At 60.2% G+C, this 107,694-nt stretch overlaps 24 protein-coding genes across 24 annotated transcripts; all 24 read left to right on the forward strand.

The window, feature by feature from the left end:
• Nucleotides 1-4,840: 4,840 nt before the first annotated feature.
• LMXM_32_2180 (conserved hypothetical protein) lies at nucleotides 4,841-9,094 on the forward strand (the record flags this gene model as incomplete). Its single annotated transcript, XM_003878424.1, has 1 exon — nucleotides 4,841-9,094. One exon carries the CDS (start codon nucleotides 4,841-4,843, stop codon nucleotides 9,092-9,094), a length of 4,254 nt encoding a protein of 1,417 aa, XP_003878473.1.
• Nucleotides 9,095-14,898: 5,804 nt separating this feature from the next.
• Nucleotides 14,899-18,270, forward strand: LMXM_32_2190 (hypothetical protein, unknown function; the record flags this gene model as incomplete). Its single annotated transcript, XM_003878425.1, has 1 exon — nucleotides 14,899-18,270. One exon carries the CDS (start codon nucleotides 14,899-14,901, stop codon nucleotides 18,268-18,270), a length of 3,372 nt encoding a protein of 1,123 aa, XP_003878474.1.
• A 1,709-nt stretch (nucleotides 18,271-19,979) lies between these two features.
• LMXM_32_2200 (hypothetical protein, unknown function) lies at nucleotides 19,980-21,146 on the forward strand (the record flags this gene model as incomplete). Its single annotated transcript, XM_003878426.1, has 1 exon — nucleotides 19,980-21,146. The coding sequence occupies one exon, from the start codon at nucleotides 19,980-19,982 to the stop codon at nucleotides 21,144-21,146; it is 1,167 nt and encodes a 388-aa protein (XP_003878475.1).
• Nucleotides 21,147-24,259: 3,113 nt separating this feature from the next.
• LMXM_32_2205 (hypothetical protein) lies at nucleotides 24,260-24,940 on the forward strand (the record flags this gene model as incomplete). The annotated part of the gene is made up of 1 exon (XM_003878427.1): nucleotides 24,260-24,940. The coding sequence occupies one exon, from the start codon at nucleotides 24,260-24,262 to the stop codon at nucleotides 24,938-24,940; it is 681 nt and encodes a 226-aa protein (XP_003878476.1).
• A 1,006-nt stretch (nucleotides 24,941-25,946) lies between these two features.
• Nucleotides 25,947-26,528, forward strand: LMXM_32_2210 (conserved hypothetical protein; the record flags this gene model as incomplete). Its single annotated transcript, XM_003878428.1, has 1 exon — nucleotides 25,947-26,528. One exon carries the CDS (start codon nucleotides 25,947-25,949, stop codon nucleotides 26,526-26,528), a length of 582 nt encoding a protein of 193 aa, XP_003878477.1.
• Nucleotides 26,529-28,108: 1,580 nt separating this feature from the next.
• On the forward strand, nucleotides 28,109-30,376 carry LMXM_32_2220 (conserved hypothetical protein; the record flags this gene model as incomplete). Its single annotated transcript, XM_003878429.1, has 1 exon — nucleotides 28,109-30,376. The coding sequence occupies one exon, from the start codon at nucleotides 28,109-28,111 to the stop codon at nucleotides 30,374-30,376; it is 2,268 nt and encodes a 755-aa protein (XP_003878478.1).
• A 2,173-nt stretch (nucleotides 30,377-32,549) lies between these two features.
• On the forward strand, nucleotides 32,550-33,557 carry LMXM_32_2230 (conserved hypothetical protein; the record flags this gene model as incomplete). Its single annotated transcript, XM_003878430.1, has 1 exon — nucleotides 32,550-33,557. One exon carries the CDS (start codon nucleotides 32,550-32,552, stop codon nucleotides 33,555-33,557), a length of 1,008 nt encoding a protein of 335 aa, XP_003878479.1.
• A 670-nt stretch (nucleotides 33,558-34,227) lies between these two features.
• On the forward strand, nucleotides 34,228-35,163 carry LMXM_32_2240 (conserved hypothetical protein; the record flags this gene model as incomplete). The annotated part of the gene is made up of 1 exon (XM_003878431.1): nucleotides 34,228-35,163. One exon carries the CDS (start codon nucleotides 34,228-34,230, stop codon nucleotides 35,161-35,163), a length of 936 nt encoding a protein of 311 aa, XP_003878480.1.
• A 916-nt stretch (nucleotides 35,164-36,079) lies between these two features.
• Nucleotides 36,080-37,438, forward strand: LMXM_32_2250 (conserved hypothetical protein; the record flags this gene model as incomplete). Its single annotated transcript, XM_003878432.1, has 1 exon — nucleotides 36,080-37,438. One exon carries the CDS (start codon nucleotides 36,080-36,082, stop codon nucleotides 37,436-37,438), a length of 1,359 nt encoding a protein of 452 aa, XP_003878481.1.
• Nucleotides 37,439-38,507: 1,069 nt separating this feature from the next.
• On the forward strand, nucleotides 38,508-42,809 carry LMXM_32_2260 (glycosyl hydrolase-like protein; the record flags this gene model as incomplete). The annotated part of the gene is made up of 1 exon (XM_003878433.1): nucleotides 38,508-42,809. One exon carries the CDS (start codon nucleotides 38,508-38,510, stop codon nucleotides 42,807-42,809), a length of 4,302 nt encoding a protein of 1,433 aa, XP_003878482.1.
• Nucleotides 42,810-44,647: 1,838 nt separating this feature from the next.
• On the forward strand, nucleotides 44,648-47,083 carry LMXM_32_2270 (conserved hypothetical protein; the record flags this gene model as incomplete). Its single annotated transcript, XM_003878434.1, has 1 exon — nucleotides 44,648-47,083. One exon carries the CDS (start codon nucleotides 44,648-44,650, stop codon nucleotides 47,081-47,083), a length of 2,436 nt encoding a protein of 811 aa, XP_003878483.1.
• A 1,503-nt stretch (nucleotides 47,084-48,586) lies between these two features.
• Nucleotides 48,587-51,664, forward strand: LMXM_32_2280 (conserved hypothetical protein; the record flags this gene model as incomplete). Its single annotated transcript, XM_003878435.1, has 1 exon — nucleotides 48,587-51,664. One exon carries the CDS (start codon nucleotides 48,587-48,589, stop codon nucleotides 51,662-51,664), a length of 3,078 nt encoding a protein of 1,025 aa, XP_003878484.1.
• A 2,366-nt stretch (nucleotides 51,665-54,030) lies between these two features.
• Nucleotides 54,031-59,973, forward strand: LMXM_32_2290 (putative protein kinase; the record flags this gene model as incomplete). The annotated part of the gene is made up of 1 exon (XM_003878436.1): nucleotides 54,031-59,973. The coding sequence occupies one exon, from the start codon at nucleotides 54,031-54,033 to the stop codon at nucleotides 59,971-59,973; it is 5,943 nt and encodes a 1,980-aa protein (XP_003878485.1).
• Nucleotides 59,974-63,259: 3,286 nt separating this feature from the next.
• Nucleotides 63,260-64,435, forward strand: LMXM_32_2300 (putative udp-glc 4'-epimerase; the record flags this gene model as incomplete). The annotated part of the gene is made up of 1 exon (XM_003878437.1): nucleotides 63,260-64,435. One exon carries the CDS (start codon nucleotides 63,260-63,262, stop codon nucleotides 64,433-64,435), a length of 1,176 nt encoding a protein of 391 aa, XP_003878486.1.
• A 2,584-nt stretch (nucleotides 64,436-67,019) lies between these two features.
• Nucleotides 67,020-68,597, forward strand: LMXM_32_2310 (conserved hypothetical protein; the record flags this gene model as incomplete). Its single annotated transcript, XM_003878438.1, has 1 exon — nucleotides 67,020-68,597. The coding sequence occupies one exon, from the start codon at nucleotides 67,020-67,022 to the stop codon at nucleotides 68,595-68,597; it is 1,578 nt and encodes a 525-aa protein (XP_003878487.1).
• Nucleotides 68,598-69,845: 1,248 nt separating this feature from the next.
• LMXM_32_2320 (putative cell division cycle 45 (CDC45)) lies at nucleotides 69,846-72,200 on the forward strand (the record flags this gene model as incomplete). The annotated part of the gene is made up of 1 exon (XM_003878439.1): nucleotides 69,846-72,200. One exon carries the CDS (start codon nucleotides 69,846-69,848, stop codon nucleotides 72,198-72,200), a length of 2,355 nt encoding a protein of 784 aa, XP_003878488.1.
• A 2,461-nt stretch (nucleotides 72,201-74,661) lies between these two features.
• LMXM_32_2330 (hypothetical protein, unknown function) lies at nucleotides 74,662-77,844 on the forward strand (the record flags this gene model as incomplete). The annotated part of the gene is made up of 1 exon (XM_003878440.1): nucleotides 74,662-77,844. The coding sequence occupies one exon, from the start codon at nucleotides 74,662-74,664 to the stop codon at nucleotides 77,842-77,844; it is 3,183 nt and encodes a 1,060-aa protein (XP_003878489.1).
• A 1,256-nt stretch (nucleotides 77,845-79,100) lies between these two features.
• LMXM_32_2340 (putative succinyl-coA:3-ketoacid-coenzyme A transferase,mitochondrial precursor) lies at nucleotides 79,101-80,570 on the forward strand (the record flags this gene model as incomplete). The annotated part of the gene is made up of 1 exon (XM_003878441.1): nucleotides 79,101-80,570. One exon carries the CDS (start codon nucleotides 79,101-79,103, stop codon nucleotides 80,568-80,570), a length of 1,470 nt encoding a protein of 489 aa, XP_003878490.1.
• A 1,741-nt stretch (nucleotides 80,571-82,311) lies between these two features.
• Nucleotides 82,312-84,894, forward strand: LMXM_32_2350 (conserved hypothetical protein; the record flags this gene model as incomplete). Its single annotated transcript, XM_003878442.1, has 1 exon — nucleotides 82,312-84,894. The coding sequence occupies one exon, from the start codon at nucleotides 82,312-82,314 to the stop codon at nucleotides 84,892-84,894; it is 2,583 nt and encodes an 860-aa protein (XP_003878491.1).
• Nucleotides 84,895-88,254: 3,360 nt separating this feature from the next.
• On the forward strand, nucleotides 88,255-91,053 carry LMXM_32_2360 (conserved hypothetical protein; the record flags this gene model as incomplete). Its single annotated transcript, XM_003878443.1, has 1 exon — nucleotides 88,255-91,053. One exon carries the CDS (start codon nucleotides 88,255-88,257, stop codon nucleotides 91,051-91,053), a length of 2,799 nt encoding a protein of 932 aa, XP_003878492.1.
• A 949-nt stretch (nucleotides 91,054-92,002) lies between these two features.
• On the forward strand, nucleotides 92,003-93,694 carry LMXM_32_2370 (conserved hypothetical protein; the record flags this gene model as incomplete). Its single annotated transcript, XM_003878444.1, has 1 exon — nucleotides 92,003-93,694. One exon carries the CDS (start codon nucleotides 92,003-92,005, stop codon nucleotides 93,692-93,694), a length of 1,692 nt encoding a protein of 563 aa, XP_003878493.1.
• A 4,718-nt stretch (nucleotides 93,695-98,412) lies between these two features.
• Nucleotides 98,413-100,047, forward strand: LMXM_32_2380 (putative Golgi reassembly stacking protein (GRASP homologue); the record flags this gene model as incomplete). Its single annotated transcript, XM_003878445.1, has 1 exon — nucleotides 98,413-100,047. The coding sequence occupies one exon, from the start codon at nucleotides 98,413-98,415 to the stop codon at nucleotides 100,045-100,047; it is 1,635 nt and encodes a 544-aa protein (XP_003878494.1).
• Nucleotides 100,048-102,565: 2,518 nt separating this feature from the next.
• LMXM_32_2390 (putative heat shock protein) lies at nucleotides 102,566-104,470 on the forward strand (the record flags this gene model as incomplete). Its single annotated transcript, XM_003878446.1, has 1 exon — nucleotides 102,566-104,470. One exon carries the CDS (start codon nucleotides 102,566-102,568, stop codon nucleotides 104,468-104,470), a length of 1,905 nt encoding a protein of 634 aa, XP_003878495.1.
• Nucleotides 104,471-105,921: 1,451 nt separating this feature from the next.
• Nucleotides 105,922-107,622, forward strand: LMXM_32_2400 (putative GTPase protein; the record flags this gene model as incomplete). The annotated part of the gene is made up of 1 exon (XM_003878447.1): nucleotides 105,922-107,622. The coding sequence occupies one exon, from the start codon at nucleotides 105,922-105,924 to the stop codon at nucleotides 107,620-107,622; it is 1,701 nt and encodes a 566-aa protein (XP_003878496.1).
• Between the last annotated feature and the right edge of the window lie 72 nt (nucleotides 107,623-107,694).

Consider the following 107,694-nt stretch of genomic DNA (forward strand, 5'->3'; position numbering starts at 1 on the left):
CGGGGACGATGAGCCCGGAAAGAACGGAGGAGGCCAACCCAGCGGAGGGATGGACCGCGTCGCGCACGTGTGGAGGGCATCGACGACGGAAAACAAGAAAAAAAGAAAACGGATGGGAAAGAAAAATGCGCGCCATCGCCAAACGGAACGGCAGGGGTAAGAGGACAGCACCCGCGCTTTGTCGCCAAGGTATTATGAAGGTGTGCCTCCCTGACGCACGTTTCTGTGTCTCTGCTCGTGCGAACGGCCTTGCTCTCGCTCTCGCACTCTCTCCCTCATCGAGCGCGACTCATGTACTTGCTTCGCGCGTACTTTTCAGTCGGACACACGCCGGTGCGGGAGAGAGCGAGCCGAGCGAGCGCATCTCTGCCTGGCACAGGAGTAAATCGCTTCAGGAAAACGGGAGGACCGATTCGGTTAGGCTTGAGCTCAGTTCCTGCGGCACTGACAGGGCAAGGCGCGCCTCTTCGCTCTTGCGCACTTTCTAACGTTTCCACCTTGCTCTGCCCGTCCGCACATCTCTTGCGCCAAAGACACGCACACACGCCCACTGAAAGGTCGTACAACGTGGAGTGGTCAACTCACACCGCTGATGTGCACGATGCTGGACACAGTCTGCTCCAACGGGCCCATTCAAGACTGGTTGCGCGAATCCGCAAAGAGAAGGAAGCCGGCGGTTACCGCTTTCGTTTCCGTGGCGAAGGCTGCACCCACACTTGCCCGCAGCCCTGTACCAGGGTCTCTCCGCCAAACGGTCATGGAAGGCAGCATCAATCTCCACAGGAACGAGTGTTCCTCTTTGCCAAAGTCCACAACAGCCCCGTCGATCCAGAGCCCACAGCAAAATTTGTGACGAATCTCCATGCAGGCCCTATCTGCCACACACACACACACACATGCGTAAACACATCTTATCCGCGTCTTCTGCAAGCTTGGCCAGCCGCTCTGCTACCTCGAATTACTGAATATGGTGATCAAAAGGCAGGTGGGTGGGGAGGTGTCATCGGACCACGCGGAAGGCGCCACCCCATCCCTTGCGAGGCTCTGAACGACACCATTGCAGGGCTCACGTCTTCGCTTCTCCGCGAAAGTGTACCGAATCATGTGGAAGACAGCGTCTAGGTGGGGCGATGCCACCAGCACGACGATGGCAGAGTCGTTTTTCTTTGTCGTGCCCGACGAGACAGTGATTGGCTTTGGCGAGCCAAGACGAGCCGCGGTGCACCGTACCCTACGGAGTTGTGGGTGGTGGTGGTGGGCCAGCGCATATGACAGATCCCCAGTGGACCTGTGACGGGAGCGGAGGGCCGTTCGTACCCGACCGACGCCGCTCTTGCTCCTCACAGCACAGGGAGGGCCCACCTTGCGTTGAAGGCTCGCGGCTTTTGCTTGCGCGGCATCAATGGTGGAGTGGTGGGCACACGATGTTGGCCGGTATATCAGATAATGAGATTTACAAGCTCAACGCTGTCACGCGACACCCCCCCTCTACACTCTCTCTGCGCTGCAGGTGATTCAGGGCACAGGCGTGCGATATGCTCGCCATAAGGTGCTGCTGTCGAGGAGACTCACGCCTTATTCGTGCACAGCGCTTCTTCAGTGGACGGCTCGTGGCCGGGTAACCACTGGCTCGACGAAAGAGTAGGGGGTTCTCTCCTCTCCAAAGGGCGGGCGGGATGGGGGAGGGGAGCATCCGCACTGCCGCTTAGCGCTTGTGCACGCGTGCGGGTGAATGCCCAGCTTCTCTGCGCTTCTGTAGGGTGCCCACGCTCCGTTGAGGTGCGATGCGACACTGCATGCGAGCGGAGGTGTAGCAAGGTATGAATCGCCTGTGGACTCTGTTGGCTGAGGTTAGGGCGACACCCAGCCCCTGACCCACGCCTCTTGCGCAGCGGTGGGCAGCACAGTCGGCAGCCGTGGGAGTGGCGGCCAAGATTGAGGCTACAGAAATGGCGGAACCATTGCGCTCGGCTTTCAGAGTGCTGAGGCAGAAGCCTGTTGGCGGGGCGACTGCGGCTTCTCCTGTGGCCCCGCAGCCTCGACACTGCGCTGCAGAACGCAGGATAGTTGCCCCGCATGTGGCCCCCAGCGACTCCATGGCAGAGCGTGCCGACGGATTTTCGGGAGAGAGGGAGACGCGTAGTTCGACATGCTTGCTCTTCCAGGTACAACCGCCGCGCAACACCTCCACGCTCGATTTCGATTCCGGGACGAGACCAGCTCGTGCTACGAGATGCGGGTGCTACGAATGGGGCTGCGCGTCAACCCCGAGATCATGCAGACACACGTACACACACTCGTGGTCACCCTTGGAGGCGGTCCCCGCCTACGCGTGGGTGTAGAGGCGGCCTCTTCACAGACAACCGTAGTCGCACAACTCGGCAACCTGCACATCGCGGGGAGGGGGAGAGACAGCGGTGCGACTGTCGGCCACGCTGACGACAGAGGAGACGGGTGTGCTGGCAAGCGTACTTCTTTGTGGGCATGCACTCTGGCCGCCGCACATGTCCTGTGACTTCGAGTCCAAAAGGCCCTCAGGGGGCACCCTCGAGCGACGAATTCGACGAGGCCCCACCGAGTCTCTGGGGCCCAGCAAGAGGCGTTCTTCGGGAAAGCTGTGGCTCGCTGCGCACGCTCTGGCGATTCCAGCTGATCGGGTGTCGGTGGCTTTTGAGAGCGGTCCGGGGGAGGCCGGGGGGTCACGGCAACGCTTGAACCGAGGTCCCATCACACTCGAGCATAACGTACAGCTGCAGTCCATCGGGGCTGCACCAACTGGAGAAAGAAAGTCGTTTTTTGTTTTCTGTGCGCGATCGCCAGCTGCCCACGCCCGGTTGCGGTTACGCAGCCGACGAGGCAGACGTTGAACGCTCACACCGATTCGTCCTCCGCTGGATGGATTAATCACCCCATCCAGCGGGGTAGAAGCTGGACAGCAGTGGTTGGTGGTGGATGGCAGACGGGACTGGAGCGCGTGCAGCTACCCAAGCGTTTGGTTCTATGTGAGTCGCCGTCCCTCTCGGATCCTGCGGACACCCTTTCCTGGGCAACACATCCGCGCTTCCCGGGTCGTGTAAGGGATACGAACGTAACTTCGCCATGAACCATGAGCGGCACCATCGCTCTGAAGGCGATAGCCTCATTCAGAGTGTGAGCTACCGACACGCCCCCCTCCCCCCTCGCAATGCAGCCTAGCAGATGCCCCGACTCGGACGTTGTGGCAGACGTACGAGTTGTTTGTTGAACCCATCGTTGCCCATCTTTTTCTTCGCCGGTACGCCACGTGTGATACGGAAGAACAGAACTCTCTCTCCCACACACACGCACGCACGCGCACGAAAAGGGCGCTGATATTCTCTATTCCCTGCCACCAGATGTTTCATCGATGCAGACATAAACATGTCCATGCGTGCATGTAGATGGGTACGGTATCCAAAACTCCCAGTAAACGTGGGCACAATCCTTTTCCCTTTTTCCTTATTTACGTCCCGTTTGTCGATTCTTTTCCTGGCCGAGGTGAACTCTTCTCCGCCTCACCCCGGGTGTGAACCTCCTCTAATGGCCTGAAACTGGCGACACGGCTTGTTGTTTGGCCAATAGTCTACTAGCGACGCGAGGGGGCTGGAGGGAAAAAGGGTCGGACCAGGCAAAACCAAGCAAGCTGAAGGAGGAGTGAGGGATAACTTCACACATATATATCATGCGTGAATGTGCCGCTTCTTATCTGTGGACAGAAATGGAATTTGTCATGCGCGTGACGCTTCCGGTCTCGCATTCGCCCGCGTCGATTCCTGTTTCTCGGGACAGAGGTGGCACTTTTCCAGCTTGGCTTCCACGCATGCCATCGCATCGTGCGCTTGTTGCACGCGGTGTAGAAAGTCAATATCATCTCTTATGCTCCACTCTCCTTCAACACCTCCTCCCCCCTTGGACGCTTTGGCACTTGGCTTCGTGTAGTGGGTGACTTATACAACCCAACGCTACTCCTTCTATCACGCATCGGAGAAGCTACGCTGGCGTTCCTGCACATACCTTCCCACCTCTTTCACTTCACGACACCACTGTTGTTTGTGTGCTCACAGTGCGCATTTGGCTGCTCGATTTGCATGCTGCTCGATAGGGGCAACGCAGCAGGCAGCGGCGTAGAGGGATAGCATGGACACGGCGCAGCTTTCTCTTCTCCTTTTCTCCACCAACCCACTCACACAATCACACGCATCCGGGCCAGGGCTTGACAGACACCTTCTATCCCTTCTCTTCCCTTCCAGCAACACTAAACTGTTTGCTTTTCCATACCGCATTGTGCCCCCCTCCTCCTTTTTTTTCGCCCACATCGTGTTGCTTCTCTCTCTGTACACACACACACACACACACACACATCGCCACACGGGCAAACAGCGTCACTGTTACCGCGCGCTCTGCTGTTCATATCTCTCTCTCTATATATCAGGGGAATACTTACAGCAAAGCAGGCGCTAAGGGTACCAAACGGCACCGAGCTCTCATTCTTTCTCATAGAACGTTTCGTTGTCGTTACTGGTGTTTCTCTTGCCTTGTGGTGAAATCGGTCGGCTGCTCAAGTTCTCAGCGCGGGACTCGCCTTTCTGTTGTTCTCTCTCTCTGTCTGTGCGCCCTTGCTTGCGTGCCTCGTATTCCTTCCTCCATCTGCGAGCGTGTGGGTGTCGTGTCCTGCTGAGGTTCTCCCCCTGAACGCGCAACTGTCGCTTCCTCCACCACCCCCTTTTCCTTTCTCTTTCTATGCCTTTGTGCTGAGCCAACTTGGCGTGCTCCTCCTCTCTGCCGCTTGCAAAATACAGCAAACCTAAAAAAAGGCTCACGGATGTTTCGGGTCACCAACGTTGCCGAGGATCGGGTCTTGACGCCGTGCAGCGCTGCAGCCCCCGTGGTCGACGAGGACGAAGAGCGTGGAGGAGCCTTTATCAGCATCGAGGACATTTTTGAGTCGCACGATGGCGCCGACACGCGCTACGTTGGAGTAGCCAACAAGCGGGCTTTCTCGGCACTCCACGTCGCTTTCCCCGTCACGCACTCACCCTCTTCACACGTTGGCCAGATGCTTTCGCCATCCTTGTGCCCGCGCGACACGCTGGCCACACCCGCCTCGCGGTCGATTGCCGCGGCGTCCTCGACAACGACAACGACGACCCTCTCGCAGCAGCTCACGCCGGTTCACCGCCCGTCTCTCGGTCGATCGCCCCAGCAGCACACGCCACACCATCACAGTACTTCCTACGACCACGACCGCTACCAGCGCTTTCTCACAAATGCGCTGCTGAGCGAATCAGAGGCGGGACGTCCGTCGAGCGTACTGTCGTTTCCTATGCGCACGCCAACACGGGTGAATCGGGCAAGTCGGCGAGAAACGCCGGATGCATGCGTTATGGCGGCAGCAACGCAGCGCTGCACTGGCGTCTCGGACCACGCCGCTGTGCCGCACAATACTGCCCATGAAGGACCACCATCGACGGCTTCCGTTTTGCACAACTCCGCAGTGTCCGAAGGATGGGCTACCGAGCCGATGAGTGAGGAGGCGCGATCTGCAGTCGCGCAGTCTGAGAAGAAGGGCCACCGGAGGGATGGCACCGCAGTCGATGGGTATCTCTGGCAGCCAGCGAAGAAGGAACCACGAAATGTGTCACGCGTGGACGATGCCGCGGGGCCCGAGAGCACAGTGTATAGTGAGGCACCACTCCCAAGCGCCGGGGCGCCATTTGCGTACTTTCAGCGGGCACCCCCGGTGTGGTCGCGGTCAGCACAGACGTCACTGCACCTTCCGTCGAGGCGCGACGAGGACAACTCGACGCGCGAGGCCGACGAGGGTTGTGGCACCGTCATTCTTGGCTTCGCGGCCGCCGAAGAAGGCGACGAGTTGGGCTCTCTGCGCGCAGTGCAGCGAACACAGCGCACGGGCGCCGACATCGATGTCGCGGCAGCCTCGGCTCGTCCGAACACGCCGTGGTCGACACACGGTGACCCTGCTGTGACCATGGGTGCTGCCGATGCATCATTCTTTACCCCGCGCCACTCCCCAGGCGCATTATCGGCAGCAGGGGACCTGGGCCGCCTTGACAGCGTCACCACGCCGCTGCAGCTGCCCAGCAGCACCGCGCAGCACGTGAGCTCTCACACGCCTCTGCCACTAGTGCCAGCGCGTCGCTCGCTGACGCTCCCCATCCTTCGCTACATCAGCGAGGACGACACCGACGACGAGGTGGGGGAAAAGGCCCCCGCACCGTTTCTCAGCACACCTGGCAGCCGCGTCATTGAGACTAGTTGCGCCACCCCGGTGACGTCGTCCGCAGCCGGCTATCCGACTCCAGCATGGTCGTCGTCGTCGGGGCTCGGGCGGACGCGAGCGACTAACGGTGCCGCCTCCGTGCGGTCTCACGTCGTCCACCGCCGCAGCCCCGCTCGCTCGGTTCTTTCCTCGGCCACGTCGCGTCAGTTCACGACGCCGCAGTGTCTGTTCACACCCGTGCGCTACACGGATAACTCGATCCGCGGCGCGTCCGCCACCGGCCCGTCTGCCGCTGCATCGAGTGATGTCCTCATGACCTCCTCGTCTATCCGTGGACGCGCCGTCTCGCCCGCGGAGACGATGCTGTCCACGACAATTTCGACAGCGCATCATCGCGGTGGGAGTCGTCGTCATCACGACAGCACAGGCGTTCACAACTCACGCACGCACAGTCAGCCGCAGCAGCCTCGGCGCCACAGTCGCAACGCGTTCCACTTCATTCGCGCGCTAACCGCCGGAGAGGTATCGACGGATACGCGACACCGTCCGCTATACTGGGGTTGCTTCGGCATACTGGTGGCGCAGCCGACGGAGGTGTGGTGCGTAGGCAAGACGCACCCGTTCCGACTGTTTCCGCCTGAGCGCTCGCCGCCTGCGTGGATGCCGCGCAACGGAGAGCTGGAGGTGACGACGGTGGCCACGACGGAGCGGCTGTCGCTCGCGCAGTGGGAGGCGGCCTCGATCGCAGCCGGCACCCCCGAGGCTTCCCCGCCTGTCGTCGTCTACGCTGCCATCGGCACGAGGGCAGGTGATGTTTTCGTGTACGGCTACAGCAAGTGCCCGTCGACAGCCCCTGATGCCACGCCGGTGACTCTTGACACAGCGCAAGCGCATGCGCACAGCACTCATACAGTACGACTAACGCAGCAAGGTATCCTGCGACGTGCGGATCGCGTCGGCGGCAGCGATGGGGTGTCAGAGGCAAAGACACGTGCTGCCACGGCGCACGGATTGCCTACTATGCAAGACAGCACAGTCTCGGTCGTCCGTGTGATGGATCACTGGTTGTACATTGGAGATCAGTCTGGCCACGTGTCTCGCTACGACCTGCGCCATACAAACTTTCTATGTGCCGTCTCCACCGACACCGCGTCGTCCTCGGCACCTAAGGCCGCCGCGGGGGAGCCACAGGACATCATCAGGGAGTCAAGGCCCCGTCGTGAGCCAAGCGCACGCCCAGATCCTGCCATGGCACCTCTTCCAGCCAGACTGAACCCTTGCATGCCTGTGCATCACTTTGGGCGACCTTTTCTACTCGCCGGCGCTTCCCCCACAACGAGGTCGTCGACGCCGTCTCAGTCGGCCGCTGCGGTTTCGACCCCGGCGCCGAAGTTCCACTACGCGGTGAGCGTTTGGGAGCCTGTGTATCATCTCGACGTGACGAGCAGCCAAAGCTACCTAGCTGTGGGGACGCAGACGCGACTGCTGGTCTACCGCACCGCACAACTACCTCGCATATCGGACACGTCGTCCTCGTCATCGCCGTCGCCGCCGCTGCCGTTCCACGCTCCCTTCATCGTCACATCGGCAGCCACCCCGTCTCGCGAGGGCAGCAGTGGTAACGTCAACGTCGTGCACGAACACGGCGACGGTGCTACCCCTCTGGTTGTCGTGAGTGACGCAGCACAGCCCATACGCTGCTTTTCGTGGATGTTCTGTGACTACGAATCCCTGATGCATTCACTTCATGCTCGGTCGCCGGTAGAGAAGCAAGTCGTCTTCTCGGACACCGAAGACGACGACTCGGAGGCTTTTTCTCGTGTTCCTCTCACCAGCGATGACGAGATCGGCATTGGCAACGCCTCATCGAAGCTCGTGGCCCTGGGCAGCGCCTGCCGCCGCCACACGCCAACACCAAGTCTCGTGTTTGCCACGGCGTGGCAGGAGCCGACGGAGGTGGCCGAGGGTCAGAGCCCACAATCACCGGTGCCACGGATCAAGACGGATATTCGCGTGTTCCGTGTCGTGACGCAGACGACCGTGACCTCCTGCATCCTCGGTTACCCTGTACACATGTTGGCAGTGCTCCCTGGCACCACGCAGATCATTGTCGGCACCGGGGGTGCTGCAGAGCTAGCATGTCCGGCCTCGCCCGGTGCATCTTCGCCCGCTGGCCATCCTCGCCCGGCTTCGCCGCAAGTTCCAGTGGATATCTTCACAGGGCTGCAGTTGAGCAGCCCCTTTACATCCCCAGTGCTGCGCTCCACTTCTGCGACGACGGCGACCACCACATCTGTTTCCCCAGTCGGCGGGTTTCGCTCCCCGGCCATCGCGGGGCGTCGCCCTTCGCTGGCAGTCGCAGCGGCGGAGGCTCTCTGGAACCGTCCGTATACCGTTCGCCATACTGCCCGCAGCGTCCCCCCGACCGACGCAGGCGCTGTGCATCAGCAGCCGCAACATCGTGCACTCACGAGCGAGGAGAAGAACGGCTATTTGTTCCTTCTCGAGGTGTGCCCTGCCGACAGCCTTGCAGTAGGGAGCGGAACAGGCGACGACTGCCGTGTGTGCCTGCGTGTGCGAGGCGAGGTTGGCGTCGGCGAAGGCGAGAGCGCTGTTTGCGGGGCCATGAACCCGCACCAGGATTACGTTTCTGTCCTCATACGCCCTACAGAGAGTGACCCGCGCATTGCCGCGTCGCCGCCGCGCGACGGATCACGGGCGAAGGTGAAGGTGTGGAGGATATCCACAGATGTGCAGTCGGCTTGCATCATATCGCCCCCAGGTGGACTGCTGTTTCCGTCCGAGTCGCAGCAGCAGATGGAGTGTCTGCGTTGAAAGGTGAACATGCACCCAAGATTCCACCAAATGTTTTGATCTCCCTCTTTCGGTGCCTTCTTGGCGTCGATGTCGACGCGCTGTCACTGGGGAGGCAGGAGGGAGGGCGGGGCAGGGATTGTGATGACTCTCTCTGTCTCCTGTACCTCCATTGCCATAGAAGTGCTCTGCAATATTTCGGTTTTCTCTCTCTCGAGATGTTTCGAGCTCCATAGAATATAGGTGACGGTGACGGTGGCGTGTCTGTCTGTGCGTGTGTCTACCTGCTCTTTGTCCGTTTTTATTTTTATTTTCATTTTGTTTCTTTGCTCCCCTGCTTCAACTCATTTCCATGACATGTACAGAATATATCTATATCTATCTATATCTATCTATATCTATCTATATCTATATATATATGTGTGTGTGTGCGCGTCCTTTCATGGAGAGATCAATGTTTTCCTTTGCGTCTGTGTTGTTCTTTATTCCACACACACACACACACACACACACACACACACACACACAAGAAGAATGGTAGAAGCGTAGGGGGGAAAACAAAACAAAGGGGATCTGGAAGATGGCATGCCGCCAGGGCTGCTGTCCACTCTTTCTCCGCCCTCCGCCCCCTTCATGTCTGCGCTCGTTTCGTTACACTGCCCCCCCTTCCCTCCCCCTCTCTCTGTCTCTCTCGCCGTTTCTTGCCCGCTTCATTTTTATGTTTATTATTTTCTTTTCTTCCTCTCTGCTTGCTGGTTGGACTTCGTCTCCCCTCCGCCGCCGCACGTATTTTGTTGTCTGGGCCGAATGCCCCCCTCCCCCTCCCCTTTTTCTGTTGTCTTGGGCCAGCATCATTCTCGCACACGGATCCAAGCATATCCCACTTTGGCTTGTTTTCATGTAGATAAGTGTGCCTGCCCGCTCCCTTGGCGACACCATCGTGTACTCCGCCCGCCCTCCCCTCCCCTTGCTTTTGTTTGGTTATTCTCTCCTCTCCTCTTGCTGATTGCTGTTGTTCATTGTCGGAGCGCAAACCGCGTGTACACCACCGCCGTCATCGTCGTCAACTCTCTCTCTCTCGGGCGCGCGCGCGTAGCGTACGCTGGAGTCGAAAAACAACAACAGAACCAAAGGAGGAGCGAAAGAAAGACGTGTGTATGCGTGCCCATACAACTCAGCACTCGCTCTGTGGCTCTGCTTCCTTTTCGCCTGCGCTGTGGTGTGGGTATCACGCTGCCGCTTGTTTTTTTTTTGTAGTCTGTGCGCTCATCGAGTTGAGGCCGGGCTCGGACGTGCATCCCGTCAGTGCTGTGTGTGATCATCATAGAAACTGGTCTCTGCGCGTCTCCCTCTTGTGTTTCGTATCGAACTTCTTCTTTTTTCCTCTGGTCTGGACCTGATCGCGTGCTTACGTGCGCGGGCGTATTTTGTTTGTGTCGCTCTTCTTTTCTGTAGAGGTCATCGGGTGGCCGAGGAGCGTTGGCGGTGGTGTCTTGACTTTCATTACGATACTGGCGTGCTTTGCTTTCATCGATATATATATATATATCCGCCTCAACGCTTTACTCTGCACTGTAATCCTGTCTGCGTGCATGGACTTGGCACCGCTGGTGCCTCTGCGCATCTCACCGTCTCTCTGCGCTGACGTCCACAGCTCTTCCTGTCTTCCACAGAGTTGCAGACGACTCGCTCGCTTTCCTTTCGTCTTGCTCCGGGGATAAGAAGTTAAACACGCTCTGGCCAGCTCGATCAAATCTCCTTTGTAGCCGTGCCACCGCGAAGGATCGCCGCCGTTTTGCGTGCGCCTGCACCTCGATTGCCTAGCGACAGTGCCCGTTGTCTGTCTTCTGTTTGTCGGTTGTTTTTGATTTTCCAGTGTGGCACTTACGCTCAGCATGGCCTTCGGCGAAGTGGATAAGCATATCTGTCTGTGCTTGCGGTCGCATCAACTTTACTTCTCCTGGCACCGCCCTCATCTTCCCATCATTGCTGAAGCAGGGGGTGGGGTCGCAGGCAGTGCACGCCGGAGCGGAAGAACGAAAAAGATGAGGAGAGAACCAGACATGCTTCCTACAATGCCTCGCCAGCGGAGGCACCGCCGCACTAAAGTGTCACGGCTCCTTGATGTCGGTTGTCCATTCCGATCTCTCTCTCTCCCCCCTCGCCCCCGAATCCTTTTTTTTCATTGGTTGATGTGCCATCTGCCTTTTCTTTTTCTTGCGTGTTGCGTGCAAACAAATGAAAACGGAACGAGAAAAACGAAACGATGGCGAAGCGAAACATCTGTCCACGTCGATCTTGCCTCGTGTTCTCTGTCTCCATGTGCTTGCTCTTGCCACACGGCCCCTTCTCCCTCTTCCGTGCACCCCACGTTTTCCCGCATTCGCGTTCAGTGGCGCGTGCGCTGCAAAAATGGATCAACGGTGTCAAGCGCCATTCATATCGATGCATGCAAAGCCAGCAATGGCGAAACAACAACACCGCGATCAGAGAAGCGAGAAGGGGCGCTGGCACAAGCACGCTGACGTGATTGTTTTTTCTTTGTTTTTCCTCTCTTCTCCTCCTCCTCCCCCCTTTCTGTGTGTGTGTGTGTGTCGCCTTCCTCCGTCTTCACGCGAATTTACGCCACCGATTATTCGTTGTTACACCTTTGTGCTTGGCTCTTGCGGAGTGGCTAGCGGCAGCACAACAGCAAGAAAAACACCAACAACAGCAGCAAAGGTCTTTTTTGTTTATATAGTCTTGTGCGCGTCACGCCTCCCCCTCCCCTCTCCCTCTTCCCGTGTGTTACCCTCATATCCGCAGGAAAAAAAGAACATGTGAGCGAAACAGGCGGGTATGTGTGCGTGCGCAGGTGTGTGCGCTGCGGATGGTGGCGACACTTCTATGGAAAGGGGGGAGGGGAGACGGTCGGTGCGCTCATGCTCTCCATCACGATCCCCCCTCTGCTTTCGATTTCCCGCTCAAAAGATGAGGAAAGAACACACGCCAACTGTAGTGAGATGGGGTAGAGGCGCAGTTGTGTGTTTCCCTTTTCGATGGCGAGGTCTCTGTGGTACAGGCGCACGCATGCGCCTGGGCGTGTGTGGAGGCACGAACGTGTCCGATGCACGAGGTGGTGGATGATGCCAGCAGAACTCAAGGAAAAGTGCAGCACGCCGGGTGCAGCACCGAAGCCTGGGGATGCTCTTCTTTTTCAGTCTCTCGCCGTCGCCGATTGTATATACACATATATATATATGTGTGTGTGTGTGCATCCGCCATACAAACCCCGACATGGATGGACACGTCTTACTTGCGTTCTTTCTTTTTTCTTTCTTCTCCGTCCCCTTTTCCGTTTCTTTGTACGCTTTTTCATCTGCGTCGCTGACTGCTTCCGTTTTTTTTGTTGTTGTTCCAGTTTCCATGTTCACCGTTTCGTGATTCGGCGTCTGCTCGCCCACGCTTTTACGAGCCGCACATGCGGCATATACATTTCTCCATTTTACTGCGTTGTTTTATTGAGGTTGTTGTGCTTTGCCTTTCATCCCCCTCCCTCTCCCCCACCACACACACACACACACACACACACACACACGGCCTGTTTTTCTGATTCCTTCTGCCGCCCCCATTTGTTCTGTCCTTGCGACAGCTCTACGGTGATTCTCTCCCTCCTCTCCTCTCGTGAGCACCGATGCCTCTCTCTTTTCTTTCGTTCGTTTGGGTATATTTATTGTCTCCACTGTACCATTGATCCTAATGGTGCCGGCCACCTCACCGGGGTATCCGGGTCTCGTACCCCACTCTTGGTGTCGGAGGACAGGTTTGGGCTGGGATTGTGCGGAATGCAGCGTTGCACGACGATACGAAAAAAAATCTATCCATGTTTTGTGCGCACACTTATACACTCGTATACACTCAAACATGTTTGTACTTGTACTTCTACAGCCCCTGACGATGCATGCACCTCTTATCTCTCCTCCCCCTGCTCCGTCTGCGTCCATGAGCATCCATCTTTCTCTCTCTGTTTAGATGTGTGAAGGCGTCTCTCGTCTATCGTATTTCCAGTGGCGTGTCGCCACGGCCTCTGCCTCTCGTAGAAGCATCCGCCAAACATCGAAAACGAAGGGCAGGGCAAAAGAACAACAACAACCGGTCTTCCTCTCCCTCTTTTTCTTGTTTGTGTGTGTGCGTGTCTTGCATCCACTTCTGGCTGTCCTGCCATCCGTTGTCGTGATGATCACTCACTCGCTCTCTCTGTGTTCGACGCTGACTCTCTGTTTTTTTTTTGTCGTCCTATCCGCCTTTGAGGGCCATCAACGCAGCGCGAACCACCGCGATGGTGCAGTGCGTCACTTGTGCAGCGCAAGGAGGAGGCAACAAACAGGAGCGTGGCACACACACACACACACGTACACGCAGAGAGAGGAACTCGAGAGCATTGCCCCGTTCCTCTTGCCTCTCTGTCTCTGATGCTGTTCACATGACGAGTGCTCTCGGCTTCCCGCTTCCCGTCGTTATGCTCGTACGTGCATCTCTCACTGTGTGCTCTTGTCAGACGTCGCTTTTATGCTGACGAGGAGGAGGATGATGATCATCATCATCTTTGGAGGCGTTGTTTTCTTCGGCAACGCTATTTTTCTCTGGTTGTTTTCTGTGCGGCGCGCGCTTGCTTTTTTTTTTGCTTTCCGTTGCTTCACCTTCGCTTTGCTGTCTTCCTTTCATTGCCTTCACGTACGGCTGGTTCTCTTGGCGTGCAGACCTCAGAGAGTGAAGGAGGAGGGGGCGTGAGAGGCAACGACCACCTACACACGCATCTACAGCGGGCTCTCTTTTTTTCCTCCGTCCGCGTTTTCGCCCATCGACGTGCATTTTGTGTCTCTCTGCTTACGGGCACGTGATGGACGCCAGGAGGCCTCTGCTGCCTCACGAGTTCCCCTCTCCCCGCCCCTCCTCCTCTCTCTCCATCCTTCTCTAACGACATCTGTGCTCACTGTCTTTCATCGTGCTATGGCCGCCGTTTTTTTCTGAATATCTCTCTCTTCCTCTCTGCCGCATCCAAGAAGAAGCAGGACAAGTGCATCGACAACACAATGCCCAGCTGGATGGAAAGCAAAAGGAAGGGCGCCATGTCCCCCCCCGATCAAGGCCCCAAGCGGGCGGGGGCGTACCGTTCCTGCCTCTCAAGAGCCTTCGCAAGAAGAGCAAGGCCCAGATGAAGACAGGTGGGTGGTGGGTGGAGCTGTGCCGAGGTGGTGAGGGATGCTTGTCGTCAAGCACGCACACGTGGAGAGGGGGAATGACGGACTAGGCACGCTTGTTTATCTCCGCCTGTGGCTGCCGGCTCTTCGCAACATTGTTGTCAGTCATCTCGAAGAAAACGGCGACAGCGGTGGACGGGCAGGCGTCTGCAACCTGCGCTTGCCCTTCCAACCTTTATACTTCGGAAGCGTGGCATTAATCGAGGATTGCCTAGGTGGTAACCATTACCTACCCTCCCACACCTGCGTTGCCTCTCTCTTATGCTTCATACGCACTCCCCCCACAGCCTCCCTTGTCTACGTTCATGCTCCCGCCTCGTGAATAACTCTTCTCTCTCTTGCCGACTTTTTATCCGCGGGCGATATCCCTCTCCCCTCACACCCGCGCACCGACCTCATTGTGCACGCCCTCTGCGCATTTTGCGTTTTTGAATCACTGTAGGACCAAGGTGCTGCCCCGCTACCCTTTTCATCATCGATCGCCACACGTAGACCCTCACAAGCTCGCTAACATCACTCAACACGGCCTCGTAACGGAGAAAGAATGCGAATACTCACGGCTTGATACCTCCTCAGCGGGTAATCATGGCCACTCCATTCACTGTCGCCATCGCTGGTGGTGGTGCCGCTCCTTCAAGGTATCACAGCCGCCTTGATGGCGACCAGAGCGGCTGCGGCAGAGGTTTTCCACGTGTGGTGGCATACACCCGCACCACCGCGTTTCTTTTCGCACCGACAGCAGCGACTTCGCCGTCTTCGCTGTTGCCGCCGCGGCGACCTGTGTTGGCTGACCAGCGCTTATCTCGTCAGACCATGTCATCTGACTATTTTGTGAACCGTGCTGCTGCAGCTCTTTCGCCATCGACGCCGCCGCCATTGTCATCTCGGGCCGCTCCATCAGCACGCCATCCCTCCTCGCACCTGGCTGAGCCTTGTTTCATTCGGACATCAACAAGGACTGGGTACGATTTAGAAGCTACCACAGCGGCATGGCAGCCACCACACCCCGGCGGCCGGCCGTGCGAGGGTGCTCGCCACGATAACACGCGGCCGCACACTCGCGACGGAGCACATAGTCATCGTCCTCGTGTTCACGACGGGCGACCAGCAGAGACATCCTTCTCCCGCCCAAGCGGCTCAATCCGGGCTGAGGCGTACAGGCAGGCGCCAGTACCGCACACGGGCGCTCGTGGCACTTGCGTGGAAAACGTGCCGTTGTCTCCGTCGCCATGCCGCTCAGTCGCTGGTGCGCCTTGTGAGGCGCATCAGCACAGTGGCGTCTCTGACGTCGTGGCAACGGCAAGGATGCGGACATGGCCCATTAACCTCATGGGCAGAGACGGTCTGGTGGTATCGGGCTCTTCTCGCACGAGAGGCGGTGATGCACATGATCGGGTGCGTGATACCCGACCAGACTGTACCTCTGCTGCAGCGTCTTCTGCGCCGTCCTCCTGTGCCGCTTCACGCAAAGTGCAGCCCTGGAGCTGTCAAAGAGCTGGTTGCCCCTCAACGACTGCACGCGAGCACCCGCAGCCGCAGCAGGTAACGCCATCAGGGCAGCGAGGGCGACTGTCTGTGCTCCTTAGTACAGCTGAAAGTGAGACAATCGCTGCGCACACCCGCCGCTGTTCACGGCTGCGGAGCTCGCAGCACGTGGACAGCGAGAACACCTTTCAAGCTGCCACAAGGGAAGATGGAGCACCCGCCACGACCGCCTTCACGAGGAGAGATCCGGGATTCGCAGTGCCGTCAATCAAGGCGCACGTCGACGCTGCACTTTTCGTCGAGCCTTTTCATCGTCTCTCCGCCGCAGCACGACAGGGGACCTCGCCGCTCAGACACGCATCGGTGACATCGTCGCAACCCCGGCAGCGGACGTCGCCGTGTGACGTGCCGTCTTCCACGAGAAATACAACCGTAATAACTCCTGTGTCGCCACGCAGCGGCTTGCCGAAAGAAGAGTCGGTGCACCGCCCCCTCGAGGCGCTGACGCTGACCCCCAATGACGTCCTCGGCTGCGTTGCTACGGGCTCTTCTCCAGACGCTGTCCATACATCTGTCCACTGTGGCGTAGCTGGGACTGTGGCGGAACATGTCCACGGTGCTGAAATCGCCCATGGTGAGGGCCAGCCGACCGCCTCGGTTGTATCATCTCCATCGCATCACCTTTCGCGGACGAGTTCGCTGGCCCTCGCTGGTGCTGTGCTATCGCCGTCATCGCGTCAGGCATCCCTGTCGGCGGTGCGTGCGCGGCTGACGTACAGTAGCGCGGAGGATGGCGGGTGGTTGGATCGCTTCTCGTCTTGCTTCTGCGCCGAGGCAGCGCAGCAGCAGTTGTTTCTCATCGCGCAGCGCTGCCACCTCATTCAGCAGGAGGAGGCTGCTGCTCGCGAGTGGCTCGTGCTAGATGCGAGTATGCAGTGGCATCACATTGTGGGCGAGGAGCGCGCTGGCTATAGGCTGGCCAAATCGCAGCAGGACCATCGCCGCCTCCCAGACACCTCCGCGTGCCGCGTTGTCTGTGTGGACGCGTTTGGCAGCGATCTCGCGCGTGCGCGCTCAGCGGAGCTTTCTCCCTCTCCATTGCCCGAAGAGACGCTCCGCCTCGTTGCTACGCCACCATCCAGGCAGCGGCTGCGGCGAAGGCCCTCCGCGAGCTCGCGTTCCCTGTTATGTCCGCGCACATCTGTGCCAGTGAGCGCTCCTGATGAGGACGACGGGGAGAGCCGGATGAGGAGCTTTTCAATGTCCACCTCGCTGCCTCGCCATGCTGACCACCGCAATGGGGACAGGGTGCCTCACGACCAAGACGCACCCGCCGGTTTCGAGGAAGTGCACCGGTACACCGCGGAGAAGAAGCCTAACTCTGGGGCGAAGGATGAGGCATTCGGCGACGCGACGGAGGAAGCGCAAGAGCGGAAGGACTTCATGGACGACCGCGGTCACGAGGCGGCGTCAGAGGAACCTAGATCGTCTGTGCGGTCCTCAGAGGTAAATCAGCGGACCACCTCGCCTCGACGGGCTCTGCCGCCTTCGCCATCCAGCGAAGGACCCGAAGGCGAGCTGCTTGCCCGTATACGCGACCTCCACTACGAGGAAGAGGATCAGCGCTTCCTGCTCACAGGTGACTGCCCTCCGCCGGACGTGTTCCAACGCTGGGCGGACCGCTACTTTGAAGACAAGCGAGTATATTTCTCTTCCGCGGCGTCAGGTGCTGGGCAGTCTTCGGCGCTGAGGGCCGCACTCAGCCCAGAGGCGGCCGAGCGGTGTTGCTCGCGGTCCGACTCGCCCCCGATTGTGCCACCTACCCACGATGTCGCTGCATTCGTTGCGCTTGCACCCAGCGACAGCGCGCTCGCCCGCATGCCCGCTGCAGCTTTACATGATCCATCAAGAAGCCCGCTCCTTTCGACGACAGCCGAGGGGGAGGCCAAGCAGGCGGACGAGGAATTCCTCAGGCGTGAGGGCGCTTCAGCCTCGTGGCATCGTTTGTGCAGTGAGCACCGTCGTGCGTGGGCGATGGAGAACTTCCTCGGCACCGATGATGCCTACGCGAACTATCACGATGAGTGGAGCGCAGGGCCGACACGATCACCGCTTTCGTCTTCACGCGGGCAAAGCGGGCTCAATGCTAGTGGCCGGTGCGCCCCCGATCCGCGAATCTTCAGTGCGGGACCAAGTGCAGGTCCTCAAAATGCCTTTTTACCGCTGGCGGACGCCGCGCCATCCTCCTCGGTGCCGCGGACGACTCCCATCGAGGGCGCCGCGACGCGTGCAAAGCGTGACTTCTTGCAGCAGCCCCCAAAGCCGCTGACGGCTAAATCTTTATTGTTCCACCAGATGGCGTGCCCGACGGAGAAGACGTATTTGGCACCGCTGGGGAGCGAGAGGGAAGCGTGGCAGGCGCTGATAGACGCGTTCATCGACGGCCTCCTGCAGATCATGGCGCGTGAGTAGCCGTTTCTCCTCCCTTTCTCAGTGTCTCTGTTGCTGTCAGGCTCATGGCTCTTGTGGCTGCGGCCGTGAAGGAGCGCGCAAAGCGGGCAGCTGTCGTCTTCAGCGCTCTGGTTGCCCATTACGTGGCACACACGCCCATCTTAGACGCACACACTGCTCATCCTCCTCTCATGCTCTTTTTTTTATTTGCCCCGCTTGCACGGTTTCTAGATCTCCCCACTCCTGTCCTCTCACTGCTGCCGTCTCACATCCGTGCGTGACGTGCGGCTGCACCGGAGCACGTGTACGCGCTTCTCTCTGCCTTGTTTGTTTTGCACCTCTGTCTTTATCGCAGCACCACTTCTGAGGTCGACACGAGGTTGGCCCATCGATTGGACCGAAGCACCGAAAAGGCACGTTGACGCACAGGCACACGCCAAGCTCATAATCCAGCGCACCTTCTGCGGTTTTGGTGCCCCTCCTTCCCCGCGCCGTTGCTCCCTCATCGGGAAATCACGGCAGCTGAGGTTGACACTGTGAATGGGTAAGAGCTGTGCAACAGCAGCACCTGCTGTTCTCAATCCCCGTCTCGAGCGGACTGTGCATGATTTTTTTTTTTTGCCACGTTGTCTAGCGGATACGTGAGCGAGGGAGTATGCACGCGCTTTGCAGGCCTGATGGACCTGGGCTGCCGCACCCGCTGTTTACTTCGCGCTAACCCGTTCACGTCGAGTTGGCGCCATTGCATTCCGCCAGAGCTCAAGCTCACTTGCTTCTCTATCGCTGACGTGGCACTATACGCCCGCCACACCTCCTCACACCCTTCTCTCGTCGTTCTCTTTACCTCCACTGTCACGATCCATTGCAAGTGTCAGATCTTGCGCGGCGGCGAGGCCAAACATCGGTAACAGCGGCCTTCTCCTCGGCCACATACATGAGTATACATGCACAGGTACCTTCTCACCTATAGCACACGACAGTACGCCGCTGCTTGCCTTCTTCCCTTCTCTTCCATTCTCACGGGACGTGCACCCACCACGCGCGGTCCCAGTGGCCATCACCCGCACGACCATCACTGATTCACAGATACGCCAGAACACACTGTGACCCTCGCGAATCGCGAGCACGTTCGGAGTGAGAGCTCTTCTGTGCGCCGCCTCCCTCGCACGTGCCGCGTAGAAACAGCAGGCGTGCTCAGGCCGGCACAGGTATACACAGCCACAGACGTACTCCCCGACTGCCTTTTATTCGCCCCATCCCCTCCCCTCACTCTCAGAGCACTACCTTGGCTCACAGTTGCTTTTCTTCACAGACACGGCTACCTTTGTAGGCATCACGGTTCCACTTTTCTCCATCTCTTATTTTTTTCTATTTCGTTTACTTTCTTGCAGAGGGTTTGTTCTGCCTGCCGTTCGTTCAACTGTCTCCGCGCTTGCCTCCCCGTGTGTGTGCGTGTGTGCGTGCGTAATAGTGAGTAGGTGTCGCCCAAGGACTTCATCACAGGTGCTGGAAGACCGGACTGTGTGGTGGGTGACCCCGTCACTGCCATGTTCGTGTCACGTGGTTTCCTGGCGTTGCGTGGTGTACAGTCCATGCGTCACCATTGCTCGCAGCCCGCGCTGTATGGAACGCGTCTTTGGCGGTTCAGTTTTGGCTTAGGTGCGAGCCCCATAGAGGCAGCCGCGACCAAACCGTGTGCCGCATGCCCTTGCGTGAGTGCGCGTCGTTGCATGCACGCCTCATGCGGAAGTCTTGACGGGGTCGCCAGCCGCGGCAGGCCAATGGCTGTTGCTGATGCATTACTCTCGCGGTGGAGTCGACGCAGCGATGCGTCGTTGACATGGCCGTCTCATCTGCTGAGCAGCAGCAGCAGCGAGTCGGCCTCCTCTTTCACCGCCAAAGCCGTTGTGAGTGTGTCGTCTAGTGCCACGGATGCCGGTCGCCACGCGGCAGATGGGCAGACCACTTTGTTGCAGCCCGTCTCCAACGCGTCTGCGGCGCCGCCGTCCATCGAGGAGCTGTTTGCCGAAGTGGACGAGGACGACACGGACACCTCCGCTACTGCTCCAGACTTCCTCACTGAGGAGAAGGAGCCTGAGGAACTGAAGGATGGCCGGCAAGATGGCGCCGCCCTTCCTCCGCGGAGGGACTCTTCTACTCTCATAGCTTCCGCGTCGCCTGAGGTGACGAGGTTCGACGACACCGGTAAGACTGCTCGCTCACCTAGCACGTCTGCGAGCGCGACGGCGGAAGCGGCTCTTCTGGAGGCTCTGCTTCAAGAGCAACTCTCCCTGGACCTGAACGGCAGCGTGGATGGCACGACCGAGGAGGATGTGGACGGGCTGGACGAAGTGGTGACAAGGGCAGCGGACGCACACACAATCATCAATTCATCCTGCACGCTTCCTCAAGGACAGTGCCGTTCCCCTGACCTGCGGCAGACCGCACATATGGAGACGGCAGGCGGTGACGCCGACGGCGAGGCGGACGCCAAGGCAGACTCCATCGAGGACGCTGTGGATGACGAAGAGTCCATGGAGTCTGTGCTGGAGGAGGAGGCGGAGCGCATGTATTTCGCTGCATTGACAAACATGGCGAAGGGTCAGGGCACCGCTGCGAAAGGTGAGGCGATGCACGGGGCACTCGGGGACTACACGTTCTTCTCGAAGGAGGCCGTGACCTCAGCTGTAGAGACTCTGTCGATGAGTGAAAGCACGGACGCTGCCGATGCGACTTCGGCGTTTTCCTTCTCTGATGACAGTGCCTATGGCGTCTCAACGCCCACTGTGGAGTTCGACGATGACGCGGCGCGGGAGGCGGAGATGGAGTCTGTGGGCGATGACATGGCGACCTCATGCGCTGCTGCCGTTGCAGCTCGGAAAGCGCGGAAGGGTTAGCAGGGAGGAACAGGCAGTGATGGCGTTCTAACAGGATAGAAGGCGCAAGGTAGAAGCGAGTTGTTAGCCCGTTATACTCGTAGAGTGGGACGAGACAAGGACGCAGACTGTTAGCCGTTCGCGAATCGGCAAGCAGCGACGGTCTGCTCAGCCACTCCTTTGTTATCCACTTGGCTGCTCGCACCTACCCAAGCGACAGAGAGGTGAGACGAGAATGCGCCGCTGTCTCCCAGTGCCACCGCTGTTTTTCAGACACACGGGTGAATAAGCTCTTCATCGGCGGCGTACTTGTGCTGCTCTCGTTTTTTTTCATCGTGTTTTCTTCTCCTCTGATGATGCCGGCCGCCTCTCCGCCGTATCACGCGGGGCCCAGTGGCGGCCCCCCTCTGACTCTTTGTGAGGAAGCGAAGCAGCCTGCACAGCCTACTCTCGGGTGCGGCTAGCGGGGTCTTAGTGTCGGTAGACAGGTGTGGGCTGGTGCCGTGCTGAAAAGAGACTTGCAGCCATGATCACACTTGGACCAGCTCACGCCATATTTTGTCACGCGCTCAACGAACATGCGCGCCGGTCAACGATCGTTCTACTTTTTTGCAGCGTTGCTGTGATGCCGAGCGTGATCCAGGGCCTAACCTTTGCTGTATACAGTGGAAGAAAGGTTCACTGAGTGGCACCAAACGGTATTCGTAGGCCTGCCCCCTTGGCTAATGTTTGCTACGTGTGTTTGGTGTAGGGGGAGGAACGAAGCGAGGTGACGGCGGGCGAAAGCTGTCTTCTGTGCGCCGGCCCATGCTTCTCCGTGGGCCCCTTCCGCTTGACACACCCAGTTCCGCCCAGGGGCGTGCGGGTTGAGGAGAGGGCGGAGTGCCCCTGGCGCCACAGGCTCATGGCATCGCTCGACCTCTCGCTGCGCGTGCGGGCAAGACTCCCCGACAGCGACACCGTGCTGCCGCAGACCCAGTCGTGCGAAAATGCGGGCACTGTGCGCAGGCGCTCTCAGGCTGAGCTGGCATGGTGCATCGCATCCAGGCGAGGCATGAAGAGGGGCGCAGAGCAGGAGTGCCCCACGCACAAGACGTGAAGCGATGCACACGAATGAGTTCCACTGTGCATGTGCGCGAAGCATGCAGCACCTCCTGCGTCTGGCCGGTGCGGGCTGATGGGGCGCAGGTGCCCGGGGCATGGCGAGAGCACCCTCGAGTTGCACCACGGGGGGCCCTCCCGGCCCCCACCGTGGGGAGCCTCCACACCATATTATGGGATGCTGCCGCATGAAGCGACCGAGAGGGCGAAGCATGGCACACAGGCAGGGGGGGCGCGGGGCCTCGGAGGGCCCTGGCCTGAGGCTGGCGGGCTTGGTCCCTGAGCTCATCTGGCATGCACCTGGGCCACCCCCCGTTGCCCGCACGGCAGGCGCCACCGCCTCGGCTCTAGACGACGACCCTGGATGTCGCTCGCTTTGGATGAGTGCGTGCAGCCCACGCGGAGGCTCCGTGTGGAGCTGGTCGCGCCGCACGCAGGCAAGGAAGGGGCGAGGAAGGAGAGGGGGAGCCCGCTAGACGCACGGCTTCGATTCGACGGCAGACGGCTCGTCCTAGGCGACGAGGGATGCAGCCCGCCGCGCAGCAGGGGCTGGGCGCGCTGTGGCTGTGTAAGGAGCACGTTTTGTTGACTTGTTCACGGTAGAATGGACACGCTGAAAAATACCCCCTCAAAATGCCTTCCATCAGTCAGCCTGCTCTCTGCTATCCGCCCTCGCTCCGTCCACCAGCTGGTGGGTTGGCTGTGCCCCATGTATCCGACTGAGCGCCTTTTATTTTTTTGATTCTGGTTTCGCACACCTGTTCCTGTTTGGATTCCTTCTCGACTGAAGTGCCGATCGTTGCACGGTGCTGTAGCGATTCAAGTTTGGCGCGTGCTTGCGTGTTCGTGTATTTTCCACTCGGCACATGTGAAAACAAAAAAGAACGGATGTGCTGTGAGGCGTGTCGTCGGAAGACACCCTCCTCCCCCTCCCCCGCGTGTTGGCAAGAGGCCGCTGCGGTATTCCTGTGCTCTCCGCCACATCATTCGCTGCGGCGGAAGTGAAGCAGAGACCTCGTCTTGGTGGAGCGCTTCTCTAATCTTTCCCTGCATGCCTTCGGCTTTTTTGTGTGTCTTGTCGTGCCCTTCCCCACCCGCCACCCCTTTTGTTTTCCGATCTCCCCCTTCTCCCGTTCACCAGCACCTGCCATCACTGTACCTCATGTGGACAGGTTGACCACCATTCACACCCACGGATTTGTCGTCTCCCTGCCGCCGCCTTGCCATCTTCTCGCACGCTATCGTCTTTTGTTCACAGCCCCTTGTGAGCTTTTTCTATTTCTTCCTGGGTTGGTTGTCGTCCCCCGTTCTCGGGGTGCGCAGTCGGGCTGGTTGTTCCTTTTAGTGCGACACCAGCGCCCGCGCGCCACGCACTGTGCTTTCTGCTGGAAGAGTTGGGGGTGATCTCGTCAGCTCTTGCTGCATGCATACCCCCTCATCTTCGGGGTCTCTCTACTCTCTGGTACTCTTGTTGCCGTGCTGGGTGGTTCTACTGGGTTCGCTTTACTTGTTCTGTCGCCTTCTTCTTCAGCGGACTTGCTGCGTCGATACAAACACCGTCGATGCACAGTTTTCTGCGGCAAGCACACGCCTACTCCGTCTGCCGTTCTCCGTGTTTGCCGTGCTTTTTTTTGTTTCCTGTTTGGCGAATGCGCTCTCGTCTTCCCTCCTCTCCCCTCTCCCCCACTCTTTCGTCCCTGTCGCTGTGCGCGGCTCCTCTCTCGACGGCTTCTCTGATTAATCCGACAGCCGGCGCTGTCGCATCCCCAACTGTTTCGGAGATGCTTCTGAGTGCACGGGGAAGGCCCTCGCAGCTGCTCGGGGCTTTTCGCGACTTTCCTTTCACCAACGCAGCGCTTCCCGGGGCAGCCAGGCTCTGCCTAGCTCGAGCCCACCACTTGAGTAAGCGAGGCCCCTCGCCATCCTGGAGTGCCTTGAGTGACACTCGCGGCACACGATGTGTTGTGCTGCCGACAGGACGACGAGGGGCCACCGACTGCAAAGCCGCTGCTTTCGAACCAAATAGAGGCCCGATGCTGGTGTCCACGCGCACTGTCCATTCGGCTGCAGCCTCTGCTGCGAGGCCGGCGAACGAGGCTGACGGCACTGCGGTTGTGGAAACTATGGGAGCATCACCCGTGACTACTTTGCAACCCGGCGAAAGCGCAAGCGCACCAACCGAGACGGCGACTGCCACCGGTGCAGTGGCCACTGCGGAGTCGCAGAGCACGGGGGCAGCAGGTGATCAACATTCTTCGCAGAGTACCACCACCGCCGCTGCAGCGACCGCAACGGAGACGATGCCAGCAGACCAGGTAGGTGTGTGGCGGCGTGCCTGGCGAGCCTTCAAGAGCGAAGGCACGGACTTCTCCATCTTCTACCTGCCCTTCTATATTGGTACATTTGTATTCTTCTACTTTGCATTTTCGATGGGGCTGATGCGCAAGGAGGCAATCCTCGACTACGTGCTCTCCTGGATGGGCGACAGGGTCGACCGCGCCAAGCTGCACACCCGCATCGCCGCGTGGAATTCCTGGGCCAACATGGGCTTCGCCATCGCTATCAACGAGTTGGTCGAGGTTGTACGCCTCCCTATGGTGTTTGTCCTCTACTATGTAATGAGGCCGCACTCGAATCACTTTGCGCGCTGGCTTGCCGGCTTCATGCGTTGCTTGCGGCGTGGTAAGTGGACTGACGGTGCGGCGAAGGTGTAGCGGTGCGGGAGACGAAAGTCGAGTTGAATGCGGCTGGCGTGACCTGTGCCTCGTCACTACCAAGTGTGCGCATTGCTATTCTGACGTGCCGACGGTCACACGCACAGCACGAAAAAAACAAAAACAGCAACGCAAACTCATACAGGCGAAAGGGAATGAGCGCAATGGTGGTCAAACACGGGGCGCGGCAGCGGCTGTACCGCTCTCGGTGCATAGGATCCGTTAAGAGGATGGCTCGCACGTGCAAGCACAGAGCAGGCGCCTTCCGCTATCCACATGTGGTGTGCAGCGCTGCAATGCGTAGGGCTGCTTTCCTCCTTGCCGAACCTTGGTCACATGGATTGTGCTGAATGCACCGGGCGCTGATAATGCTCGCGCTCGACCATGCTGCCCTAGTTGTGACGGCCTCATGCTCGCACACGATCGTCAGCCCCTCTCCCCTCCCGATTGCTGCCCTCTCTCCCCTCTCCTTTCCTCTCTGCTGTTGCAGTGCCCAGTGGCGTTGTTTCGCGCTTCCTTTCCTCGGCGTGGCTGAGTGTCTCGCTCTCTCCGCATTGCTTCTCATCCAACACGCAGGTGCTCAGCGACATCGATACACCCCGTCGCAGCTGCGCACGCCTCTTCCTCGCACAGTTGCCACTGCGCTGTACGCAGAGAGTTTCCTTCTACGCTGCTGAGGCAGAACACGCCTCCTTCCCCCCAACGGCTTTTACGCATCCCTCTTGTGTTCTTCCTAGCAGGGATGCTTTCTCGCATTCTCGGCGCGCACTTGCGCGGTGGCGCGGCTGCAGCATGCGTCTCCGCACGGTGCAGCGCGGCATCACCAGCGATCCGTTTGGGTAGGCTGAGCGCGTGTGGCATTCCAGGTAGTCTTGCCAGTAGCAGCAGCAGTAGTTTCGCCCAAAGCGTCGCGGCAGCCCCTGTCTTCCTGGTCAGCTCGAAGCGGTTCGCTCAGTTTGAACAGACGAGTGACACGTTGCGCGGCATCAACAAGAGCAAGCGTGCGATGCACAACCGATGGGTAACAAAGAGCACGAAGGAGTACATGAGCGAGGCCGACTCGAAGGTCTCCAAGGGGAACAGCCTCCTCTTCAGTGCGCGCGAGCGTCGGCGCGAGGGCATGGAGCAGCGAAAGGAGCGCTTTCGCGAGGTGACGGTGGAGACGGACCGCACCTTTGAGCTGGAGTTGGAGAGGATGCGGGACGACAGGGATCTACGGTGGAAGAAGGGCTTTAACTTCTTAAAGCGACACGGAAAGGCGTTTACGCTACTCTACATCGTTGCGTACGTCGCGCCCTTGGCGATTCTCTACGTCGGCTTCGCCAGCGGAGTGCTGCCGAAGGATGCCGTCTTCGAGTTTCTCTTTTTCTTCCTGCAGACCTTCATTGACCGCGACGTGTTTTTTGAGCGCGTCGAGGCGTGGGACACGTACTCCAACTTCGGCTTCGCGTTTGTGGTGAACGAAACACTGGAGTTTTTGCGCTTCCCGCTGGTGATGTTCTTCTTCTACCAGGCACGTCCGTTCTTGACAGGGGTGAACCAGCGTGTGAAGGCGTCCATCTTCCGCTTCAACGCGGCGGAGTCGTAGAGAGGCGTTTTGCTTTAACGCTCTGCACGCGTGGGCACAAGCCAGCTCCGCGTGCCCGTGCGTCGGAGTATGGCTTATGTGTATGTGCGTGCGCTTCTCTCTCTCTTTGTCAGGGCAGACCCAGCAATGTGGTTCGTAATGGAGAAAGTGAACGGAGGAGGAGGGGGTGGTGGAGGGAGGAGGAGGGGGAGGAGGAGAGGGAGGGGGATGGGGATGGGGATAGGGGGAGGGCACATCCACGTGATCTTGCGGTGCCTCTCTTTGTTTGTGTCTCGCTCTCTCTGTAGGTGCACACCCTCTGTTGCCTGTGTCTCGCCACTCCCTCCCCCCTTCTCCTCCTCCTACGTTGTAGGAATGGCTTCTTATGTCTTGTGTTTTCTGTTTCTTTTTTTTTGTTCGGTGGGCGCGCGCGAGTGTGATGTTCCGCGTCGGCTGCCGCAGCCGAATTCCTTTGCAGTTTTTCTCGCTGTTCTTTCGGCGGATGTCTTTGTCTGGCGCTTCCTCCACATGCCGCCCTTTTCTTTTCGTGCCTTGTCGTGTCTTCTTCCGCTCACCGCGTAAGTGTGTCCGCGTGCCTACGCATGACAGCGCACACCTTCCCTCCTCACCCGCCCTCCTCCACGGGGTGTCTCTGCATCGGCTACGCAGATCTGTTTAACTGACGCATGTGCACGCTCGTGCAGTTGCATGTAGGGCTTTCCCCTTTACCCTATCTGTCCAGCATTGGGCTCGGCGCCAGAGAACGAACAAGAAGGTGCGCACATGCTGTGCCACCACGCAGGTGACGCTTTTCGCATACATGTTGTTGGCTGCGGCTTTGTATCCGCCACCCGACTGCCTCTGCGCAGTCGCACGCTTTCCTCTCTACTCTGTTCTCTTTCCCACCTCTCTCGCTGTCACGCTGGCGAGGGAGGGAAAGCACTCGCGCGCGCCTCTGACTCTGTCAACTCTCTCTTTCTATTCTTCACGCCTCACGTCTCTGCTGTGCTCTACAACCTACCTGCACCTCGTCCGCGTCTTGTTGTCCATATGCTACACGCGCACGCACAAGTGCACATACGCAACCGCGTCGCACACCAAGTTCTCTCCCCTCTCCCCCCATCTCCCTCCCTCTCCCTCCTACTCCACTGTACAGAAGCGGTGAGGGTCGGTGGACATAGCATAATACCCGTTCTTCTTTTTTTCTTCTGTGCTCAGTTATCGCGTAGCCTTCAACCTTCCTCGTAAGGGATCTAGACTCGCAGAAGGAGCGAGAGCGAGACTGACGAAGAAGCTTTCCCTGACGTGTGCGTGGCAGACCCCATTCCGCTGCTCCTCCACCACATCCTCCCTCAGCCCTTTCCTTGCCTGACGAAGGCGGAGGCAGACCGCCGGCGAATTTCCGTCTGTTTTTCTGTTTCACAGCCTTCTGCCGCTTCCGCGACAAGGCTGCGCGTTCGAGAGCCGATAGGCGCATGCGCGCGTCTGCGCTCTGTTCTTAGACACACCCACACGCGAGCATCCGCACGAGGCGCGCCTCGTCGTTCCTTTCGTCTTCTGACGTTGTTTTTCCCGTCCCTTTCCGTGCATAAAGCGGCAACATGTATAGGCAGCAGCGCGCGCCAAATTTGCGGGGCGGCCGCGGGTACCCGACGGAGGTGGCCGGACGAGATCGCGTGAAATTCTTCCGTCGTCCCGTCGAGCCCGAAAACACCGTTCTGGAGAACGCCAACAACAACACAAACACGGCCGCCTGTGCGGACGCGATGCAGGCGCAGTTTGCCGCCAGCTGCCCATCCTTTTCAATGCCGTCCAACGCGGCCGCGTTTGCGTCATCTGTGCCCCAGGGTGGGGCGGCTGGGCGCACCAACCAGCGGCCCTCCTCCGCCCTCGGCTGGCATCCACGCCAAGCCAACCCCTCCAGCCGGATGGGCGGCAACGGCCTTGTTCGTAGAGGCGGTGCTGGCCTGCGAGGGGCCATGCCACATCACCTTCCGAGTCTTGAGAAAGACGACGCGGCAGGCGCCGCCAGCAGTGGGGGCGAAGTCCAGCAGGACGGACGTGCTGTGGCGTCGGTGCAGACCATGTATCGCGACAACGAAGCACAGACAGATCCGTACTCGCCCAACTACGTCATTCCGGAGGGAGCCCCCACGCCGGAGATTCTGGGTCTTCAGAGCCTCACATACCAGAATGGCGGGCTTCCATCTGGGAAGGAGGGCGTGGAGCTCATCCAGCGACTGCGCCGCCGCCGTGACATCGAGGCGTCACTGCCAACCGGGACGGATGCGGCTTCCATCGAGGCCAAGTACACTGCTCTGCACGAGCTGGAGGAAAAGGAGTGGACCGAACGCGAGGACCATGTCGCGCAGCTACAGCAGCGGCGACTAGATCGGCTGAGGGAGTCGTTGCTGGCGCGCGAGGCGGCCCGCGAGGATGCCAACCGGAGGCGTCTGGAGCAGATTAAATCGCAGTACCTCGAATCCCTAGGCGGGAAACTGACGTCGCTTGAGATGCGCCGTATGGCAGCAAGCAAGCGCGGGATCGACAAGATGGCGCAACTGCAGGCATTGGGGACCGGTGGCGCAGCAGGCCAAACCTCAGACGCAGGGGCGACCTTTGCCATTCCTTCAGCAACGGCTTCCATGAAGAGTTCTACCGCCACCTCGAAGAGCGGCAAAGCCAAGCCATCCATTGCGACCTACTCGCGCTACGGCACGGATGGTGCGCCTCCGCAGATCGAGCAGAGGGACATCACTCGCGGCTCTAGCATTGACGCTCGCCTCCGCGCGGCCAGGCAAGCATTCAACTACGATATTCGGCCGCAGCTCCTCACGGACCCGATGGGGACAGAGGTGGTCGATGCTGAACGTGGCGCCCGAGTGGATCGGGTCTCACCGAGGACGTTTGTCGTGCCAGAGAACGAGGCGGTGCAGCGTCTGCCAACGCTTTATCAGCGCCGCGAGCAAGAGCGAGTCCTACACTCGCTCGAGTACGCCTACAACAAGCTGCACCCCTCTGAGGATGCTGAGGGTAACAAGGCCTCTGAGATGACGGCACAGCGGGTGCTGGAGCTGTACAGGGCCACGCCGAAGCTGCAGCGGCCAGAGACTCCGGTGCTGATGCTGGATGGTGATGATGAAGAGGAGGAGCAAGACGCCTGCATCCTCCTCCAACGCCTGTTGCGTGGCCGTGCGGTGCAGAACGACTTCTTTGACGGTCGTGAACGTTGCCGCGGACTCATCGAAGAGCTGCAGGCGGCTTCTAAAGCTCAGACGGCGGAGCAGCTGGCGGCGGCGAAGCGAAAGGAGGAGTTGCTGGCAGCGGAGCGGGAGGCTGAGGCGCAGCACATCGTGGGCAGCGCGCTCGGCGCCATTGTGCACGATACACTCGGATTCCTGTCTCAAGAGCTGGGCCGCCAGCAGGACATGGCGGCACTTCGGCGGCTGCAGGAGGAGGCCGAGGTGGTGCGTGCCACTCGCGAGGCGGCCGAGCGTGCCCGTCGTGCGGAGGTGCGCCAGCAGCGCGACCGCAACGAGGTCGCCTACGCGGCGTACATGCGTGCCACCGACACGACACTGCAGTGCTTCCTTGACGATATTACGCGGTCTGCGGTGGAGGAGACGGCGATGGCTGTGGCGGTGGAGGAAGAATGGGCTCGGCAAACCGCCCGTGCCTCACCACGGCATCCTGCGACCGAGGAGGAGGCAGAGGACGTGGTGTGCGACATGCTGGACGGGTTTCTCATTCCAGCCATTGTGGATGCCATTGGATTACAGGGACGCGAGCTGGAGAAGAAGGCGGTAGCGGGTGCGGCGCTGGATGCTGCCCACAACTTGAGTAAGGCGTGCGGCAGGCCACCCACTTGACATGACGTCTGCCGCAACCGCTGCCGCTTTCCAACTTGTACACAAGCAACGCTGTTCTGCTCGTCTGCTTCTCCGTCTTATTCGCTACCGCGTCCCGCGCGTCTTCCCCAGTGTCCATGTGCGCGGGTGGATGTCGGTGCTGGAGAGGACGCCACGTCCTCCCCCACCCGCGCTGGCTTTGCGACCCTGCGTCCGTTCGCGCGTGCGTGCGCGAGTGGGGCGCGCCACCGGCTTGCGAATGTACGCTAATACTTCCGCATGAGTGCATATCTCGGCCCCCGTGTTTTTCTTGAATGGATGTACATAGGTAAAACCATTGGTCGCTCTATTTTTTTCTTGTTCTTCTTCAGTCTTGCTGGGTGTGTGTGTGTGTGTGTGCGTGCTTCACTGTATCGCTGTGAGTGCGACGCTCTTGCCCAGCTTCCCTCTCCTTCTCCACTTGTGTGCTTCGATGCGGTGGCCTCTTCGTCGTCTTTTCGTTTTTTTTGTTCTTGCCTTTGCTCGATGTTATGCTTTGCCCCCCCTTCCCCCTCGATCTTTTCCCCATCGATTCTCCGTCTTGGTATATGTGCGCTCGACTGTGACATCTCTCCATCCTACCTGACCGCATCTACCCGCTGCGCAGTACATTACACGACGAACCAAGAACAGCGCATCTCATGTGCGTGGTGGCGGCTTTACACACCCACAGTGAGTGCCCATAGTGCAGGGCGTCTTCGTCGCGGGCAAACTCCTTGCCTGCTGTGTGAGGCCCCCTTTCGGAAGCGCGCGCCGTAACGTGTCACTGAGGGTGCGCATGGCTGCGCTTAGCGGCTACTGCTGTAGACTACCACAGACAAGACGACTGCCTTTCACTTTCAGGCAACGCGGCACGTGCTGGCCCACGCCATCTTTCCTCGTTTTTCTTCTTCATGGGACATGGACCAATCCGTGTCCCTTTTTCTCCATGTTTCTTCGGCCTCGTCTCACATGCCTCCTCCTCGCCCCCTCTCGCATCTTCGCACGTTACCACCACCGCATCGTCGCTACACCAGCAGCAACCGCGTTCCTCGGCTCGCGCTCTTGCAGGCGAGTGTGTCGGACCTGCACGGTAGAGCGCAGCCGAGCCTTTACAGGCAAGCGCGGGCACACAAGCCGGCACCACTCATATTTCTCTAGCGTGGCACACGTGTGCACCCCCCTCCTCCCCCCTCTCTCTGCCCTTTCCGTTGTCTCTCGCTCGTCAACGGTGAACATGACAGATTCCTTTGTGCCTCGGTTCCAACTGAACACGTCGCGCAGCTCCGCCGGCAGTGGCAATGGGTTGGCTTCATGGCTCAACCGCACCGCTGCCCCTTACGCGGCCTCGGGGCTGCACAGCGCAAACAACGGCGCCGGTGCATATAATGATAGCAGCCGCCGGTACCCCCACCTCAGCGCACTGAGCAGCAACAGCAACACATTCTTGACCAACAACACGTCTGGCGGTGACTGGCTGAGGGATAGCTACGTCGGCGGCCGAGACGCTGGCACTGCTGCCGAACCGCTCTCGCCGACCCCACGCGTGAGCGAGGCGGCTATTGGCCTTGGTGGCAGGTGGGGTGGCGCGCGCCAGCGCTACGCAGATCCGCAGTGCGGCGGAGGCGATGATTACGGTGGCCACCGCGAGGGCAGTGCCAGCGGAGGCAGAGGTATTCCTGGCCTGTCTGCTACTCGCCCACTCTTTACTTCCTCCAGCGCCTCGCTTCCACGAGACGGGAATGTAATAGCAGGTAACACCGGCCACGCCACGTGGACGAGCAGCGCAGGCGTGACCGGAGGCGAGGAAACAGCAGCATGTTACTCCAGCTATTGGCCAAGGTCCGCTGACACTGGCAGCACATGTGGCCCTGGTCGCTGGACGCAGCGCTTGAGTGACCCTGCACCGTCGTCAACGGTGCGCCCCGCCTTCACCAGCACGTACGTTGGCACCTCATCTGGCGCTATGTCGCCCAGCAGGCAAGGCTACGCCGGCGGCGGTGTTGGCTTTTCGGATGCAAATTGGCGAGGAGCAAGGACGACCGCAGGCGGCGCCTTCGACTGGGGCGATGGTGTTCGAGGTGGAAGCGCAGCTGGCCTGGTGAACAGTCGCTCCCGAGTGCGTGCCGACCGCTGGACCGACGAGGAGCCGTGCGGTGCGGCGAGGGGCAAAGAGATGTCGAGCCGGAATGACGCGCCGACGATGGCGACCGACTCGTCGTCGATCTCGCCTGAGGAGCGACCGCGATCACACCGGCATCAACGCCACCGACACCACCAACGCAGGTCTCGTCATGGGCGTAGCGGCGGCGGTGGCGGCGCGAACAGAAACGGTGGCCGCCATGACAATGCGCATGATGACGACGATGACAACTCCGACAGCACGTGGGCTGGCGCTGAGGAAGATTCTCTGTCGTTCGCGGAGGCTATCGTTAGCGCCATGGATGCGCAGCCAGTTGTGCCGCCGGAGCTTCTCCGAAATTTACAGGAGCCACCGTTCATATGGAATCGACACCCCAGTCACCGCATCGTCCTGTGCCTCCTGCAGCACCGCGGCATCTACCTCCCACGTTATCGCGAGCTGGTGGATTACCACATGGCGGAGCTGTTCCTGCACTACCTCGATCTTTGCCGCGAAGGGGCCTTCTTCATCCACTACTCCGCCGGCAAGTGGCCGAAAGAGCGTTTTTTCCGCATTCGCATGCTGCCGGTAAATCGCCTAGAGGCGCAAACGGAGTCGGTGCCGCACTTGGTCATCACCCTCCACGAAAGCGGTGTTGACATTCTCGACGCTATTCCGCTCAATGAGCTCGTCGGCGTCACGACCACGCCGCAGACCGCGCGCTTCCTGCCATTTCTTGAGTCGCCGAGGACGATCATCGGCTGCCGTGAGGGCCGCGGCCACCGCGCCCGCTTGCCTGCGGACGGCGCCTTCAGTCTCTGGTTCTACGACGTGGCGCAGCACAAGCCTCGCAGCGTGGACATCTTGACGTGCGATCCGAAGGTGTTCGACATCTGGACAAAGACCTTCCAAGGACTGGTGAGTGTGAACAGCTCCTCTGTTGTACAGGTGGCATTGACGCCGCAGGGGGAGTCCGTAGAGTTGACAGAGCTGACGCGGGCGGCTCAACAGCAGGGAGAGGTCGCGCACGGCGAGAAGTTTGGGGGGTTGTCCTCATCGTAGAAGGCGGTGGCGGCGAGGTGGTGTTGGTGCGAGGGAGCGTAACATAAGTGGTACGACGGGCAGACGGGGTGGTGATGGAGGGGACGGTGCGTGTGCGTCTCATTGTCCCTGCGGGTGTGCCCCCCCCTCTCCCCCCCCTCCCGTCCGACTGCGCCTTTTCTCTTGTCGATTGCCGCGGCGCCAGCTGGCTTGTGGGCCTCGCCTCACCGCTTTGTCGCTAAAAAAAAAGAAAACAAAAAAATTAAGGCGGCAACGTCCCTCTCCCTCCCTCTCTCTGTAGTCGCTCGTGCTGCCTACCAGCCTCTCACGCACTCCCTGCAAGTCTGCGCAGACGCTCAGACACGCACGCATGTGGAGGAAGCACGCCCGTTCATGATCAGCTGCTCACAAGGGCCACTTGCGCGTGCACTCGTCTCTGTTCTCTTGCCTATCATCCGACTCGTGTCACACCCCGTCTCTCCCTCTGTGTCTCTCTGTCTCTCGCCGGTGTGTAGTGGCATGGACACCTGAACATCTTTTTTCTTTTATTCCGCTCCCCGTTGCCAAGCCTGCCCCTTTTCTGGTTCCTGCAGGAGACAGACGCACACAGACATATATATATATATATACCTATCTATCAAAGGGAAGGGTGTGCGTAGCGCTTTGTGCTCGTGCTCGCATCGCCATCATCATGAACACTCGCCGTAAGATGACTCAGGCGAAGCCTGATGTCCCGTCGACGCACTGGCATCTGATGAGCGAGGACTTCTATCCCCTCTTCGAGGTGGACAGGCGGCAGCATGTGGAGTACTGGTACAACATGACTGCCACGGGTGTGCAACGTGACATCTTCCGCCGCATCTGCAACGCCATTTATCGGCAAGATCCCGCCACCCCGGACCCGATCTTCAACGTCGCCTTCTGTGAGACCGTCGAGCTGGAACAGGTGAGCCTTCTTCTAAAGAACTACGGGTCCGTACTTTCGGACAATGTTGGCAAGCCAAAGACGCGTGTGTGGCTGCTGCACTGCGGCAAGTCGAGCCGCGACCGAAACGAGTTTCGGTCCGTCTTCACTGGCTGCCAGACCACCTACGAGAGACGCAGTGTCATGCACACAGACTACGTAGCCCCAAATCCTGCCAGCTACCCGGCCGATCGCACCCATTTTGTGCGGTCCGTTAACTGGACTAGTCTGAAGACGCGAGAGGCGATGCTAAACCTAGAGGCGCAACGCCGCGCGAACGGAGGGGTCATGAGAAGTCAGATGGACAAGCTTGCCTCGACTATCGCCGGCGAGCAACGCCGGATGAATAGCGACGGGAAGCCGATGCAGCGCACGTCAAAGCCGAAGAATCAGTTTGACGGGGTGAACGTCTTGTCGTCTCTGGGCTTTGACGGGGTGCCTGCGGAGGAGGCGGTGGCGCAGCTAAAGGCGAAACAGAACGCGCACCGGGAGGCTGAGTGGTACTACGTGGACAAGGATGGCAGCACCGTCTACAAGGCACGTCCCACCAAGGGCCCGACTGTTGCCTCCGTTGCTAGGAGGCCTGAGAGGGGTGAGGGCGGAATTCTTGCCTCCGTCACCTCGGAGCCGATGACGCTGTGGGTGAACAAGACGTGCTGTTAGACAGTTGTGTGCTGCTGCTGCTGCTGATTGCCTGATTGACTGTGCGCATCTGTGTGTACGTGCGCCCCTGTGCTTGGGGTGCGCTGCTGTGCGATGTAATGTATTACTGATGCCCCTTGTTCTCTTCAGCCCTGTTGTGTCTTCCCATGCATTTTCCTCGCGCTGTTAGAGGTGAGCGACATTCTTTTGGCGTTGGGAGGTGGGCACCTGAGCCGTCCACTCGCGCGGTGCGTGTATCTAGAACTGCCCCAACGATCACCACGTCTCCGTCTTTGCCATGTACCCCCGAATACTCACTGAACGATGAAGGCGGGTGGTCAATGCATCTCATGCTGGTGCAACGGCCACCGCCACTCTCCTACACTGGGATACCTGACACCACGTGAAGCTAGATGCGTATCTGCTGGACCGCAGAGGCAAGGGGCACTACACCCTCTGTCACGGTGATGCGGTGGCTTTCTCTTGCCGTTGTTTCGCTCCGGCCTCACCGGTGCCTTGCCCGTGTCCGCCGGTGCTTGTGCTACCCCATGGCTGCACTTCATGCTGCTTCTCATGTCCCTCCTCCCCCGGCTTTTGCTTCGCATCCTCGCACATCGCACATGTGACCGTACAACCTCTCACAGCACCACACCGTTTTGACGCCGAACCGTGTTCGGGCGCTTTTTCCTCCACATCTCTGTGGCCCCGTTGCTCACGTTTTCTCTCGTTCCCAGTGCAGCACCCACGGGCGGCGCTTTCCTTTCGGTTATCCCTGCAGCCCATATACCGTCGCACCACCCTCTTACTCGCCGTCTCGCCTGATCGTCTCAGAGAGTGGGGTTGTTCTCTCCGTCGCGGGACCAGGGACGGGTGCAAGACAGTTGGGCTCCCCTCCTCGTCGTGTGCTTCTCTTCCCTGCTTCTAGCCTGCCTAAACGATGGAGGGCATCATCCAGTACAGGCTGCTGGGTAACCACCCAGCCGCCTCGGGCCGCTATCTCACCGTCGGCTTCCCCGGCGAGACCACCACCACGGACAAGATACTGGACCAGGTCATTCAAGAGCACCGCATCAACACCAGTCGCTACAAGCTGGAGGTGTGCCGACTTGTACCAAGTCGTGATGCCTCGACATCCGCGCCGGTTCCGGCGCTACCTCCTTCAGAGAGCAGCGGTAGCGCCTTCTCATGGTCAGGTGCGGCGGCGGGGGCACCGAATGCGCTCGTGCCTGTCGTCATCCACGGCCCCGACGTGCTTTGCACGTATGACCGATTGACCATTACGGTGTCCAAGCGTGACCTTGCAGACGACGAGGCGGCGCGGAAGGAGAAGGAGCGACTTGAGCGCCAGAGGCAGTTGAAGGAAATGGAGGAGCAGCTGCTTTCGGGAACTTCAGGGGTCGGATACTTTATCGACGGCGGCGCCGGCGCCCACACCGCAGTCTCGCCGTCTCCCCGACCCTCCCGCTCGGCCGCTGACGCGCTGCTGTCCTCATCGCCGGCTGCGCCGGCGGTGCACAACCTGCGCCTTCAGCGCGCGGTGGCTCTGGCTAGTCAGCTTTTCCCTATCATGAAGGGCCAGCGTAGCACGTTGAAGGGGCTTCACGATGCCGACAACACTCACCGGTGCGTCCTTTGTCGCCTTTCGGCGTTTGAGGAGATGCTGACGGCGTGCTGCCGTTTTTGCGTGTGCCGCAGCTGCTACGCATCCGCTTCAGAGATGGTGATGAATGAGGACCAGTGCCCTGTGTGCGGCATCGTAGCGTCTTCCGCGTCGAGGGCTGGAACGGCTGCCACGACAGATCTCCACAGCGACAGCCTCGTGAACGTCGGTGGCGACTCCACCGCATACAAGAAGCGTGAGCGGCATGCCAAACCCGAGGACGGAAGCTTGTGGAAGCGCGAGGAGGGTGAGCCAAAGGTGCCGCTTCGGCTAGCGATGAGCGTGCAAGGTGCCGCGGCCACAAACAGCGGCAGCGTTCACGGCGATGGTCGGGCCGAAACCGATGTCTTGGCACGGCCTCACAATGCAGCTACAAGTGCTCCTTCGTCTACGAAGGCTTCTGGGTCTCGTCGCGCGACAGTGCCAGACGTGGCTGAGTCACGCACCGGCAGCGGCGGGGACACCGGCGATGCGGCTTCTGCTACACCATTCTCGAAGGACGTGCTGCGGACGGAGGAGCGCCTTCGCAGCAACCTGGATCAGGCGCTATCCATGTTGGATGCTCCTGACCCACTCTCAGCGGCAGCGAAGGCGAAGCGCATCATCAGTGCCGAACTGGCCGCCCTATGCGAGTGAAGGTGTCTGCTGTTGCACACGTCGTGCGGTGTCCAGCTTTCATAATTGTGCGTGCGAGTGCGTGTGGCGACGATGACAGGTGATGGTGGCGCCAACGTCAAGGGCAGCGGCGCACCATGGTGCCCCGGAAGCCCTGCTTGATTGAGAAGCCGTAGTGCGCCGATCCGCAACCTGGGCCCTGTTGACGAGCACGCAAAGGGAGTGGTGAGGTGGTGCGGTATCCCTCCATGTGTAGTTGCGTGTCGGTATGTATGCGAGGATGCCACTGACACTGCACGCTATGCGCAAGGCTGCAGCCAGCGAAGAGACGAATAAAGTAAGAGCCGCTGCGCGTTGCCGTGCAGTCCCCCCCCCCCAGTGGAACGCGCCCATCTCGCGCCCCCAACCCTATCGAGGGACTTGTGATCGGTTTCAAGTGACGAAGGCGCTGTCTGTCGCCCGCGGCTCGGAGTGGGGCCCCCTTCACTTCAACCCGTCCTCCCTTTCGGCGTCCGCAGCGATGCACTCTTTATGCCCTGTGTGTGTGTGCCGTTCGTATGTGCGCATCCGCTTTGCGTGACCGACCTTCTCCAGCACCTCTTTCGTCACCATCACGTCCGTATCCCCCCCCTTTCGCTCTCTGCACTCCGCGGTGTCCGTCCCCCTCTCCCTCGTACGCGATGCACTGCACAGGTGGCTCTACACCGCAGCACTCTACTCGCGGAGAAGCAAGCGAGAAGAAAACGCAACTCTTTCTTTCTGCCCTATTTTGCTTTATTCGTGGGTGTGCTCGTCGTGCACCGCATTCTTCAGGCACTTGCCTACATTCTGTCGTTGGTGCCTGGTGCGTGGACACACACCCACAGACAAGCCCTTGACGCGCGCACGCAGGTCCACACCCTCCCTCTCACTATTTTCGGCGAACTAGTTTGTACTCTTGACTTGCCCCCACCTTTCCTTGCGTCTTTCCTTTCCTCTCTGGCAGCTTAGGCGGGGCCGTGCGTGTCATTTTGCAGGGCTCTCTGAGGGGTCGCGTTGAAGAAGTAGCTAGTCGCAGCGACCTCTGCATAGAGCGTGACGTGTCCGCCAAATGTCGTCGTCGTCGCACCGCTACACGGTGTCGCTCTACCGCTATGACTTGACACAAGGCATGGCACGCAACCTCGGCCCGATGGTGATCGGGCGGGAGCTTGAGGGCATCTGGCACACCTCCATCGTCGTGTACGGAAAGGAGTACTACTTCGACGGTGGCGTCGGCATCGTCAGCGACCCGAATCCTGGCCACACACGCTTCGGTCAGCCGTATCGCACCGAGGTGCTTGGGCAGACGACGAAGCGAGAGGAGGAGTTCTTTGCGTGGACACAGCAGCAGCGCCGCGCCGGCTTCGGCCCCAACGACTACCGCATTCTCGACAACAACTGCAACAGCTTCTCGGACGCGGCGAGTATGTACCTCCTCAGGCGTCACATCTCACAAGACGTGCTTGAAATGATCCCCACGTTACTCTCCACTCCCGTAGGGCAGATGCTGCGGCCGATGCTGGAGCAGGCCACGTCCCGCGGCGCAGGCGTCGCCGCCACTGGCATGGCCGCCCCTTTCAGCTCTCCCCTCGCGTCGACACCGCCGCCAGTCATCGGTGGCGGTGGTGACGCGTGTGCTGGGCTGTTGAGCACTCGTCAGACGGTGTCAGATGCAGACGAGGAGGACTTAATGGTGGCGCAGGCGATGCTGGAGAGCAATGAAACCATCGCAGACGGGCACCTGAGCCCCGCGGAGGCGTTTGAGAAGACCATCAGCGGCGCCACGCTACTGCGCACGGTGATACTGAATGTTTGCGAACACCCCAGCGATGCCAAGTACCGGGCGCTGTCTACCGAGAGCACAGCTTACCGGACGAAACTGAAGCCGCTCGAGACGTATGGGGTGACGGAGCTGCTGCGCATTGCAGGCTTTCGCCGCCGTCCGCACAGCAGTGGCACCGGCGGTGAGCAGTGGTTCCTCTCGGACAGCGACGGCAGCGTAGCTGTGCTGCGTCGCGTGGCGGAGGTTCTCGAGGCGACCATCGTGAACATCCAGGCCGCTGCCGACGAAGCGGCCAAGAGGGGAGGCAGAGAGACGAGCGCAGATGCCGCAAACAAAGAGGCGGGGAGCGGTTTCTCGGCTCATTCGCCATGCCCCCCTCCTCCGCCTGTTCTGGCATCTGGTGCTGCGCCGGCAGCGGCTCATGCCGAGGCACGGCTCAAGGCGTCATCGCCAGCGGCGGCGAAGGACGACTGCAACGCGCCAAAGAGCGAATTTGTCAAGTTCTGCCTGCCGCCGTTTCCGGAGGGCTGGATCCCGCTCCCCGTTGGCAGGGAATCAGGGGGGCCACTCTTCTCTATCCGCTGCCGCGTCACAAGCACTTCGGAGTGGCCGTACTCCTGTGGCAAGTGCCGCCTCTCCGAAAAACTGGAGCACCTGAAGGCGTACTACTGCAGCAGCGACGGCAGAGAAGTTGAGATATACGGCGGGTACGAGGTGCTCTGCGTACGGTGTGAGGAGGAAAAGGCGCTGACGTGGGTGCCAGCGCCGTTGGCGTTCGCGGCGCAAGCTCAGCACAGCACACGGTTTATTTTTTCGGCCTACGGTCACTTTGGTGTTGCTCGGGCCGAGTATGGAGGGGGCGTGCACCCCGGCCTCATGGAGCCGTCTGGCCGCTGCGTGGTGCCCTACGGCGGATGCTCCGTCGTCGTTACCAACGACGCCGAGGTACTCTGCGAGACGGCCAGGCTGCCGCGGGCGGTACTGCAGGAGTTAAAGAGTCTGGAGCGCGGTACCTATTTGGCAGAGCTGTTGCGCGTCGCTAGCGGCCAGCCGATCGACTCCTTTGACGAACTTCTGAACACATGGCAGCCACCGACGTTTTACATGAAGCCGCGTCCACTGCGCCCGCACACTGTTCTCGGACCGACGTCGGTAGCGTGGAGTGGAACAGGAGACGCCGCCAAGAGGAGTTCGGTTGACGTGGCAGGTCGAGGGTCTTTCTCGGCTGGCAGTGAGTCAGCGGCAGACAGTGCGTTGCCGCTGGCGCCGCGCTTGCTTGTCTGCCACGACATGGGCGGAGGCTACAAGCGCGCCGACCGCCGCGTCTTTCTTTGCGAAGGCGCACCAGCATCTGCCACCGCATCGGGGGAGGGGATGGGCAAGGGTGATGGGGCTACTCCTTACTTGCGCCTGCAGACAGTGGAGGGCGCGTACACGGTGAGCTACTGGAGTCTCGTTGACTACTTCGTGTACTTCTCGCATAGGCGGATTAGCGTGCCGCCACGTGAGTGGATCGAAAATGGCCACAACCACGGTGTGCCAGTGCTTGCTACCCTGATCACCGAGAGTCACGGCGGCTTTGAGGACCTGAAGCTGCTCTTGACAGATGCGAGGCGCATGGCGGCCATCATTGCTCGCCTCGTGGAGGTGTGTGACACCTACGGGTTTGACGGCTATCTCCTCAACATCGAAAATTCACTCCCGGCAAGCCTGGCGAAGCGCCTCGTCGTTTTCTGCAGATTGCTCCGCAAACAGCTAAACCGCCCGTCTTCGGTGGCGCGTGGCGCATCAGCTGCCGCTGCCGCTTCCGCCTCTGCCACCGATCGCCTCGTCATCTGGTATGATGCGATCACCATTGAGGGAAAGCTGATGTACCAGAATGCACTCACTGCCCGCAACAAGCCGTTCTTTGACGTTTGTGATGGCATCTTCACCAATTACTTCTGGGTGCCAATGAACCTGACGCTCACCAAGACGGTTGCCCGTAACCGAGGCACCGACGTCTTCGTTGGTGTGGACGTGTTTGGCAGGCACATGTATGGCGGGGGCGGCTACAACACGCACGTCGCTGTCGCCGAAGCCGTGGACAGGCGCTTGTCGGTAGCGTTATTTGCCCCTGGCTGGACGATGGAGTGCGAAAGCAAGGGCAGGCGCGACGGGTTTCAGAAGGCGGAAGCCCGGATGTGGTCCCCTGTGCAGAAGAAGCTCTCTTATCACGCCAGGATCATCTGGTCCCCAGGGGCCACGGCAGGTGCCCCGGAACAGTCCATCACGGCTGACGCGCCGGCTGCCCACCACGAGCAGGAGCTGTGCCTGTGGACCTCCTTTCAGTCCGGTGTGGGCTACGACTTCTACGTCAACGGCCACCGTGTGACCGGGGGCGATGCTTCTGCTTCCGTGGTGGGCGCCAGCGGCTGGTGCGAGGTTTCCGGTGCGCACGACCTTCCTCCGTTTCTCTTCGAAGTGCCTCCGTCGGCTCCGCCCAGTGGAGCACTACCGCCTGCCGCGCGAGGGACGACGCCAGGTGGCCGCGGCGCCTTTGCCGCCGTTCCGATTCGGCTGCCGGCAACACCGCTCAAGGGCAATGCGCAGGGCCATGTCGCCCGTGCGGAGTGGCGCTATGACAAGGCGTGGTTTGGCGATTGCCATCTCGCTTGTTTCGTGCCTCCAATGGAGGCAGCCGAGGTGGTACGGTGGTACGTGCGCGACGCGCTGCCGGCGACGTCCTTAACCGAACTTCACATTGAGATCGTGTTCGACTGGACAGACGAAACCGAGGAACGGGCGAAAGTGAAACGTGGACTGCGGCTGGGGCTGTGTTCCTCCACACGTGGCGCCTTCGAGATATGTTTGTGGGAGACGGCTGCGGTGGAGGCAGCGGTGGACGTGGAGGGCGTCAGCGGCCTCGTCGTTCGTGCGTCGCTAACGCGAGAGGCTGGGAATGAAGGAGAGGACAACCCAACACGGTTCACGTTGGGGTGGGAACGGGTGCACTATCAGCTGCGCAACACCTCAACGGAGCCGCTTCACTTGACGTCTATCTCCGTTGCCAACGGAGACCCCCGCCGGATGCTGAGCTGCGGTGTGGGTGGCGTCGCCATCTCTCACTGGCGTGTCAAGGCGTCGACTGTGGCTACTGGCGCTGACCCGCAGGCAGCCTCGTCAAGGCGACACTCCGTCTTGTGCGCTCATGGTCCGCATTCCTGGACGGCCCACCACACTTTCTGCACGCGCAAGACCTCCGAGCAAGTACTCAGTCTCGAAGGCGCGGACGACGTGTTTGCGCTTCTTCGCGCCAAGCACGGGCTAAACGTGTCTGTCGTGGTGTTTGCTGGCGTCGCCAGCGCGACGGCGGGGCTTGGAAAGAGCGACTCTACGAGCGCAGCGGCAGAAGGTGTGCAGGCTGCGGCTGCGGTGCCGCCAAGCAGAAGACCCCGCGAGGAGTGCCACACAATGTACGTGGGGAAGTACTCTATTCATCCTGATACTGCCGCCACCTACGAGGGCTCCCTGCTCATTCCGGTGTCACTGCCATCCGGCGTCACTGTCGAACATGTGTACTACTACACCGCGAAAAATGACTGCTGAAACGGACCGTTATGCACAAGATGTTGTGGTTAAGGGAGTGCGAAGCCTCATACACCGATGCCTCTTTTTTTTTTTACGACGACCACATGCGTGCTTGAGCCGCATCTTTACGCTGCTACTGCTGCTCGCGGTGGCGGCTCTCTCCTACATTACGGCTTGCACGACGCGCTGTCCCACGCGCGCATTTCTATAAGTCGTGCGTGTGTGCAGTCGTGCATCTCGACTTCCCACTCCCAACACGTGCAGCGCACCGTCTCACGTGCAAGCGTGTTAGCCCTTCTTACGGTGTGCGGTGGTGGGAGGAAACGAAATAATACACGCAAAAAAAAATAACGGCACACGCGAAGCACAGGTGATGAGAACACGTCGCGCTTTTCCTGGACTGTGTGCCTGTGCCTGTGCCTCTGTGTGTACGTGGCTGAGGCGAAGGGAAAATACAAACGAGAAGGCAGAAGAGCCACCACGGACACACACCCACACACACACAGACAGACAACGCGAAAAAAAAATAGAAGAGGTAGGTGGGGTGGTGCACCTATCATCGATGAGAGACGCTTCTCGCTGTCCTCAGTTCTCCGCCTCTCCCCTCCTGGCGGTGCGTGGTAGACGCACCACTGGCGATAGTGATGGCTTCACTTTGATGTCCACCCTCCTCCCTAGCTCGCTCCGAGCCGTTTTCGTGTTTTCTTGCACTTGCTGCTCGACTTTTTTTTTGACGCTCACCATTGTCGCTGATAATCGTCCGCCTTCTCGGTGGTGTGGACGTTTTTTCTCCCCTGCATGCGCCACCGCCCGCACAATGCCCAACCGTTAATGCTTCAACGCATGTGTCGCTGCGCGACAACCGCAGTTGAGCCCCCAACGTGCTCGCTCACACGCCCGCAGAGCACACCCCAGCACACCCGTACGTTTGCTGACCGCGAGCCCTTATACAGAAAGCCGCCGGCAGCGAAACGAGCGGTGCGCAAGCAAGCGGCGGTGCGAAGGACACTAGCAAGAAAAAGAAAGAAACGACAGATGCGCGTACCCGACATCTGCGGCACGCGGGCCGCGTCAGGGCAGGAGAGAAGCCGAAGAAAAAGAAAAAAAGGCAAACAAACGAAAGCGCAGCCGGCCCTCTCTCTGTCCTTTTTTTTCGCGCATGCACACCGCCCTTCCGCTTTCTCTCCGCCGTCCATCGGTGCCACCTCACCAGCCACTGCTGCTCGTTCTCCCCCCGCTTCTTCTCCATTCCGTATTGTGTCCAACCTTCTGAATACCTCCCTCGCTGCCTCCCTCTCTCCCTTCAGTCACCGATCTGCACCCTTCTGCATGCCCATCAGCTCATTTTTATCGCTGCCCGGCGTCTGTTCTCCTCCCTCCCCCTTCCCTTTCTCTCTCGTTTCCTTTGCCTCCGCACAGTGCGTTCCCCGTTGCACACACCCGCCCCACGTCCACGCAGCACACAGTGGCGCGTTTTTCCTTATTTTTCTCGTTCCTCCATTTGCTTGGTGAACGCTGAAGTGATCATAGAGCCATTTCGGCAGCGGACAGCGGCGACGACAGCGAGGGAGGGCTGCAGGACACGTCAGAGTACACGAGAGATCGTGTGTGTAGGTGTGTGTGCGCGACACCCCTCCACTACGAGTGTGATGGTCTGTTGTTCAGCACTGCCGTCTTTTCCAGACACCAGCACACGTAAAGCGACGACATAGCGGAAGATCGCAAGGCGCCTTCATCACTGCGCAAGACCCCCGGCCTCCCTTCTTCCCCGGCCCCGCCAACATCCTCCCAAACTTCTCTGTCTCCTCCTCTGAAGAGGCAACATCAGCAACGCAGCATTCCATAACACGCCAGCCATGAATGGACTTCTTGGTTTCCGTGAGGATTCTCCAGCTGTCGAGGTGCCGATCGAGGATGACATCTCCTACAACGGGTCCACCTCCCAATCCTCCTACACGAGCCACTCCCGCAGCTCTAGCGGCAGCGTCTATAGCACATCCACCTCGGCCACGGACAACGAGGCGTACCAGAACCTCAAGCTCGAGCTCGACGTGGCTCAAGAAAACATAGTTGAACTTCATCAGAAATACGACGATCTCGAGCGCACCTCGAAATACGCGAAAGGACAACTCGAGAACGAGATCGATTTCCTACGCCTTCAGCTTCAGCGCCTCAAGGAAAAACCCGCGACATCGCATGAACAGGCGACTCGGCTACTCGAGCTCGAGGCTGGGAGGGCTGCGGCTGCCGCGAGGGTGCAGGAGCTGGAGGCGGCTGCGGCGTCGAGCACCGAGGCCGCGACCAGGCTGGCCGCCGAGCACGCTGAGCAGGTTGCCGGGCTGGAGACTGCGAGGGCTGCGGCTGCCGCGAGGGTGCAGGAGCTGGAGGCGGCTGCGGCGTCGAGCACCGAGGCCGCGACCAGGCTGGCCGCCGAGCACGCTGAGCAGGTTGCCGGGCTGGAGACTGCGAGGGCTGCGGCTGCCGCGAGGGTGCAGGAGCTGGAGGCGGCTGCGGCGTCGAGCACCGAGGCCGCGACCAGGCTGGCCGCCGAGCACGCTGAGCAGGTTGCCGGGCTGGAGACTGCGAGGGCTGCGGCTGCCGCGAGGGTGCAGGAGCTGGAGGCGGCTGCGGCGTCGAGCACCGAGGCCGCGACCAGGCTGGCCGCCGAGCACGCTGAGCAGGTTGCCGGTCTGGAGGCTGCGAGGGCTGCGGCTGCCGCGAGGGTGCAGGAGCTGGAGGCGGCTGCGGCGTCGAGCACCGAGGCCGCGACCAGGCTGGCCGCCGAGCACGCTGAGCAGGTTGCCGAGCTGGAGGCTGCGAGGGCTGCGGCTGCCGCGAGGGTGCAGGAGCTGGAGGCGGCTGCGGCGTCGAGCACCGAGGCCGCGACCAGGCTGGCCGCCGAGCACGCTGAGCAGGTTGCCGGGCTGGAGACTGCGAGGGCTGCGGCTGCCGCGAGGGTGCAGGAGCTGGAGGCGGCTGCGGCGTCGAGCACCGAGGCCGCGACCAGGCTGGCCGCCGAGCACGCTGAGCAGGTTGCCGGGCTGGAGACTGCGAGGGCTGCGGCTGCCGCGAGGGTGCAGGAGCTGGAGGCGGCTGCGGCGTCGAGCACCGAGGCCGCGACCAGGCTGGCCGCCGAGCACGCTGAGCAGGTTGCCGGGCTGGAGACTGCGAGGGCTGCGGCTGCCGCGAGGGTGCAGGAGCTGGAGGCGGCTGCGGCGTCGAGCACCGAGGCCGCGACCAGGCTGGCCGCCGAGCACGCTGAGCAGGTTGCCGGGCTGGAGACTGCGAGGGCTGCGGCTGCCGCGAGGGTGCAGGAGCTGGAGGCGGCTGCGGCGTCGAGCACCGAGGCCGCGACCAGGCTGGCCGCCGAGCACGCTGAGCAGGTTGCCGGGCTGGAGACTGCGAGGGCTGCGGCTGCCGCGAGGGTGCAGGAGCTGGAGGCGGCTGCGGCGTCGAGCACCGAGGCCGCGACCAGGCTGGCCGCCGAGCACGCTGAGCAGGTTGCCGGGCTGGAGACTGCGAGGGCTGCGGCTGCCGCGAGGGTGCAGGAGCTGGAGGCGGCTGCGGCGTCGAGCACCGAGGCCGCGACCAGGCTGGCCGCCGAGCACGCTGAGCAGGTTGCCGGTCTGGAGGCTGCGAGGGCTGCGGCTGCCGCGAGGGTGCAGGAGCTGGAGGCGGCTGCGGCGTCGAGCACCGAGGCCGCGACCAGGCTGGCCGCCGAGCACGCTGAGCAGGTTGCCGGGCTGGAGACTGCGAGGGCTGCGGCTGCCGCGAGGGTGCAGGAGCTGGAGGCGGCTGCGGCGTCGAGCACCGAGGCCGCGACCAGGCTGGCCGCCGAGCACGCTGAGCAGGTTGCCGGGCTGGAGACTGCGAGGGCTGCGGCTGCCGCGAGGGTGCAGGAGCTGGAGTGTGCTGTCGCTGGAGTTGTAGAGATGTTTGTGAAGGAGCCTGTGAATGGTAGCGCAGATTTTTTGGTGGATAACAAGGGCTGGGGAAAGGGCGTGGATCATGCTGTGATCGCTAGAGAGCTGGAGTTGGGTCTAAGGCAGCAGGTGAAGGAACGCGATGCGTTGATGGGTCGACTTATGGACGAGGTGAGGCAACTGAAGACCAAGTTGGTGGCAGCAGATGCCGAGAAAGCAGAGATAGCGCGAAATCGAGAAGTGGTCGAGCGAGAGTTGCGTCGACGCGCTGAGGCAACCGAGTCGAGTGGGTTGTTGTCCGGTCAGGAGAACGGTCTCGGCAGCAGGACGAAGCACTACCGTAGCTGGTGCCCATGTGCAATGATGTGATTAGGCGGTTTCGTTTAGGCTATGCTCAAGCTCAATTTTTTTTCTGACTTAGATCTTCGCCCCTCGCCCCTCTTCTCCCTCCCGGATTCGCTCTCTGCATGGTGCGTTGCACCCGGTGGGGGAGGGTGCGGTGAGTCGGCTGCCCTTTGCCATTTTGTTTCGTGCTCAAGCACATGCAGAGGGGCGACAACCTTTTTGGGATTCATGTTTCATGCCACAGAGTACAGTAGACTCCGGCGTCTCGCTGCTCGCCGTGTTTTCCGTGCTTAGATTTATCGTTGCACTTATTTATGTTCATATGCGTGTGCCGGCGTTTGCGCACGGCTCGCCTCATCTGGGCCTGAGTGCAGGTGCGTTGAGTTGGATAAAGAGTGAACAAGAAGGAGTGGGAGCCGTGCGCCGAGGTTGTGTGTGTGTGGGGGGGGGTGGCGCGCGCGCTGATGGCGTTTGCTTTGTGCCTCGGTGCGGTTTTTGTTTCGTGTGGCTGAGGACGCGCTACGGTCGCGGCGAGGGCTGTGTCACACAGACGTTGCGTGCATGTGTGTGTGCGTGGGCGATAGGATATGTTTCACTATATATTTCTGTGTTTTCTTCTCAGCATGGCGCTTGTTGTTCTTGAGAGCTGCACTGAGGGAAATGTGTACAGTTGGGCTCGCCTTCTCTGTCACGCGATGGCAAAGCTGTACGAGAAGGTGTGCGCGCGTGCGTGTGGGTGTCTTCATCCCTGGGTGTGCGTGACTGATGCCCACCTCCCCCAATCACGTGGTGTACAACAACTTGTTTCTCGTGCCTTCGTTGTCTTGTGCTAATGTGTGCGGATGGGCGCAGTATCCAGTCGCCGTCACGGCTGTCACATCCAAAACGAGTGGATCCGAAAAAAAAACAACAACAGCGCAGAGGCAAGCTCAGCAGACGTGAACGGGAAGCGACGTGCCTCTCCTCCTCAGACGCGGTGCTCACGAGTGCGCATGCAGCAGTGGCGTGACATTTCCATGGACGGACTCTTTTCCTTTTTATTTATTTATTTGGGGAGGCAAAGCTTATCATGCGAAAAGAGAGGGAAATACTCGGGGAGGGCGGCCGGTGGGCGACGGCGATGAGCAGCGTGCTCGAATGATGCGTGTGGCGCGATGCTTGTTTTTTTTAGGTTCCACGAGGAGTCGCATCGATCTGCGCTGTCACGGCGTTTCGCATACCCCGTACTGCCTGTGTGCGGACGGGTGCATATGGTACCTGTGTCGTTTTCCAAGGCTCTTGCCCATCGAAGCTCTTTCTGCCTCTTTCGTCGTAGACTCTGTTCTCAACGGTATCGGTGCTTGGTCTCCCCGGGCATTCACGCGCACAGACACGTCCCTCCCACTCCCCCTCCCTACAACATACTGCCAGCTGACGAGCTTCATCAGAAAAGAGTTCGCTAGACCTTAGTGGCGAGGCTAGCGGGAAGCGGGACTTCACACGAGTTTCGTCACCATCGTATTGTGCGTTTCCGTAGGCTTGCCTGCCATGTCGCTTGTAAAGACGTTTCTCCGCGGCGGTACTCCCTGCACGACGCCGTCAAGACTGACCGAGGTGTTGAGCAGCGCGAACCCACCCTACGCACATTGGAGGTGTGTTGCATACTACCCACGACGCTGGCACCACGATCCCGTGGACAACAGAATCACCGCCCCAGTTTTCTTTCTTCTGTTTGGCCACCAGGAGTGGCGCGAAAACGGCGGCGCTGACGGTGCGATGGCACCGAGGAGCGAGGCTGTGGCGGTGCCCGAGGGGACATGGCATCTTCTCTGCTACACCGTTCTGACTGAAGGCGCGGTTCCTGTGGAGACGCTTACTCGCGACCACAAGGCAGCGTTGGAGGCGGATAGAGGGAGTGGCGACTCGGATGCGAGCTGGGCAGCGGCTCTTCCCAGGAGCGGTGGAGGCGGCGTTGGCGCCTTGCGCGCCCTCCTGCTTAGTGTCCCCAAAACCCTGATGCCTAGTGGGTCGCTGGAGTGGTACAGCGTGGCACATGGCATTGCGTACGAGCGGATGGGCCTCTTGACGGCGTCCATATTTCTCGCGAAACTGGCGCCTGCCGTCAGTGAGGTGCTCAGCAAGCACTGGAAGCCGATGACGCGCGAAGGCAAAGAGGCAGGCATGGGTCAGACACCTGGCGCACTGCCTGCACCACGGCCCAGTGCGGGGTATTACGTATTGGACGGAAGGGCCGTGGAGGTGGTTGACTTCATCACCAGCGCCGGGCCGTCCTCGGCGTTTACTGCACGTAGGCAGAACACGGACGACGCCGCGTTTTTGAGGGACGGTGTCTCCTCTTCTCCGCCGTTTCCTTCCCCGGACCCCAATCTGCAGTTTGTCGCGGCAACGGTTCACGAGGCCGTTCAGTACATGTGCGCGGAGAGTAAGATGGCAGCTCTGGTGGCTGACGCCTCCGTGCCGTCTATCACCGAGGCCGGCTGGCGTACCCTCTATCCCCTCATGGCGTCACTGCGACCGTGCATGTACACCTCTTTCTTCGAAGAAGCCGCCAATGTCGGGCGATCGCAGGATACGTCGTCCAATGCGGATGTGGAATCGCTGACGGGCCTGGCAAGGCTCCGTGCCGAGCGAGACGCCAGTATCGCGCAGTGGAAGAAGCGGATAGGCAGTTACACGAGTTTCACAGTGCCGGAGAAGGATTATAACGCCATCGCCGCTGAAGGTGCCCACGCCACGGCCGACTTGGCACCTCCTGCAACACCACCCTTGGCCGCCAGCACCGCTGCGTCAGCGGAGCGCTCATATCAGCACGTTCTACTTCTGCAGCGACCTGTTGTCACCAAGAAGCCAATCGATGCTGACAACCGCGATGCTGGACCCCTCTCTCCACAGCCGATCGGCGCCGAGCTGCACCTCGTGCGCGACCGCGGGGATATCCGCTACGCCCTGGAGCAGCTGGAAAACCGCGCCAACCTGCACTTTGCTTTTGAGGACACGGTGCCCGACGACGGTGAGGTGCTGGTACAGCTAGCGCCGGCCGAAGGGGTACCGTTTTGCGACCTCGAGGAGTACTTCAGAACCGTTCCCGTCACGTCGACGGCGCTGAATTCGGGGGCTGTAGCTCAGCACTCTGGTTCGTGCTGCCCTGCGGTAGTACCGCGTGTCGTGTATCGCCGGCCAACCGGCAAGACACAGAAGGCCAACCCTATAGCACACGCGCTTACCGAGTTGGAGGTGACGTCACCGACGCCGGCGATGGTGAAGGCAGCTGCCGCAGCCCTTCTCTACGTATCCTCGCAGCTGGTTGAGGTAACGGAGCCAATGCCAGCTTTGTCTACGCACGCCGGCGCCGCATGGAGTGCGCCAGCACCGGGGTACACGCTGCACGTGCCGCCTGTTTGCTTTAGCGCTATTTCGCACAAGAAGTGCGGCTGGTGTGGCCGCCGGCGCGAAGTTCTGCTGCGCTGTGGCGGGTGTAAGGCCGTCTCGTACTGCTGCAAGCGGCATCAGGCACTGGACTGGAAGGAGGGGTCCCACAGGCTGGAGTGTAAGCTGTGGCGTCGCGCTCGCGAGCTGCAGGAGCGCGTTGTCGCACCGTGGATGGGGAAGTCCTCGTCAATGTGGACGGCCGTGACGGCTAACGGGGAACCGAGCTTCTTTCCGAAGAGTCGGGGCTGGTCTTGCGCTGCCACACTGATCCAGTTTTTGAGCGATATTGACGTGTCTGCTCGAAACGCTCAGCTGAAGCCGCCATCGCCGGACAACAACGTGCAGTATATCCATGCTGTGGGGCTGGACACTGCGTGCGTGGGTGAATTCGTGCGAGCCCTGGCAGAGGACATTGAATTGTGGGAGGCGTTGACGTCCCTGAGCTTCAATGCTACCGGCGGTGCGCAGCAGTACCGCGTGCTCATCTGTTCCGATACCTTCACGGATGCTCAGCGCAACGCCGTGTGGGCCATCCGTCGTGCCGCCACCGACTCGGCGTGGTTGACGCCTGCTACAGGTGTCCTGGGCGACGCATGGCATTGCGAGGGGTGTAATGCAGCAGCGATGCAACCGACATGTGCGATGGCCCTGATTCGACTGTCCGGCGCCAAATACCACACAATAGAGAGGCACCATGACGCAGGCAGGGAGGGGTGTCCACAGGCTGTGCTGTCCTTTGGGCCCGCGAGTGGCGAGGGGTGCACTTACCTCACCGGTGCTCTTGAGGTGTTTGCCGAACACGATGTCGGCGTTGTGCCGCTGCGACTGGTGGACAGTTCGTACGTCGGCGCTGCCCGTACACGCGACGCAGTGGCTGCGCGTGTCGCGAGCAGTAATGCGTGCCCCACAGCCACCAAGAGCCGCGTCGCAGCGCTCGTAGCCAAGGCAAAACAGGAAGAGTTGGCCGAAGTTTCAAGCGACGCCGATGGCTCGCCGAATCCCACACGCGGTGCGTTCTTTATACACTTCAATAAGGCGGGTGCAGTGGCCCTGGCTGCAGCCGAGGATTTGCGCGCCACTGCAGGATCCACGACTGCAGAACCGGCCTCGGCTTCTGTCGTGACGCCATATCTAAACTGCTTCCTGTGGGATGTGTTGCCCTCCGACTGTGGCTGAGCGCCATGGCGTGTGCAGTGGACATTCATCTCGGCTTTTGCGAGTATTTGTTTTCCCTTTTGGCGTTGTACGTTGTGATAGCAGCGGAGATTGCGCCGGCGAGCTTCGGCACGCAGGTGCGTGCATCTGTGCCGTGGCTTGCCGACGCAGGCGAGGGTGGTGGAATTCTGTAGTGTGGGGATGACGAGCCTTGGACAGTGGCTACACACGTCCACCGATCGTGCTCTGCCCCGGCGATCTCCTTCCTGTTTCACAGCCAGCCCGTGAGCCTCTGTGTTGCCGCCTCAACAGAGCGACGCATCTGTCCCCCTCGCCATCTTCAAGGGTTTCATTCGCGTTCTTCTTCCGTTGTGTTAGTGTTCCCAGACGCTGAGAACTAACCTGAGGCACCGGTGTCGTGCACACGTGCTTGCTTTGTCGTTGTAGCACGCCTCGCCACGTCACTTGCTCTCGATAGTTATCGGCGGCGTCTTTATTCACCTTGTCACTGGAATTCTTGCCGAGGTCTGCTTTCCACGGGTGCTTGTGCTTTCGAGCCAGCCCCACCTCATCCAATCCCGCTTTCGCATGGTCACCAGGTTGGGTGGGAAAGCCAGCAGGACGGCTGGCTCAGCACGCTCGCGAGCACAAAGCAAGTAGTATACACACAGTACTTGCATACCATCTGGGGGGAGAGCTTCCGGTGTAGGTGGCACGATGGCACACGCCCTCCGTCTCGGACTATCGGACTGCATGTACATTACTGGTGGCAAAGCCTATTCCCTACTCTTCTACCCTCGTCTCTCTCACGCTGGCGAAGGAAAGGGCGTATTCACTGCACACCGCTGTCTCTCTTGTGTTTTCCGCACTCGAGGTTGTGGTAGGCCTTTCGCGTCTCCCTGTTCATGCTCCGGCTCTTCGCGTGCCCCGTGGACAGATGCGGACGGCGCGCCTGATGTGACCATGTTGATTCTCGTCACACTTCTTTCAAGGAGCAACCCAAATAAAACAAAACAAGAGCGTTATATGAGCGAGGGGGACTGCATCGATGGCGGTGGGGTCGAGGTGCTGCCCGCCCGTATACATCGACAGTGTGTAGCTTTGAAGTGCCAGCCTCCCCCCTCCACCCGTTTCAGCCTCCGGTAAGTGTGCCAGTGGACTGCGATGGCGCGCGACGAGAGACGATGAATAGCCTCAAAGGAAAAAATTCTGAAAGTGAGGCATCCATGGTGCATATACGCCACACGCAGCCTTCTGCGTGTTGCACGCCTGCTGACCGACCGCATGAAATGGACGTACACATGATCTCTCTGCCGGCCACCTTTCACCTGTGCTTATCCCCTGTTTTATTTTTATTTTGTTGTGTCCACCCTCTCTATGTGCGCTTCCATTTCCACTGACCACCTTCTCATCTTGGCACATCGCCATTACCAAGGAGAAGCCCCCACACGAGTTGCCATCGTAGGCTGTTTCAGGCGCTTAGCAATTCTTCTTCGTTCGCCGGTTTATGTCTATCGTAGTGTAGTCTGTGCTTTTTTTCGTTGTATACGTATATATATATATATTCTTTTTTCTTGTCGCTCCCTGTGTTTTCCTGGCTCTCTTGTCAGTTGGACTTCCGCTGCTCCGTTATACTCGCATCGCTCCCCCCTTTTTTACTTGTCCTCTTCCCTCGCGCTACGGGAACGTGGTTGTGTATTCTTATTCTTGCTGCGTTTTTTTTTTTTTACGTGTGCACACACACACACACACACACACACGCTCACGTATATACATACATGTATATATATATATATATGTACATACACATATAGTTGTACCTATTACAATTTTTGTTTTGTGTGTATGCGAGTGTTGCGTTCTTTGCGGCGTGTGGTGCACAGGGTCTCGTTTTCGTATGCTCATCCCCCCTTCCCTCCACCCCCTCTCCTCCCCCCTCCCAACGTCGACGTCTTGCCGTGTGGCATCCAGTGCTGCCACTGTTTCCGTTATTTTAGTATTTACTGTAAATTTGTTTTTGAGTTTCTCCGCTCTCTTCCGTTTTTTCTTTGTCGCATGTGTGCGCCAGGATCGTGCATCTCGGTGCATCTTTCTCCGCTGCCGCCGTTGACAATCTTCTACGTGCTACTTGGCCTCTCCGGCTCACCCTTCGCATCTTCTAGGCTGCCATCGCAACAGTGCTCAGCAGACCAGCGCATTTGCCGTGCTTTCCTGTCTCTTATTGCCTGGCGTGTTACCCCTTCTTGGTACCAGCGCCTCTTACGCTCTCCATCCATCGCATCGCACCCCTCGCAGTCGGCGAAGGGGTGGTGGTAGTGGTGGGGCAACATTCATTCGCTTGACAAGTTCGTCTCGTCGTGGTAGAAGTCGAGGTCAGAACAACCGAAATGGATGAGTACAAACGCCTTGCTACGCCGCAGGGTGCGCGCGGGGACTCCCCAAGCAACAGCAACGTCCGCCTTCATCTGTGGTCCTCTTTAAATAGTGATGACCTGTCCCTCATGGTCGAACCCAAGCCCCTTAGAGCGAGAACAGGGAACGGCACTCAGAATGCCAGGCCAACAAAGGACGCGGCATCTTCTGCAAGAGTAACGGCACCGATCATTGTGCACTCCATGACGGTGGACGCAACGGGCGTGTCCTCCGATCAGCAGCGGTCATCACCCTCCGTCTTCATCGCCACGCCGCCCTTGTCTCGCTCCGTGTTACCTCCATGGGGAGCCGAGGCGAAGACAGCCGCTTACCCGGAAGTCTCTGATCAACCAGGTGCAGAGGAAGAGATGAAGGTCCTCATGCCGGTCAATGACCCAACCTCAACTCAAGCTTCAATGATCAACATAAGCGGCAATGCCGCCGCGGCGATCCTGCCGTTGCCGTCCGTGAGTGTTGGCGAGCACAGCCTCGAAGCTGGCTGTTCAAGGCCCAAGTCAGGCAAGTTGGGGGTCTCGTTCACGCAAGCACCGTTGACGGTGCCGCGAGTTGGAGCTGTCCCACCTGTTTCCACGCCGGGTGTGAACCACAGCGTTTCGAGTGGCGGGGGCCACCTGCACACCCCGAACACTTGCTTTGGGAAGGTGGGTGGTGCGGGATCTATGTCGTTCTCCTCGGGTGCCGGCGGCAGCTTACTCCCTGCCGACGGAACGAGAGGTGGGCTGACCAAACAGACTTCTGCTTGCCCCAGCTACCACGCGAGCAGCAGCGCGAACGAGGAAAACCGTTTCGACGGCACAGCGATGGTGGCCGTCGCCCTCGGCGACGAGAAACCCCCTTTTTCCACTGTGCGGAGTGTTGAACCCGCTAACAGCTCGCCGTCACCGAAGTCTGGCAGCGGCGCGGCGAGGCCGCTGATCCCCCTGCCGTCAACGATGCGTCCTGGCACCCGCTGTCTGGACCAGCATCACTACACCGCTGATTCGTCGTTAGCCAGCACGTGGGAGTTGTCGTACAGACCAGGCGCGACCGCGACGCGGTTCAAGCGGCGCACTTGCCAGGTGCCCGTTTCTATGGCGGTGGTGATGAATACAGTCGTCACCGTCATCATTGTTGCCGCCCTCACCATTGTGCCTCTCAACGCCGTCTTAACCCAGTCGGCCGACTATGTGATGTCGACGCTCGGTCTCTCGCTTGCCTTTTCCTACACGCGGTCGGTGGAGGCAAGCATGCTGTTTTTGCCGAACGCGGTCAGTGCCTACGCGCTGGCTTACATGAACTCACAGGACATGCAGGCGTGGAACTGGAATGCCTCTGACATGCCACAGGCGCTGCGGCAGATGTGTCACACAGTCGCCAGAACCGATCGCAACCCAACCTCCTTTCTGCTGTACATGTCCTTGAGCAGCCCGTACACGGGGTACAGCGCGTACTGCTCACAGCAGTACAACGACTACCTGGTTGGCAACTACATCACGGACAACTCGTCGCAGCCCCGCTACTTCGTGAACGGCACCACATACAGCTACGTTGAGCCCCTCACCATATACCCAGCTGTGCAAGCAATGACACCGTGGGAGTACACGGTTGATTTTGGAGGGACGAAGAACACGTGGCATAGTGTCGTCATGCCGTGGTACGCGCAATACCAACAGGGCCGGCTCTCCAGGGCAGCTGCAGGCGCTTCCTTGCATCACGAGGCTGGCCCTGACCGTGATAGGCGCTCCTTCACGAGGCCCGAGGTTTGGGCCACTGACTCTTTCAAATACCTGAACGGGTACTGGCGCATCTTCAGCAACAACGTCAGCGTCATCACGTACACGTTTCCGTTCGTCGACTACGCCGGTAACCCAGCCTCTATCATGGGTGCCCTGCATGCGGACGGCTTCAACGCCCTGTACTCAGACAGCCTCATGTCCACTTCCAGGAGTGCCCGCGCCATGGTTGTCGACACGTCAAGCGGTCTTGTCTTTATCACCTCCTGGGGACAGGACACGACAGTGCGGTTGGACAACTGGAACACGTCTTGCAACTGCACTCCTGGTGGAAGCAGTCAGCGAGCCGCATACCTGGAGGACATCACAGACCCACTCATGATCGCTGCCGTGCAGAACGTTGGTGGCCGGAAAGGCATCGCCGACACACCGTTAGAGGTGGATCGGTGGTTCGGTGAATTCACTTTTAACGGCACCGAACACCTGATGGTGATCAGCCGCGTTGCCATCTCCTCTGACTACTCTAACATGAACCTCGTCGTCATCTACGCCATGTGTAAGACTGACTTCACTTCCTTCATCAATCATGTGCAGATCACCGCCTTTATCGCGGTCGGGCTGGTTCTGGTGGTTATTGTGCTGGTCGAGATCTCCCTCCTGTACCTGATTGTGCAGCCGGTGCGCGGGGTGGCAGCTGGTCTGCGGGCAGCGGCGGAGCTGCGCGACGGCAAAGAGTGTGTTGACCATGCAACGTCCGTAGTCAAGGAGGTGGCGGAGATGCAGCGTGACTTCCATATTATGAATACAAAGCTAATGCAGATGAAGACGTTTCTCCCGCAGGGTATGCTCGGGGCCCAAACCGCGTACTCCGACATTCAAGGCGCCAACGGTAAAGACTCGACTGTCTTCCCCACCTCGGCGTTACATGGGCGGGGAGGAAGCGGCGTGTGGGAGAATGCGTGCGGCGACGATGGGCACGGTGAACCGGGTGACATGCTTGGCGGCGACGTGTGCGCAGCCCAACACAGCGGCAAAGGCAGCGGTGTTGAACTGGGAAGTATACTCGACGCGGGTGAGACGGGTCAGCAGCGGCGTCGGAGCTGCGGCCAGTCAGTGGCAGAGGTGGCACACCTCCGCCTGAATGATCGCGTGCTCCTCGAGGGGGTAAACCGCTTTCGTCGGTGCTACTGTAGCACCATCGTTTTCTGCATGCACTTGATGGAGTCTGAGATCAGCGTCAAGTTCTTGAACAAGAACTGCGTCTACTTCACCGAGGGTGTGCTGCCGTGCGTGCTGCGTTACGGCGGCGTCGTTGAGCTGCAGCGGCCGGACTACATCGTCGTCAGCTTCGGCGCGCACAACAAGGTCGCGTTGCATCAGAACCGCGCCGCCACGTGCGCACTGGAGGTGATGAAGGTGCTGAACGCCACCACCCCGATCGGCCCACGCGTGGGGTGCATGATCGACGCAAGCGAGTACTATGTCGGCACCTGCGGCGCGGCGGACCGAAACGCGCTCGTCGCCTTCAGCAACAGCTTAGTCCCGAAGGCTGACCTCATTCGCGTGCTCAAGTCTGTGCAGACGCAGATCGTTCTCACGCAGCGACTCGCCTCCACTCTGGAAAGCTCGATGCTCGTCATGCCGGTGGATTGCATGATACTGAACCCGATCAGCATGAAGGAGATCATCCTGTACGAGCTGCGGGGCCACATCCGCATGCTGCCGTCGAAGGTGTCTGTGGTGATGGTGCGCCAGGTCATCCGTGGTGTGCGCATGGGCTTCACTCACATGCTCAAGGGTGACTATGGCAGGGCACTTGAGATACTGGAGCCATTCGAGACAACGGAGTTGCAGGCGGCCCGCCTCGGTTTCATGTGCCGGGTCTTTATCTCACGCCATATTAACCGCCCGTTCGTGCGGTCCGTCACACGCCTTACCTTTTCTGAGGCACACTTTGCAGGCTACAGCGAGGGCTGGTCCACGGAGTGGGGCGATTCGCACGAGAGCAGCACCTCTTTCGGCGCTCACGGGCACAGAGGTGTTACTAAAGGCGCCGTAGAGACCGCGAATCCTCTAGCTGCCGGCGGCGGCATCGGCGGCAGCGCCTCCTCCTTCGCGTTGTCGCCCTTCAGCAGTGACCTCGACCCGGCGACGCTTCTGATGACGCCACCGACGCTGCGGTTGGTTGTCGGGGCTTCCTTGGACCTTCCCCTGTCTAACAAGGAGGGCGCCAAGCAGATTAATGAGAGCAGCATAACGGTGAGCGCCTCGTCGGCCGCCACCCGCGCCAACGAAGGCTCTCTGAACATGAGCAGGAGCACCAGCGCCGCCGGGGAGAAGCCTGAGCAGAATGAACTGGAAAGAGCGGCTGCGAGACGTGCCGTGGCGGATGAGGACGAGACAGCGCTCTTTGAGATATTCGTAGAGAACCAGCCCGACGACGATGACGACGTGGATGACGGAGAAGCTGAGGTGGGCGGGAGGGGCAGCAGGGTTGGCAGCAGCGCGTGTTACAGCGCTCGCAGGAAGGTGGCAAACAGCGGCAGCTTCGGCGGCGGAGAGGTGGCGGTGGGGCATTGCACCGCAGCAGCTATGTGCGCAGGCGAGGCGATGCGCTGTCCTCACAAAAGTGAGCTGCCCCTCGTCTTCAACGACTACGAGGGCAACACGTGGCGCCGCTCCTACGACATACTAGGTACCGGCGCCTTCGCCACCGTGTACCGCGGCCTATCCGTATCTGGCAACCTTGTCGCGCTCAAGTGCTTCCAACTTGGCGCGCGAAACATCGAAGTGCACGCAGTCGTCGATGAAGTGCGCCTGTTCGCAAACCTGCACCACGAAAACGTTGTGCAGTACCTCAGCTTGTACGTGTCGGAGTCGTACGTGATCGAGATTATGGAGTTTGTGCCGGGTGGCTCCCTCGATACACTGCTGAAGAGCTTTGGTTCTCTTCAGCCAGAGTCAGTGCGACGCTACCTGCGAGATATCGCGCGTGGTTTGAGTTATCTGCACACGGCAAACATAGTGCACTGCGACATCAAGCCACACAACGTCCTCCTCGCCATGGATGGACAGTGCAAGCTGAGCGACTTCGGCTCCGCCATTGCACGGGCGACCTCGTCCGTAGGCAGCATTGACAACGTTCTTGAGATGCGCGGCACACCGGGCTATATGGCGCCAGAGGTGGCGCGCGGTGACGTGCCGACCATGAAGAGTGACGTGTACTCGCTAGGAATCACCATTTTAGAGCTTCTCACTGGGAAGCTGCCTTGGGACTACACCGATGCTTTCACCCCGAAGGTGTTAGGGAAGCGGACGCAATCCAAGAGCGCCTCCGAGCATCGCGCGTCGCAGTTGCAGGCGTGCCCCGCGGCGGGAGCGCGGGACACAAGAGTAGCGGACAGCGCCGTCGCACAGGCGGGGACCAATCTGTCGACAAAGGCGTTGAACGCGGGGATCGCAGCTACCCGGGGGCCCTCGGGTGGACCCATCACGGATAGCCGCCTATATACCGCGACGATGCTGTCGAACTCAAGCTACGCAGGCCCGGCCACGTGTACGGGCGAGACGGTGTGCGGGTCTGGCAGTGGTCTGCTCTCTGTGGAAAATGAGAGCGGTGAGGCGGAGCATAGCTTCAGAAGTTTGGAGTTTAGCGGCAGCGGCGCAGGGCTCGCCGGAGTGAGCTCTGACTTGCCTCAACGCGCACTGGTAAGCACACCGGAAGAGAGGGCCTCTGCTACTGTTACTTCCCTGAGAGCCACCGCCGCGTCTCTCGCGACGGTCGCCGCGGTGAAGGGCGCAGCAGCCGAAGCATGCGATGAGGACGGCTCCGCTATGCCTCTCGGTGGTGCCCTAAAGCATTTCCTTGAGATCAGTCCGAGTCGGCAGTTGCATCACAGCATCGCTCACAGCCCCTCCTCTACCTCTCGGCGCTCTTCCAGTGCGATCTTATCTTCGTTCTACCAGACTCCGCACTCCGCTGTGTCGCTGCACCGCCGACCCATCGAACAGGTGCTTCGAAGTTCCACCCAGCTTGTTGTGTACATTGGACGTGGGCTGGTGGTGCCGCGTATCCCCGATACGCTGGATGAGGACGTGATAAACTTCCTGGAGCTGTGCCTGAGGCCTGATCCGGCAGAGCGTGCCACCATGTCGGAGCTGATGCTGCACCCATGGTTGATGTAAAGAGCACGAGAGAGAAGAGGAGGGTTTGAGGCTAGGACAAGCCGGGTAGGCAAGGTGTGCGCAGGCGGTGTGTGCCTGCATGGCTCGCATGCTTTTTGTGGCAGCCTCACTTGACGTGCTCTCTCTCCCCTGTTGCACCCCCCCAATGAGCGCTTACCGGACCGCGTGCAGGCATGTCCACATCCTTCCGCACATGCCTGCACGCGCGCGCTCCTTCGTTTTTCTTTTCTGTTTTTCCCCCTTTTTTCTTCTGCTGTTGCGTTTCCGTGACGGGGTCGATCGCTCCTTTGCCGGCGTCTTCCGTCACTTGGGTGACCTTCGCTGGCGTGCCCCGTACACACCGCAACGGACGCGTTTCCGTTTCCGTTTTTTTTTTTTAAAACGAACGCCGCTTCTTTTTCGAGCAATGCGTTACATGGGGGAGGGGAGGGGGCTTGTGTGTGTGTGTGTGTGTATCTACAGCTGTAGGCACGTATGTATACAAACGTATATATGTATACACACACACACACACACACACACACACACACAGGTGTACATGTGCGTGTGTGTGCCGAAGGTGGTGCCCCACCACCCTCATCCTCCTCCTCCCCTTTTTTCCTTTTCGCTTGCGTGTGCCGCTCAGACAGGCTCCGGTGCCCCAAACAGGTCTCTCGTTGTCCGGCTCCCCTTCTCGTATCCCACGAGAAATTTTTTTGTTTGATATTTTGTATTCCTTCGTTTTGCTGTTATTGTACCCTGCCTCCTCGTCGTTGTATCCCAGAGCGCGGCGTCACGGTTGGCAGGCTTGCCAAGCAACGGGCAATGTCAGGGGCGCCGACGCCAACTGCATAGATCACGAACCCGGCTACTGCTCTCGGATGCCAGGACGAAATACCTCGAAACCGCAATACGCGATGCGACACGCTGAGCCAAGAGGTGCATGGTGGCGGCGGCCTCACACCAGAAGAGCAAGGATAATGAGCTGACAAGACGACAGGAGGGCTCTCCTCGGCCGGCCCCACACGGGCACCTGTCCGCACTTTGGATTCCTGCAACGGCAGGTGATTCGTAGTGGCAGCATGGGGCGCAGATTGTGTAATACCTACTTCCCCGCTAGCGTTGTGGTAACCCGCCCACGCCAGAGCCTCCGCTCCCGGCCGCTTGTGCTGTAAGGGCCTCCGACCCGGCGTTGTGCCTGGTGTGCTACGCGGGATGTGCGGACCGCTCGACGCTCACATCACAACCTGCCCCCCTCTGTGATCGTGCGTGTACTGAGCTGATTGCGCACATCTCCCTTGCGCTACATGCCCCTTCCCCATCGGCTGTCCATCGCTGCCCCCCCCCCTGTGCCCCCTCCCAAGGACCAGCTGTGGGCTCTTTGTGCGCCGGCCCATGCTTCTCCGTGGGCCCCTTCCGCTTGACACACCCAGTTCCGCCCAGGGGCGTGCGGGTTGAGGAGAGGGCGGAGTGCCCCTGGCGCCACAGGCTCATGGCATCGCTCGACCTCTCGCTGCGCGTGCGGGCAAGACTCCCCGACAGCGACACCGTGCTGCCGCAGACCCAGTCGTGCGAAAATGCGGGCACTGTGCGCAGGCGCTCTCAGGCTGAGCTGGCATGGTGCATCGCATCCAGGCGAGGCATGAAGAGGGGCGCAGAGCAGGAGTGCCCCACGCACAAGACGTGAAGCGATGCACACGAATGAGTTCCACTGTGCATGTGCGCGAAGCATGCAGCACCTCCTGCGTCTGGCCGGTGCGGGCTGATGGGGCGCAGGTGCCCGGGGCATGGCGAGAGCACCCTCGAGTTGCACCACGGGGGGCCCTCCCGGCCCCCACCGTGGGGAGCCTCCACACCATATTATGGGATGCTGCCGCATGAAGCGACCGAGAGGGCGAAGCATGGCACACAGGCAGGGGGGGCGCGGGGCCTCGGAGGGCCCTGGCCTGAGGCTGGCGGGCTTGGTCCCTGAGCTCATCTGGCATGCACCTGGGCCACCCCCCGTTGCCCGCACGGCAGGCGCCACCGCCTCGGCTCTAGACGACGACCCTGGATGTCGCTCGCTTTGGATGAGTGCGTGCAGCCCACGCGGAGGCTCCGTGTGGAGCTGGTCGCGCCGCACGCAGGCAAGGAAGGGGCGAGGAAGGAGAGGGGGAGCCCGCTAGACGCACGGCTTCGATTCGACGGCAGACGGCTCGTCCTAGGCGACGAGGGATGCAGCCCGCCGCGCAGCAGGGGCTGGGCGCGCTGTGGCTGTGTAAGGAGCACGTTTTGTTGACTTGTTCACGGTAGAATGGACACGGTGAAAGCAGAAAAAGGCGCTCAAGCGCTGCTGTATGCCGAGGACGGGGAAGACACCCCTCCGTGCGTGGCACCGCAGGGTCCGGTGCACCCTCACTCTCCGTGGGGGAGCCATGCAGCCCCCCCCCTTCTATCCCTGCCGAATGCCGAGCCACCACTTCCGGTGCCTGACACGGTCAAGCACCTGCGGTGTGGGGAGGTCAGAGCGGTGCATCGCTACGGACATGCCGGCGACCAGGTCGTGGCTTGGCGTTGCGTTGGAGCGACCTGCGGCAGCGAACACGTCTGTACCGCGCCCATGGCATGGCAACGTGCCAGTGCGGCTCGAGCTCATCCCACCCCGCCCTCACGCTGCCTGCAGAGGTGGAGGGGGGAGCCCGAGTGCCACCCCGAGGGGGATGCACTGAATGGCGAGCGGCATAGTTGGCGCGGCTGTGGGGCGACCTGCAGAGCGCGGGTGGGTGGGTGTAGTGTGAGGCAGGGACCGTGCACCGATGACTGCGTCGGTGCATTGCTGCACCGTGCGCGCCTGCGGCGGCTTGGCACCACACGATGGGGGCTCTGTGGCAGGCCGGATAGAGCGGCGCCTTTTAACGGATGTTCTACCGTAGAATGAAAAGGGTGAAGGCACAAACGAATTGAGACAAAGAAAGAAATCCCGAGGCGTCCGAACGCTGTGGCGGCTAAACACCGCAGGTGTGTGGTCGGTGGAGTCTCTGAGAGACTCCGCCACACCCGTTGGAGCACTGGTGTTGCACTGAATGGGGCGACTAAAAGAATGCTGTCGTGTGTCTACTCTGTCTCTTGGTGTTCTTCGCCCTTCTCCTCGTTGGCGTGTGCGCGATCTGCCACTTGTCTCTCCTCGACCTCTCCCCCGAGAGGGGAACAGAAGAGAGTGCAAGCAAGCAGCGCATCAAAAAAGAACAGCATCACGAAATTACAAGGATTTGACACGCACACAAACACACACACATACACGCACGCACACACAAACACACAGCAACCAATGAGGGTACTTGTTTGTGGTGGTGTGGGGTATATTGGTACGCACTTTGTGCGCGAGCTGCTGCGTTGCAGCCCTCATGATGTGATCATTGCCGACAGCCTCGAGGCCACTCACGGCTCTGATGTGCACGTGGACACGGAGAAAAACTATGCGGCACGAAACCCTGGCGCAAACCTAGAAGAAGTGAAGAGGAGCGGCTACCGTTTCGCAAAGCTGGAGGTGGGCGACGTGCGCGATGTCGACTTTCTCGAGCACGTCTTCACCACACACGCCCCGATCGATGCCGTGGTGCACATGTGTGCGCACATTGTGGTGCCGGAGAGCGTGCGCGACCCGCTTCGATACTATGACAACAACGTCGTTGGAATGCTGCGCATCTTGCAGACTATGCTCAAGTACAGGTGCGACAAGCTCATTCTCTCCAGCACGGCCGCTCTCTTCGGCAACCCTTACGCTCGCATTAAGGCTGGCTCGACCGATGAGCCGGACCCGATGAAGCCTATCCTGTCCAACGCCAAGTGCATGCCGGAGAGTCCGTATGGCACGACCAAGCTGGTGGACGAGTACATGCTGAAGGACTGCGCTGCCGCCTACGGCATCAAGAGCGTGTGCCTGCGCTACTTCAATGCGTGCGGCGCCGACGCCGAGGGCGACATCGGCGAGACCCACGAGCCCGAGTCGCACCTAATCCCGCTCATCCTACGCGTGCCGCTGGCGGACAAGATCAACGCCTACAACGCCGTGCACCATCCGGACCGCCAAAAGGTGAACGACTACATCTCTATCTTCGGGACCGACTACCCAACTCCGGACGGCACGTGCATTCGTGATTACGTGCACGTGAAGGATCTGTCCTCAGCCCACGTGCGGGCGCTGGACTACCTCGCTAAGCTGACCCCCGACGACAAGGACAACTTCTTTTCCACGTTCAACCTTGGCACGTCGAAGGGTTACTCAGTGCGCGAGGTCATCGAGGCGGCGCGGCGCGTAACGGGACACCCAATTCCGGAGAGGGAGGAGAAGCGCCGCGACGGCGACCCGCCGGTGCTCGTGGCGTCCGGCGAGGAGGCGGCGGCAGCACTTGGGTGGACTGTGGAGTACGACTCGATCGACAAGATTATCGAGTCCGCGTGGCTGTTCCACAGTAAGCACCCTGTCGGCTACGAGTCCCACTAAGCTGCACGAAACGCTGCACCCACGCCTGCTGGACTCCAAAGGCATGCCAATGCAACAGGGAGGACTAGCACGTCTGCACGAGCGCTCACATGTACCCACCAATCGCTTCGCTCCGCCTCGTGGGCGCTGAAGCTGTATTGCCGACCGCTCTCTTTCTCAGATGTGTGTCCGTATTTTGCCTCCGTTGATGCCCTCTCGCGGGCTGTCTCTTCGCACTCGCTCTTCCGTGCATGTGCAAGCATCGGTGCGTTGCGTGTCCACGGATGCGCATCCGCTGCGCAGCTCGCAGAGGTATAAAATTTTTTTCGTTTCGATTTCACCCTGTTCATTCTACGGTAGAACATCCGTTAAAAGGCGCCGCTCTATCCGGCCTGCCACAGAGCCCCCATCGTGTGGTGCCAAGCCGCCGCAGGCGCGCACGGTGCAGCAATGCACCGACGCAGTCATCGGTGCACGGTCCCTGCCTCACACTACACCCACCCACCCGCGCTCTGCAGGTCGCCCCACAGCCGCGCCAACTATGCCGCTCGCCATTCAGTGCATCCCCCTCGGGGTGGCACTCGGGCTCCCCCCTCTCCACCTCTGCAGGCAGCGTGAGGGCGGGGTGGGATGAGCTCGAGCCGCACTGGCACGTTGCCATGCCATGGGCGCGGTACAGACGTGTTCGCTGCCGCAGGTCGCTCCAACGCAACGCCAAGCCACGACCTGGTCGCCGGCATGTCCGTAGCGATGCACCGCTCTGACCTCCCCACACCGCAGGTGCTTGACCGTGTCAGGCACCGGAAGTGGTGGCTCGGCATTCGGCAGGGATAGAAGGGGGGGGGGGGCTGCATGGCTCCCCCACGGAGAGTGAGGGTGCACCGGACCCTGCGGTGCCACGCACGGAGGGGTGTCTTCCCCGTCCTCGATGGAGGAGAAAACTAGGGGAGTGAAGCAGGTGGAGGACATGAAGCTGCTCTGTCCCACACGAATGTACGTATGCAACTTAGTGAATCGAAACTGAACGGTGGTGTGACTATGTTTTCGTGATTGGCTTTTTTAAATCTTTCATTGACAATGACAGAGGAAGTTGTAGTAAAAGCGAAGGGGCAGATGACTCAGAGGGCGTGCCGAAATCGTGTGCTCGAGTGCCTCCACGGCACACCGCGCCAGTGTGACCCATCGCACATCACCATCTCCCCGTGCGCACCTTTGTCTCTCTTGCTCACGACGTTGCCCTCGATCTTCCATCCATTCATGTCGTCCTCTTCTTCGTATTCCATGCCGCCTCCATCGAAAGTCCTTGCAGGTTTTGCACAGAATCCTCTTTTACTGTTCGCCGTGCGCTGTTTTTATTCTTGTTGAGATTTCTGTGTACCTGCGCGAATGTGCGTGTCCGTCTTGTGTACATCGGGCACACATGTTTGGAGTACTCTCGGCTTCTCTATCTCGTGTTCCCCCTTCTGTGTGTTCCTGAGTTATGAATGATGGCGCAAGTCCGGCGTTGTGCGCCAGCTTTCTTCTTCCTGCCGTTTTGTATTTTTTTTTCTTTCTTTCTAACGCGCTCTTGGTCCTCTTCCTCGGCGTGCGTGGGAGGGGGACCCTCTGGAAAAGAGCGGCAGTGGGGTGGTGGTGGTGGCGGGGGACGCCCATCACCCCCTCTTCTTCCTCGCGGCATTCTTTGTCCATCTTCTTCCCCCTTTTTCCACCCACCCACCCACACACACCCACACACACACACACACACACACACGCACACGCACGCGCATGTACTACAAGAAGGAAAAGGCATACAAATTTCTGTGTGCCCTTTGAGGTGTGCGACTGGCGCAGTTTCTTGTGCAACGTGCTTTATTTCGTGCGTGTGGACAAGAGAAGGCGAAGGAGGAGGACCCGCGTGCTGTTGCTGCGGGGGGAAGGCTGGTGGGCAAGAAACGGGGCAATCACAAGAGTATGGGGGAGGCGAAGACAGCGTGCGTTGCGCTTGCATTGATGGAGTCAACACTGCACGCATCGCGACGGTGAACTTCCAAGACGCCGTCTTTGGTCGCTCACGTGAGACCACTTCCGTTTCTTTGCCTTCTTGTTTCTCTCTCTGGGTTGCATCTCTCCGGTTCTCCGAGTCTGGTCGCGCGTCGCCACTGCACCCCTCTCTCTTCGCGGACACCGCTGTTTGGCGCTTTTCCCACTCTATGCTGCGTATTGCCTGCGTCTTCAGGCACAGACGCAAACAGGAGGTGGCGGCACGGTGCTGCGTACCGCCGATGGTGCCCGTTGCAGGATTGCCGCCCGCACACTGGCCTCTCCCTCTCCCTCTCCCTCTCCGTGCACTTCCCCAGCGCGCGGAGGGCGGAAAACCGCATCTGCGGCGTTGATGATGAATGCGAACGCGTGCGATGCGCACCGGCTCCTTCAATCACGCTTCTCTTTCCTTTTTTTGTGCTTGTACTCCGACGTTGTTGCCGCAAGTGAGTGAAGGCGGTGCAACACTCTCCACCACACACACCCCGCAGGGAGGCACGCATGGTTGAAGTGTGCGTGTTTGCATAGGTGTGTAGGCGGTCTTTCTTTCCTTCTCTCGCAGCGCATCACGCTAGATGCAACCATGCGCAAGACCGCTTCGATACGGGTAGCATCAGGGGGAGCGGTGAAAGCAACGTGCGCATGCGCGCGGGCTACCTCAAACGCCGTTGGCGTCCCGGCCGTGGCGCGAGGGACGCATTATTCATTGTTTCGTCAACGGCATCATTGTGCGCTGGGTCTGCACACCTGTGGTGAGGGCGCAGGCCCACGCTTTCAGGCGCTTCGATGCAGCCGCGCCTTCATCAAGTCTCGCTCACTGTCTCCTGACGATCCCTTCGGTGAGCGCAGCACCTGGGAGGACCCGAGCGACGGCATCTATGCTGCCTGGAAGGACATCGACCAGGAGGCCTTTGTGAATGCCACGGAGAGCCAGGAGGTGCGCCAGGCACACTTCGGTCCGGAGTGGGCCCGCTTCAGCACGGTGGGCCGCATGTCCGTCAAGAAGATGCGAGAAGAGCAGAAACGGCAGCACTCACCGCCGTCAGGAGCGGCTGACAGTGAGTCACAGGCCACTGGGGTAGCGGCGGCGGCGTCCGGCTCGTCGACTCAGCGTTACCCCACCGCAGAGGAGCTGCACGAGGCAGACTTGAGGCAGCGGTATCGGCTGCTGGAGCGCAACTACAGCAGCTACGAGGCTTTTCTGGAGCACGAGGTCGGTGGCGGTGAAGGGTTTGCAGAGGCTGAGGAGGACCTCACCTCCGCGTCAGAGGCAGGGGTGCACCGAGGAGATGCCAAGGAAGAGTTGTACTCGGCCGCGTCGATGGAGAGCGCGTTCTCGTCTGTGGACGGCCTTGACGGACTCGACCGCATGGCTCAGCGCAACGTAGAGCGAGAGGCACTAGAGACACTGGAGGCAGCCGAGGTAGCAGAGCGGGTACCGCTGCCGCCTTTCATGTTCGAGCCGGACACCCGTGACGGGGCTGCGCCACGGGCATTCTCGTCGGTGAACCCAACTCTCACCATCAACTCAGCGTCGACGGCGACGGAGATCGGGAGGTCAAAGACGGCGACAAGCATGTCTACAGCGGAACCGTGCTCGACGACCGGCTTTCACTCGGCGTCGGCTTCGCCTTCTACGTCCGCGGCTGCAGGTGGCATCCCTGCCTACGCTGTGCGGCAGGTGCTGGGGGCTCTCGGTAGCCCGCATGGTGACTCCCGCCTCCCCCTTACCGATCCCCTGCATTGGGGCACGGAGGACGTCATCTGTTTTCTAACACTCATGGAGCAGCCGCCTCTCTCGGCTGAGGCCGGCGACTTGCCGGCGTCGTCGGCATTTTCGACGATGGACGACACGATGTGCGACACATTTCGCATGGCTTGCGTGACGGGTGAGACACTGCTGAACGTGGTAACGCCGCCTCGTTTGTTTCGGCTCATGCGCCAGTGGCACATTCGCCGACAGGATGTCGTGCGCAAAGCCTGGAGGCTGCGAGCGCAGGCCGCGGGAGCGCCCTCGACGGAAGCGGATAGCCGTCTTCCAGATGATGTAGTACGGATGGCCGTGGTACAGAACTGCGAGCGACTGGCAGAGGCGGTGCAGCAGCTGGACCGCAACCTCATTCAGGAAACCATTCTTCTCTGTTTTCAATACGGTCACTGAGGGGTTATGTGGCAGCCCTGCTGTGGCTATGGTTCGCAGCCCGATCCACTTCTGTGCGGCACGACGCACTCAGCATCTTCCTGGTTGCCGCAGGTGTCGAGACTTCGCGTTCAAGCGGGTACTCATCTCTTCTTTTGTTGCCGCTGTTGTAAACATCAGGGGTTTGCACCGCTGTCCGAATAGATGGGCGACAGTAGGGATAGGCGGTGGGGTGTCGGCGTTGCTACAGCAGGAGGGCCTCTGTGTGTCTTTCGCTGCTCGCCGCATATGTTTGGTATGTCTGCCACATGAGGAACGCAACGGAAGGCGTAAAAAAATGAACGGGATATCGTCCTCCGTTTGCTACGCTTAGTCCCGCACTTGGTGGGAGCGAGGAAGCAAAGTCGTGCGCTGTGCGACTTCCGGGCTCGTGAGAGTGCCGTTTGTGGTTTCGTCTGTGCGTGCTTGACTTTGCGCTTGTGTGGTGATTCTGCTCTGTCTCTGCTTGAAGGGGAGGAGGGACGGAGAGAAAAGGCTGATCCTGTACTTGCGATGCGCGCCATACACCGCAGCAAACTGCTTCTTCCTCGCTTGGTGCACCTTTCAGTGCGATACGCTGCCTCGCCCTCTCAGGAGATAGTGTCCCTGGGAGGGATTGAGGCGACAGGCGTACTGTTGATTTATATTGTGCTCTGCATATCCGCTGCGCTGAATGTCCACAGCCCGACTGCTCATCTTCCCTTGTGTCTGCGATCCTGGCACACGCGCATGACCCTTGTGTGCAAGTCAACCTCTTGGTCACCGACGCCGCCGCGTATGCATACCACGCGCACACCCGTACACACCGATACACCGTTCTCCTCCGACCTCGCTACTTTCTCCGACTGCGGGAGTGGCTTGCAGACGCAAGCACGTTCCGGGTCAACTTGACTATGACTCTTGCGTGCTCACCGACAGAACGGCCACCTAAGCTTCACATCCCACGTTATCCACTCACACACACGTTTTTTTTTTTGGGGGGGGGCACGATAGAGGCTGATAGAACAGGCATTGAGTGAGGGGGAGAGGTTTGCCCTTCAGCTACCGCGCGAGGGGGGGGCAACTTCACGGAAAGACGCCTGCCCACCACAACCTACCCCTTGCCGCTGCACGGGTGGTCGATCGTGCACGTCGTTGCTTCCTTGCCCGGTCGACCCTAACAGTCCAGCCGAACAAAAGAGGCCGCTCATAGAGAACTTCGCAGAGGGATAGGAAACAACCAACGAAAGGATGGCGACAGCTTCCGGGGCGCCGGAGCCGTGGGAGCGCATTTCTACGTACTACGCGTCTACCCGCAAGAACATCAACGTCCTTGTCGCTCCAACGGCCGATGCGGCTGCCGCCTCTCTCAGCCTGACCTACCTCATGAAGGTGTTTCTGTTCCCCTTCCAGCTGCACCCCACTAGCTCGTACGACGAGCTGAAGTGGTTTATTGAGCAAACCAACTTTGCACAGGACAGCGAGCGCGAGGAGGACAGCAGCCCACGCGTTGACGACCTCTTCGTCCTCGTGGGCCTCGGGGCACCCGTTCTGCTCGAGGACTACTTCGACTTCACGCGGCACATCGTCATTGTCTTGGACGCCTACCGCCCTTTTCACCTTGGCAATCTGCGCCGCGAGGACGGCGACCGCTGCATCATCTGGGGCAGCGACCGCATACAGGTTGAGGTGGATGACTTCTTTCGAAAGCAGCGCGCCGAGGAGGCGCAGCGGCGGCGCCGGCAACGCCGTCGCCAGGACATGAAGCGCCATGAGGGCCACGCGCGACGCCAGCGCACCGAGGACAGTGGGGGGCAGGACGACGACGTCTACAGCGATGAGAGCAGCATCAGCACCAGCAGCGAGGAGGACGAGAGCCCGGACTCTGAAGGTGACGAGGATGCCGACCTCTTTGATGGCGAGGACGATGACGCGACCCCGTCGCAGAGCCAGGATCGCGTGGACTGGCGCAGCGCACCTGGCGAGGTACCGGCGTACGTGGAGGCGCTCTACTACGCATGCTCTTGTGCCGGTCGCAGCAGTGCAGTGGAGGTGTACGACCTGTCGGTAATTTTGCACCGCTTTAACGACACGATTCTCTGGCACGCCGCCGTCGGCGTCTGCGATTTGTATCTGCGTCGTCTCGTCGACTACGCCACGTACCTGGTGGAGATGGCGCCGCTGCAGGAGGCTGTCTCGCTTCAGCAAAGCGTGCGGCGCGGCATTCTGCGCGACCGCACCGACGAGGCCGTCAACAGCTTTCACCGAGCTTCCACAAATAGTATGCAGTTGAGTAATCGCGAGGAGGAGCAGCTCTACCTGCTGCGGCACTCCACGCTCTGGGACGCCATCTGGTACGACTCGCAAGTAGCGAGCGCGCTCGACCTGCATCACGTAGAGGACGGCCGCCCGCGACTGAGCCAGCTGCTTGCGAGTCGCTGTGGTGTGTCTATCGCCATGGCACAGCGACCCTGGCGCGAGGTGCCAACCGATGTGGGCAGCGAAGCGCTATGCCGCGTGCAAACAGAGCTGCAGAACTGGGTGAATGCTCAGGGCAACTCCATTGGGTACAGGAATCGTATACGGTGCATCTCTCGCAAGGTGGGCTACAGCACGGAGGTGTCCACGTTTGACGTGTGCAAGCTCTTCACCGCTGAGATGGCAGTGGTGCCGCCAGCGTCGGTGTACGTCATCGAGCGCTCGCCAGAGGCCAGCCTGTCATCCGAGGAGGTGGCGGCGTTGGCGCAGCGCAAGTTTGTCGAGTTTCAGCGGGGCCAGTTCTGGCGCGCAAGCGCTGTGCTGGACATAGACCCGAACCAAAAACTGTTCCACGAAGCGCTGGCGGGGGCGCTGTCGCTGCAGCAGGCTGTGGCCGACGCGTCGGGCTCCATGATGCAGCCCGGCAACGTGCAGAGCAGCACGGGGATTCACTACGCGCTGCCATCGGACCCGTCCAAGACCTCGCCGACGCTGGAGAGCTTCTGCACCATGCGGCGACTCTCCGTCCTCGCAGAGCGGCTCTTCTTTACGCTTTCCATGAGCCGCCGGCGTGACCGGCGTGCTGTGACGGCGCTGCGGCCTCTCATCCTCTCCTGCGCCTTGCCGCAGGCACGCCTAACGGCCCTGCCCACGGGGGGCAGCGGCAGCGGAAGCGGTTTACCATCTGGACCCGGCATGGATGCGTTGACGCCTGCTGTGAACTTGAGTAGGGCCAGTGGGAGTGTGCCTTCAGCGTCTACCGCCACTGCCGCTGGTGGCGTTTTCATAGGTGGCGGCGCACAGGTGGAGGACACGGCTGCGTACGTCGTCGTACTTACCCACGGCGGTAACACGGGGGCTGGCATGATCCCACTCCTTCCCATGTACCGCTTTGCGCAGTGCATGCAAGACGAGCACTTCAACACGCCACCGCGCCAGCTCTTTGTGGAGCGGAATGCGGTGCAGGTGCGCGGTCGTGAGAACACAACCTACCTGGCAGAGCGCATGCTGCTCCTGTCGGTAAAGGCTACAATACCGCGGCACGAGTTCCGCAAGAAACGCGCACCCCCGGTCGATGAGTACGATGACGAGGATGTAGAGAGTGAAGTCGTGGAGGTGGTGGACTAGTCGAAGAGGAGCATGCGCAACATTGGACTTTGGGGGGGGGGAGGGGCGCTCGTGCGTTCGGTATCCTTTTGGCACTGGAAAAGGCTTTAATAAGGCCAGAGAAAAGAATAAGCAGTGCTGCTGTGTTCGCCTACCGCCCCCCCTCCTCCTCCCCGCATCGACGAGCTCATGTGTGTGCAGCGCGATTTCGTGCAGATGATTCTGTGTGCCGGCGGTCGTGCGTGTGCCTCCTTTCATTTGGCGTGTGTTTGATGTCTCCGTGGCGCTCGTTTTCTTTTGATCTCATAGATGCTCCCCCCCTCTCCTTATCCTTTCCTTTACAGCGATTTGCTCGTTACTCAGGGGCAGCGTTGCATCGCTGGCGTTTCTACGCTTCCACGCGTGTGTGCGCGCGCCTTGGCTGGGTGGGGTGGTCACCACCCAGCGGGTGTTTGTGTGCACCCGTATGCACGTGAATGCCCCAACCATGCCGCATCACGAAACAGCGCTCTACGCATGCGAGCAAGCAAAACAAAAGGCGATGGCAGCGACAGCGAGGAAAACGAAGAAGGGCAGCCACAACTGTATCTCACCCCGCCAAGGTTTCGTTCATGTATGGTGGTGTCCCTTTTTTTTCGGGCCGCTTCTCTGCACCGTCCTCTGTTGCGTCGCTGCTATGCTGCTGTGGTGTGCGGTACCTGTTGCTTGTCATGCTCTCTTCATCCTGAGCAGCAGATAATGCCGCATTTGCCCCCGTTTTTTTCCTCCCTCGCGAAGCAGTTTTGGTGTGCATGCGCAGAGAAGTGCATACGTACTGACCCCGTCAGCACGAGGAAAGGTGGCTAGGAGGTACTAGGCAAGGAACGCGCTAACTGCGCGGGGCGAATTTCGGACTCGTCTTCAGCTTTTCTTTTGTCGTCACCTCCCGACGATGTGTCGACGGAAGTCAAGTGTTGGGATCACTGAGCTCCCCGTCATCTAAAAGGGAGGGGGGGGGGTTGCAAAGAGCGATGTGGTCTCTTACCATTTCCTGGCAGTGTGCGTGGTGCACGTGCGTGAATCGTGCCGTGTACTACAGGCCCGCTCCACTTGTCGTGCTTCTCATGTCTCGGAGGTGCCGTTGCCGGCTGCATCTCTCACCACTCGACCTCTTTCTTCCCTCCCACTGCTCTGCATGCTTCTCCGTATGGGAAAGCGACACACACACATACACAGAGATAAAGGTGGCGAGAGATCCCTCTCGCTCTCTTTTTCAGCATCGAGTGTGTGTCTATCGAAGCGGAAAATACGCGCATGTAAAACAAGACCACGGTGACCTTACTCGTCGTATGACCGCTAGCGCAACTCACCTTTTACATTGGCTCCTCTGTCGCACTGTGCGGTGTCGGGACACTTTTGTGCGTGTATGTGTGCATGCGGCATTCTCGCCTGTGCGCGCTAAAATATATATATATATATATTTCCGTCTGCCTCTCTGATTGCTACTGAGCCACCTCATCGGGTGCTTGATCGTACACTCGCAATAGACACCAGGCAGACCGCCCGTCTCAGCGCATTGGTGATGCGCCTCTCACTCACGAGCACATACCCACCCACACCCACACCAGAGAAGAGATAGAAGTACGTCTTTATGCATAGACGAAAACATAGAGCCCGCGCATTTTTTCTTTTTTTTTCGCCAAACTTCTCTATCACCGAGTGCCCGCGTGTTTTGGGAGCAGCGCTTGCGCGTACGTGCGCTCGCTTTCCTACGTCGCGGTCTTTCCGGCATCTGCCGCTTCCGTTTGTACGTGCTACGACGTCACGCTCCTGCACACCGACGAACTCCCTTCCCCCTTTATCTCTCTCGCTGCGGTTGCATATCGGTCCGGCAGCAGTGTCGCGCTGGTGTCGTACACGTTCCGCACTCGCCATCATCATTTTCGCTTCTGTCAAGTGCGCGCTACGAGCAGCAGCATCGCTTCCAACGCACGCGGCCGCGCCGCTGCAGAGAGACATGGAGGCGGCTCCCTCCACACCTCTGACACCTGCGCTTACCACCACCACCACCAGCGGTGTATTTTCGTCGTTCAAACGTCCGTATCACTCAACGGACGACACGCTGCCATCTCCGCCACCGCCGCCCTTGTGTTCCCATGAAGCAAAGGCGCTCTTCCGCTCCACGCGATCCGCAACACCGCTGTCTCAGCGGTGGATGCTGTCAGATAACACGGGCGAGGTTAAGTGGGACGAGCACGCTAGCGACCCAAGGATGCTCGAAGCTGAGGGGCGATCGGCGCTTGGCTCTGGGGATGTCCAAGGTCACTCTCAAGATCGTCTAGATGCAGTGCTAGCCTCGCCAGCTCCAGCGGATGACTCTATCGATGCAGCATTCTCCTCTACGCTGGCAGCTGTCGATGGCAGGAAGGGCAGTCCGGGTGCACCACAGACCACCAGGGAGACTGCCCACGGTACCTCGTTGCACATTCCCGCAGCTGCGCTCATGGCGCGTGCGAAAGAGAAAGCGGTCTCATGGCAGCTGTCGCCGTCGCCTCCGACGAGTACGGCGACCCCTTCGAGAGACACCCGGCCGCAGGCGTTTGATTTGTTGCCGCCTTCCACGGCAACGGCTGCGTTGAGCCCGACCTCGGGTAGCGCGTCACCGACGACGAAGTCCACCAGCAGCGTCGATTTGGCGACCCGGTCAACAACGACGCTAAATGTCCCGGCGGAGCTCCCGCAGCTGCAGCCGCAGCAGGCTGAGTGGGCGACCACTTCACAGCTTGCCCTACGCGAGGAGGCTCAGATGGAAAATGAGGAGCTGCTGCATCAGCTGGGGGCGCTTCTGCGAATCCAAGAGGAGCTCGAGCGCCGATACCAGCAGCGTGAGGCAGCGGCTGCACGTGTTGAGCACCGCCACGCATCAGAGAAAAGGGTACTTGCACTGGAGAAGGAGCAGGCTCTCGCGCAGCTCAGCCAGGCGTACGAGGAGCAGCTGCAGGCGTTGCGGAATGCCGAGGTGGTGGCCCAGTCGAATGCCGACGCCTTGGCTACGGAGGTGGTCACTCTGCGGAGGGAACTGTCGGAGGCCCAAGACGAGCTGCGGAAATCACTGGAGCAGCAGTTGGAGTGTCAGCGCCAGTCAGATGAGGCGATAGTCGCGCGGGCAAGAACACAGGCGGAGTGCGCGACTTTGCGAGCAGCAGCAGCTGACGTGAAAACTGAGCGCGCAGCCGAAATCACTGCTCAGCTAGCGGAGCTGCAAAGGAAGCTGTGGATCACCGAGGAGCGTGCCACCGCCGCCGAGCTTGCGCTCCAATCACTCTGCTCTCAGCTAACTGCCACCGCGGAGAACACGTTAGCGGCTGCAGGCACTGACGCACAGGTAGGACACACGCTTGGCCACGATGTGACGGCAGACGCAAAGCCGGTGCACTGCTTGCCTAGTTCCGAATTCGCCAGCAGCGGCGCTCAGGCAACGGCAGCACCGGCGCTTTTTGACGAGGCCGCGGTGCTGACTGCAGTGCTCTCAGCAATGGAGGACAGCGGCGTGAGTGCTGCGTTCTCCTCTCCACTGCAAGTGTCCTCGCCGACGGGCGGAGAGGCCGTGGCGGAGCTGTCGCGCTCAGACTCCAATGGCACTTCGAGGAAGATAGAGACGCCGTTTTCACAGCAACAGCTCACTGCACCCGTTTTGCCGCCATCTTCTGACGCGAGCGGCGCTCCCATACGGGTCCGTCTATCGAACGCCGGGCTCTTGCGCTGTCGGCAGCATCGACAGCTGCTGCAGGTCGTTCTGGCACGCGTGTCGGATGGGTACCAGCGAGTCGCACGAGAAGCCGCCGCAGATGCGCGCGCAGCCAAGGTGGAGCACGTTCTTTCCAATGAGGTCAAGGAGCTGCGCGCACAACTCGAGCAATCTCAGCTGCTGCCGTCAAACGAGCCCGACCGACAAGACGAAGACTCATGCACTCGTGAAAGGGACGTTGCAGGATGCCAGGCGACACAATCCATCGTGCAACGCCGCTCCTCTGTCGGCGTAGTCACGGATGGCGTGGACGCGTTCAGCGTTAAGGCACCGGAAACTGCCGCCGCTGCAGCATCGCAGCATTGGGGAGCAGTGGAGAGGGCCGCGTACGAAGAGGCCCTTGCTGAGGCACAGCGGCAACTCCGCCACGAGCGCAGCTACATTTTCCAGCTACAAAAGGAGGTTCAGTCCTTACGTACCTCCAGCTACTCGACGACCGTGCTCGAGAGCCTCACAGATACAGTGCAGAACATGCGTGTGGCTGTGTGCCGGCTGGTACGGGACGCCGTCGCCGACGTGCAACGGATCTTCGAACAGGAGCCGAAGCGGCTCCAGGCATCAGCGACCAACGTTCGCGGCTGCGCGAGCGAGATGATATGGGGAGATGACGCAAGGCAGGTCCTTCGCGGAAGATGGCGCGCCACGCATGAGGAGGGTAGGCATCACCTGAGCAACGGCCTCTCTGGTCGCGAGCCGGACCGTGTGCGCTGCATGACGCCCGAACCGCTTTCTTCTTCCCCGCTGCTCGACTTCGCTTTTGTGCGTGTTGTTCACAAGTCCATCTTGCGGGCGGAGGCTCATGTTCAGCAGGTCAGCACCACACTCCTGAAAGACTACCAGCGAGTTTTCTCCGACGCACACGCCTTGTTGGGCACTGACAAAGAGGACCAGGATACGGCGTACACGACCTTTGCCCCTCCTCGTTCCCAACAGATGTCATGCTCCGCGAGGGACGGTGTGCACAACTCATTGGGCGGAGCTCATGGGGCTTCTCGGGAGGTGCCGTCGCGGCAGCTTGCCGAGGGAGGCGGCACTTCTTTTGGCGGTGGTTTTCCATCACCGTCGCCAGCGATTGCTTCTTCCGGGGCCACCAGGAAGCGAACCGCACAACAGCAGAGAGTGTACGCGGAGATGCGTGATCTCCTCCAACGATCAGCGCCTTCCCACGACGGCATGAACGTGTCCACAGTGTCACCCTCGCATCACTCGCCTGATGGGTCTCGGTGGTTGTTGAGGGCTCGACCACCGCAGGCTCGTCCATCAGGCATGAACGTCTCTCCTACTTCTAAGCCGTCGCCCTACGCCGCTGCTTATGTCACCGATTCCGCAGAGCTCCTCCGAGCAGCCTCATCTTGCGTGCCACTCGACTCCGCAGCGAAGTCGGTGGCCCTCTCTGCTGATGCGCGGCTAGGCTTTGCGCACTTGGCAGATGCGACGCAGGAGCTGCGCAATGTGGGGCGGGTGCTGGACAATATCCGAGACGCAGAGGAAACACGCGAGGCAAGGCGGCAGCAGTGTCTGCAGGATTGGCAGGACGCCATCGTGGAGGCGGTGAACGGCGTGAGTGGGCGAATCGAAGGCGCTTTGACACTTCTGCAGCGTCCTGGTGTGGGAGCGGAGGTTCTTCCGTGTGACACGAGGAAGCGGGCGGAGGATGCCCACGTTATGTCCACACTGAGGGCCGTGTCTGCTGATATCTGCGCTGATCCCGCAGGCGACGCGCTAGAGCGAGGACGACAGAGACAAAACGCGCAGCTATCAGTCAGTCACGAGATGAAGAACCCAGTCGCGCCACACCACGGACCATCGCGTCTCTCCGAGGTGCTGTCCGAAAAGATGCGCTCAAAGGCGGACGGTGGCACTCTTCTCTCCGCTTGAGCATGTTTGCGCGCGTGTGCCTGTGAGGCGAGACGCGCACTCTTCTCGAGTGGCGAAGTGAAAAAGAAAACGAGAAGCAGCCACAACGGAAGCTGTCTTTTGCATCTTTGCTTGTGTGCCACCTCTGCTCAGCGAGGGCCCCCTTCCTCCTCCCTCATCGGCGCCCCTTTCACCGCGCTCTCGCATCCTTGTCTTGCACGCGTTGCTCTCCAAGTGCGCTCTTCGACGCGCGTTTTGTTTTTCTTCGTTGCGCGGGCGTACTTCCGCTCTCGCCCTCCTCCTCCTTCTGTCTTCGTCCGCCGCAGCGTGTCAGTGAATGGCTCCCGTCTCTCTGTTCTCGTGCCCGTTTTGCGTGTTGTGCGCCGCTCATCTCTCTGCGCCGTTTCCTTCCCCAGCGAAGACCACAAAAAAAAAACATCGCTCGCACCTCTCTGGTGCTCCCCGTGGATGCACGCGGGAGCGTGAGAGCCCTCTTGCTCCGCTTTCCCCGTAGCCTCGCCGTCCAGTCGATGTAGTGGCAAGCCGACCGGATCCCTTCGCTCGCACAAAATCCTTCGCGTGCCACGGCACATCCTCGCTCACTCGTCCTCTTCTACTTGGTTTATGTCGTTCGCCCACAAAACCACCACCACCCTCCCCCACACCCACACGCACGAAACACGGACGTGCACCCGGGCACTCACGCCGTTCCTCTTCCCATCCCCCTCCCCTTCCCGGGCCCATGCACACGCATGGGCGTGTCTCTGTTTTCCTCACGCACCCCTCCCCCATCATCACTTGCGCATCCTTACACCCGGTGCGCCTCTCGCCGTCCTTGTATGGTCGCTACCTATGTTGACACGACCGTCCTCGTCGCGGTGCTTCTTCCCGCAGCCTCGTTCCTTTTGCTCTGCCCAATAACGCCTGACGCAATCGAACCGAATCCTCCGTCGTTTCACTCACTCCCCCCTCCCTCCCTCACGTGCTGCTCTCCTCTGAGACAAGCGTGCAGGTGTGTCCTCCATCAAAAGTCGTTGTCTAACAGGCTTCGCCTGTTTCTCTTTGTTGCCCTTCTCGTGCTCTGTGTTTCCTCCTCCAACCCCCTTTAAAAAAACACAGAAACATTTCACGTTGACGTCATCCGTGTGCGCACCACCACTGACAATATCCACGTGGAGGGTGAGCGCAACCGAAGGAACCGAGCAACTAAACAAAAAAAATAAAGATATCACTGCCGACAAGCAGAACGTCTCTGATCATCATCTCGCATTGACACCATGCTTCGTCGTAACTTCTGGCGCCTCGTCGGCCTCAACAAGGTACAGTCCTTGGAGGAGGCCGTCGCGGACATGACGGATGGCATCTCTGTCGCGGTCGGCGGATTCGGCTGCAGTGGTGTGCCGGACGCTGTCATCAGCGCCATGTGTACAAAGGGTGTAAAGGACATGACTCTCTACACGGACTCGGCGGGTGTCGACGGCTTCGGCCTCGCCCGCCTCATCGAGTCAAAGCAGGTGCGCCGCATCTGCTGCTCTTTTGTAGGCATGAACAAGATCTTCAAGAAGCGGTACCTCGAGGGCGACGTCGAGCTCGAGTTTGTGCCGCAGGGAACACTGGCGGAGCGCATGCGTGCCGGTGGCGCGGGCATCCCTGCCTTTTACACGGCGACGGCGTACGGGACGCAGCGTCAGACAGGAGGGCAGATTATCCGGTACGACAAGAACGGTGCGCCGTGTGTCATCTCGGAGCCGAAGGAGACGCGCCAGTTCGGGGATCGGTGGTACGTTCTGGAGAAGACGATCCGGCCGGATTACGCGATTGTGAAGGCGCTGAAGGCGGACAAGAGCGGCAACCTTGTGTTCCGCGGAACTGCGCGCAACTTCAACATCCCTGCTGCGCAGTGTGGGCGGCGCGTGATCGCGGAAGTGGAGCAGGTGGTAGAGAACGGCGAAATCCACCCGGACGACGTGCACTTGCCTGGCTTGTACGTGCATCGCGTTGTGCAAGCGTCGTACGAGGTGCCTATCGAGAAGCGAACTGTGTTCGGTAGCGGTGCGCAGCCAAGCAGCGGGAACCCGAGCGACGACCGCCAGAGGATCGCGCGGCGGGCGGCGCTGGAGTTTGCAGACGGCATGTACGCGAACCTCGGCATCGGCATCCCGACAGAGGCAGCAAACTATATGCCCGCCGGCGTGACGGTGACGCTGCATTCTGAGAACGGGCTGTTGGGCATGGGCCCATTCCCGACAGCGGACAAGGTGAGCGCCGACTGGATCAACGCCGGAAAGCAGACGATCTCGTACATGCCTGGAGCAGCATGCTTCGACAGCGCGACGTCGTTCGCAATGATTCGCGGCGGCCACATGAACCTGACGATGCTGGGTGCGCTTGAGGTTTCGTCGCACGGCGACCTCGCGAACTGGGGTATCCCCGGCAAGCTCGTCAACGGCCCTGGTGGTGCGATGGACCTCGTCGCGAGCGGCTCTCGCGTGGTGGTGGCAATGTCGCACTGCAACAAGAGAGGCGACTCGAAGCTTGTGGAGAGGTGCTCGCTGCCCGTGACGGGCCTGCATTGCGTGAACCGCATCATTACGGAAAAAGCTGTGTTTGACGTGATCGACAAACATCTCGTGCTGAAGGAGGTTGCAGAGGGTCTCACAGTAGACGATATCAAGAACTGCACTGCTGCTCACTTCGAAGTGGACAAGGTGAAGCCGATAGCATACGCCGCCCCCGTATCCGGCTGAGCGGGCCGGGTCATGCGCATCTCGCCGTCTGAAGGTGGTGATCACATCATTGATGCCTCCCGAGCAGGAGGCCCTTTTCACCTCGACACTGAGAGGAGTCTATATCTGCTCTCGATGCCTATGTAAGCATTCTATATATTCTCCGATGCCGCGGAGCATTCGCTGAAGCCTTTTTTTGGCGAGCGTTGCAAAGGTCTGGTGAAGGCGCCGGTGACCGGTATGCGCGGGACTGGTTGGCGCATATACAGTTCTTCACGATGTGCGAGCTGCAGTAGAGAACGGCCCTCACTCCCCATTCTCTTTTTTGTTTAAAGGTAGTTATATGTACGCTCACGAGCGTCGTAACCCCCCACCCTTCCCTTCCCTCCCCTCCCCCATTTTGCCGTCGTCTGCGCCAACGCTCGAACGTGTCCATTCGACGCTTCGTTGCGGATGATTAGCGCAATGCGTGTGAGAGCCCTTTTCTGCATTGTCTTCCTTCACTTTTCTTCCGTTTTTTCTCTCTTCCGAGGATGACGGGGAAGACACCCCTCCGTGCGTGGCACCGCAGGGTCCGGTGCACCCTCACTCTCCGTGGGGGAGCCATGCAGCCCCCCCCTTCTATCCCTGCCGAATGCCGAGCCACCACTTCCGGTGCCTGACACGGTCAAGCACCTGCGGTGTGGGGAGGTCAGAGCGGTGCATCGCTACGGACATGCCGGCGACCAGGTCGTGGCTTGGCGTTGCGTTGGAGCGACCTGCGGCAGCGAACACGTCTGTACCGCGCCCATGGCATGGCAACGTGCCAGTGCGGCTCGAGCTCATCCCACCCCGCCCTCACGCTGCCTGCAGAGGTGGAGAGGGGGGAGCCCGAGTGCCACCCCGAGGGGGATGCACTGAATGGCGAGCGGCATAGTTGGCGCGGCTGTGGGGCGACCTGCAGAGCGCGGGTGGGTGGGTGTAGTGTGAGGCAGGGACCGTGCACCGTGCGCGCCTGCGGCGGCTTGGCACCACACGATGGGGGCTCTGTGGCAGGGCCGCGCGTGTACAGAGGGGCGTGTAACTAAATGCTTAAGGGGTAGTGTGAAGACGTCCGAAAGTGTCTTCGCCCCCTTTCATAAACCGGTTTCCATCTCCGCGCTCCCCTCCGTCCTCTATTATTGCCGTTGGCTTCGTTGACGCACACAGGGTATGCATCAACAAACACCACCTACAGTGGCAAAAAAGACGAACTCGAAGGCCAGCAAGGGAAGTGGTGGGTGCTGGTTGCGGTGTAGGGCTGCTGGATGCCGGGTTTGTCTGTGAGAGGGTCTCCTGGTGGTTGTGTGCTGGCGCGCAGCACCGCTGCATGGACCGGGCGCGTATATAAGGCGAGCGTTTTCATCTCTGTTTTGCTTCGCTGCTCACAGGAAGGCCAGGCGAATGCTACAGCAGGGGGAGGGCAAGAAGGGACACGCTGTGCTTTGCCAGCTTTCTTCCCGTTGCCCCCCCTCCACCACCACCACTTCTCGCCGACGGCTCTCGCCTTCGCTGTACTTTGCACTTGACGCTCTGCTGCGCGCCTTTACACCTTCCTCTCCTCTCCGCCCTTCTCCCCCTCTCTGTCGTACACGCTGCGCGCTTGGCAGGTGCGAACACCAGCATACGCGCACGGTAGACCGCCGCTGCGGCCCAGGACCGCTCTTTTCAACCCCCTTCTCGGGATTTTGTATATTACCATCTCTCTCTCATTTTCCGTGTCGCCAGCGCAGCGCGGTCGTCGATGGAGGGAAGCGACCACTCGAAGGACTTGGGGTCACACGCGCCAGAGGTGGAGCCTGGCCCCATCGCTGCACCAACACCGCCACTGACCAGTCTGGCGGAAGGGGAGGTTGTCACGGAGGGCGCATCGCATCCGAAGATGGCCGCTGCCGAACACAGCGAGGCGATAGCGACGGAGTCGCCGCCTTCTCCTCACTTAACAGGGGAGGTCAAGGCGAAGAACGCTCTGGCGGCACTGATAAGCGTGCTCGACAGCGATGAGGGGACTGCGAGGCATGGTGGCACCTCTCTGCGCTCCCTGCAGAAGATGTGCATGCGCGTTCCGCAGCTCTCCAACGAGCTTACTCGCCCGCAGCGTTTCCAGCTGTACTGCCTGCTCCTTCTCGAGGACAGTGATGACCTGGCGGTGTCGGGTGGGGCAGCTGGGCAGGAGGACTGGACGACGTACACGAAACGGGCACTGGAGACACACCTGCACGTGGCCAAGCAGGCCGCCGCTCTCTTCCCCGCCACTCTCCACGTCACCACCGACGAGCTCGCCGGCCTCTTCTACCGCCTGGGCGCCAACGCGGCCTTTTACTTCAATCCGGCGATGATGGAGGTCATCCTGTGCGTAACGTACGTGGTGGCCGGTAGCCGTTCTACTGACAAGAACATGCTGCTGCGCACTCTCTATCGAATGCTGTGCGTGCTGCAGAAGGATTTCATTGTGTCAGCAGCTTCTCACCTCTACGAGCCTGCAACGACATCTTTGCTGCGCTTGATGCTGCAGTTCTACGACCCTCAACTCGCCACCCACATGGACCAGCAGCAAGTGAATATTGGCACGTACTTGCTCGACTGGTCGCGGCGCCTGCTGGTTCTGCAGTCTGACTACGACACAGCGCTGAAGGTGCTGGACTGGGTGTTCATCCTGGGCGACCCCGTCATGGTCCCCTACGTCGCACACGCCTACCTCATCACCCACCGTCGGTCGCTCATGCTATTGAGCACAAAGCAGGCGCTGACGCAGCACCTCGACAAGATGAAGCTCACACTACCAGCGTGCAAGGCAGACGCGATTGACCCCGAGTTGGTGGACGGTCGCGCAACCGCCCCGACACCTGTGTGGAGCGGCAAGTCCCTGCTGCAGAACGCCGATCTGCTCTACCGTGTCACACCGCTCTCGACACAGCGCATGCTGGACTTTTGCTTCTACCCGGATGCCGGTGTGCTGAACAAGACACCGCAGGAGCTGCAGGAGTACTACGCCAAGACGCCAAGCCTACCGCTGGAGCGGTCCGACATCGCCTCTGCGTTTACGAAGCGCGGCGCAGCGGCACAGGGCGGCGGCGACGAGCTCCCCTCGCACGAGTACATAATTGTCGACTGCCGCTCACGGGAGAGCTTTGAGTATGTGCGGCTGCCCACGGCCGTCCACGTAGGCGATGTGCTGAGCTACCACCACGAGGACCTCGCGGAGGCGCTGCGGCGGCTCGAGTCCTGCCGCGGGCACCCCCTTGCCCTCTTTGGCACTGGGCGACCGATCGTGGAGGAGATAAACCTGCTGAAGGTCTTTGCGCTTTACCTCGTCAACCGGCAGGCGTTCCCGTTCGTGTGCATCGTGCCAGGCGGCTTCAAGACAACGATTCCACTGATCCGCAATCGCATCATTGACGCTATCATGAGCCCCGCTGCGACAGCGGCGCTCGAAAATGCGGCGGGCAAGCGGGGTATCTCCAGCGTTGACTGGGGTCAGCAGGCGTCGGAAACGGCGCACAAGATCTCTGCCGCTCTCAACGAGGTGTCGGGCTACCTCGCGCAGGTGGAAGGGGCTGAAGTGCGGCAGAAGGCCCAGGAGCTGGGCACGAAGGCGAAGGAGAGCGTGGCCGCGGCCGGCTCGTGGGGCTGGGGGATGATGAAGCGCGTCCGCGAGAGCCTCAGTGAGACCAGCGAGCAGGCCCTGACAGCACTCTCCTCTGTGACCGGCAAGATCGCGGCAGCTCAGATGACGACGAGCGCCATCAGCCGCTCGGCCCCCGCTTCTAGAGCCGAGACTGGACCCTCCTCTGCCACCGCGCCTTCCGCGGTGTCGAAAAGCTCCACTAGTGGGCAAGCGGTCATACCAACAGCCGTGGCTCATCCTACCGCCGTGCGACCATCGCAGCAGCCTCAGCAGGTTTTCTCGCTTGGCGAGGACTGCGAAGAAGAGGATCTGGACCTCATCACGTCCATCCCGGCTAGGCCGCTGCGGGGTACAGTGGTGCCGGAACCGGCACCGGTGGCAGTCGAGATGGCGTTGTCAGCCCCTGCAGCGGTGCCCGCGGCAGCCGTTGTCCCCGCTCCCGAGCGGCGGCACTTGACTGCACCCGCATTGTCACCCGACGTGACAGCGGTGGCGGCGGCATCACTGGAGCCAGTGTCGCCACCAACGTCCTCGGTGGCTCCAGCGGCAGCTGCGGCGGCGCGCGGAGCGTCTGCACTGCAAATCGCTGCGGACCTCGACGCCGAGTTCGATGAGCTCTTCGGTGACCTGACCGTGACGCCTGCGGCAGCGTCGCGTGTGGCGGACCTCTCCGCCGCCGAAGCCGACAGCCTCCGTTGACCAGCATGCACTCGTTGATTGTTGAGGCGCTGCATCCGTGGTGCGGTTTGGCTGCGTTGTCGCTGATGTATTTTTGCGATGTGTGTACGTGTGTCGGGGATTCCCGTGCGTTCGTCTCAGCGCGCCCATTCTCTGCCACACAGCAGGGAGTACAGCATCACTCTACACGGCCTGCCACAGGCCGTGTAGAGTGGCGTTTCACGGAAGTTGTCCCGCGGAATGAACGTGGTGACGAGAGGAGGCTCTCTCTTCGTTTTCGGCGTGCCTTCTCTGTAATCCTCGTGCGAATTCTGTGCAGGTTTTTCTTTTTTGTGTGTTCGATCGCCCCTCACTATGTAGGAGTCAGTCAGTGGGCGAGCGTGTGTGGGTACCGTGGACCTGTCTGCTTGGTAGTTGGGTGTCCTAGCAGATCCCGTGTCTTTTGCCCGCTTTCGAGAGTGTGCCCCGCAGTTGTGTGCGCCGTTATTGCTGTTGACGACTGGAGACCGGAAGATGTTGCAGCACCCAGTGTGTTTTATTTATTTTATTGGCAGCCTTTGCGAAGTGGATCCTCACGAGAGCGCATGCACAGGTATTGACGCACGCGCGCGCAGGTATACATAGATACCCGTCTGAGCGGCCTCCTCTTTCTCGTTTTGGAGCGCCTCCGCTCACCTCGCCCTGCGTGCACTACCCCCGCCCCCCAACTTTCTCAAGCAAAGCTATGGACTTTGCGCTCTTGGGGCTTTACGTGGATTCTGCAGCTACCTTTCGGCCAACCTGACGCGCTCTCTCCTTCTCCTCTTCAGATACATGTGTGTGTGTGTATGTGCTTAGACGTGGTTAGGGAATCGACATAGACACTCGTTCCGCTGGCTGCGTTGCTTTTTTTTTTCTTCGCTGTGATGGCCTTGCCGAGCCATTACGACACTCTCTGCGGGCACGCCCTTCAACGGCTCGCTCGATCTCTTGCTCTCTTTCTGTGCTGGTGTCTGCTGGTCGGTGTGTGTCACGGGGAGGAGGTGGAGGAAGGACTGCAGCAATGGAGAACATGGCTGGTCAGCTGCTGTTGTAAAGCAGATGGAGGAGAGGCGGGAGCGCTCACGTAGATTCACCGAGCGAGAGGCAAGCAGTCAATGAAACCTCGCTGTGCATGTGCTGTGGAGAAGTCGAAGGAAGCACTGGTAACGCTTATGCAAACAGACCGATGCGTTGACGGGTGGGCGGCATGGGGGAGGGGTGGGAAGACGTTGTGTGTGCCCCACAGAGGTGGGCCAACGGATGTGGGTGTCGGTCGGTCGGTGAGCAGCAGCCGCAGCGAAGATGATGTCGCGAGCAGACATTCACGCCGAAATGTGGAAACCGGGAATAGCTTAGCCCTTTGAGGATACGCCCCACTGGTGTCTCTGTCGCGCATCACCCGCGCCCCAACACGCACACACTTGGAAGGCATTGCGACGGAGCCTTTTGTGTGTTTTCCTGCTATTCTAGCGTCTTTCGTCTGCCTCTCTCAGCGTATAAACAGGGAAGCAACAAGTCATCCCCCCGTCGCCCCCATCTTTGTGTGAGCCACTGTGCCGCAAGAGTCTGAGGGAAGCGTCTTGCTCGCACAGTCTTACGCAGACACACTTTCCTCTGCTCCGGCTGTCACTCCCCCTCCCCCCACCCCCACGGGTCGCCCATAGCCCGTCGTGGTGCGCCTCTCACCTCACCTCCCTCTTCATCGATCACCTTCCATCAGCTGCGGCGAGGCAGAGCGCGTGCTTAGCCGACGTGTCCGTACACACAGTTACTTCCCTATATATGTATTTCACATAAAGTTCTGTTATCCTAGCTCCGCACGAACATACATGCATACACATACATACGGAGGTATATACGCAGAGGTAGCCGCCTTCACGTGACTTGGTGCCCCCGCGTGTTTTATTCGTTCGCTCTCTCGCTCTTCGGCTTCTGCTTTGCCTTTCTCCCGCCTCGGTGGCTTCGACGAGGTGCGCGTCTGCCGCGTGCACGAGGACGGAGACGCGGTGCGGTGTTGGGCAAACCATGTGTGAAGGGGCGCCTTAGCAGAAAAAAGAAAGTGTCCAAGCGGAAGCGGGGGGTCTTAGTGAACCATCAACGTTCACGTCTTTGTAGAACACCATGTCCACGCACGGTGTCGACGTGCGCACACCCATCTTCTACCGCCACAGCTTTGCCAACGTGCTAGAGGCGCAGTCGGGCAAGGCCTACGCTCGCCTTACCCACACCCCTCTTGTCGCGGAGCACCTGCCGCATGGGGCGGTGAGTGGCGCGCTCATTGAACAGTACGCTGCCACCCACCTTCACACCCTCGTCGACTTGGAGAAACTTCTTCGCGCCGTGCTGGACGAGGCTTTCGGCGCTCATGCCAGCTTACACCACCCTGCCGCCTCGACGCGCGAAGGCGGGAGTGACGAACTTAACGCCACCATCCTCTCTCCGTCAAGCGTCTTACTGCCAGGAAGCGCTGCACCCGCGGAGGATGGCGTGGGTGGAGAGGAAGCCGCTACAGTTGGCTCCACACCACTTGGCATAGATGCTGATGCGCGACGAGTTCCGCCAGCGCATCCACGTGGGCGTGGTCAGTCCGAAGTCGAGCAGGCGGCGTGCACGTCACCGCGCAAGCTGCCGTTGCCCGCCTCTTTCCCGGCGGACGCTTCTGTGGCGGCGCCCTCATTCGAAGTAGCGGAGTCCGATAGGCAAGGGAGCTCAGTGGCGGCCGGGGCTTCCGTCCATGGAGTCGTCTCGCGCCTCTGGGAGCGGCTGCGTGGGTGGGCACGGCGCGCTGACTCCGTCACCGCTAATCCTCTCCCTCACTCCACCTCGAATACCTCCCTTAGCGGTACTGCGGCTAACTCGAATGTTGCGAGGGCGCGGCTCACTCGCGTTCCTCAGTGGGTGCGTGCCCCCTTTGCGTCTACACCGGTACTCTCTGCCGCCTCTGCGCCGGCGATGCGCTGGCTGCGTTCTCCGGCACCCCTCCTCTCCGTTTCTCCGAGCGAGTCAGCCGCTGCCTCGCAGAGAGCCGAGACTCACCACACGACCTCGCCTGATGCGGCCGCTATCACCCAGTCCTCTCAGCTGCGGAATACCGCAGACACGTACGACGACAATGATGCTGGCGGTGGCCGCTCTCGCCAAGGGAATGACGGTGACGCTTCTTCACATCTCACGCAGACGCCGCGCCGGTATACGCATGGCCCTTCCCCCGCGGAACGGGATCTGGCGAGTATGTCGCTGGGTATCCAGGTGAACCCGGGGTCGTTCACATCCACTGCATCGCACACAAACGTTCATGAGAAAAGGGGTGGATCGACGACGGATGCGAGACGGACACATCCGGTGTTTTCACCGAGCAAGATGGTGCCCATGGCTGCCACAGGAGCGAGCGGGACAGCGGGAGAAGGGACCAACGTTCATGCTGCTCCCTCACCTACAACTGCTCAACTAGGTGTTGGCTACGACACACGGCAAAACGACTCTGGTGTCAGTGGGGAGCCGCTTAGTGAAGATCGACTCCTGCCGCGCCCTCGACGCGGCGGTCGCAGCGGCGCTAGTGGAGAGGCGGCCGGCGCCTCCACAGACCTCCGCAGTGTAAGACCGTCATTATCCTTCAGCCACACATGGCACGCTGGCGACGCACAGGCCCTGCCGATCCCCTCGATAGCGACGTGTATGCCGCGACGAAGGACAAGTGTGGCGAGTTGCTGGGACAAGCGCGCCTACGCCACAGAGCTGGTCGGGTGGCTTCACTTGCTGGTGTGGGTGCGGTGGCAGGTGATTCACTTCCTCCGTGACCTCTCAGGAGTGCAGGGCTTCGTGGCGTGGAGTGCGTGGTACTGGTCCTGGGCTCAGGAGCATCCACGCCAAGCCGCCTTTCACCAAGCGCTCTCCTCCGCGTCTTTTTGGCGAGGTGTGTGGTCGCATGGCTTGCACGCGCAGCTTAACCAGGTTCAGTATGAGATCAGCCGGCATATGTTCACGCTGAAGAGCGTCTTTCAGCTCATTGTTAGCTATATCGGGGCGATCTATACGGCACTGGAGCAGCTGAACACGCTCGTGATCCAGGTGCAGCGCAGCTGCGAGGTAATGATGCCGCCCGTGGCAGCGGCTGCAGCAGTGGCGGTCGCACGAGCACCCGTGGCGACGGCTGGTAGTAGTCGCGCGGCGTCGCGGTTGCCAACGAACTATGCCAACGCTTACCGTGGCGGGGGCATTTGGGGCTGTGACTTCAACTCAAACCAGAACAGCATGTTGTGGAGTCCGATCGCGGCAGGCTTGGGAGGCGGCGGTGCTTCCTCGCTCACGCATGGATCTCGCGACCGAGCTGGGTCTCCGCAGAGAGTAGGCGAGAGCGCTTTTGCCGGCGCCGCAGCGCCGGTGACGCCGCACGCGCGCCGCAGCCTGCACGATGAGGCCGAGCGCGAGAGTGACAGTAGCTTCTTTGAAGAAGAGGTGGAGGCGGCTTCGTCTTTGCACGTCATGGACGAGCTGCGTCGTGCCGTGTGGTCGATGCTGCAAGAACTGAAGACGATGTTTTGCCCTGACGTGCTTCCGCTAGATGTACTGGAGGTGAATGACCAGGTTTGCTTTCCTTGGAGTGGTGGCGGTGGCGGCCTCTCTGCGGCTGGGCCGGCTACTACTTCCATTTCGAGACCTGACCCACAAGCCGCACTGCACCGGTCAGGCGAAAACGCTCTCTTAGGCATGTCTGCTCTGGGCGAGGCGGCGCCGGCAACTCAGTCAAGCGCCCCCCAGGTTCGCTTTGCTGAGACCGGCACACCTTGCGCTCACGACGGCAGCGAGCTGGATGGAAGTCGACCGGCGAGCGTTCGCGAAGGGGCGCGGGTGCTGCTGCAGTGCGTGCAGTCCTCCCAGGTGCTGCTGCGGCGCCTGACGGTGTTGGTGCAGCGCGCTCACAGCCCACCGACGGCGCGGCACTGGCGGCGCATCCTTGTCGCGGCCGTCACGATCGTGCCACCGTTCATGTGGGTATACACCAAGTCGCCGACGGAGCTGACAGCGGTTGCCCAGAAGACGGTGATAGTGGGGCGGCAGATGCTCTGGTCTTACGTGATTGACCCCGTCATGCAACTGCGCGAGTCCCTCTTCTACGTTCGCCCCGGTGTCGAGGACCGTCGCGGTGCAGTCGAGCGGGATGCCGTGTCGCTTGCTAATATCATCCGTGACTTCCATGAAGACATGCACCCGGACATGTCGCAGAAACGGCTGGAAGAGCTGCGCGATCGCACGTTCAAGAGGTTGCGCGCCGGCGTCGCGGACCCGGAGGGCCTGGGCCTGATCGACGAGCAGTACCGCCACTCTGTGCGACACCCGATTCGCAGTGTCCTCTTTGGCGACTTGCCGCGAATCATGCTCATCCAGCTCGCGTCCCAGGCCCTGGAGGTGAGCCGCGTGGCCAACGGCATCGACGAGGTGCTGGAGGGCAATGATATCAACTTCAAGATCATGGCGATGATGCCAGTCTTCCTGGCTGGTGGGCTGCTGGCTACGTGGGGGCTCTTTCGCTACCGCTTCAAGTACAAGCCTGTGCGCCTCCGCATGAAACTCCTCTGGCGCTCTCTGTTCCGCGTTATCAGCTTCGCTGGCAGCGGCCAGGGGCTTGTCCTGCCATTTTTGCGCATCACCGCGCCGCAGCAGGGTATCCGTCACCATGCCGAGGCCACCCCACTCGCCGTCGACTTCCCACGTGCGCAGACGACTCTCGCCAGGGCGGCCGATCGGCTGCGTGGCACGAAAGCTCGGCGCCATGTGCATTCATCCGCAGCTGCGGTAGGCGCCACATTGGATTCTTCGCTGCCGCCGCGAAACACGGAGCGGGGTGACAGTAGGGGCATGAACGATATTGATACGGCCGCCTTTAGCGAATCAGGTAGAGATTCGGAGAGCTCGTCCGACGAGTCGCGAAGCGTATCTGGCAGCGCTGTGCCGGCCCGCCAGCTCAACAACTACGAGCAAGGCATGGTGCTGCTCTTGTCGCATGTGATGCGCTCTATCGCAGCGGAGTACCTCCGCTCGTATCCCTTCTTTCACGAGCTGATGGAGGACTTAAACGACTTGGAGAGCGTGCAGGGCACACGACGTCAGCGGCTGGCAACCCTGACGCGCATGCGGGCCACCCACACGTACTTGTTCTGAGCGTCCCGCATGTGCCGGTGTATGTCGCTGCGGGTTGGCTGGGTGGGTGGAAAGAGCCCCCGTTTTCTGCCTAGTCTTCTCTGCTGTTGCGTTCTGTCTGGGAGTGGGTTGTGTTGACGTGGCGCCTGCGTGCGGCGTGAGGGGCCCCTGTCTTGTGATGGAGTGTGCGTGTACGGTGCAGGGAAGTCAGAGTGCAGCGAGTCTGTCCCCCTTGTTTCTCGCTCTCGGGAAACCAACGAGCCAAACGTCTTCTATTAGGTTCTCCTTTTTCTGGTTAGCGGCTTCTTGTCGGAGGGCTGCGGGGCACCACAAGTGCGGCGGGTGGGTGGGCGCACCAAACGAGGAGGGGAGCGAGGGAGGAGAACGCACGCTGGGGGAAGGGGGGAAGGGCCGCGTCTTGTCTTTTTGTTTTGCTCGTTCGTTCCTCTCCCCTCGCCTGCTGTCCCCTCTTGTGCCATGTCGGTCAGGCAAACACACACACACACACACACAGCGAGGCACTCCGTTTCTGGTGGAGTTCATCCCTTTTCTTTTTTGTTGTCGTCGTCGCCCCCTTCCCCCTCCTCCTCTGCTCGTCGGTTCTTGCCTTGCTCCGTTGCTCCTCTACTAGATCGCGCCCCCCCTGCGCTCATGGAAGTGGCCGTCACCGCCGCCGAAAGAAAGAAGGCGAGGGGAGGGGGAAGTGTATATGTGTGTGTGGGGGGGTATGCCGCAACAATACGAGCGACAACATCCAAAGACAGCAACAACAATGGCAAGAACGTGGTGGTGCATGCGCTTTCTCTCCCTCTCCGCTTTCTACACCCTTCACTCTCCCTCGTTGATCGACCTTTATCTTTGTTGTTCTACTGCCTGTGTACTCACGAGCACAACCCCCTGTCTGTGAAGTGACGAGGTATCCACCAGACACGGAAGTCGGCAGCATATCCATTCACGCAGCCACATTCAAATGACATCGAGCAAGTCTTCGGCGGCGGCGAAAAAGGCCTCAACGGCGACCAGCGCTGCAAAGCGTGGGCAGGATGCGCAGCAGAAGCGGGCGTTGAAGGAGAGGGCGGAGCAGGAGGCACTTGAGCAGTGGATCGACTCCAACGATCCGTTGCTCGACAAGGCCGCTGAGAACCCGATTCAGATGGAGGAGCTTTTTTCCACGAAGCTGGTGCACCGCACTTTTTCTCAGCCTGGCACTGGGGAGCAGCCGTACGACTGGAGCGAGTTCCGCAAGGTGCTCGAGAGCCGCACCGCCAGCAGCCCGCGCTGGTTCATGCAGCTGCGCGAAGAGGACCTGCTTGCCGGCGACGATGGCATGGAGGGCGTCACGGTGGACTGCTACATCATTGCCGAGGCCACGCAGCCGACGGTAGCGCCGGGGGAGTACATTGTCAAGGTTCACTGGCCCTACAGCGACGCCGAGGACAACGCCCCAGAGCGCATTCTGCCGCTGGACGGTCAGGACATGTGCTGGCGGCGCGTCGTGAAGGCGGACGGCAGCGACATGAACGTGTTTCTCCTGCAGAAGCGCAGGAAGACCGCCAGCGCGGGCGTCAGTGGAGCTGCCGCTGCCGCCACGCTTGCCTCACCCGTCTTCGCCTTCGGTGCTCCAACCAGCAGCGCGACGGCGGTAGCAGCAGGTGCCCCCACAACAACGAGTACGCCTGGCTTTGGCTTTGGAAACACGCCATCCGCAGCAGGTTCTGCGCAATTTACCACGGCCACCGCCACTACCTCGGCGACGCCGGGGTTCGGGTTTGGCTTTGGCGCTGCGTCTCAGTCTGTGGGAGAGGCTTCTGCAAGCGTCGCGTCTGGTTCCTCCAACGGCACCTCCTTCAGCTTCAGCTTCGGGCAGCAGGTGGCGAAGCCGCTCTCCCCAGCCAGCGTTGACTTTGGCTTCTCACCGGCGACGCAGACTATCGCCAGCGCTGCGACGAAGCCGCCACTACCGGGCTTCTCGACCGCGGCACCCGTCGCAGAGGAGTCTGGAGAAGTCGAGGTGCGGCCCCTCAAGACATCAGAGGTTCTTTTCGCTCTGTGGACGCGTAGGCGGCTGACGGACCTGGCGAAGGAGATCCGCTCTGGCAGCCGCATCGTGCGCGAGGACTTCCCGCTGGACGGCACCAAGAAGATCAAGCTGGTCATGCAGAACGACCGCAAGGACGACGTCGCGACTACCGTGCGCCGGCTGCTGCTCAATCGGCTCTTCGCCAAGCAAAACGACGATGTCAAGGCGATCGATACGTGGATCAACGACTGCCCTGTTTTCGACGAGGCACTGGCGTCGGCGCTGCAGGGGTTCCGTGAGCGACAGCTGAACGAGCTCGCGAACAAGTCAGACCTGTTTCAAAGCCTCCACAACCAGTACTACGCAAAGATGGCGGCGGAGCTGCAGCGCATTGTCGCCGTACGCGACACAGCGGCGAACAAGGAGCTGGAGCGCATCAATGCCATCATGAGCCAGATCAAAGAGCGCAAGTTGGCGGAGAAGAGCGGCTTCCGCCTCCTCAAGTTCTACGCCAAGAACGACGTGCAAAAATTCCGGCCCTTCGGCAAAATCAGCGGCATCTCCGAGATGGGCGAATCGGTGCACGTGTGCGTCCCTCCTGCGCACGTGAACATCAACCCCTTCACTGGGAAGCCGATCTAGCCACGCCGGGTGTTGGTGATAAAGGCCTCCTAAGACTACAGAGGAGAATTAAACGCACCTATGTATGTGTGCGTGTGTGAGTGCGTGCGCGCATGTGCGCGCGTGTAGGACGTCGCGTGTTGGTGACTAAGCATCTCTCTGGCCAGCTGCAGGACCAGGACTGATGTGTACCGCAGGTGCGAGCGTGCTGCTGCGGCGGCGCTACACATGCTTCACCGCACCCTCCCCCACCTGTGGAGTTGGTCGAGGGAGTAGACTGGGGGCCCACCGACGGATAACGACATCTCTTCCAGTCCCTCTTTTTTTCCTTTTTTTTTCCACCGCGCACCGACGACGTGTGCGGTCCAGGGCATGACGGGGGGCGGTTGTCTCCTGCGTTGCGTCGCTTCCCGTCCTTGCAGCTCCCATGCCCTGCATGGCCGGGCAAACGAAAAGCCGCGGCTGTGCGGTCAGGCGTGGCTCCGCCTCTCCCTCCTTCACTGGACCCCCCTTCCCCCCACTTCAGGCCACCCCTCCTCCGCATCCTGCGGGCCGTTCTAACAATCCTCTTTACTCCGTCTATGTGTTTGACTCTGCTCTGTTTCTCTGCTCTCCACACAGCTGTCTCTCTCGCTGTCGTTGACGTGCGCGGGCGCTGCAAGGTCACAGCAAAGCCGCTCTATCACGACCTGCATCTCACTTTCCCGTCATTCCTGCAGCTTTGCGTTTGGCGTACCCATGAGCGACGTTGACCCGCCAACTTCACTTCCACCTGGCGGTGCAGGCGAGGGCGCGAGTCGTTCGTCGTACGGCTTTTTCACTTCCTGGTGTCGACAGCGGCTGCTGCCCACATTGTTCCCCTCGCCCGCCACCGCGGCGATGTCGCCACCCCGCCTCACCTCTCTCTGCCCTGCTGCTCTACCGGAGCTCGAGGCGACTGCGGCAGCAAAGGCGTCTCTGTCACCGACGCCGCAGCCCTCCGCAGCGGTGCCCACCAAGTCAGCATTCTTGGCGGCACCGAAGGGAGAGCGACCAAGGGAGCTGGTGCCGTTGTCGCCGACGCCACACTCGATGTCTCTCGAGATGGTGGCAAACTCCACGGAGAGCGTCTCTGGCGCTGCTCTTCTAGATTCGCTGCGACTCCCCCCTGCTGCACCGCTGCAAGGCTGCGGCGTTGCATCTTCGACCTCCACTGTCGCTACGGACTCCTTTGCCTTTGTTGACGCCTCGCCCACGCCAGGATCTGCGTCGTCCGTGTCTACTACGCCGCAGGTGGGACCCTCTTCGTCTTTGCTCTCCCTCTACAAGGCGAGCACGAAGGCCGCTGCGACTTCGAAGGTGGTATCGGACAAGCCAGCGCCGGTGCTACTTGCCGGAAATGTTCGGCCTGGATTGCCTTCATCGACCTCTTCCCCGTTCATCTACCTTGCCCCGCCGTCGTCGCCGTTTCCTGGGTCGGCAGACTCGCTTGCGGCGATGCGTACCCCACCCACATGCGTGGAGTTGCCAGGGCCGCAGTCGCTCTTCATTCGCGGCTCTGATGCTCTTGGGTGTAGTGGTCGCTCACCCCAGCTGCTGCAACCCGATGTGCGCACAGAGATGGGCGTCGCGCCTTCAGTGAAGGACTAAGCGGCCGCTCCTTTTTTATTTTTTTTTCACCATCTTTCTTACATCTCCCACGTAATCTAATGCGCGAGCGCGTGCTGTCCACCGTTGAGAGCGTGCTGATGTCGGCACAGAGCATGCGCTGCCTTGCACGATGATGTTGCGCAGCATGGGCCTTGGTCATTGCTCCTCACGGCGAGCGGCGCTGTACCAAAGGACGGTCGTTTCTTCTCTCCCAACTGCGTTTCCAGCTCCCTCCCCCCTCGTTGCTCTCTTCTTGTCTGCTGGCGTCTTTGTCGCAGCCACCGATGACCTTCGCAGGCGCCGTGGTGTTGGTGACTGCTGCTGCTGCAAACAAACACCGGGAAAAAAAAGACGAAGCCCATCGACGTTCTACTCGGAACGCCTCCCTCAATCCGATGTTTGCATTCTCGGACGGGCGGAAGTTGCCCTTCATCATATTTTGGTCCTTTTCTTTTTTTGCTTCTCTGAAGTCTCGCTTTCTCTCTTTCTCTTGCGCTTTATCTGTTTCCCTGTCTGGAGACGCCTGTACACGTGCACGCACCGCGCCTTGCTGCTTCTCTGTTCTTCCGTATTTTCTCTTGCTGTTGGATTGGATACATGGGGCACACCTCTTTTTCGTCGCTCTTCCGAATGCCCACACTCCCTCTCTCTTTCCGTAGCAGACGAGGTGCTGTAGCCGGAGCGGGGGGAAGGCGGGGAGGGGGAGGACTGATGCTGCGGCCTCTACTGCGAATTCATTCGCCGCATGCGTGCCTGTCTCCTCGGGAGAGAGTGTCCTTTGTACCTCTCACTCGTCTTGCTCTTCGTGTGTTGCTCCTTCGCCATGCGCTGCTTGTGCACGACTCCTGCTCTCCCTGCGTGGCTGCCTTCGTCTTTTCCGCTGCATGTTTTTGTTTTCTCGCCTCTTTGAGGGTGTGGCGTGACCGCCATCACGCTTCTTTGTGTGTGTGTGTGCAGTAGGTGACTCGCTCTGCGTAGTTGCGGCGGGGAGGCATCGGGCAGGCGTGCCGAGCTCCATCAGCATTCGAGCCAGTGAGCAGGGTCCAGTCAGGAAGCAAGCCAACGCCGCGCACCAGCACGCAGCCAGCTCTCTTGTTGTTGTCTTGCGATGGCCCATCCGCCGCCTCCGAGGGTACGCCGTTCTTTTTTTGCGGCAGCTGTGCTTTGCGTCTTCTCCTCGTCCGCGTTCTTTTTTCCCCGCCCTCGCTGCCTCACTCAACGACGACACGCCACCCACCCACCTGCCCCGTACGCACAGGCACAGGCTAAAGAGTGCAAAACGAAAATAAAAAAAGAGAGCGGATGGAGGATTCAAAACAGCAGCGACTGCCGCAACCCGTTATGCCACGGACGACACGCGGCGACGTCGTCAGTGCGGCACTGAGCTTTTTCACCCCCTTTCCCCCTGTAAATGATCGACCTGTTTAGTAGTACATCATCCGCTGTTTTCCCTTTTTCGATGTTCGCGCGCCCTCTCTCTATTACACCACTCTTCTGCTCTCTCCTGGGCGAGACATCTTCATGCTTGCCCGTGCGCTTTTTTTTCCGCGCTCGCTGTTCGCGTCTCTCTCTCTCTCGATCCGCTTCACGAAAGCAGATCGATGAGATGACCCCCCCCTCTTTGGAAAACACAAGAACATTGGCGATGAACGTGAGCTCAAAATGGTGGTGGAGATGGTGTGAATACAGGCTCCAACGTACCGCAGGCTCGCTCGCGCGTCCTCCTAATGGATTTCGTGCACAGACTAGGAAGTTGCGCTTCTGTGCTTACGCCCCCTTTTTTCGTCCTCTGTCCGTTCTGAAGGGCGGGGCTGGAGTCCAGGGGGTACCACCTCCTCCTCGACTCTGAGTCGGCTCCAAAGGCGTGTGTAGGGCAGACGCCTCTTCACAGCGCCACTTTTGGGTGCGCCGTTCTTGATGTGCCAAAATGCCTTCTGCCGACCTGCCCCCCTCTCTCTCTCCTGTGTGTCTTCCTCTCTCTATCCTGCTCTCGGTATGCATCGGCAGATTTACGGTAGTGTTCTCCCTCGCTGCATCGGACGTCGTGCGGACGTATCTTCACAGACACAGACGCACTCGCCTCTGTGTGCGTACGGGAACACGCGCGTGTGTGTGGCAGAAGATATCACGAAGACTCTTCACAGCTTCAGCACTCAAAGCGCGGACTGGCACCTGCACTCAAACACCCCCTTACGACTATTCTTTTCAAGGAAGGTGCGCGCACGGGGCTAACACACAGACACACACACCCACACAGACAGACGGAGAGACGGAGAAAAGCTACGCACATCTGCCGTGTGTGATCGGTTTGCGTTGGCGGTGTGCGCGGCTGTGCGTGTCTAGCACTGAACCACCTGGGGACTGCCTCTCTTGGGTTATTACAACGAGAGCTCGTTGGCAGCTGCCTCGCCCTTTATTGCATCTTCCCATTTTTGTTCCTGGGATGCGCTGGTAGCGGCTTTAGACCAGAGGTGCTCACGTGACTGTACTTCTTCTCCGCCATCGCAGCAGCTGGCCAAAAAAAGGGAAAACAAAGCCGAGGAGGCTGCTGTAAGTGGACGTGTTCGAGGGAGGGAGAGATCCGCTCTGTGCTTCAGGGCCGTACCTCCATCCCCCCAACGCCATCGGAGGAGTGCCTGGCGGACCCCCCTCCCCCTTACCGCCTTTTCCTGCTTTTCGCTCTGCCTTTGTTTTGCTGCTTCGGTGACTGCAGTATCGCTGCCGCTGCCGCCACTCCTTTTTATTTGTTCTCCTTTTTCCTTGCCTGTGCGGGTACGCCAGCGTCCGCGTGCACTCTTGGTCTCCACCCTGATTCCTGTTTGTCTCTCATAGTTACCTTCCCCCGTCCTCCCCGTCCTCCCTCACTTCACACTCCACGAGTGAGTGCTTGGCATCTTCGTCTGCTGTTGTGTAGTGTACGGCTGTCTGCAGCTCGCTACCCGCGCTCTGGTCACGGATAGCCGTTGGTACGTTGTGTCGCCATCCTCTTTCTTGCGCCGCCGGTGCCATCACGCGTGCTTGCACTTTTTCGTTCATCTATACGAGCCGCCGCCTTCTTCTCGTTCGCACGGTCTCACCGCCATTTTTCCTCCCTTACCTGCGCTCTGACGATGGGCCAGGACCATAGCCGCGCAAAAGGCGGTCAGCCTGGGCAGGCTGCAGCAGGTGGCGCAGACTGCAGTCTGTCTCCCGGCACCGCCTCGGCTGCGCCTTTGGCGGCCTCTGTCTCACTTGCTGGCGTCGAGGGCTTCCAGGTGGTGCGACTGCTGCCGTACAGTCCTGCTCACAAGGCTGGTCTCATCCCCTTCTTTGACATTATCACTGCTCTTGACAAGATTCTTCTCGACTCAGAGGGGATGCCGGCGCTGTCGTTCTTTAAGAGCTACGTGGCGAACCACCGCGACCAGTCCATCTGCTTCACTACTTTCAATCTGTACAGCCGTACGTATCGCGACGTCTACTGTGTCCCATCGGACGAATGGGGCGGTGGTGGCCTGCTCGGGTGCAGCATCGAATGGACACGCGCGGACGCCTGCCCAGAGCGTTGCATGCACATTGTCGACGTGCTGGAGGGCAGCCCTGCCGCGTGCTCCACAGAGCTGCAGGCAAATCGGGATTACATTATCGGCATGCAGACTGTCCAGGAGACGCTCATCACACTCATAAAGAGTCAGAAGGATTTCTACAGCCGACTGGAGGGATGGCACGAGGAGCAGCGCTGGGCGCTGGAGCGGAAGCATCTCTTCCCAAATGAGAGGGTGGAGGTGCCGCATGTGCTGCTCTTCCTCGTGTACAATAGTGAGAGCAACACTGTTGAGGAGGTGGAGGTGGAAATGGGTACAAACCCAGATGCAGCGGTAGGCATCAGCGTCGCCACGGGCCTACTGCACATCATCCCCTCAGTCGCCACCTCCGCCCGCCCTGCCGCCGGGACTTCGCTGCCAGTCATGAGCAAATTCGCCTCTGTCGGGCACAGCGTTGTGATGCGGACCAGAGCGCAACAGCCGGAGCACCAGCCTCTGCAAGACGTTTCTCTCACCCCACCTGTGGGGGCCTCACCTCGACCGCAAGAGCAGGCTCAGGAGTCAACGGGCTCTTCGCAGCAGCCACCATGCTTGCCTTCGTCGCAGGAGGCGCATGCGTGCTACGCTGTCACTGGCTCGCCGGAAGTGCACATGATGAGTAACCCGCATGAGCCACCGATGAACTCCTATCCGCAACCGTGCCCGCCATGGCCGCCGCTGCAGCAGCAATCAACGGAGGCAGCCCTCTACCCAATGCCGCCGGTGGCCTCCTTCAACGTAGCCCCGCCGCCGCGTGATGGTGCGGCAGGGGGAACCGCCGCCGCTCCCGCACAAACGGGGCAGAAGCCGTTCAACCCTTTTGCGAACGAGGCGTCGCCGGACTTTGACGTGCTGGAGGGTGCACCGCTGGCACAGCAGGACGTGATGGCGGCCGAGGGCCACCTGGGGCAACATGCAACCACGATGGAGCAGTCGTACTCATCGTCGTACACGCCACTACTGTCCAAGCCCCCTCCGCTTTCAGCGAGTCCTCTCACCCAGATGAACGGCTCTCACAACCACGCCGCCTCTCCGCCATCGTATTCTGAGCCGCTGCCTCCACCACCACCACAGCAGCTGCACAGGACAACTATGCTCACGTTCTCCAGTCAACGCATGCCCCCTCCACTGCACTTTCCGGTGTTCCCTGGTGCAGCCGCAGCGAGGAGAACTCCTGCGTAGCTGCTATTCATGCCACTAAGAACGTGTTGGTCCGTACGCCAGTTGTGTTTCCCCACCCGTCTCCGCACTTTCTGGCCCCTATGTACTTCTCCGCGTCTGCATCTCCGTCCGCGGGCTCATCGCGCTGATGATTGACAGTGGGATGCAGTACTTTCTTGTGCTCGGCGAGTAGGCAAGAGAACGACGAGACAGAGCGAACAGCACTTGAGATGGCAGGAAAGAACGACACAAAACAATGCCACGTGCCCACACACAGAGAGGGAAAGCCGAATCCAGAGAGAGCATGGCGGGGCGGCGAGCACACGTCTGCCGTTCACCGTGTCTTTCCTGTCCTCTCCTCTCCTCTCTCTGAATGTTGTTCCATGTGCGTTGGTGTAGACGTCCGTTTCGTTTATTATTAGGATTGTGATGGGGACTGCTGCGCGTTCGGTGGCATGTCCCATGCGCCGCGTTGATGTGTTGCACCTCTGTCTTTCCCGCGTGTTAATGGCTTGGATTTTTATTCTCATTCCCCCTCCCCCCGCACGCCTGTGTTGACGCGTGCGGACTACCGGGTGGGGCGTGCCTTTGCTTCTCCTCTTCATTGCATGGCGTGTGCTGAAGGACACGGGATCGCCCCCCTGCAGTGGGGCGAAGTTGTGGTGCTGGTCTGCATGTATGTGTATGTATGTGTAGCGAGAGAGAGAGGTGTTGGGTGGTGAGAGGGGGGGGGAGTGTCCCAATGGCGAGGGTGTACTTGAGGACTCCACGACGGCGCAGAGGTTGTTTGCGGCCTCTCGTGATGTCTGCCTCGTCGATAACATGCACACACGGCGATAAGCAGTACGAGATGTGAAAGTCAAGTGCCTTCGCGACGTGCTCATGAGGTACTGACCCCCCTCTCCCTTCGTTCTCTTCATGGGCGTATGTCTTCCGCCATTTGCGGCATGTCTTTTATCGGTATGTACGACCCCCTCCCCCTCCTCTTCCTCCTCCAATTGGCGAGCGCGTGCCGTTTCGCCTGTTTGCCGGGATCCCCTTGTTCGCGGTGGACATATGGACTTTGGACGGAAATCGGCACTGCTGGGAGGCACGCCATCACGGGACTCCCACACACGTACACCCACACAGAGCAGATAGCAGAACAGCAAGCACGCGTGGAGAGCATTGAAGGTAGGGGGTGGGAGCGGGGGAGCGGGGGTGAAGGGAGAGGCGGAGGGGGGCAGCATTTAGTGGACTGTTTTCTCTGTGCATCGTGCGTTTCGAATGCAAGCGAGGATTGTGTGCGCTCAGAGTTGCAGCCACGTACACACGCGCCGACCGAGGCGCCGGTTCTTGCGCCCTTGTAACAAATGGTATATCAAGTATGCGGCAGGAACTCGACACACACACACACACACACATACACGTCAGCATCGCCCTTTCGGAAAGGACCGACAAGAAAAAGAAACATAGGACACAGGCTCGGGCTCCTACGAAGGTGTGCATGCCCTTGCCTTGCCCATCGACACAGCGGGAGTGGTGGCAGACAACATGTGCTTTTTGCGGGCTTTTCCGCGCTCATTTCTATGTTGTCTTACTTCCGTCTCCCATGTTGTACTCTCTCCTTCTATTGTGTCGCTGTTGTCTTCGGGAAACGGGGGTGGGTGGATGGGCGGTACTTTCACGCGACCCAAAACACACCTGTGCTTACACACCGACATGCGCACACGATGCGCCTGCATCGTGTGATGCCCCCCTCCCCTTCTTCCCCTTCCTCTTCCCGCATGTGGCACACGAGAAGAAGCGCAGCGAGCATACGTGGCTAACAGAGCACACAACAAGCGAACGAATCACAAGCGTCGACGTTGGTTTCGCTTCCCCTCTCATCTCCGCACCACCCACAGCCGCAAGAGAGCAGGTGAAGCGACAGGTATAGAGAAGCAACGATAACGCACAGAAAAAAGGCGCACGGCTTCCCGCTCTCGTCTGTGGTCTCCCCCACATATCTGCCCAGAAGGCAAAGCGGTGACGTGTGCAGTTGGAAGTTTACAGGTTGCGCGGTACCGATCAACCAATAAGCCCTCCCCCCACCCACAGACACTCAGAGACACAGAGACCACACACACACACAGATAGACAAGTAACTGTTTCCCACTTTTTTTTGTGTTGTTGAAGGAGAATGCGCCGTGCCGTGCAGAGGGTGACGGCGGCCTCCGCGATGGCCGCCGCGTCGGTGTCTGGCGTTGTGCTGTCCAAGTCGTCGAACGGCGTCTCTCCAGCGCGGAGTTGTGTCGCCGGTAGCTGCACCACTGTCACAGCTGCCGCTCTCACGTCGGCCTACCGCTTCTGTTCTACCGAAAAGCCCGCCACCGCCGCCGCCGCCACTGAGGCGGAGAAGCCGAAGGCAGACGCTTCGGAGGAGCTGGACGAGGACGTCATCGTGGAGCCTGCGCCGGAGAACATGAATGCCGGAGCGAACGGCGTGGACGGCAGCGCCACCGAGGAGTCGGCTGGGGCGAGCGCCACGGTCGAGAAGCCTGTCGGCGAGTCGGAGGAGATGGGTTTCAAGACGGAGACCCGCCAGCTGCTGGACATCGTCGCATGCAGCCTGTACAGCGACAAGGAGGTGTTCATCCGCGAGTTGGTATCCAACGCCAGCGACGCTCTGGAGAAGCGCCACCTGCTGGAGCTCAGCAACCCTGAGTACGCCCGCGAGCCGGATGACGAGGCCCCGCTGATTGCCCTCTCCTGCAACCAAAGCAAGAGTCGCTTCATCATCCGCGATACCGGTGTCGGCATGACCCGAGAGGAGCTGACAGCGAACCTGGGCACGATTGCGGGCTCCGGCTCGAAGGCGTTCGTGCACGAGCTCCAGAGCAGCGGCAAGTCGGCGGCCGAGAAGATTATCGGCCAGTTCGGTGTTGGCTTCTACGCATGCTTCATGGTGGCCAAGAACGTCAAGGTCTACAGTCGTAGTGCCAAGAAGGACTCGAAGGGCTACCTGTGGGAGTCGGAGGGCACCGGCACCTTCAAAGTGACGGAGTGCGAGGGGGTCGAGAAGGGTACCAAGATTGTGCTGGATGTGAAGGACACGGAGCTATCCTTCTGCACCCCGCAGGTGGTGGAGCGGGTGCTGAAGAAGTACAGCAACTTTGTCTCCTACGAGATCACCCTCAACGGCGGCAAGGTAAACACTGTCGAGGCGCTCTGGATGAAGGACAAGAACGACGTCACCAACGAGGAGCACATCGACTTTTACAAGTTTATCTCCGGCTCCTACGACAGCCCCATGTTCCGCCTTCACTACTCTATCGATGCCCCGATGAGCGTGCGGGCGTTGCTGTATGTGCCGCAGTCGCACACGGAGAAGTACGGCGGAGGTCGCATGGAGGCGGGTGTGAACTTGTACTCTCGCCGCGTACTGATCCAGTCCAAGGCGAAGGGGCTGCTGCCGGACTGGCTGCGCTTCATCAAGGGTGCCGTGGACAGCGAGTCGATCCCGCTAAATGTGTCGCGCGAGCACACGCAGGACGGCGGTATGATGCGCCGGCTGAGCACGATCCTGACGAAGCGGATTATTCGCTGGATCGAGGAAGAGAGCAAGCGTGACCGCAGCAAGTACGAGCGCTTCATTCAGGAGTATGGGCCCTTCCTGAAGGAGGGCGTGTGCACGGACCAGGTGCACAAGATGGAGCTCGCGAAGCTCCTGCGCTTCCAGACGACGAAGTCCGACATCGACTACCCCTACGTCTCCCTGGACAACTACCGCGACCGCATGCAGCCGAATCAGTCCCATATTTACTACCTGAACTTGCCCAGCAAGGAGATGGCGCTGCAGTCGCCGTACTACGAGCAGTACAAGGAGCACGACCTTGAGGTGCTCATCTGCACCGAGCCGATTGACGACTTTGTCATGCAGCACCTCGACACCTACGCGAAGCACAAGCTACAGAACATCGAGATGTTCGATGCCAACCTGGACGGCTACGTGCAGCACAAGAAGAAGCTCGAGGGGGACAAGAACGATGACGTGGCCGTGAAGAAGCAGCTGAATGATGTCCAGGTCAAGGCACTCTCCGACTTCATCTCGAAGCGCCTCGTCGGTCGCGTTGGCGTTGTCAAGTCGACGGACCGCTTGCGCGACAGCCCTGCCGTGCTTGCGGACCACGAGGCGGCACAGATGCGCAAGATCTACCGTATGACGGGTCAGGCTGCTGGTCCGCCGCCGAAGTACAACCTTCACTTCAACCCTCAGCACCCTCTCATCCGCAAGCTGTACACGCTGGCGCAGTCGGAGGCGAACGAGGATGTGGAGACGGCTGGCCTGTTGACGGAGCAGATCTTTGACAACGCTATCATCGCCGCTGGACTTCTCGAGGACCCGCGCAGCATCGTGACGCGCCTCAACACCATCATGTCGCGCATGGTCGAGAAGGTGCCGGAGCCGTCGGCGGACAAGTGAAGGGGGTCAGCCGAGTATGGCAATGAGCTCCTGTGCGCCTCAGTGAGTGTGCAAGCTGGCTTGCTTGTGCCATGTGACTGTTTCTTGTGTGCTTCCCCATCTTTATTGAGGGTTCGCCCCCCCCCCTTCCTCCCTTTCTCCTTCCGCCCTTCTCTGCGTGCGGGAGAGACCAGCTCTCTCGCACGGGTGGTGGTGGGGCGCACCACTTTCTACGCTGAGGGCCCCGCGACAGCGTAATTTCTTCACAAGGCACTCGAAGTGAGCTAAAGAACAGCAGCGGCAAAAAAAAAACGTACGGAAAATAGCAGAGAGGATTCCATGCGGTGAGCACGGCAAACGAGCACACAGACTCTCAGAGAGCGGAAGGGCGACGGCGCTGTCAAGGAGCAGGAGGCGGTCAGGCGAGCAGGAGAGACGTGGGAGCCGGTAAGCAAGGAGGGCGCCGAAGTACGCACGACTCGTAGAGAGTTACGGGCTTGCATGAACTCGACGCGTGTACGACTCCTTTGCGAGCAAGACGATAACTTTACAAGGGGGAAAGCAGACGTGCCAGCCTGACACGTGCCGCACAGACGCCCCGCTCCTTTTGACTTTCCACTCCTGTTTGCAGGACTCTCGCTCAGTCTGCTGCCGCGGTCTCCTCCCTGTTGTTTTCCCCTCTTCTTCTCGTTCTTCCTAACCTTTCCTGGTGGTGACGTTTTTGTTTTTACCCAAGACAGATACGCACAGTAGCCGGAATCGCATTGCGCGCGCCCCCTCTTATCCACGTCCACGTCTTGTCTCTCAGGCCCTGCCACGCCTATGAGGTGAGAAAACGTATCGGCGCAAGTGGGGGTCCCACGCACTCCTCCTCCCATCCCCTCTCTGCCCACGTGTACGTTGTGGCACACCTCCGCGAGCGGTGACGTGCGACGATGCTTTTAGTATTAAATAATTTCTTGTTGAGTCTTGTCAGATGAGCAAAGGAAAAGGAAAACGTGAGCCACGTTACGAAGGCACCTCCGGTCGTGATGTGCGACAAACAGCCATGACGCACGCGTGTTGGCGCGTGCGGCGGACTTGTGGCTGCCGCCGACACAAGGGCAGAGAAGGAGTACACAGGGGCGTGGGGCCCATCGTGGCCGCCCCGCCGAGTGCACGTGACGTAGGTAACCGCCTTGTGCAAGCTTGTGCCGCTCGAAGAGCGGGATGAGTGGACCCCTTTATCGGGTCGCTCACTCTCTCGCCTTTTACTCCACACACATCATGCGGGCTTGTGTGAGGGCAACGCTGCGCCCTTTAACCCTCTTCCGTCCTCACCTTTATCTGTCGAGCTCATCATTCTTGCCTCCACCTCTCCGTGTTTACGTGTGCGCATGCCGCCCTCCGAGCACTGCCACAGCATACATATCCATCAACAGACTTCACTCATCTTCCCTCCTCGCACGACGGTGCCACCTGGCGCACATAGCATGGGTAGTCACTCCAAAAAAAGCGGCAAAGGCGGTGGCGGCGCGCATGCGCGGCAGGCCCGGCAGCGGCAGCAGGGTCCGGTAAAGGTGCTCAAGAAGGACCTTGGCGTACCTGACCTGAAGGACGTGGCGCAGCGCCTGACGCAAACGGCACAACGTCGCACGCACAGCGTCTTGAGCATTCCGCACATGCACGGTGCCGAGGAGGCAGGTGGGTCTCGGCCAAGTAACAGCGGCGTAAGCGGCGGAGGCCTTCGCCTCGCCAACCTCATGCGCGGCGGTGGCGCCTTCGGGAAGGGCAGCGTCTGCTCTCCGATTCGCGGCAAGGCCCTGCAGCAGGTCGCTCAGAGCGCAGAGGACGCCGGTAAAGCCGAGTCGACCTTGGCGGACCGCCGTCGCGAGATGCTGACGCTGGCGCTTCGCACCTCCGAGAAAGTGCATGACTACGAGGCCCCAATGCAGCTGTTTCGCCAGGACGGCGCCAGCGAGGGCTACGCGGAGGAGGACAACGTGTGGGTGGAGGATATGACGCGCCGCGGGCAGGATCGCTCGCTGCAGCGTTTCTTCAAAGAGTTCCATCGCGTCGTTGAGAATTGCGATGTACTATTGCAGGTGCTGGATGCCCGCGACCCGCTTGGCTGCCGACTTACGCAGCTGGAGAAGAACATCCGCTCAACCTACGGCGAAGAGCGGAAGAAGATAGTTGTGGTGCTGAACAAGGTGGACTTGCTGCCGTCGAAGGAGGTGCTGGATGCGTGGATCAACTACTTTGAGCAACAGGAGCAGCTCATGTGCATTCCGTTTGCAGCCAACGCCAAAGGTTCACTGGGGCAAACGTACGTCACGAACATGTTTCGGCGGCTGCGCTCACTTGCCCGCAGCGGCGAGACGGGCGAGCGCAAAGCTATCGTTGTTGGCGTGATTGGATACCCGAACGTTGGGAAGAGCTCCATCATTAACGCGCTAAAGCGCAAGCACGTTGTCGGCGTCGGCAACATGCCCGGGTTCACGACGGGCAACACCGAGGTGGAGCTGCGGTCTGACATCCGCGTGATGGACTGCCCCGGCGTGGTCAGCCCCGGCGAGGACAGCGGCGACGTGGTTCTGCGCAACGCCATTCGGGTTAGCGAGCTGGTAAATCCGTTCTTGCCAGTGCAGCGACTCCTGCAGCGCTGCACGGCGGTGCAGCAGGCTGATGACCACGACAACACCGACGTCACCGCCCACCAGGCGTTGCGCAACAGTGGGCTGCACCCATTGGCTCTGTTCTACGGCATTAGCCAGTTCCGCGAGAACGACGTGATGGACTTCATTGAACAAGTCGGGATGCGTCGCGGACGACTCACACGCGGTGGCCAGGTGGACGAGGAGTCGACGGCGCGCATGATCCTTACAGACTGGAACGATGGCCGCATTCCGTACTACACATATCCACCTGCTGTAGACGAGCTTTTCCTGCGCAGCGACGACGCCTACCGCGCCGTCAACAGCAGCGGCTGCCTCAGTGGTGGCGCTGAGGAGAGTAGTACGCAGGCGGAGCTGGTGTCGGCAAAGGCGCGCGGCGTGACGCTGGACGGACTGCCCACGTTTCACCTTCACATGAATCTGATCGAGCAGCAGCAGCACACAAAGAAGCGGTGGAAGCAGAGCGACGCACCCTATGATGACCCTGACGGCGACGATGGGGACGAGACTCTCTAATGCGATCCCGCTGGCGCAGATGTTGGGGGGGGAGGGCGGTCGGGGTCGATGTCGGTGCGCCATGTGTGTGTG

This window comes from Leishmania mexicana, chromosome 32 (genome assembly GCF_000234665.1).
Source record: "Leishmania mexicana MHOM/GT/2001/U1103 complete genome, chromosome 32".
NCBI lineage: Eukaryota > Euglenozoa > Kinetoplastea > Trypanosomatida > Trypanosomatidae > Leishmania > Leishmania mexicana.